The sequence below is a fragment of the Sinohyriopsis cumingii genome, chromosome 17 (genome assembly GCF_028554795.1).
Source record: "Sinohyriopsis cumingii isolate HCF-2022 chromosome 17, ASM2855479v2, whole genome shotgun sequence".
NCBI lineage: Eukaryota > Metazoa > Mollusca > Bivalvia > Unionida > Unionidae > Sinohyriopsis > Sinohyriopsis cumingii.
The window spans coordinates 22,309,758-22,453,936 of NC_142977.1; the positions used below are offsets into that span (position 1 = coordinate 22,309,758).

General features: G+C 34.7%; 2 protein-coding genes across 2 annotated transcripts in view; both read right to left on the reverse strand.

Moving 5' to 3' along the window:
* Positions 1–36,365: 36,365 nt before the first annotated feature.
* Positions 36,366–83,224, reverse strand: LOC149777919 (uncharacterized). The gene is made up of 3 exons (XM_089939016.1): positions 82,475–83,224; positions 40,089–40,279; positions 36,366–39,595 (listed from the first exon to the last, which is right to left on the reverse strand). Exons 1-3 carry the CDS (start codon positions 82,872–82,874, stop codon positions 39,275–39,277), a joined length of 912 nt encoding a protein of 303 aa, XP_089795142.1. The 5' UTR covers positions 82,875–83,224; the 3' UTR covers positions 36,366–39,274.
* Positions 83,225–139,509: 56,285 nt separating this feature from the next.
* The window catches only part of LOC149777920 (retinal homeobox protein Rx2-like), a 39,864-nt gene continuing 35,194 nt past the window's right edge, over positions 139,510–144,179 (reverse strand). Inside the window, exon 3 of the mRNA XM_089939017.1 lies at positions 139,510–141,864. Within this exon, the coding sequence (XP_089795143.1) occupies positions 141,535–141,864 (330 nt within the window). The 3' untranslated portion in view covers positions 139,510–141,534. The remainder of the gene's footprint in view (positions 141,865–144,179) is intronic.

The window sequence follows — 144,179 nt, forward strand, 5'->3', positions numbered from 1 at the left end:
TAATAATGAAATGTTCAAATGAATTCAAGTTCGAGTCCCGACGAAGAATCCAAGATTGAAGGCTATGACGTATGCTGTATCCTGTACTGTGTTGAAGTCTACAGTTCCTTGTAGAAACACAAGAAATAATCCAGTATTTGAATTAATGAAAGTTGTTTGTTCAAGCCTTCTGCATTAACACTCAAAATATTTCCAGAAAAACAAATTAATCTTTTAGAATAGCAAACAATCTGAATAAACGTTAAAATGTATTCCCCAAAAAACACAAAAAAGAAACACCTTAACGTCTCAGTGTATAGAAGCCCGACTGAGATATATCTCTCTAAGCAATGGTTTAAAACTTGAATATTAGACAAAACAGATGCCCGGATAAGGGTCACGTGATCATGTTTACATCACGTACTCTCAGCAGGGCCCTGACAAGAACAAATAATTTTACTCCGAGAAAAAGTTGTTTACTTCACTAAATACTATTTACAAGCCTAGGATTACATATTCAATACAGTCTCAATCTCACTCATTTTATTCCCACAATGAAATTATTTATTTAAAAAATTTGTTGACGTGACTGTTACTAATTTTTAATTAAGGTCGGGAACTAGCTCAGCTTTATGTGTTTACAAACATAAAAAGTCAAGGTCAAACTATTTTCTGGAAAAGTATCGAGTTCCTAGTAAACGAAACTACATTATTTTGACATACAATGAAACTAAAAAGTAAAAATTTAATCAGATATAAATTAAATCAAATATACATAACACTTCCCCCATAAAGAAAGGAAAGATTTATATGATAAAGCTTTCTTTCACCACAGACTAATTATACATGAGGTTTAAAAAACTCTTATAAATTAAACACCGTGTACATGAAATAATATATTGTTATACACGGGAAAGTGCGTCTGCTATAAAATTATCTTTTCCCTTGATGTGATTGATGTCAAGATTATATTCCTGTAACAACAAACTCAACCTTAGCAGGTAAACTTCAAAATGTTGTAATGCCAATATCATAGCCAAACATTCCTTCTCGATTGTTGAATAATTTCTTTGATGCTCATGTAATTTCTTAGAAACATAGCACACTGGGTGATCAATACCATTTTCATCTTCTTGAATCCAACCCCAGCATCACTTGCATCAACATACAGTTTAAATGACTGGCTGAACTTTGGAGCTGTAAGAATTTTTAAGTATGGCTTTTAGCTTGTCAAAAGCCTCCTGACATTTCTCAGTCCAAATGAACTGGTTTTTCTTACTCAATTAATTTGTCAGGTGTTTAGCAATTATAGAAAAAAATTGGAATAATATTTTCGATATTATCCAGCCATACCTAAATATCGCATCAGTTTCTTTTATTAACAGGCACGGGAAATTCAGAGATATCCTTGACCTTAGTGTCTATTGGTTTAACTTGTCCATGTTCCACGATATGTCCTAGAAAAGTTACACTAGCACGGCAGGACTCACTTTTAGAGAAAGTAATTGTCAAACATGCATCTGTGAGTCTGTCAAAGAATTTCCGAATTGTTGCTAAATGTTCTTTCCAGGTGTCTTTGTATTTGATGACATCATCCAAGTAAACATCATAATTGTCTAGACCAGAGGTAATCATATTCATGAGACGCTGAAAAGTACTTGGCGACCCTTTTATCCCAAACGGCATTAATTTATATTGGTAAAGTCCATCTGGAGTCACTAATGCTGGAATTTCGTCTGCTCTTTCCGTTAGTGGATTTTGCCAAATTCCTTTCAGAATGGTCAAATTTGATGATATACTTGGCGTTTCCAATCTTATCAATACAGTCATAGATTCTGGGTAATGGGAATGAATCTGTTTTTGTCAGCCTATTCACCTTCTTATAATCAGTACACGTACGAAAAGTTTTATCTGGTTTTGGAACAAGTATGCATGGTGAACTCCAGTCACTTTTAATGGGCTCTATAAAATCAATTTTCAGCAAATGCTGAATTTCTTTTTTCAAGTATTCCTGTTTGAGAAGGTTTATCATGTACGGGTGTTGTTTGACAGGTTTGGAATTAACAGTTTCAACGTCATGGAAAATTGTGTTCGTTCTTGTAGGAACATCTGGATATAAGTGCTCATATTCAAAAGAAATATTTAATTTCATTTCTTTCTTGCTCTTGCAAATGTGAACGTTTCTGGTCCATATTTGTCGTTATTGAAGAGTTGTCACTCCAATATTAGTAGAATCCGATGATATTCCTTCACTTAAATGTTCACTGAGTAGGACAGGTACAACTAAATTGATTGCATGTTTAACCTGGCTATCTCAGTCAATATACTATTTTAGCATGTATATGTTACAAGAGTTGTTTCTGTGTACGCCTCCAAGGAGTATTTATGATGTAATTTAAATCATTTACTTTCCTTTCAACTGTGTACCATAATACTTGGTCTGAAGAGGATTTTGTTGTATTGGCAAGAGAGTCAGGACTCTATCGCCAGGATGAAAGCTCCTTTCCTTCGAGGTTTTATCATATCTTGACTTCATTTTGGATTGAGTAGAGGGCAGATTTGCTCTTGCGACCTCACAAGCCTTTGACAACTTATACTTAAAAATGGAAACATATCAAGAAGATTAATTTCAGTATCTTCATTAGAAAGAAGTTTCTCTTTCAATAACTTCAATGGTCCACGCACAGTGTGTCCAAAAACCAGTTTAAAGGGACTAATGCCTAAAGATTCTTGAACTGATTCCCTAACAGCAAACAGTAGTAAATGAATGCCTTCATCCCAATCTTTACCCGTATCAAAACAATATGATCGAATCATGCTTTTCAAAGTCTGATGGAATCTTTATAATGCCCCTTGGCTCTCAGGGTGATAGACAGAATAATTCGTACATAACGTGCTGCAAAATTCCAGACATCAAATTTGTGCCTTGATCAGACTGGACAGATTTGGAAGGCCAAATTGAGTAAAATACTTTATCAACGCTTTTGCTATTGTTTTAGATTTTATATTCCGCAAAGGAATTGCCTCTGGAAACCTTGTTGGCGCACACATAATGGTCAACAGGTATTGGTTACCTGACTTGGTCTTAGGTAAGGGACGAACACAATCTACCATAATTCTACCAAATGGTTCGTCAAAGGCAGGAATAGGTTGTAGATGAGCCTAATGTATTTTCTGATTGGGTTTTCATACCATTCAATAGGTATGACAAGATCTACAGTATTTACCAACATCACTTTTGATGTTTGGCCAATAGAAGTGAGTCAAGATCTTGTGATACGTTTTTGTTTTTAAAATCCCTAATTGACCAGCCAAAGGAGTTTCATGGGCCAAACCAAGCATTTCCTGTCTGTAAGGTTTTGGAGCTACAATTTGATAGTTCCCTGACCACTCATCATCAGGAGGTACCTCGGGAGATCTCCGTTTTCTCATATGAATTCCATTTTTAATAAAATAACAGACAGAGACTTCAGTAGCTTCAGTTTCACTAATGGCCCTTTGAAACAAACAGGAGATCTCATGACCTTTTTCCTGTTCGACGATAAGTGATTATCGTTTATCACTCTGATTAGAATAAAGACAATTATTAGTTTAAAGAGGATCACTGTGATCAATACCTTCTGATTGATGCAAACAAGGAGTGAAAGTGACCTCATCAAAAGCCTGACCAATACATGAGTCAGCTAAAGGAATACTTTCCTTATCTACATCATTCTCAAGCGATTTCTCTGCTATAGCTCTGGTAACTCGACAAACTGGGAATAAATCAGGGATTCGTTGTCAATTGGATTGACTTTCTGATCCAAGCACGGCTTGACAGTTACAAGTGGATTAATCACAATCTTGTCTCCAGCTAGGTCGTTGCCTAGTACTAAATCAATGCCCTCAACGGGTAAAACAGAGACTGTTCCGACTGTCACGGGTCGTGGGACTAAGTCTGATGACAAATTTACACAATGGAGAGGAACATTAACAAAGCCGCATTCTACTCCCTGAATAAGAACACTCTCATTAGAAGTAGACTTCTCAGAAAAAGGCAAAATACTTGACAATAAAAGACTCTGAGAAGCTCCTGTGTCCCTTAAAATTTTAATATGGATAGGATTGGCCGAATCACACAAGAGTGATATAGAACCCTTCGATATGAATGGTTCATAATTCTCCACAATCAAATCAGACTGAGGTTTGTTAGACCCAACAAATGCAGTGTTTTCAATACACGATCGTGACCTTGACCTTTTACAAATAAGAGCATTTGGAATAGGTCTGTCTTGATTATGATACCTATTTTTCAAATCAGCAATTAGAAATTTTTGCAATAGGTACACGTAGGAAGAGACAATGATCTTCAATCAAGCTTATCAGAAGCTTGATTTGTAGAAATTGTGCCAGTTTGAGGTTTGGAAGGGCTTGTATTAGGCCACAGGGGTTCGTTACAAATAAAAGGAGGAGTCTAACCTGTAACAATAAAACACAAGGGACTATGACTATTCCTTTTGAAGGCATGATCATATCAGCACAAGGTTTTCAATGTAAGACTTCTCGTTCGTTGTAGTTTGTCCTAAATAAAAATGATTCTGCCAATGCGATCTCCAAAACTTTGAAAAAGTGGTAACATATTTGCTAAACGAAGGACTGTATCTAAACGAAAATGATGCAGATATTACCACCAACATATTAACACGTTCGTGAAGGAGTTTTGAAAACCAGACTTACATGACCCTGGCGTCAAGTCAGATGTCATTATTACTTGCATTTTTGTATTTCATTGAACTTAACACAATCATTTGTGCTTACATAAGAGATATTTTGCCTGCCATTGTACTATTTGCATTCCCATAACTAAATTGATAGCACTATGACATTGATGATTTTAAGGTCAAAGGTCATGTCTCGGTTAGTTTCGTTTTTAGCTGTGATGGTTTAAGACCATGATGAGAGAAGTATAAATGAATTTAAATCAAGCCCATTTTGTGGATATATCTGATGAAATACCTTGAATGGTGTCACTTCAATAACTTTGCTTTTTTTATCGGATGGCAATTATAGATTTAACCACATTTATCATACATTTTGATGCTATTTAAACCACGTTCAGTTATTTTCCATCCATGACACGGTGTTCAAGGTTAAAGAGCATGATAGCAAAATTTGAATATTGTGTACATCTTGCCCTAAACATCAGAAAATAGTTTTGTCACCAAATTTGGTATGTTGGAGTTTCACAGGAATATCATAGATGGTTTTAATGCTCAGTAGTTCAAAAGAAGAAATGGACTTATCTTGGAATCGGGAAATGTAGATTCGGCCCTTCGAGGGGCCCTTGCTGATATGTGTAAGAAGTTTCCTACTAGAGAGTAGAACGGAAATTGTGTGAAGACATTTGTGCATGCTCTCCAAACTTCGTAAATTCAGGTCTTTTTCAAATCCGATCACTTTTATTTTGATGGGATTACGGACTAAGTGCAATATTTACTTACCTCCGAAAGTAAAGAGCTTGACAATATGCAAAACTACGCACCTTCGAAACTAATGATTTGGCAACAGATGTGCTCCAGAACGTTTGAGAAAATTAACGTTTTCAATAAACACATTTTAACACACTTTTCATGAAGAATTTAACTTTAAAAAATATATAAGATTGCCCATAAAAAGTCATTAAAAAACAAATTAAAAAGGCCTTTTGTTTCAAATACTTTTTAATTTTAGCATACATACGTGTCCAAAGAGCTGTGCAGCGGAAGGATAATAAACGAAAATTGGATTTTAAAAACATCCCCAGATAGCAGGGGTGCTTACTTAGCGGTGAGGGGCCCCGAGTGGCCGAGTAGTCTAAAGCACTCGCAGTTAGGGATCACTGCCATCTCACCTCTGTCTGCGTGGGTTCGAGTCTCGGATGCGGCTAATGTGGTTATGTGAGAAAAGCTTGCCAGTAGCTTCTCGTGGGTTGGTGGTTCTTTCTGGGATTTTCCGGTTTCTTCCTCCACCATTTATACTGGCCGCCATGTATAGCCTATCTTCTGCTGAAAAATGGCGTTAAACCCTACAACAACAACAACTTAGCGGTGACGGTGTATTTTTGTTGCCCTGTACATTAATAGCGGTTGTTTCATAATAGCTTTTAAATGTTTTGGACTTTGCAATGCTAAGTAGCTAATAAAGGACACATTTGTTGTTCTAGTGGCAGTTTATTAAATGTTTTTACTTATTGACAAATAACATAATGTAATCAGAATACTCTTAAGAGTGTGAATTAATTATAATGCATAGCTTTGCCTATGCTGGTTAAAAGTCACATGGCCCAATCAACTTAAACGACAAGTAAATAAGTCGTCTTTGCATATGTGTCAAACATTTGACAACGATTCCTGCAATTTATACCAGATCCGTAATACATGCATAGTTGTATCTCTTTGAGTGAAATGAAACTCGTACATTTTCTATATCTTGATATATGTTAATGTTTACCCAGATATTGAAATAACGGTCCGTGAAATTATGAAAATATATCAATGTCGATGGGCAGTTATTAAAAGCCGAAAAGAAAGATAACCCATTAAATATATACTGAAGGGATTTAGTAGTTACTTCCCTTTGTTTATCCACATTTATGAACGAGACCGTCTACTGCTAAAGGTCCTAAGTATTCAAACAAAGTATAACTAAACCCAAACAAAAGTGAAACATCATCAGCATTGAAAATGTGGAGCAATGTACCCAAGAGTAATTAACTGACTTACGAAGCATAGGTTTTGGCAACATGAACAATCCACAAACGATCGGAAATTCTTTATACGGCATGGGACTGGAAAATGAACGTTGTACACATGTGCATATATATGAGGCGCCGTGGCGGACAAAAGCTGGTCCAATCAGAACGTTGCCGTTGAAATTTTAATGTCATATGTCCAGAATTCCAGTTTCACGTGTTGTAACAAAAATGCTTGTCCTTAAAGTTCCATTTTCTAGGTCGAGATTTTAGATTATATCTGTTGAATTAAACAGTAGTGGTTGAACGTTATATTTTCTATGTCGAGGTGTTAGATTGTGTCACTTTTGAATTACACGGCGGTGGTTGAGATTTCAATGTCAGACGTCGAGAATTCCTAATATACGCATTGGTTCAAAGAGTTTATGTTGATAGTTCCATTTCATATGCTGAGTATTTAAATTTCGTCTGCTGAATTACACAGCGCTGGTTGAAAATTCGATATCCAATGTCGAAATTTTAGATTGTATCTTCCGAATTAAACGGCGGTTGTTGAAAGTTTAATGTCATATGTCGACTGTTTCAATTTAACATGTTGAATCAGATTGATTGTGCTGAAAGTTCCATTTCCAATGTTGAGTTTTAGATTGTATCTGTTGAATTACATATCGGTGGTTGGACATTTTATTGTCCTTGTTAGAATTGTTATTTTTATATGGTGAAATGATGTGTTGGTGTTAAAAGTAACGTTACGCGATATCCACTTTAACAATTCAAAATAATATCGAGTATTAAGATACATCATTCGTGTATTCAGTTATGAGGCGCCATTACATTTCATGCATTTGCAGTTTGAAAGTTACCAATCAGAGGTCGAGAATTACTATGAATTTATTCACTAAAAGTCGCGGTCGTGAACGGACCGCGTTATTTTTAAACAAGAAGGCTGCTTCTCGTTGCTGTGAAATTCAACAGATGAAATCTAAATACTCGCTATATGAAATGGAACTTTCATCACAAACAGTTACATACAAAGTGTGAATTAGGGATTCTCGACATATGATGAAATTGAATTTGCAACCACTGCTATGTAATTCAAGATATACGCTGAAAAACGTCGACATAGGAAATCGAACTTTAAACTACTACTGATTAATTCAACATTTAAAAACTAAAATCTCGATCTAGAAAACGGAACTTTAAGGACATGCAATTTGACCCAACACGTGATATTGGATTTCTCAACATACAACATCAGAATTTCAGCTGCAACTTTTTCTTTGGACCTGCTTTTGTCCTCTACGGCGCCTCGTACATAAATGGCCCTCTAGTACAAGCGATGTTGGCGGGATAAAAGATTACAAACAAAATGTCTAAATTGCTGTAAACTCTATTACAACTGATTAGGGTTATATGCTAATAATTTACAATACTGGCAATGATTATGCGGGATTTTTTAATAGAAAAGGCTGCGGATATTTTATAAATATTTGCATATTAATTTTCTTATTTTGTTTATTTTTGTTTCGTTTTGTTATTTTTAGATGTAACGTATACAATAGTCGTTTGTAGATTTTAAAATAGGGAATACTAGTTTGCAGATTGATGTCGCCAAATCTATTTTGTTTAATTCAATAAACTCTTCGTGATTGAATCGCTATCCTCATTATTGGTGATGAATTTTTATTTTTTTTTATGGGGAAGAAAATGGTTCCGAATTGCAACATGGTGTGTTTGTTTACGTTCCCCAGTTTCATTTCTTGTCTCCGCTTATTATACAGTATACTCGGTTTTGAGCGAACATTATTTTCCTAATTCTTGCGTGTGTTTGTGAGCGACTAAACGCCAAAAATCATGTGTCTGATAGATACGCCATACATTTGTTAAATTTCCACCATTTCCTACAAGAGTAATACTTGAATATTTTAGCCGAAAATTTTTATATTAAAAATTAATATGACAGTATCTTGAAAAAATATGGAATTCACTGTGTTGAACAACGTGGGCATCGCATGGAAAATATATTAATATTACAGCTTGTTGAGAAAGCATGGATATAATTCTACATTGAAAAAATGGATATCACAGTGTGTTGTAACATATGAATATCACGGTGTATTGAGAGATATGGATATCACAGCTTGTCATAAAAGAATGGTTATCATAGTGTGTTGAAAAACAGATATCACATTGTGTTGTACAGTATGGATATTATACTTAATCTGTGTGTTAAAAAAATATCGAGATTTGAGTATGTTAATATGGACTTCACAATGTGCTGAAGAAAACTAATCTGTTCATGAGTGTATTCAGTGATTGTCGACAGCAGTATTCGAGTTACCAAATATGATTACGACACTGTCACATAGGGTATTGAATGTTTTGATAATAGTCCATCCCCTCACATATTTATCACCTATAAGATCGCACGAACAATGATAGTATTCACACATACGTCCTTTTGCGTTAATAATAACGTTGCATGGACAATATTCCATATTTAAAAATGGAAAACTTAAAGCTTGCATTTCATTATGTGGTTATGTCTACAGATATAATATGTATCATTTTTATTGATACACCCACGAATAACTTTGTCTTTATATATTTTGAAAAGGCTTTGCAAGGGTGTACCCTGTTTTCTTCCTTTTGCTCTTCGTCGACTTTCTTTGGAATTAACATAGTAAAGATTGAATCTCCTTTTCCTCACGGTGATATCTGTTCGAAAGAACATGTGAATGTTCCCCGTGCCCCGCATTAACGGAACTCATTAACTTGAGTGAATAAACAACAATTAAATAATAGATCTTCCCCATGCATTAAAATAATTGATTAAAATAATTTGTCCTCGCTATCTATTATTGATCTCACTAATTTTAAACATTTGATATTTATATTAATTTCTTCATTGCTAATTACCAAAAACTCAGTTTGAGTGTTTAAGTTGAAGCGTCTGGTGAAAAGAAGCCTCTGACTGCATACATTTCTGTCCCTATCTTATATGGTTTGTAATACGTTCGAAAGAAAACGAAAGGTTGATGTTTTTGCTTTATTTTAATGTTGTTGTGTTTATTCTCTTTAACGTTCATGAACATCGCAAACTAAATTATAAAGGACATTATTTTCAACCTGCAGAGTCAGCATGGAGGTTTTCAGTAATTGAAATTTGTAAATCTATTATGAAACATTTCGGTGTTTCAACTCTTTCTCTACTTATTTCTCACAGTTAAAACAAACGTGAACGCTCTTACTTCTGAAAAGAAGATGTGTTTGCTTTATATGTAACTTCAAAATAACTGGTAATCTCAAAATTGGACGTTTTTCTTTTTAAATCACGTTAAAGTCGATCCGACGCGAGACAGCTTTGAGGTTAAAATGAAACAACTTCTCGTTACGTTTTTTTTTCTTCAATATTGATTGTATGACATAGCCAACAGATATTTAATTAGCTCTTTGAAACATAAGCATTGCATATCAGTCTAGATGTGTTTTTATTCCTAAACATAAATTTTAACGACATAATCAATTATCAGATGTTCAAATAGGCCTGAATCTATTACCGCTATGAAATGAACCAACAGCATCTCATGGCATGTAATAGTCGTATTAAAGACGTGTTAATAATCTAATTTTCTGAGAGTTTAGCAACATGCTTATGAGTAATTTGTATTTTTCTTCGTCAGTTGCAGATTGTATAATTTTTAAGCGTTTTCAAGATGTAAATCTAATTTACTTTGTTGACTTGTCAGCTAGAATGCTGAGTTTGAGAAATAAAAACTTACTGATAAATAGTCCATCTCAATTGTATTGTCATATTTAAATCGCTTTTGCCAAACGATTCAAGTTCTAAGATGGTCTCCAGATAAATGACAAGAATATTTCCCTTTCGACAACAGAACCACGATCGTGCAATTATTCACGCATTTAATGTGAGTATCGGGATGAGCATATATCTGTCTGTCTGATTGTCTGTATGTCTGTCTCTGTGTATGTATGTATGTATGTATGTATGTATGTATGTATGTATGTATGTATGCATGTATGCAGGTAGGTAGGTAGGTGTGTTTGTGTGTGTGTGTGTGTGTGTGTGTGTGTGTGTGTGTGTGTGTGTAAACGTTCTTTTCTAAGAAAACAGCAACAGATCGTATATTCCATTGGCTGATATTGTGACCAACCTTTATCGCATACAAAAGATTCCCCCTTACAAAAATTAATGTATGACTCAACCCAAACGTCAAGTTAGAAAGAAACCATACACACATCAAACGTCAAGTAAAACTTAAAGATAAAACCTTACGAAACTAGGTAAATAATGACTTATATGCCACATGTTCATTATCCGATGCGTTTTAAGACAACATAAAATTGCTTGAGGTATCACGTGTCAAAAGTCTTTTAATTTTCTTGGCGTCAGTATTGTAGAGCCCGTCACACAGTATGAGGAAAAGAATTGTCTGACTATCAACAGATGTAAACACCCCGCATTTTGGTTTTGAATATATTCACGTTTCAGTGATATTGGACATGAACATGTTTTAACAAGACAAACTGATTAAGGATATATAAATCCATCAAACCTTAAATGGAATCTAGCATTTGATTCATTTTTAGAATTTTTAATTAATTACTTTTCTATTTTTTATGCTCTTTCGAATTCGTACTAAAGCGTTTAATATCGATAACTTCAAGTTAGAAATCTATTTGATAAATGTTTATGAAAACGTTTATTAGGCTGATTGGTGCCTACTTCTCTAAAAATGAGTTTCAGATCGATAGTCCGTAAGATCAAATCACTAATGAACTAAAGGCTTCGTACTATTTATGCGAAATAGTGTAATATTAAATACCCGTCTTAGATCACGTGCTTCAATTGGATTTAGATTAACGACATTGTAATATAAGATTTTACTAAAGACAATTATGTGAGAGAAATCACAAGACAAAAAGCTTCACCTAATTTAATATCCCAATTTTCACTAGCGAAATATTCTCTGGAAGTACAAAACCAGTCTAGCTTTGCCTAAGCTGTACGGATAAAACATGTGACAAGTTGTCGCATGTAACCAGGGGAACCTTTAAGAAATATAGAGAATTTAGTTTTGCGTGTACAGAAAAGAGCTTTTGTTTGGCCAAAAACTACACCGACCTATTGAACAAGAATTTGAATTGTTTAACTCCTTTTATATCATAATATTTGTAGAGATTTTGCAATAAAAGCCAGTTTCTTAAAACCATTTCAGCACGTCTTAACACTAACAAAGAATTAAAATATATGAAAATTAAAAACAATATCTCATATTTGAACACTACAAAAGATGATCATATTTCAACGCTAGCATAAATAATATTAAAACAATTTTAAAAATAGGCATATCGGAAAACCAAATTAAAATCACCATATTTTAACACTAAAAAAAAATCACCACGATGTGAACACTAACAGCCAAGTTAAAATATTTGAATACTAACAAACAATTACCATATTCGATATATTTAAAAATTCGATAACTTTAAATAGACAAAAATCAAGGTATTTGAATATACAAAAACTCATTATATTTGAATACACAAAGCACATCACATTTGAAGACACAAAAATCTGAATACACAAAAATCAATATATTTAAATAAACTAAAATCAATATGTTTGAATACAAAAAAATCAATATATTTTAACACTATCACAAAATAGCAATATCTGAGCACTTCAAAAAAATTTGAATATTTGAATAGTGACAAATTTAGCCATGACATTAACAAAAACAACACAATATGGAACACTAGAAAAAATCAAATGTATAAATCCGAATTAACAAAGATAATGGCATGTATCTGTGAAAATTCTCGAAAATACACATATTTATCATTGCTACATAAAAGAAACGAACAAAATTAAAATTTACCAAGTTATCTCAAAAACAGCAAGACATAATATAAATACAACCTTAACCAGTAAGTGACAAACTTGAAGTCTATTCTGCACCCATATACCATTAACGAAGCTGGATTTAATGTTCTGTTCAGTTGTTCTCCACGAAAACAAAACTCACACAGACACACGCACAAACACACACACACACACACATTAGTTTTCAAACACACGCAATTTTATTCTGTTAAAAACTGCTTGCAAACAATTACTGATAACGATTTAAACACTCTCGAGAACAGACACTATCTATTCATGTCAAAGTTTTAGAATGTTTGCAACTTTTCACGAAACTGACAGTCAGTTTTTTTATATTCATGTCAATCTAAAGTGTATTTCTCATAATTTGGTTTGAGCAAATATATAGCCACGATATGTAAAAGCAGCTCTTTGTTGGTATCATCAGCTCTTGAACGAAAATACAGTAATATTTTTCTCCGTGTAGAATGAAGGCAAAATACCTTTAAAAAAATAAAATAAGTCATTATGAAAATCAATTTACACGAATCAAGAGAAAGGACACCGCATTCATCGTGTTAAGACGGCTAATACATTTAAAAGCGAAGCGACAGAACACATTATTAGTGTTATTATTATAAGCCCTTTTGATTGAAACAAGATGCAAGTCGCGTGCGGTCCGCGTGTACTGACACGGGTTTCAATTTTTCAATTATGTAAGTGACATTAGCGGGGCATGTCATTTCACAGTTGTTTATCAGAGCAAAAAGCATTTTGTGTATGAAAAATTATGGATAAGTGAATATAATTAAACATGACCACCATGGATCCAGAACATGTACACTAACAAATGTCATTTACTGATTTGTATATGAATCATGTGTGGTTTACTTTTTTGACACTTGGTAGACATATTTAGGAATGGAAATTAGCAATAATTGGAAAAATTATATTCTACTGGAAAAAAAGCGTTTGACGTTCGATAATTGTTACCAATACGTGTTTCCATCAATAATGCAGTGTCCACAATACAAAGGTATTGACACACCATGGTAGCCTTAAATGCATTGTGGCAAAAAAAAACATCACATCGAGTGATTGATTCGATTTTATTGTTCAAGACACATTACCGTGAGTTCAATTTCTTGGTTGGACACAAATTCCGTGAACTTCGTCGTAACTACAAATCACGGATTGAAAGGCGCGAAGGACAATCATTCATCCGCACAGACAACAGAACACCCACCTCAGTCCACAAACTAAGTACCATTGAAAATGTTATTATTCCCAGACTACCATGAAATGGATGCCCGCTGAAAAATGCATAAACAGTACCCGAATTATCAACGTATTTTTTAATTAACTTTTTGGAGACAAGTTAATTTTTTATGGCTAATATATGCGCTAAAATAAAGATAAGGGTAAAATGATGGAAAAAGATATAAATATTTTGAAGAAAAAAATGGATAATTAATGGCTTTGCTGACTATAAATTTAAACTGATGGAATGATTACAAAAGTTTTTATAAAAATTTATTTCGTTTGTTTACTATTGTGCATATGTACATTAATGCATTGCAACCTTTCATGAATGAATATAGTCATGGTTACTTGACGTTTAAGCAGAGCGCATTATAATAAAAAATTCGTAATAAACAATAATTATTTTTTCACACCCAATTCAAACTTTCATATAACATCTTTCCGCTTGCTTTCTTATCTACTTTATTTTAAGTTGACAAATTTGAAATTTCTATACAGTATCTTGTAAAACATTAAATGACCATTTATACCTTTGGTTCTAACATTTTTGTTAAAATGTAAATGATTCAACAATTTCATTCCCAGATGTGCATCTTTTATGGTCTTTAATAGAACAAGGTCGAGGTCTGAGATTTGTGTATTAGTCAGTAACATGGGTAATACGTTCATATCTTGGTTTTAATATACGGGTTTTTACAAACTATTGCTTTTATCTGTCTTTTAGGCCCAGTTTTCTATATTAAAAGTAAAGATAAACTTATAATCTCAACAAAATATATCTAGAATATAAATGTAGATGGACAACTTTTAAGAACGCTTTTGGTAATTTTGCAGAGCATCTACGCGGTTTTGCTGCAAGTTAATTAAGAACACTTTATTTAGAATAATTAGATTTAATTAGGCAGCTGTATATTATTATCGGTCGTGGTCAGTTTCGTGTGTAAGAGCACGAAACCAGTATGGGTCAGCAATGCCATCGATTGGGTCAGATCCGTTTTGAGTGATTAATGGGCATACCTTAAATGACCGGAGTTCCCTTACAAGAACAATTCACATACGTGTAAAAGTTACTTAAGGACTAAATTTTCTCTTAATTTTACTTAACTGTTTCGATTACTGGGATAATAGAACTAATTTTAGTGGCAGCAATATTAGTTTACTTGCCTGAAATTTAGATTTGCCTAAACTAATATTGCTGCCACTAAAATTAATCTCTCTAAAGTTTAGAGATTTAAATGTACCGTTGAAACTGTTACAGTCTCTTGAGATGAAACAGGGTACAAAAAAAAAAAGACTAAATCTTCCAGATTGTCTCTCGACAGTCAGTTCGGGCATCTTTTAACATAGTCTTCCTATTTGTCATTATGGCATCATATCCCATATATATGTGTGTGTGTGTGTGTGTGTGTGTGTGTGTGTGTGTGTGTGATTTAGATTTTTCACGTAGCTTTAACAATGTTTCAGTCATATCGCTACGATGTCTGCATTGTGACAGTTTATAGTGATGTCTAGCACTGAGGCATGTAGACATGTAGCATGATGTCCCACCCAGTCACATTATCCTGACACCAGGCTGACCAGTCCTAACACTAACCTCTTAATGCTGAGCGCCAAGCAAATCACCTGTTAGTACCATTTTTGTAAGTCTTTTGTATGACTCGGCCGGGAATCGAACCCACGACCTCCCGCATCCGAGGCGGACGCTCTAACCACTAGGCCACCGCTGCGGTGAGATATACATATATAGATATATATCGAATCATTTACTTCTCTGAGTGAACATCATTTTATTTATTTATTTATTTATTTATTTATTTATTTATTTTGTCTAGTATGTACTAATTCAAATTTACACGTAAGCTTAATTAAAAGCAACTTATGGAACAAATCATTAATTACAAGTGCATTCAACTATTAACTTTTATTAATGAGAAAGCGACATGTACATTAGCTGCATGCGTATATGAAGAGTCTCAAAATAAGATATGGATTTGGTGATATTTCAGTAATTTTGTTTTACGGATTGTTGTATTTTCGTCCATCAACTCCTGTCCAGTTTGTATCGATTTCCATTTTAGAGTCACTGTTTTTGTTAAAGTTTTAATAACAACGCAATATTTGAAGTATATCCAGTTTGATACTGTATGTGCTGATGAACATGCACTACTGAACAGAGCTGAATTTATAATTACCACGAATCACAAGTTTGAATTATCTCTGAACTGTGTGAAGCCTTCATGGACCATGAGATTGATAACCCTTAATCGCAAAGATAAAATGGCGTGGGTTTTTCTTAGCCTTCTCTTCATGGTAGCAAATCATTAGGGAAGAGTGTAGGATAAAGACTTAGATAAAAGGAACAAAGCTGTTGATCCCTAAATGGAACTAATTAGACATTCAAAAGAGGTATTTCATGCCAATCTTTCCTGCAAGCAATGTGCACAGAGAATTCTTTTTTATGTCTTTATATATTTTTAGTTTTCTTTTTTTAATTTTGTGTTGAGCTTTAAAAATAAAGTCGAAGCCTTCAGTAATTGTAAAGAACCGGATTCGAATGCGTACTTGACGTTTACAATATTGCACTTTGCAATATAATGAACCGGGGGAGGTTTTCTGCTAGTATTCATTTTTCATCTTCACAAACAACATTCTTCCATTAAACTTCGCTATAGTTCGCACTAAGCACTTTTAACCGGAACGATTCTGTATGAAAACTATATTGTTACATCTGCTAACTTAAAAGCCGTGCCATGAAGTGTTTAATGTGAGTTATAAAAACTGTTTTACAACCATTCCACATCCATTAAACCGGTGAAGGAAATAAATGATACACTCAGTGGTAGCGCATGTTCTGTTCCCCAGCAATATTCCAGGAAAACAGCGTCCAAATACCCTAAAGTATGTGGGGATGTAAATGTGGACACCTACCGAGAGCACATTAAGATGACAATAAGCATCAGTGAAGAGCAAGCCATAACTGACCTAACGATGATAGTTTTGTAGAAGAAAGAGAAAAGAAACACAGATGCACTCTAGGATTTTGTAGAAACATGCTGAACATAAAGAATACAGGAGAACCCTTCAATTCTTGCAAATCTGTTTCTCATCATAGACTTAATTACTTATGTCAACTTAATGGCATGTAAAGCCCATTTGGGGGACTATGGATTGCAAGGTAGCTCAGACATGGATACAGAACTATCATTGTCTTGTGCAAAAACAATTTTTTATGTGAGTATGTTCGGATATTTGCGTAATTTGTCTCCAAAAATGATATGCATGTGCTGAGATTGAGTTTCTTAGTCAAAATCAAATGAACTCGACATTCAAAGATTTGCTGAGTACACCACAAGGAGGCTTATAGTTTAATGTATCTAAGCTTCTACACCACGGAGACCTAAATTTCATTTTTTTTCTAAAATCCTGTATCACGTGGCCCTCCATTTAAATGTATCTAAGCTCCTACATCACGAGGACCTACATTTCAGTGTATTTTAGCTTCTACATCACGGGGGCCTACGTTTAAATGTAGCTAAGCTTCTACATCACGGAGGCCTACATTTAAATGTACATAAGCTTCTACATCACGAGGAGCTACATTTAAATGTACATAAGCTTCTACATCACGGAGGCCTACGTTTAAATGTAGCTAAGCTTCTACATCACGGAGGCCTACATTTAAATGTACATAAGCTTCTACATCACGTAGGCCTACATTAAAATGTACATAAGCTTCTACATCACGGAGGCCTACGTTTAAATGTAGCTAAGCTTCTACATCACGGAGGCCTACATTAAAATGTACATAAGCTTCTACATCACGAGGAGCTACATTTAAATGTATTTAATCTCCTACATCACAGAGACATACATTTGAAAGTCTCTAAGTTCCTAAATCACGGAGGCCTATATTTCAATGTATACTCATTACATCACGGAAACATATATTTCAATGTATCTAAGTTCCTGCATCACAAAGGCCTATTTTTCAATGTATCTAATCTCCTACATCATGGAGACGTATATTTCAATGTATCTACCTTCCTGCATCAAGGAGGCCTATTTTTCAATGTACCTAAGTTCCTGCATCACGGAGGATAATTTTTCAATGTATCTAACTTCCTGCATCACAGAGGCTTATATGCCAATGTATCTAAGTTCCTACATAACGGAGGCCTATTTTTCAATGTATAATAATAATAATAATAATAATAATAATAATAATAATAATAATTTTGCTTTAACGAGGATAACACATTAGGTCATGGTTGGCCCATCTGCCACGTGGTCCTCAGTTTTTGTAATCGCTTACATTTTTAAAAAAATACATAAATAAAAAAAATTAAAAAAATACACAGACTAAAAATATAAGACCATACACATGACCAGGTATTGTCACACACTCATTCTTACATATTTAATCTGAATGACTATGTGCGACTATACTGGGAAACATACAAATATGAACAATATTCAATACACAGGAACATACATTTCAGCATATAAGTCGTACTATATATATATATATATATATATATATATATATATATATATATATATATATATATATATATATATATATATATATATATATATATATATATATATATATATATATATATATATATATGAATATGAATATGAGCTCATGTATGTTGTTCTAAGTAACGGAAGAATATTTCAAAATTCATGGCAAAAGACATATTCCAAAGACGAGAAATATAAGAATTCTCGTCTGGGTTTTTGTCCCTTAATTTCCGCAGCTCATGTGTGCGCCATCCAGAAACCTTTGTTAGAATATAGACATAGATACGTACCAACATGCAATTTATAAAAAAAATAACGAATCTTTTCAAGCGTTTGTGCAAAACAATTTGATATAATGATAATAATATGGCTGCAGTAACTGGCCAATCTCGAATCGCTCATGGCGTATGAATATGCACATAATTATGGTTTCAACACTAGAACTTTGCTTCTATACTATCTAGACAAAGGGGCGAATTTCAAGAACTTAGGCACAATAAAATAGGAACATAGTTTGTATATATATAAAAGCATATAAGTGGTATGTACTATATATATATATATATATATATATATATATATATATATATATATATATATATATATATATATATATATATATATATATATATATATATATATATTTAGCTTTTAAGTACGAAACATGTTAGCTACACAGCTTCATACAGCTTCATCCAAATCTCTCTCTCCGTAAGTAAAGGAAAAAAGGGTACGTAAGTAACCAAAGAACACCTGTGCCGCTAATAAAGGTATGGGAACACTGTCCATGTGGTTTGTATATGGTAGTACACTTTACCAATGATACACATTTGCAATGACTTTGCTAGACAATATACAAACTGCAGATTCCTTGGCATTCACATGCTGTAACCGTTTGATTTTTTTTTTTGTATTATATTTTTATCCTAAGGACTAACAAGTTTCCTAAAGACAATTTAAAGTGATTATATACTTCAAGACAGAATTCAAGGAAAAAAACTGAAATCATAATACTCTCTCTCGATGGATGGATGGATGGATGGCTTGATCAAAGTTGGTAAATCAGACAAACACAACTGTGTCAGAGAGAGTGAGGGGGATAAATAAATTAACGTTATGGTCTGTTGCAATGCTACCTTGGGCGTATTCCCTTCAGTATGATTAGTATTCATTGACAGCTCAAAACTAGCAGCGCATTCACTGTTTAGAACGCAGTTGAGTATTCTATCAATACAACTGTTTAGAACGCAGTTGAGTATTCTATCAATACAACTGTTTAGAACGCAGCTGAGTATTCTATCAATACAACTGTTTAGAACGCAGCTGAGTATTCTATCAATACAACTGTTTAGAACGCAGCTGAGTATTCTATCAATACAACTGTTTAGAACGCAGTTGAGTATTCTATCAATACAACTGTTTAGAACGCAGTTGAGTATTCTATCAATACAACTGTTTAGAACGCAGCTGAGTATTCTATCAATACAACTGTTTAGAACGCAGCTGAGTATTCTATCAATACAACTGTTTAGAACGCAGTTGAGTATTCTATCAATACAACTGTTTAGAACGCTGTTGAGTATTCTATCAATACAACTGTTTAGAACGCAGTTGAGTATTCTATCAATACAACTGTTTAGAACGCAGCTGAGTATTCTATCAATACAACTGTTTAGAACGCTAATAAGTATTGCAGCCATACACTTTTTACGCTTTCATGATTTGAACATTTTATTTTTTAATCAATATGAATAAAACTACAACCAGATTGTGAGTAAGCTAACTAAAATTGGTATGGGTGACAGTTTACGTCAGTGCTGTCCAACCTTTTTGACACCACGGCCCACTGAAAAATGTTTTTCTTGAAGCCGAGGGCCGCAGCAGAAAACTGAAAAGGAACGATTATATAGCTGCTCGAGCTCTGGCGGATCATTTAAAATCAGTCCGAGGGCCGCGGGTTTTACAGAACTGGTTTACGTTATGCTGCTACCTCTGTCAACTGACATACATCTAATGGTCAACCTTAACACTATTAGAAATGAAATTATTTTTTATGAATCCATACAATATAATATATTCATAATATGTACGCTGTATCTTTGATTTACCCACTCGTGTCAAATTTAAATGAAAAGGAACCTCGACACGCCTCGTTTCCATTTAATTAAAATTTCATTTATCTCGTAGTAAAACACACACGTAAATACCAGAGAGAGAGGGGGGGGGTGGGAGGGAGGGAGAGAGGGAGAGAGGGAGAGAATGTGGTTAAACTGATATGCTGACAAACAGAGAGACAGGGATAAAGTGTACACATACCGTTACGACGAACCATATTCTTCTAGAATTTTTTGATGTAAGTTCAATTCCAATGTTTTCATCCAGTCCAAATTCTTTTTCTCTCTTACTCCAGATTTCTGCGTATTTCGTCCGTTATGCACGAGAGAGAGAGGATTGTAACAAAATTATGTACCAGGTTTAATTCAATTAGAAAACGGGTATTATCAATATTGTTATCATTGTTTGCTGTCATCGATAATAACTAAGCATTGGAGATTTATCATTGCTCGAGAATCGGTGGCATACAGTTGAAACAACGGTTATATATATATACGCATGTATGTATGTATGTTGTTGTTTTTGTTGTTGTTGTTGTGGGGTTTAATGCCTTTTTTCAGCACACGATAAGCTATACATGGCGGCCAGTATTAATGGTGGAGGAAGAACCCGGGAAAACCCCGGAAAGAACCACCGACCCACGAGTGTATGTATGTATGTATGTATGTATGTAATGGGGGGACTTACTGAGTTAAGACGATAGCCTTTACCAATCACTGACACACTGATATCGTCTGCGTTCTAGAATCGGACTCGGCCAATGCAGGTTTATTATATAGTTTGCCAATAGCGGTCGTCCTACCCAAGACTTTCCTGGCTCTACCTCCACCAGATATAATAGCTGCCATGTATAGCCTATCATTTGCTGAATAATTATGTTATATGTTCATTAAGAACATATATATATATATATATATATATATATATATATATATATATATATATATATATATATATATATATATATATATATGCACATAGCCTTTCGGATAATCACATATATGCCCATCTGATATGCACAGATGTTCTTTCGTGATGCCCTTATGGTAGGCACATATGCTATTGGGGCGTCCATAGAGGCCCTTCAAGTTGGCACATATATTCTTTGGGTATGCACAGATGCCCTTCTGGTAGGCACATCTATTCTTTGGGTATACATAGCTGCCCATATGCCATTCTGACAGACACATATGCCCTTCGGACATGTACAGACGCCTTTCGGGTAGGCACATATACTCATCGGGGAGATACATTATATTTGTGTCGTATGTTTTGTTGCTAAACTAGTTGACACCATTGTTATGTTAAGTGCCTCATCATTGATATGGAGAGATATAATAATAATAATGAGGACTTTGTATAGCGCCTAATCTTTAGAAGCTCTAAGCGCTTTACAACATTAGACAACACCTATAAGATAAGAAACATAATAATATTATTACAAAAACAAACAACATGAAATTAGAAAAACATTAAAAAAATAAAAAAACATGCTGAGAATATTTCAGGTAGGAAACATTATTAGGTCTTTAAGTTTGTTCTTGCAGTCGAAATAAGTGACAACTTACACAACTTCTTTACACCTATATACAGTACCTATACACAAAAGTACATTTGCAAGATTGACATAGCTATGAAACATGAACTCATCATTAATAGACCTGACTTCGTCACAAACACTGAACGTTTTTTTTTAAATCGACAACATTACAGAAATCGACTCATCATATGCTTTGTACAGTGTTATAAGAGGGGACCTAAATGAACAAAACGATTTACCAATATTAAACGAAGCATAATTTTTAATTTTATATTTTTACATTCAATCTGTTTCTATACAATATTAATGTAATGTTTACTTCTTTCTTGGGGAAGGGGCTAATTATGTTTTGTTGTAACCTTTCCGGTTATAATTGTTGAAGAATAATTTATTTAAGACATTCGTTATAATTACAAAAGTGCTGTTTCGATTTGTACACACTACTTAGGATTACTGTAAACTCTTTCAAAGACAAAACTGCATCAGTGTGTTATATCAGGCCATTCAAGAATATTGGAATTCATTCGGAACATTATTTATGCTTGAAAATGTTATAGGGAGTTCAGAATTATTTGGGAATGTTTTCATAATACTGTAAGTGTTTTTTGAATTTTCACTCTGCATTCTTACGAAATAAATGACTTCGTTTTCATTAACGTGTTGATTTAACCTCTTTCTGTTACATATTTTAAAACCTAGAGTCAACACAGAACTTGGGGGCTCATCCGGGATCGGAATTACTTTCAAAGTTATTAATAACTGTCTTAAAAATATTTAAATTGACTTCATGGGAGAAGTTTTGTTAACCCTGGTTAACATTTTAGTTTCACACATTTGAGAAATCTCTAGTAAAACCAGCAGCATTTACAATGTAATATAAAGGAGTGAAGTTTTATTTCAACTCCTACCCAGAGAGGGTTATAGTCTATTAAACAGTTTGCCAGACATTATGATCTCTCTGAAATGAAAACATATTTAACAAAACAAGAGACAAAGAATATATTTATTCAGCATGTGGTGGGAAAGGAAATTCTCATTGAAAGTTCACTGAGTTTAATTAGTAGCTGGTTTTCTTAGGAAATAAAAGGAATTACAGTTTTAAAAAGCAGATCGAGTTAGCAAAGATTCAGCTTTAGAAAGAATGATGGAAATGCAAATTCAGAAAGAGAAAAAGGGGTGGCAAATGCAAATGCAGAGAGAGAGAGAGAGAGAGAGAGAGAGAGAACTACAAACCCAAGGAAAGAGAGGAGAGAGAGAACCATAAGGAAGAGTAAAATGAAGAAACGGAAATACAAATACAAATGCAAAGAGGAAAACAATATGCAATAATGATTACAAGAATTATAACTGGTAGACGGAAAACAACCCCACCCCATCCCTTTACACTCAAGTCCAGGTTTTGATATTACCAGAAGTATTAGGTTAGTACCCCCTTTTTCAGGAAAAATAAGTAAATATATACTTTCCACACATATAGAATTTTACTGAAAACTTAAAAATGGCCAAGAAAGCATTGGACTTTGTTATTAAAACATGCACTTACTGGCAGATCTCGTGATATTTACATTTCATAGTCGGTACTACAGAATGCCGATGAAGATGTGATTAATTAATATATCTAGGGTTATTAGGTTATTAGTTAGACCTGATGCGTACCTACAAAGTTTGAATTGTAGACAACAAACTAAACAACCATATTTCGAACTTGCAAGAGAACAAAAGAACAACTATTTGATAAGTAGTGCTCAGCTAAGGAGGCTGATCTAGATTAAGATACCCTAAGACAACCCATTAGTTGAAGAGTTCAAGAAATGCATCCATACTGATGCAAAGACATACGAGCAGAAGGAGGAAAATGTCGCTCGCACAACTGACGATTATTCTTTGACTTTAAAGGTTTACTAGTAAGTCTTTCTCTCAGATACTTGTTTTGGTAAAACAAATCATCTCAGTTTGATACGAGTCCTTTTCCAATCTCAGTCTGCCACAACTTTAAGAAATCAAAACTACTAAAATGACTGAACATAAATCTATATCTATTCATCCGTGTTCTTATTGTAAAAAGAAAGGATACTTCATTTCTGATTGCTACAGGTTGAAACATAAGCAACGGAATAAAGACAGAATTATTCCAAACGTTCTTGTTAGTCAGTAAGACTAATTATAAGTATTTAATCATTTGTATTGGTCGAAACTTAAAAGTGATGTTTCTAAATGCTGTATATCGTGTCTGTCACAGTTAGTATACATATAGAGCAAATTCTCTATAAACGAATTACATTACGACAAAGTCTTGTCAGGAAGCTTACCTCTTTACGGGAGCTAATCTCAAGCTGAAGTGCTGCCTTATACATGGTTTGATGTGGAGTCACAAAACTCTGTGTGGTTTCTTGTGACGTGTCTGGTGACGTTGGTTCGGAAGAGTGTACCGGTGTTCTCGATGCGAGGGACCAAGGCTTCGCGACCATCGGGTCTGTGTTGAATGTGAGGGCTCTCGAGGGATCCTTCAACAGACTGAGAGGGGCGGACCATGTGCGAGCGCTTCTCTGACCATTGACTAGAGCGAGTGGAACCGGAGACACATCTTGGACGTCAAATGGGTGCCACGATAGTTATATATATTATGTGTTCCATGTTGTTATTTTCACTATTGCTATATGTATAAATTTATAAATCTATCGCTGATATATATATATATATATATATATATATATATATATATATATATATATATATATATATATATATATATATATATATATATATTTATGAATCAATCGCTGATATTTATATATATATATACATATATATATATATATATATATATATATATATATATATATATATATATATATATATATATATATATATATCAGCGATAGATTCATAAAATTATACATATCCCTTGGTGTTTAATAAGACCATGTTTATATTGGGGTGTAGATCATATACTTTTATTTTGTTGATCGGTGATAGGACTTAATTCACGTTTGTTTGAAATTCCATTCGTTAAATTCATGTTAGAGTTTTCTCGTTGAGTTATTTGTTGTTGATAGTTCCATGTTAGGAACTTCATAATTTTCCTTATCTTTTTTGTTTATAATGGTGTCAGATTTGTTAATATTTAATTTACGTTTATAAATAAACATCTTATTAACTCAGTTGGTTTGGGTGTCTTCACTAATCCAGTCCCAACCCGGCTTCATCTTGCGACAGTGTCATACTTGCCAATGGTAAGAAACCCATTCAGAAGTTATCTGAGGCTCATCTGCAACCTGTTCCTAAATTTCACTAACCATTTAACAGAATAATGGTAGACCTAAAACCAAGTGAGGCAACCAAAAAACATGTCCGTCAACAAGATTCCCAGAAGCAAAGCCTTCCATTACTATTAAAATTAAAACCATAATAAAAGCTTTGAAAAGTTATTTTTCACATGCTGGCTTTCCCGAATCTGTCCAGTCTTATCAAGGGTCAAAACCTATGTCTTACATTTTTCAAACAAGTTATGCATAAACTCGGCATCCAATAGTTTAAAAATATTCTGTCTGCTGCCCTGAACGTCAAGGGTCTTTGAAAAGATTTCATCACACTTTGACGAACGTGATTCGGTCATATTGCTTTGATACATGAATTGATTGGGATGGGAGTGTTCATTTGCTGTTGTCTGATGTTATGGAATACGTTCAATAAACATTAGGTTTTAGTCCTTTTGAACTACTTTAAGATCATAATGTCCGTGGAGCATTCATGTTATTACAAAAACCAAACTTCTTTCAAAGATTAATCGCCCGGATTATCTATCTGATTTCAAACATAAGTTATCAAAGGCTTGTGAAGTTGAAAGAAATAAGCTTCACTCTACTCATTCAAATATGAATTTAATGTATGACAGAAATACAAAGGAAATGGGTTTTCAGCCTAGTGATATAGTTCCGAAACTCTTGCGCATACCGCGAAATTCCCTTCAAGCTAAATTGTCTAGTCCTTATGCAACTTAAATGAATGAAAATGATTTAATTATATTATCAACACTCCTTGGAGGCAGAAACTGAAATAACTTTGTCATATATATATATATATATATATATATATATATATATATATATATATATATATATATATATATATATAGCACAGTTAATTATTCAGTTCTATATGTTAAAAGTGTGTTTTGGTAGATATAGCACAGGCAGTTTAGCTGTATATGCCCTATACAGTGAGGATGTATACAATGGAATGCAATCTGACCGTAGTGACTCTCATTTAACCAATATTTGGAATTCAAAAATATTAAACAATCTGGACCAGAATTGTTCAAATCGATACTCAAAATGAAAGAATTAAAACAGCTACTTTGTGAATTTGAGCACTTGATTCTTGGTTTTCCAACACGAACAAATAAACTGATTTTAGATTATGCACATGTGAAACAGTATCCTTACAGAATGTTTGTAGAATATGCACATATGAAACAGTATCCTTACAGAATGAATCGTCTCAAGCAGGAATTTTCGGAGAAAAAAAATATTTATAGAATCAAGAAAAGAAACTTTAGTTTACCATATATTTTTATGCCTAAACCAGATAATGCATTCCGTATGGGCATTTTTTGGGACACGGTCAGGTTAAACCTGTAGAAGTCAAGTCTATCTCTGATTTATCAGTGCCTATTAGGAAAAAGCAACTGATGGGCTTTTTGGGAATGGCGTGATATTATCTAAAATGCCACATTCGTTCAGTATGAAGTCCATGTTTCCTTGGTCTGATAACTATCAGACATAACTTAAACGTGCACTGTTTCTTTAAGTTTCTAATTTCAATCAGTTATTTAAAAATTATTTTGATGCGAGTAATGCAGTGGTTGATAAAGTATTGATTCTAGAGGATACTAATTGTACGGATCGTCCAGTGTATTATTTCTCTAAAACACTATAATAAAAAAAAACGTTGGCTTTGCAACACGTTGAAGTGTATATTACTGCAGCTACTTGTTTTATTCAGTGATCACGACCAATGGCGCCCGCAGGATTTTTTTTTGTTTTGCTGGGCTGGGTGGGGGTCAGTCAGTCACGACCAGGAGAGTAAGTTGCGGAGTAAGAATAGCAAGCACTCTGAAACTAAAGCTAATATTTACGAAGCGTTTTGAACAGAATCTTGTGACATATAATTAGCTTTATTTGCATGATTAAACTATATATATATATATATATATATATATATATATATATATATATATATATATATATATATATATATATATATATATATATATATATATATATATATATATATGTATATATATAGTATGATTTCCAGGGTCACGTGAATCCCTTGACCTATACTGCGGGCGCCCATGTCACAACCCCCAATTCAATTATTTTCATTGCCAAAAGGAAACAAAAAAATCAGAGATTGTGGAGATTGAGTTTAATTTTGCATGAATACAATAATCAAGAGAAAAATTAATATAACTGTAGATGCATTTTCATGTATAAAGAAGTTGTTGTTGTTGTTGTTGTTGTAGGGTTTTACGCCATTTTTCAGCACACGATAGGTTATACATAGCGGCCAGTATTAATGCTGGAGGAAGAACACGGGAAAACCCCAGAAAGAACCACCGACCCACGAGAAGCTAGACCACTCGGCCACTCGGGGCCCCGGTATAAAGAAGTACCATATTGCCTTATTTTATGTTTTTATGTATATTTTGTGTCATTCACAAGATATCGTTCTATGCAGTTTTAATTATTGTAGAATCATATGTATACCGATGTATAAGAATGCTTCATTGTATTAATCTTTGTGTGTCTTTACGAGGCGAGGTGTTATTACCATACAAAACAAAAATATTCTCTCCTCCTTTGGTACCAACAAACATTTTTATATAATCAGAGTAATGACAAATGATAACCCTTGTACAAATGACGTCGACGAGCTTAGAGATTCCGTTACACGCGCCTGAAGAATATCTACCTATCTGGTGTCTGGAAACCCCCCTTTACGTTTGGTCACTAAGACATTTGCCATACTTGCAAACCATAACACTGGTTGCATCATGATGCGTATCACACAGCAAATTTAATTTGCAGTGTGTGCAAGTCTCCAAAACTATTACGCATCGCTTTATTTACCATGCATCGCGATGCCTGTCGATTGTCTGATTTCTAGACGATGTAAGATAGTAACTGACATACGACTGCTATATATCAATCAGTCTTCTCTTTGAACTTCTGTAGGGTACCAACGTGATGTAGGACTTTCAATGGCTACATGTTTTGGAAACAAATGCACTGATTTTTGCGACGTTTTATTTACAGAAATAATTTAATTATATATACTTAACATTTCTAATATTAGTAGCAACGACAGAGAATCAGTTATACTGGTGAGTTTACTATATATATATATATATATATATATATATATATATATATATATATATATATATATATATATATATATATATATATATGTGTGTGTGTGTGTGTGTGTGTGTGTGTGTGTAAATATATATATGCATACATACATATATGTGTGTGTAAATATATTTATAAACACACACAAATATATACACAAACATTTCGCAGCACGTGTATGTTTTACATACATAATTTAGTTTTCTTTCAATTTATTCTGCTGCGTGTTCCAAAATCTTATCTTCATACCACATCCGTTTTGTTTAAAAACAATATTTTTATGGGTGGTCAACAATAATGATCATTTTTAGCTCAAAATATTGTGTTATCATTTGATTGCATTCGGAGCTGATGATATGTAAATACTGTGCACAGCTAAAATGTTACCAAATAAACCAGAGATATGGAAATACGGTGCACTAGTAAAATGTTACCAAATAAACCAGAGATGTGTAAATGCGGTGCACAGGTAAAATGAAACAAAATAAAGCAGTTTTACTACTGCAGTTCTAAGGCATTGCCATAACAATAACTATCATAACATGTCGTATAATATAAGTCAAGAAATGTAATAATTCCGTCATCAAACTGTGAAAGTTAAAGCATATTGTTTACAACGGTTAGGTTCGGCTATGACGCGAATTGATACCATGATTCAGTAAACACGGGTGGAGAAAACAAAATACCCTAATTCAAATGCAAGTGATTTACTTCCGTAAATGTTATAGTCTTCCTTCTTAAGCAGCCTGGTGTTGTCATGTGTGGTTTGAAAAGATACGTTGAAACTGTGGTTAGCAACTGGTTCCAGACTGGTACTCTGCTTGATTTGTATAGCTTGAAAACAAAAAAGACATTGAAATTATAGATAGAACTGGTTCCAGACTGGTACTCTGCTTAATTTGTATAGCTTGAAAACAAAAAAGACATTGAAATTACAGACAGAACTGGTTCCTTACTGGTACTCTGCTTAATTTGTATAGCTTGAAAACAAAAAAGACATTGAAATTATAGACAGAACTGGTTCCAGACAAGTACTATGTTCAATAATAATCCTGAGGTGGCGCTTTACAATTTCTTATTTTGCTATGTGTTAGATTTTTAAAAGAAGAATAGCTTCCCAGGTTTTCCTCACAGATTATACTAGCTATTTACAAAAAGACCTAGTATGTATTAGGTATTGTTCAAAGAACTTTTAATTCCTTTTAATTTAGTGGATGAGTGATGAGTGTAATTTGGATTATAGAGTATACAGCTTGGCCGTACTTCAGATGTTCGACTATGAAAAAATGCTGGCTCCGCTTGGTCATTTTTTGCTGAGTTTAGAGGTAAATTGTGAAAAAGGAGCAGATAACGTTTTTTACATTTTGTATATTTTGTAATTCATTCATTGCGCTTTCAGAAGCTGGTATTGTCTAATCTGACAAAATTTCTTCTCCAAATTTTAATAAGTTGTTTGTTTAGATATTTATAATTTTTATAAGTACAATATCGAAAGATTGTTCAGCCACAGCATCATAGAGGTATGTCAACATTATCTCCAATGTGCATAAGACGTTCATAATATGTGCAGAACGCACCCATAAAAAAAACCCACAAAGGTATAAATATTGTCCGATTTCATTTTTATTGCATAGCTGAAACATTTCAGTCGCAAACATCAAAGCATTCCTTTCGAATAAGTTTCATATTTTTTCCCCCCCCCATAGAACATTATTCAGCAGTACGAAAGTCCCACATAAGCCCCACCCACGATAACAAGTTAGCAATTTTACAAATGCACATAGCATCCGATGGTATGCTGGAAGACAGGAACATGAAACTTGCCATAATTATTCCAGAGATGTCGCTATTTTAAAGCTTGAAAAGGCATGGAAGAGATCAGAATCTTGGACGTCAAAGGTCAAAGGGTAAAATGTTTGCATATTTTTCTAACACTAGTATATAGAAGAAAGATACTTTGCTTGGTCATCATTTCTGATTTAATTTCATTACAAATGGATGAAAAGAAATAGTTTCAGTTTATTATTTGTATATGATAATACAAATTTAAGTTAACTTCACTTCTGTGTTCTTAGACTTGTCTTTTCCACATAATATAGTCATTGTACACACAATACTTCCACAAGCCATATTGTGCATAACATCGATGTTAATGTACCATTTTGTTCAGACCATCATACATGATGATATATATGCAAGTTAGAAAAATCGTTGCACAAGTTTTAAAATTTTATCAAGGTATTGTATTTTGCTTAGTGTTAGGTTTGTAAAGAAAAATAATTTCCCTGGTTTTGTTCACTAGTTATATTAGCTATTTTTTTAAAAAAAAAACGACCGTGTATATATCTTAGTTATAACCAAAAGAACTACTAATTCCCTTAGTTTGGTGGGTGTACTTTGGGTTTTAGGGTTCACCTATAAAAATTTAAAAAAAAGCTAGCTCCGCTTGGTCATTTTCGCATTCTGGACTTTAGATGTAAATTGTAAAAAAAAGAGCTGATAACTTTGTTTAGTTTTTATATATTTTGTACTTCGCAGAAGTTCGTTTTGTCGAATCTGGCAAAATTCATTTAAACACTTTTATTAGCCGTTAAATATAGTGTATCTTAGACTAATTTTGAACACATGGACACAGCCATAATGGTTAATTTTACGTTTAGATATATATGAGTTCATCAAGTACAATATCCAAAGTTAGTTTAGCCACATTACATCAAAATTAACATATAGATAAATAAACATTCTCTCCACTGTGCAAGTTGCAAATGCAAACCGCTTCACCTTACACCTGTCACTCTTTCTCAAATTCATAATATCTGTAGAACTTCCCCGATGACGGATGAGTGAGACAAATTTGATTGAAACAGAGGTCAGACCTTTATGAACTACTTACGGGTCAGTACCCAGCTAAGTAGTTCATATCATTATATAGAATAACTACGACATAATCATTCTATATTTTTAACTTTATGATATTCTGAGATATATTTAATTGTTCTTGCAATAGTTACGCGATGGAATTGTACAATTAAAGTCACTGTATGATTTGGTCACAGGCTAGATGTAGATGTTGATCACCTGTTAAATAAAAATATGCTGGGCAATGCTGTCATGTTTCGGTATGTGTAATTGTCTACAACGGTAAGGTTTTCTGTTGTAATCCTGTGATATTGATACAATGGTGTGTACTTGTACTATTATTCATTTGTAATCCTAGTGGGATTCGTGTAATGCCATATAATGATAATGTTATCCATTGTAATCCAAATGTGATTAGAGTGGAGGTCTGCAATGGTACTGTTATCCATTATAATCCTAGTGTGATTTGTTTAATGGTCTATAATGCTAATGTTATCCGTTGCAATCCTCGTGTGATTTAAGTAATGGTCTATAATGGTACTGTTATCAATTATAATCCTAGTGTGATTTAAGTAATGGTCCATAATGGTACTGTTATCAATTATAATCCTAGTGTGATTGGAGTAATGGACTATAATGGTACCGTTATCCGTTGTAATCCTAATGTGATTGGAGTAATGGTCTATAATGGTACTGTTATCAGTTATAATCCTAGTGTGATTGGAGTAATGGACTATAATGGTATTGGTATCCGTTGTAATCCTAGTGTGATTAGAGTAATGGTATATAATGGTACTGTTATCAATTATAATCCTAGTGTGATTGGAGTAATGGACTATAATGGTACCGTTATCCATTGTAATCCTAGTGTGATTGGAGTAATGGTCTATAATGGTACTGTTATCAATTATAATCCTAGTGTGATTGGAGTAATGGACTATAATGGTACCGTTATCCGTTGTAATCCTAGTGTGATTAGAGTAATGGTATATAATGGTACTGTTATCAATTATAATCCTAGTGTGATTGGAGTAATGGACTATAATGGTACCGTTATCCATTGTAATCCTAGTGTGATTGGAGTAATGGTCTATAATGGTACTGTTATCAATTATAATCCTAGTGTGATTGGAGTAATGGACTATAATGGTACCGTTATCCGTTGTAATCCTAGTGTGATTGGAGTAATGGTCTATAATGGTACTGTTTTCAATTATAATCCTAGTGTGATTGGAGTAATGGACTATAATGGTACTGTTATCAATTATAATCCTAGTGTGATTTAGGTAATGGTCTATAATGGTACTGTTATCAATTATAATCCTAGTGTGATTTAAGTAATGGTCTATAATGGTACTGTTATCCGTTGTAATCCTCGTGTGATTTAAGTAATGGACTATACTGGTGCTGTTATCAATTATAATCATAGTGTGATTGGAGAAATGGTCTATACTGGTACTATTATCAATTATAATCCTAGTGTGATTGGAGTAATGGACTATAATGGTATTGTTATACGTTGTAATCCTAGTGTGATTTAAGTAATGGTCTATAATGGTACTGTTATCCGTTGTAATCCTCGTGTGATTTAAGTAATGGCCTATACTGGTGCTGTTATCAATTATAATCCTAGTGTGATTGGAGTAATGGACTATAATGGTACCGTTATCAGTTGTATTCCTAGTGTGATTGGAGTAATGGTCTATAATGGTACTGTTATCAATTATAATCCTAGTGTGATTGGAGTAATGGACTATAATGGTATTGTTATCCGTTCTAATCCTAGTGTGATTTAAGTAATGGTCTATAATGGTACTGTTATCAATTATTAATCCTAGTGTGATTGGAGTAATGGACTATAATGGTACCGTTATCCGTTGTTATCCTCGTGTGATTGGAGTAATGGTCTATAATGGCACTGTTATCAATTATAATCCTAGTGTGATTGGAGTAATAGTCTAAAATGGCACTGTTATCAGCTATAATCCTAGTGTGATTTAGGTAATGGTCTATAATGGTACTGTTATCCGTTGTAATCCTCGTGTGATTGGAGTAATGGTCTATAATGGTACTGTTATCAATTATAATCCTAGTGTGATTGGAGTAATAGTCTAAAATGGCACTGTTATCAATTATAATCCTAGTGTTATTGGAGTAATGGACTATAATGGTATTGTTATCCGTTGTAATCCTAGTGTGATTGGAGTAATGGTCTATAATGGTATTGGTATCCGTTGTAATCCTCGTGTGATTGGAGTAATGGTCTATAATGGTATTGTTATCAATTATAATCCTAGTGTGATTGGAGTAATGGACTATAATGGTATCGTTATCCGTTGTAATCCTAGTGTGATTAGAGTAATGGTATATAATGGTACTGTTATCAATTATAATCCTAGTGTGATTTAAGTAATGGTCTATAATGGTACTGTTATCCGTTGTAATCCTCGTGTGATTTAAGTAATGGTCTATACTGGTGCTGTTATCAATTATAATCCTAGTGTGATTGGAGTAATGGTCTATAATGGTACTGTTATCAGGTATAATCCTAGTGTGATTGGAGTAATGGTCTATAATGGTATTGTTATCAGTTATAATCCTAGTGTGATTTAGGTAATGGTTTATAATGGTACTGTTATCCGTTGTAATCCTCGTGTAATTGGAGTAATGGTCTATAATGGCACTGTTATCAATTATAATCCTAGTGTGATTGGAGTAATGGTCTATAATGGTATTGTTATCAGTTATAATCCTAGTGTGATTTAGGTAATGGTTTATAATGGTACTGTTATCCGTTGTAATCCTCGTGTAATTGGAGTAATGGTCTATAATGGTACTGTTATCCGTTGTAATCCTAGTGTGATTGGAGCAATGGTATATAATGGTACTGTTATCAATTATAATCCTAGTGTGATTGGAGTAATGGTCTATAATGGTATTGGTATCCGTTGTAATCCTAGTGTGATTAGAGTAATGATATATAATGGTATTGGTATCCGTTGTAATCCTAGTGTGATTAGAGTAATGGTCTATAATGAACGGTGGTTCTTTCCGGGGTTTTCTCTGGTTCTTCCTCCACCATTAATACTGGCCGCCATGTATAGCCTATCATGTGCTGCAAAATGGCGTTAAACCCCACAACAACAACAACAACAACAACAATTATAATCCTAGTGTGATTGGAGTAATGGACTATAATGGTATTGTTATCCGTTGTAATCCTAGTGTGATTTAAGTAATGGTCTATAATGGTACTGTTATCAATTATAATCCTAGTGTGATTTAAGTAATGGACTATAATGCTAATGTTATCCGTTGTAATCCTCGTGTGATTTAAGTAATGGTCTATAATGGTACTGTTATCAATTATAATCCTAATGTGATTGGAGTAATGGACTATAATGGTACCGTTATCCGTTGTAATCCTCGTGTGATTGGAGTAATGGTCTATAATGGCACTGTTATCAATTATAATCCTAGTGTGATTGGAGTAATAGTCTAAAATGGCACTGTTATCAATTATAATCCTAGTGTGATTGGAGTAATGGACTATAATGGTATTGTTATCCGTTGTAATCCTAGTGTGATTGGAGTAATGGTCTATAATGGTACTGTTATCAATTTTAATCCTAGTGTGATTGGAGTAATAGTCTAAAATGGCACTGTTATCAGTTATAACCCTAGTGTGATTGGAGTAATCGACTATAATGGTATTGTTATCCGTTGTAATCCTAGTGTGATTAGAGTAATGGTATATAATGGTACTGTTATCAATTATAATCCTAGGGTGATTTAAGTAATGGTCTATAATGGTACTGTTATCCGTTGTAATCCTCGTGTGATTTAAGTAATGGTCTATACTGGTGCTGTTATCAGTTATAATCCTAGTGTGATTGGAGTAATGGTCTATAATGGTATTGTTATCAGTTATAATCCTAGTGTGATTTAGGTAATGGTCTATAATGGTACTGTTATCCGTTGTAATCCTCGTGAGATTGGAGTAATGGTCTATAGTGGTACTGTTATCCGTTGTAATCCTAGTGTGATTGGAGTAATGGTCTATAATGGTATTGGTATCCGTTGTAATCCTAGTGTGATTAGAGTAATGGTATATAATGGTATTGGTATCCGTTGTAATCCTAGTGTGATTAGAGTAATGGTCTATAATGATATTGTTATCAATTATAATCCTAGTGTGATTGGAGTAATGGTATATAATGGTATTGTTATCCGTTGTAATCCTAGTGTGATTGGAGTAATGGACTATAATGGTATTGGTATCCGTTGTAATCCTAGTGTGATTAGAGTAATGGTATATAATGGTACTGTTATCAATTATAATCCTAGTGTGATTGGAGTAATGGACTATAATGGTATTGGTATCCGTTGTAATCCTAGTGTGATTAGAGTAATGGTCTATAATGGTATTGTTATCCGTTGTAATCCTAGTGTGATTGGAGTAATGGTCTATAATGGTATTGTTATCCGTTGTAATACTAGTGTGATTGTGATGTTGTTCTGAGATTAGTATCGAAAATATTTGTGTGCAGTATTTTGGAAAATTAATTGAGGTCTGGAATCACTTGAATCGTGTACTAGATAAATAAATGAATGGAAAGTGGCATGTGAAGACTTTTAAATTAATCCTAGAATTGTTTCACCTATGATAATGTACAAATGGTCCTTTAAGGCTCAGGAAGGAATTTGTGCGCACAGAGAGAATCTGTTTTATAATTATTGGCGATAAAATGTTTCAACTTACAAACCTAATAATAATCAAACATACAGTATAACGAGTCCGTCTTAGGTTGAGGATATTACATGAGTGTTGTTTTTCCAAATAAATTTGTTTGAAATGTTACGTAACATGTTTTAACTCCATCTATTAACTTACAATACTGACTTTACTTTATCAAAACAGCGTAATAGTGCTGTGCGATGGTACGCATTCTGATTTTACGGACTTTACAGTTTTGTTTTAAATGACGTCTAGCGGATATTTGTCATATTGTGTTATTAAACGTGTGGAATATGGTGTATTTAAATAGTACCTAAATAACACAAGAGTTATGTGATAATAAAACCTTTATTCAGCACCATCATATACAAATAAAAAAAGAATACATTCGAAGGGTATTGCTCTCTTCCAGAAAATGTGTCACAACCTTCCACATGTACATTAACATATTCAAAAGTACATATCAATATTTTCAAAAAGAACCATACTTCTGAATCAGATTTATTTAAAGATAATCTACATCTCACTTTAAATCTAACAACATCAAGAGATGTCGTTATCGATAACTGCATCCAGGTGCATAGGAGTTTCTATCTATTGCGGATGACTATTTAACCTGTGCGGAAGGCACGGCAAACACCCAAAACAAACTTGTTTGATGGTGATGGAAACAATGACCATTTTATTCACCGCCTTGACGACTTTATTCAAGCTTTAGAAATTTGGGGGAGAGGAAAACTTCGATATCCGTTTAGAAATATTATAAACCTGACTGACAACTAATATGACCTATAAAGTTTTGAATAATAAGAGTCTTAATCATTTAAAATAATATATATATATATATATATATATATATATATATATATATATATATATATATATATATATATATATATATATATATATATATATATATATTACAAATCATATGGGGAATAACAATCTCCTTTCAAGTACACTGGATCCAGCAAGGGATCACGTGTGTCAGGGATTGATTAAAATAAATGCAATAAACTGACAACGAACAGTGCGAAACTAGTATCTAACTAGCCTGGGCGCTATCGACTCTTTAATGAGTCTTTTTCAAAGGCAAATATAAAACATAGACAAGACAGATAAATAAAACAGAAAAACGGTTATGTTTGCAAAACTTTACATGGCTGTATCTATAGGAATTAAATCTTTAACTTTATTAGGTTTCAACTAGTTTCTTTCAACTTGTTGCTGATACTTGAAAATATTTTTGCTGACCTCGAAGTCGATTAGCCATAACGGCATCGATCAGTTATTTTACGTAAATTTTTGTAAGTGCAAATTATATCCCGGATATTTCATTCATATAGTAATCATTATAGGCAACTAGCACATTTAGATATTTATTTAAAGGAAATGTGTCGGCTGCAAAAAATTATTGTATTTGTACAAGGCTTTCTTTTTCGAGTCTTCTTGGTTTTAAACCGCTTAGTTTCAATGTTCTAAGGCGGCGTATCCAGTAAGATTCCTTTTCTTTCCTGGTTTGGGGAGTCCAGATGGGGTTGTGAGCAATTGCAATAAGCGTTATATCACTGAAAGTGTGGCATGGGGAGGAGAAGAGTTCTGCGACCGGGCTTCTGTACAGCTTCTTTGTCATCCAGTCGGATCTATGAATGTTCATCCTTCCGTGTAACTTTTCAGTTTCTCCGACATACTGAAGGCTACAGCTCTTACATGTGATGAGATCTCTAGTTTTGCACTGTTCGTTTTCAGTTTATTGAAACATAAAGTTATACAATCGATGATTTGCTGACCCTTGGGTATTGCTTGTGGTTAATAATAATTTCTTAAATCCAACTCAGAGACTAAATTAGTTCAACTATTTTAAAATTAATTCTCAAAACATTTCTAATGTGGGGAAAATGTTGTTCAGAAATGGTCTGTCAGTGTCTATAAGAAACTATAAAATTCAAGTCATGATTGTTTCAAAACTCATCAAATTCATCAAAACATAACATATCAAGCCCTGTATGAAGGAAAATGTACTATCCGAAGTCATCTTTAAGGGTCGTGAAACAGCATTCTATCATAAGACACTCTTATTTTTCAAGCAGCATAACCTCACATAGAATTACACGATCAAACATGATAATACTCAACGTAAAGTATTGCATACATAATCCTAAGGTCAGATTCTAGTGTATAAAAATTACAGCAAAAGAAATATTTGATTGAGGTCGATAGCAGTTCAACAAATATGCTCTGTCGACATCTATGTATCAAGAACCAGTCTTGTGTCCTTGTATTTATGTACGACTTTCACGTCAAGAACCAGTCTTGTGTCCTTGTATTTATGTACGACTTTCACGCCAGTGACTCAATTATTCAAAATAATCACTTGATCGTAATCTATGCGAATATATTAAAGGTCTTGAACAAAAGAATGATACAATATATTGGAACTTGGTTTGTTTGTTGCGACTGTTGCTTCAAGATGGAAGCACCTTAAACTGTCACAAATTTTGCTATGTTCAATTTAAACTGGGATCGGAGATAAATTGCAATCCAACTGCCATCCTCTTCCGTTTTCTCTTCCACATGAATATCGTGTAACTGAGTAAAATGTCATTTCTGATCTATTCCATGTCTCTTTGAAGTTCACTTATGGTTGTGTGTTCCACTGTCTTGGAAATGCATTTGTTTCAATGTTCCAGTGTCTGAGAAATTCATTTCGATTTCTATGTTCCAATATCTGGGAAATTCATTTCTACGTATTTGAAATAGCGTCCGGAAAATTCAATTCCATTTATGTTCTTGTGTCTGGTAAAAGGCTACCCGCCACCTTTAGTCACATCATGCCAAACATTCCCACCTTGATACTTCTCCAGACACAAATGTCGAATTTACACACGACTTCTGATCTTAGGGTTTATTGTCGATAGCAAACGAAATAAATATTATTTGATTTTGTAAAGTCGATAAATTTGGAAATCCCACAACACAGAAATATTTTACCGTTATCGGTCATGTGTTTTAGTCTTTAACCTTTTACTTTCTTCTTACATTTAACGAAATGTGTTTTCCACATTTTATATGTTTGTTCTGCGTTCGATGGGTGTGTCAAGTAAAAACAATATGCGGTCAGAAAGTACAGGAGGTCTGTTTCTGAGCATCGTCGATCGCCATTGGCTAGGATAATGTCGCAACCTCTTGTGAGCAATAATACAATCAAGAGCAGATAACTTATGCGTTCCAATAATGGTCATTGCGGCATTTGTCCATACGGGTTATGATGCAGCATTGAGTTATATTCGTGTGCTTTCAAACGTAACGAAGCTATGCTTCCCATGTTTGGTTGAGGAGTATAGGAATGACTGGTAAAAGCACAACTAGAACTGTTGACTGCATCATAGGAAGGTGGAGTAGACCATCCCATATAGTCTGTACCCATCGTCCCCGGACGTGACGTTATAGGCTGCTCAATAGGAGTCTCCTCCTGTGGATGTCCAAACATTGGGGGCCTTTGAGATATCATGTTGCGCTCGTTTCTTCTGAACTTTGCGCGCCTGTTTTGAAACCATACCTGTACAAATAATAATAGTCGAATTAGTGAAATAAATCGTATGTTTTAGTAGCACACAGGTGGTTAAAACTTACTATGTATATATTGGTTATAGTTTCAGACCAAGAAAACCTAGTTTCTGTTGAAAGGTAGGGAAACTTTTCCCCAATATATATATATATATATATATATATATATATATATATATATATATATATATATATATATATATATATATATATATATATATATATATATATATATATATATATATATTGTGTCTGTGTGTGTGTTCTTGCAAGTGTGCGTGTGGTTTAATACTCTGTTGAAATATACAAGATCGATCTTGTCTTATGTTGTCAAAATAATATGTCCAAAACAGCAAAAGTGTCACGATCAAGGAATAGAAACTCTTAAAGTAAGGCTGAAGCTACAGTTATTTCTCAGTTATTTTAAAGCATCAGCGGCAGAAAGATACAGTCTCGATATTGCTGAGAGAAAGTCATTCATTTACCTGCACACGTGCCTCACTGAGGTTTACCCGCCTTGCTAGCTCCTCTCGCACAAAGGCGTCTGGGTAGTGCGTTCTTTCAAATACTCTTTCCAGCGCAGCAAGCTGCGTACTGTTAAAAGTCGTTCTGTTCCTCCTCTGCTTCCGTCGCCTCTTTGATTCTGCATCATCTTTGTTTTCGTCTTCGTCATTATCTGGATTGAAAATGATTTCTTAATTTAAATTCAAGGTTTTTCTTGCAATAGTGTTGATCGTAAAAACGCTTTCAAATTGTGTGGCTTAAAATCTTAAGTCATCTCTCGATAAACTAGGATATGTGTGACCGGACCACACACCCTCACCCCCACCCACCCACCCCCCAAAAAAATCTTTTGACCGAGGATTTCTGACTTCAAATCATATGGCTTTTTAAGATTTAATACGGGTATAATCACAAGAGAAACGACCGTAATGCATATTCACATCACTAATCTCGTCCAAAGCGGTCAATCATCTTTACTATTTCAACAAATAAAACAAACCGCTCACTGATCTTATCTTCAGTCAAAATTATGAACACCAAATCAACAATATTACTTTCATTATTGGATTTAGCTTCGGAGATATTAGAGATAGAAAAAGAGAAGAAAGGAAAATACATCCTTCACAACTATTGCTGACTTTTCGCCTATGATGAAATTGTGCTTTTATTTCGGTCTTCTCATATTGTTGAATCTTTTCCAGAACGAGGGTAAGTAATGTTTGCAATCTGACTATGCTAACGACATAATTAGGTCATACACAAGTTGCGGGCCCCAGGTGTTCGAGTGGTTAAAGGAGCTCTCCTTTACCGACCACTGTCATCTCAACACTGTCGGCGTGCGTTTGAGTCCTGGCTCTACCAATGTCGGTGTGTGAGAAAGCATGCCAGTAGTTGGTTGGTGAGCAGCGGGGGGGGGGGGGGGGGGGCGAATCCGACATTTTGTCCAATCGTTATTTTGCTTTATTAATACTTTCTGCACTCAGCGGATCCGGTGTCGTCAGCGCCCGGTAAAAAAAAAACGACGACGGTCCATCCTACACGACGGTGACGTCGTCTGGTTTAATACACTTTCTGCGCGCCGATCCCAGCGTCGTCAGCGTCCGGTAAACACAGCGACGACCGCGTCGATGTCATTTTCCCCCCTGCTGCTAAGGGGCTATTTACAATGATCTTACAAACAGAGTGATCACTAACTCCTCCTCTTGTAGATCAATTAGGTTATTTGACTGATCGGTAAGTCTAAAATTAATTCTCGTTAAAAACCGATTATGGCATCGCATATAGACCGGATTAATCGGGCTCTCAACGATTAAGAATCCGGGAGGGGCTGTTGGTGAAAATGAATAAAGGATATACCCCTGTTGAGCTTGATTTGATTGCTTGATATCTACCTGGTAACTCCCTTCGATAACATCACACACTAGATTGATTGCTATCACCGATGCGATATTTACGTTGTATGGAGCAATATGCCTACCACCATCTCCGTTATCGTGTCTGAGGATAGTTGATGGACCGAAAAAATCATTAAGAGACTTTCTTAGTTCTGGCGCGTTGTATCCTGGAAACTTGAAATCGGGTAAATCGGCTTCTGTGATATTATACTCGGTTAGGAATTTTTGTTTATTATCATCTCTGCTATCGGATATCATTTTAACGAATCGTTCATTGATATATTCCATGTCTGATATAAGTTGATTTAACACCTCAACGTGTTTTTGTTCTTTTGTTTTCCGTAGTTGTTCTAGTTGCAGTCGGTAATTACGATTAATCTCGATAAAAAAACTATCGATATCATTTAAATTAACTGTTAATATGACGAGCGATTCAGGAGTTTCCTTATACTGAAAATACCACTGCATGGCATTCCTGTCTTGAAATATAAACCAACTGGGTAATAACGTGTTTTTCATAATAGACAAATTATCTCGATAACTGGGATTAATTTCATGATACGATTGCGCATTCGTGTGCAAATCGTGTGATAACGTCGGTTCATGAACCGTAATAGCGATTTTTGATTCTTTTCCTGTGATCGATTTTATCCTGCGTTGAAATTCTTTATTGATTTCATTAGGTGGATTCATGGGCCAACCTAGTATGGTTCTTATTGAACTGTTATAAATATCAACCATATACCCCGGTGTGCTTATTTCAATCGTCGACGATAACGTCGGTTCATGAACCGTAATAGCGATTTTTGATTCTTTTCCTGTGATCGATTTTATCCTGCGTTGAAATTCTTTATTGATTTGTTCTACTTGGTATGACCCAGTTGGTATTGTAACCTCCTTCCAGTCTGGGGTCCCATCGGGTTTATTTGTCCATGCAAAAACCAGCGAGTTATTAGGTTGTTGTCCGTTAAATGCATCCGCTCGGATATTAGGCCAACTGTGATATATTCGCAATTTTGCCAGCGCTATTTCCTTCACTGGAATCGGAGAAGGGAAGTTTACACTGAATTCTGGCTTCGTTGATGTTATCGATATCATATTTGTTTGTACCGGAGTGGTGTTCTCCGCGATCCGTTGAAGTAATTGAAACCCTTCGGGGTTCAGCGACATTATTATTATTTGTCGTTTCTAGTGTTTAATTTCAACACCGAATATTAACAACCTGCTTGTTTTCAGGAGAATGTTTTAAGCCCATTGAAGTGGTTTCAGCGACGTGGTTTCCAGCTTCCAGTTGAAAATCCTCGATTTTTGACATCGCGGAGTCATACAACTGGACCATCGTGGAGAATTCAACATCGGATATAAACGAATTATCTATCGCCAACGAGATCAACCCGGATAATTTCGAGTACGCGTCGGATACTATTTGATGTTTTACTGTATACTCGTTGAGTTTTTTCTGAGAACACGATGATATCTTTCTAGTGATTGCGTTGGCGACTCCAGCAATTGTTGTCGCCGCGGAGATAGCGATTGGAACAGCGATCGGGGCCATCATGGTCACCGTGGATAAAATAACACCGGTACCGGCTACTATACCTGACACCGAGTACACGACCGCGTCGATGGTGGTTATTTTTCGGCGGTATTTTTTTATTTTTACACGGTATTGTTCGGAAAGCGTTTTCAAATTCGCGGAGAATTCTTTTACGGTATTGAATCGATATTGATGTGACGTCGGTGATACCTCTGATTCAATTACCTTGGTGGTCATTTTTATTTTAAAAGAGCTAGTGTTTTTAATTACTTAGATCCGCTACAAATTCCACATACCATGTAATGTTTGCCCTGGTTAAATTTCTATCAACGGCTCTAATTGTAAACGGTTCAGTTGCGTCCTTGTCTATAATTGTTGATATTGTATTGTTAACCCCGGATGAACTTGACGATGATATATTAAACTGCATCATTGAAACCAGTGTCAATCGATAAATACCCTTGACGGTTGCGGTGATATTTATTATATTCTGTGTAGGAGTCCAAGTGAATGGTCCATGCCAAATTGTGTATACCGAGTTGATGGTGTTTTCATGAGGGATTTTTATTTTTATCACATCCAATAGTCTGTTGTTAATCGCTGCAACATCAGTTTTGATTGTTCCTATTTCCTGTATATGCACGTATAACCCCGCTTTGATCGTTTCAACATCAGTTTTGATTTTTTCTGTTTCCTGTCCATATGTGTATACATTCCCTTTGATCGATTCAACGTTAATTTTGATTATTTCTATTTCCCGTTTATGCGCGTCTACACTCCTTTTGTTCGTTGCAACATAAGTTTTGATTGTTTCTATTTCCTGTGTATGCGCGTCTACACTCCTTTTGTTCGTTGCAACATCAGTTTTGATTGTTTCTATTTCCTGTCCATACGCAGTGATATCATTTATAGTTATTGTAATTTCATCCGGTTTGTTATTTTTTTTACCAAAGAATTTATCAATGGTGTTATCAGCCCTGTTAAAATTTTTTCGTAACGTGTAAAATTGGCCCGACAGCGTTGTAAACTCCGAAATAGTACTTTTTATCCCTACAAGATTCGGTTCGGTTACCGTCGGGGTTCCAAAAAAACTAGCAGTAGTGAGTTGTATATCGGTGACAGACTTTTGTATCCCCTCGAACTGATTTGCTTGCGCGTTAAATCTATCATAGAAATTTTTTAACGAATTCGACATGGTTATATAATTGTCGCCAAGTGTACTTATTTTTCCATTTCTCGTCAAGATGGATTCACCTGATTTAAGTCGTCCGTCATCGGTATACAACACGATAGTGTTCTCGGCGGCATCACGCTGTCGTATTAAAACGTCATTCAGCGACACATTACTGGATTTCAGTTTACCCTGGTGGTCTTGAAATACAACTATTTCGCCCGGGTCAACACTGGTTAGATTTAACGTATCAGCGATTTCATCCTCGATTAGTTTTTTTATGTCATCGGTGGCGAGCGTTTCCGTGGATTCTTTCAGCGCCGAAACCGGTCGTCCCCAGATATCAATCATTATTATTGTAAAAAAACAGTGTTTTTAATTAACCCGCCGGGCCTCTACGACCCCACTAGTGTATTCGTTTACAACCACATGAGGTGGTTTCCGCGATGATGAAATCGCCGCGAGTACGTTCAATACCTCACGGCCGCATATCGGTGGGTCACTTAATTGTTGTGTTGGCAGCGTGGAATAAAAAACCGGGGCTGAACACGCCCGGATATACCGCATGAACTCGTATGGCGGGGCTAACCCGTATGAATCAAAATAGACGATCGCACGCGGATCAATTGCGTATGCAACCCAATGAGTCCCCGCTCCGGAGGATTTATCAAGGTTAATTATACCGGTTTCAATATTCCTTGGTTTTGTCGGTAATTGATCCCTCATAAAAACACCTCTGAAGTTTTTTATCGCTAACGCGTTTGCGGCATCTATTAAATCAAAATTAGACATAGGAGTCATTAAACGGTTCCCGGTAGTCTTAGACCCTTCCCCGAGTACCATGAATACGGGGTTCCCGGTAGTCTTAGACCCTTTCCGGCTACGGGTCGTTTTTTTTTATAGCCTTTCCCGGTTGCCTTCTTCAATGCCATTCCCGCCGCGGTACCAACGGCTCCTAACGCCGCCGCCTTCGCCACTGCTGGGGCCGCCGCGGCAATCAACGCTGGAATCGCAGCTAACAGCGGAAATATCCCACCGGTCTTTTCCATGTTTTTAATCGCTGCGGCTGAAAAATCTATTTGAACACCCTTTTTATTCTTCATCGCATCATTGAAATGTTTTATTTGACGCGCCGTCAACGATATCTTATGATTACCACCTGCCATCTGTGAAGGCTTTAACGTTATTGTGGTTCCACATTGTTTAGCCGACTTTGATCGTAATTTCTTGACTTGACCATCGGTCAACTCTACACCGACAACACTATACGACATTTTTATTGTAAACGCGTTTATGTTTTCAATTACATGTTTTCCACTGGTGCATCAACGATTCTCATTCGTCCACCAACACCTTCCAACAGCATTGATTTATCGCTGAGAATGACAGCAACCGCTCTATAATTAACACCACCCGGGGCTATACGAGCTCGGAAGTGTATATCAACGACGGACTGTCTCGTTAAATCAAGATGTTCCAGCGAAAAGTAATAAATCGGATACAGGTTTTTAAAATCAAGTTGTGATATTTGCAAACCGGTGTCGACGTTTTGATCACGACCCATATATGACAGCATCCGATGATACACGCGAGCAATATGGTTGTTGTAATTAAGCTGTATATCCTCGGATGGTTCCTGTTGTCCGTTTATTCTCAGCGAAACCTCCCTGACTCCTAATCGATCAAATATCATATGACTGTGTTCTTGATTATTCAATCGATCCCTATTCTGTAGGGCTATAAATATATGACGCGGGGCTGAAACGCCTTGTTTTGATGCTAGGTGCCATGTAAATGTATCGGCGACATTATCCTCTTTAGCATCAGTTGTTACCGCTAGCCAACTCAACAACGATTTTCCCCCCTGTTCCATAAATGATAACAATCGTGCTTCCGTGGTAACTGATGGAGTTAACACCGGCATCCACAATGCTATTTTAGTTAAAACGACTTTACCGGCAGCGACACCAGCAGCACGCCATATTGCATTGTTATCATCGCCCCTTCGCGATAGCGCAATTGTATGCTTAGCCCCATAGATAACTTTTCTGACATTTCTACAAAATCCGAATATGTGATGGAGTGGAATCGCGCATGAAAACTGTCGGCGTTGTCCTTGTAATGTTGCTACTCGTGTTGCAAACCCTAGATTAAAATTATCGTTAGTACTTTTTATAACAGTAAAATCAGCGTTTGGTCTTACCCTGCGGTCTGGGTTGGCTGCTTCAGCCTGGTCAACTGCGGTATCTCTTTCCGCCAGCACGTTAATGTACTGAATATGATCAGCGTTATTAGTGGTATCCTTCGCGAACATCATAGATGGGCCCGCCGATCTTGTATAATCATCAGAATATCTTGCTAGCCCGATTATCGTTGTTGCAACATCAACATCGTTTTCTATTGATTCAATTTCTCGTCCGTCAATAAGATATCTGGCACTCTCAAATAACGCCATGATACCGTTGTTGACGAAACCAACTCGAACACGACCGTCATTTGCGTATGGTGCATTATCGGCAGCATTTGTTACAAGTTCTCCCTCAATTTCGATAAACGCTTCACACGGCAAAAAGTATTTACTGGTATCTTGGACTTGAAGTTCAATTCGCGATCGTAGGTTGGCTTGTGGTGGTTGATAGGAATAAAATTGATAATCACGGACAGAATCATCTCTGCGCACTGGGGCGTCCATATCAAACGCGGGATCAGCGGTTTACGCAAACATTTTATTATTTATCATGTTGATGTTTAATTCATCAACGTCGTTTTCGTCGTAAGTTCTTTAAGCCACTTCCCGCTATCGCGTTCATGAGCGCGTTGGTTGTTGCATCGGTGGATGGCTTTGCCAGAGCCGCCAACGACTCTAGTTTTTCTTCCACGGCGTTATTTATTACTTTACTGACATTTCCAGGCATCACTGTCGTTGATGGCATCACCGGTGGTTTCTGTTTTCTTTTTCTCACCAACGACATTAGTTTATCTCGTGCTGCAGAAAACGCCCTTCCGGCAACATCTCCAATAGCACTAATACCCCTATCACGAATAACATCAATGGCCTTCATTCCTAATTGTTTGGCTAACGGCGCCACTTTTGGAGCCATTCTTGTAAATAACCCCGCAATGGTGCTACCGAGACCGTCTCCGTACCACTCGCGGTATACGGGCAATCGTGAGTTTACCACGTAGACGCTGACTGGTTTATCATGGTTGTAGTGTATAATCATCTTTATTATAAAAAACACCAGTGTTTTCCAATTAGTGATTGATCAATCGCTGTAATGACCGTGGTCCACGAGTTCGTCTATGAGCGTTCGATATACATTAATGTCCATGATACCACCGGCAAATAACCGCCTGCAAATATCAGCGGCCTCATTGATTATTTCCGGAGAGTTATTTCCGGCTCGTTTTCCTCCGATTAGTACTTCCAGCCGTGATATATCACTGAGAACACTACCAGGACAAGTAACGTCTTTACCAACAGAGTATCCTTTTCCGTGCTTTGGTCCTTCATTTTTTACTTTATTGTGGAATATTATATAATTATTATCACGCGGTGGTAATACATTTTTATGTTTACTTGCCAAATACACTATTCTTGTCCAGTCCTTTAACGACCTTATATTTTTCTCGTAGCCGCTATTGATATGCTCATCTCGTGCGCCCTTAGCAAAATTTGTAACAGTAAAATTAACTAATTCTTCGTAGCCGAGATTTCTAATTTTATCTATTGTGCTCTTTTTAAGTACATTACGGGGTATATTCTCCTTTATCTCTATTTCTTCCGGTATTTCTTCCGGTATTTCTTCTTCTGGTTCTCTTGCGGTGGCGCCTAGTTCTTCTTCGTCGGCGATTGTAACATAAGGTTCTTGTGGATCGGGGGGCGGTGCAATAGGTCGTGGTTGGCGCTGTTGTAGTTCTTTTAATACTCGTTCTTTTCGTTGTTGTTGCCGTGAGGTGGTTACTATATCCACGGGAAGTGTTTCTAAAGACTTTTTTGTTTGTTCGGTCTGAGCCGCTATCTTTTCAAGCGCACCGAGGACGGGCACAGTTGCCGCCGTAACATCTTTGGTCGCTTTAGTTACCGGAGCAAAGAGTTGTTCACTTCCAACAGCAAAATCAGTTTGTAGTTGTTGCCGCGTTTGAAGTTGTTTTCGGACCCTGTCTCGTAACGGTATGAACTTTTTAAGCGCTACTAGCCGCTCTCTGGCTAGCCGAGTAGTAAGTGATTCGCCTACCATTTATTATAAATTGCTCCGTAGTTTCTAATTTCCCTGTGGCAGCCGTTACCACGACCTATGGGGGGGGGGGAATGTATACAACGTCCGTACGCTACATGCCAGGCTCCACGGAGTTTTCGTCTATAATCCTTCTAATGTTTTTAATTTTATTAGAGATTTCTCGACGTCGTTCAAAAGCCTGTCCGAGTTTTTTTCGTACTGTCTCAACGGCAGTAAATAGTCCAATAAATGCATTTACGTCATTGCCATACAGGTTTTCATTGATCGTATATTGTAATCGCTTTATAAAAGAATACTCGCGTGGCAAGGTATATCGACCTTTCTTTGATTGCTCGTTAATAATTTCATAATCGGACAATATTTTTTGGTTATCAAGCTTATCAGATAATACAATTCCTTGATTTTTTAATTTTAAAATCTCGGTTAATATATTATTGATGTCTTCGATATTCATATTCTTATAAAACATCTTATTTCTAAATAAAAAAAAATTATTTTACAAAATGAACCCTGCGTATCAATCCCGAGGTGTGTTATCTAGTATGAAGTATTTCGTCATGGCGACTTCGTCACGGTGACAAGGATTTATTTATATACGAAAATCGAATTCTGTGACCCGTCTTTTTTGAGATCGCTGTTTTAGTTATATTCTCTGCAACATCTCGAACTGATTTACTACAAATATCGAAGTACCTACCAGCCGCATTCATAGAGTGAAATATTTTTTCTTCGTGCGTTATTGTATCAAACGATTTGACGCTTTTTGCTTTTTTTGCGTGTTTCCCTGTTTTTCCAAATTTGGAATTTTGACTCGGTGTAACAGCTCTTAAATTACACAGTCTGTTATTTTGAGGGCATCCATCAATGTGATCAATAACGAGACCGTCGTTGATCAATCCGTTAAACGTTTCATATACCACCCTGTGAACAAGATAGTTTTTTTTCCCGGCACCAAATATCAAATACCCCTGATTATTTACGGTACCAACCGGCTTCTTCAGTCTACAATTTCTAACAACGCCGTCTTGAGATGCCTCGTAATTAACAAGCACGGGATGCGGCTGAAATTCTTGGTTCATTTGTATAATAATACTACTTGTCTAATTCATTATTTGGTTTAATTATAAACCTTTCAATGTAGTCCTGAGGAGTTTTAATGATTTTGTCCTTGACTGAGTCAGCGGTGGGGTCAATGACGGCGTTTTTTATTCGCTTGTCGTAATAACGTTTTAACTCTCTGTATCGCTTTCCGCCACAATTGATACATAATTGTGATTTTCCTCTTACACCAACGTGGCAAACCAAGCACGGTAGGGGGCCAAGAGAACCATTACGAACGCTTTGTAAATGATACCCGCAGAATTCACCTCTACATGATTTATTGCACGGGGTTGTCGACCCAATCATCAACCATTTGCAGTGATTCATTATACTATATTCTTTCATTTAAATACTTGTTTTAATTATATGGAGGAGTTCGAGAGATTAGCAGCAATTAAGCCCTGGAAAAATATTAAGTTTAATCTCGATAGAGTCCTCAAGGACGCACCAAAAGCGTTAATAAACGATAGAACCCTGTTGAATAAAATACGCGACTGTATCAATGAATTCAAGCGTGATGGTGCATCTCATAGTTGGTCAACATTTCGAATTGATGGTGTTGTTGATGCTACCATGAACGACAACCGCGCAGCAACGATAATATCACAACTTGACGGTAAAAAGTATTTCTTCAGAGTAAAATTCATTGTCCGGGTGGAATCAGGTAATTGGATCATACGTGATAAATTTGAACCGGTTCTCAGCGACAAGAAAACAGTTATTGTTAGCCGCGACTCCAAGCCAGGGCTGTTAACCGGAGTTGACAGACCATACTATGAACGAGCGTATCCTGAAACAGCAGTTGTCTATGGAATATACCCGTTAAATTTGAAACCTGATATCGGAAAACTAGCGCCGATGAAACAGTCAACGGGGATAAATTGTGTAGCAGAACGAGTAATAGAGCATTTTACAAATGCGTGTCGAGGAAATAAACTGACCGATTTACGACGTAGTAAAGTAAACCAATGGGGGGAGACAGTGCGCGAGCGAGGAGCAACCATCAGCGACATAGCGAGATTAGAAACGTCGCTGAGATTTCCAATAACCGTTACAACAATAACCGGTGAAGTATTATATGAATCAAAGTATAAATCAAATGGAGCCCCAATCAAAATTATTGATCATAACGAACACGCGTGGACGCCCGCGGTCACAATATTTCCACGGGATAGAACAGTAAAGTATATCCCGGGGGAATTCCTGGGAGAGGATGGTTTTCTCGCGGAGAGGAAACTATTTGATGCTATTGCTTGTTTGTGTGAAAACGACCCTGTGTCAGTGTGGTTACTTCGCAGCGCTGAAAACGATGTGGATATCTTTGATCAGTTTGTAAGACCAAACGGTGAATTATATCGCACTGAAGCGTTTCACAACAAGATGAAAAAAACCGCCATGGAATTTGAAGAGCATGATGAACAACTGCTAACAAATTGTTTTACGATTCCATCGGTTGCGGCTCATGTTGCAGCAAGGAAAAATGCGTGGAGACCAACGCGCAAGGAATTTCTACCGGATGTACAATCCAGTTGTTTGGAATACTATCACGGTGGACTATGGAACACTGAATACAACCGCGACGCTGTGATTTCCGTTGATATGGTTGCCTGTTATCCAGCGAGTTTTCTCGGGTATGGATCCGCCGCTGAGTACTTTAAACGATTTGGACACCCCAGACATGAAATGACTCGTGTTGCTATTAATGGACCACTGCCTGATTTTGATTTAACCGGATTCGCTCGCATAGTATCATTTGAATTCGCGGCAGGACTTCATCGCTGTTGTTATATTTGGATCGGTAGACACATGGCTGAAAAGAAGTGGCTGCCAATAGCGCTGCTACGGTATATGATTGATTGTAGCATGCTTGTATCGTTGATTGTCAGTGACGCGATTATATCATACCGGGCGCAGACTGAAGTCTGGTTACCAGAACCAGAGCGTCTAGATAGCATAATTGATGAGTCCAGAAAACACATTGATGCCGACGAGGAATATATCATCGAATGGTCCAAAAAGATATTCAACCAACGAAACCGCGAGGCAAAAGATCTCGGTAGAAGAATAATTGGTAAGTTCACACAAGGTGGAAAAAACTGCGACTACAAACGATATTGCTCACGGCTGATTATAGATGACGCAGAATATGATTTCGTAATCAAGGACGCAGTGGCAAAAAATAGATACGTGAACTGCAAAACAGCTTTCTTGTCCAATGGAACAAAGTTGGGTACAGTTGTTACCTACAGCGATGGAGACAGCCCGGCATATCCACATTTGAGGGCGTCTATGCTGGGTTACGCCGCTATCAATTTATTCTCGATGATAAATAGATTTCCCGACACCGCGGTTAGAGTTGCGATTGATTCATTTTATATAGACGTAAAGTACAAGGGAAACTTAGCCGAGTTTACTAGTCCGGACGAGAGTTGGGGTACATGGAGAATTAAAAATGAAATACGACGCGATTATTCCCCGTCAGCAGATGTCACCGCTGAAAATAATTACTTACGCGGTGATAATCTATCAGAATGGTCTAATGCACCACCTTGTTCTGATCCAATTTGTAGATATAAAACAGTTTATTTAAGCGGCTGTGGCGGGTCAGGAAAGACGACTCGGGCAATTGAATTATTTCGAACGCGGGCAAGTATAATCGTGCTTACACCGACCCATAGACTAGCGCGAGAGATAAAACAACGAAATGTTGACGCCGTTACTTATCACAGCTTTTTTCGATACAGCGGCGGTGAGTGGACTCCTGATCGAATGGGGGAAAAATTTATTCCTGAGGTTATCATCTGGGATGAGATATGTACTGTTTCGTTAGATGTTTTACAAATGTTTCTTGAGTGGTTGCTGCGCGCAAATACAGCGGTGATAATGTGCGGCGATCATGGCCAACCACCACCATTTGTCGGCGAGGGTCCACATGATTGGTTAAAGGGTTTTGTGGACTATTATGAAGAAACCGATACTGATTACCGAGCATTTGATGAACAACTGCGCGAGGTTAAAAAATTAATCAGATTACAGCCGTATAGAGTTCAATGTGAAATAATCCGCGAGGTGATTCCGGAAACGCCGTTAAATGAATTCTGGGAAACATGGAGACCAAACGATTTGATTGTAGCGAGTAGAAAGATAGTCAGAGACACACTTCAGCGGAAGTTGTTTGCGTTGCATAAGGAAAAGTTTCCAACGCGTCCAGTGCCGTTATGTTATAGACCCGCGGACACACGGCGGCAGAACATTGAAGTTGAAATCCCGGGCCCGACAGCGTCAGGGACAAAAAAACAAATTCTTGTGCTGAATGATATTGTGCTCGTTGATATCAGCGTCGTCGAGGACGCGCTACGTGCTGATAAATCCCCGTGGACGCTAGGATACGCAACGACAATACATTCCTCGCAGGGATTGACTATCACGGATACAATTGTTTGGATGGTTGATAATCGCATCGAATGGTCAAATTTAGTCTATCTCGCAGTGTCCAGAGTACGGAGGATAAATCAGCTTCGAAGAATTGTTATTGACGAAGCCAGTGACAACGATGACATCATCGATGCAAGCGTCATTGATAGAAAACTCTCGGGTTACCGCCAACAGGATAAAAAAAAACAGCGGCGTTTTGATATTGATGCCGAATTAATAATTGCGTTACGACAACAACAGAATAATCACTGCGCGAGTTGCAATTGTGTAATGCGCTGGCGTTATTCGGATAAAGACGCTCGCCAATTTACCGTGGACAGGATCGATAACAGTCTCGGTCATGTCAAAAACAATGTGAGGTTGACCTGTCTTGAGTGCAATAGACGCAACGGCGCTAGTTAAGACCACGCGGGGGCAATTGAGTATCGTCAGGTATCACTTGTAGTTGCTCGCGTGTAAACCCCCGCTGTGGGGCAGTTGAATCCAGTCTATAGATCGGTGGTCTACCAGTTGATCGTGTTATCTTTGATATGTTATGTGTGGTAACACTCCAAATAGGATCAGTAGCTCTTTTTTTACCGCCTTCAAGCTCTCCTGGTTCATACAGATATCTAACAGTGACATCGCCGAGAATCGGCTTGGAAACGCTATCTATTTTTGATCTTCCGGGTATATACTTTTTTTTAATCGCGTCGCTGGGCTTTATGTTGATTGCTCGGGTAATCTCGTTATTTAACGCTGCAATTACGCCTGGCAACCTTTTGACCCATTCACGAGATCGTTTTTCTTGGATGAATTCCTTCGCGTATTGATACCCAAATAACCGTTCAGCAAGAGTCCGATTGAATCATTCAACAATTGCCTGATCACGATGTAGCGCAGTATGACCTCGTCGTATCGCGACGCTATGATGTTTCAGCGTTGATAAAACAGCGCCGCGAAATTCATTGCCAGGATCAACTTGTAATAGATTTGGCCAGCGCAGAGGACCTCTTCGATAAATCCGCTCAAACGCATCGGCTACTTCAGTTGCTGACTTTGTTTTTAACGGCTCCGCTTGTTTGTATCGACTCGCAACATCAACTACGGTTAGCGCGTATTTGTAACCGTTGTCATGCGGCAGAAATAGTATATCAGCTTGATGAACTTCATTGGGTACGGTAACATCAAAGTGCGAGAAGTTGATTTGTTTAGGCGGTGGTAGATAAATTTGCCATATAGCCTGTTTGGATAACCAATTAGCCGCAGTGGCCTTTGTTACCTTTGCAGCGCTTGCAAGTTTACCAATTGCGGCCTTCCCCTTCCAGTATCCTCTCGGAGAATAATAGATGGATTCCATGTTGTTATTATAAACGCTAGCGTTTTCAATTACCAGCGCAAGAAGCTCCGCTTCCAATTATTAATTTACCTTTCACAGCAGATTTTACCAACCATGAAGCCAATTTTTCTTTGAATGATTTATCAGGAATAGCATTTAACGCGTGAATTAATTTTACATCCGCGATATGACGCTGTTGCAAATCACCGCTACGATAAGCTATATCATGTATCCGACATGCTTCGTCGATAGCGTTTATTGGATACTCACCGGGTCGCGGCTGATTTTGATCATTGAGTCTGATATCTAATCGTGTTCCGGGGCCACAGTAGCTATATCCTGGGAGGTGCTTTTCTCCTGGATACTTTGCCCACGGTGTTCCGGGGAGTTTTGATAACTTGGCTGCAATATCACCTCCTCGCTTTTTTTTAAAACGTCTCCGGGTCTAGCAGAAATAAATCTAAATTTCTTTGTACCGCATTGTACACACTTACCAGTAAGTGCCGATCTGTTATTTCTTGTTGTAACGGTTGTCATATCATTTGTGCCAGTACGCACTCTACACTTCACACAATATAGATCCATAATTTATGTATAGAGATATGAATATAATTGATTTTTCGGCGACTAAAACGAGAGAACCAGTTAAGCATGTCGCAGCGTTACCAAACTCGATCCGGATGATTATCATCGGACCATCTGGATCCGGCAAGACGCAATTGTTACTCAATTTAATAATGAGATGGATGAAGTGGGATAAGTTGTATTTAATCGCCCCTAGCGTGGATGATCAACGATGCTACGAGGTGTTGAAAGATTTTAACGAGAATGCATCAGCGATCGCTGAAAAAAATGTTATTGAGTTTATTACAGATATCAATGATGCACCAGGTATTGATGATATTGATGGCGACGTTAACAATCTAGTCGTGTACGATGATGTTATGTTAGACAATCAAAAAAACCCAGCTAGGATATTTTCCAGAGGCAGGCATAAAAACACCGACGTGATATATGTCACTCAACGATACACTCAGATTCCAAAAGTAATCAGAGACAACTGTAATATTCTTGCTGTATTCAACGGCGTTGATACACACACGCTACGAAATATTTGGCAGACATGGTGCGGCGGTGACATGGACTTTAATGGTTTTCGAAACTTTTTTAGTCATGCTCAGTCGACCCCACATGGATTTGTAACGATAAATTTACATGATCCTCGGACACGATATCGTATTGGACTTGACCAAGTATTCGGTTAAATTGTAACTAATTTTCATTGTAAATAGCCCCTTAGCAGCGGGGGGGGGGGGGGCAATGACATCGACGCGGTCGTCGCTGTGTTTACCGGACGCTGACGACGCTGGGATCGGCGCGCAGAAAGTATTAATTAAACCAAATGACGTCACCGTCGTGTAGGATGGACCGTCGTCGTTTTTTTTTTACCGGGCGCTGACGACACCGGATCCGCTGAGTGCAGAAAGTATTAATTAAGCAAAATAACGATTGGACAAAATGTCGGATTCGCCCCCCTTGCTGCTTGGTGGCTATTACTGGGGTCCTACCGAGCTCTTCCTTTATCAGATGTACTGACCACTGTGCATGGCCTATCATATGCTAAAATGGAGTTAAATCACAAGTCGCAAATTTTACACAAGTTCAGCAAACTTAATAATAACAAAATCTTTCTATGCCACGGGAGAAAACCTGTTAAGCTCTCTTATCACCCACCTGCCTGCCATAACAATTGCTCGGGAGTTGACGGTTGGGGGGTTAATATGCATAAAAACTACGTCATCGACAACGCAATATAACAATGCGGGATCTTCCGTTTAAACCGACAGGTGGCAGCATGGAACAAAGCGGTCCAGGATTATTTCCGGTACGTATTTCCCGCTCAACAAACAAGCAATAAAAATATATCATATTCATCTTGCTTTACAAAATTTCTCAATCGAATGGATTTCAATGAAGGAGCCATTTTTTATTGATAAGCGTGTTTTAAAGAGAAACTTCGATGGTATCGTTTAAGTTGCATTTCACGTCACGTCCGGTCAGTGCTGCAAGAAAATATTACTCGCACTTGCTGTGTGTGATTAAAAGACTTATGCATATTCATCAGAAACGATAAACTCGTCAATGACAGCCATGGGTGAGAAAGAAGCGTAGCGGATTGTTGCCCGTGGTTTTTTCGAAGATGTAATAGCTAATGAAAGAGATATCTGGTAAGGCGCGACTAAACTAGCCGAAGGTAACCAAACAAAAATCTCATGTAAATATATTTTTTCATGGGATTTTTAAAAATATTTTGGTAAAATATCTCTTTCAAAATCGAACTGTCTCAAATTTGGAGATCTCTAATAAAAGCAAATGTTCCATTACATCATCAATTGTTTCTATTTGTTTCTTGCTCAATGACAGTTGCTTGAAAGAGAGCTCATTTAATGCAAATGCGCATTTTGTTATCTACAGTAAAGCACATATGTTTGGAATTATAGGAATGATTAAAATATTTTTAAAATTGATTCTTAAAATTAATTATTTTTTTAATAAACCTCATTTACACTAGAGGGCATATGCTTTAAGGATTCTTTGTTTAAGGCCTGTCGCATGTGTTATTTTAATTCCATTGTTTGCACTATTAACGTCTTTACTGTTATTGTTTTATCTTGTTTCATTTTATATTTTATTTTGTTGCATTTGTTGCTTGTATTGATTTGGAAGGGTTTATCCTCCTTAAGAGTTTTGTTCAACTCTTCACTTCTACATTTTTAGAACTTTAGTTACGGTATAGCCGTTCTTGTGCTGATTTGCTGTTAAACACTACATACATACATACATTACATACATACATACATTCATACATACATACATACATACATACATACATACATACATACATACATACATACATACATACATACATTCATACATACATACATACATACATACATACATACATACATACATACATGTAAATACATACATACATACATACATACACATACATACATACATACATACATACATACATACATACATACATACATACATACATACATACATACATACATACTTACATACATGCATGCATGTCACATACATAAGAAGAGAATATATTTTGTTCATGCAGTTACCTGACAAAACTGCGTGTGTCGTTGCTTGCTTTCTTTGGATTTGTTTTTAGGTTGGTTTTTTTTTCTTCCCCTAAATATCTCCAATCTATGTTTTCAAGATCAGCTTCAGAGAAGATAGTTTTCACTTAAACATTACTCCATGCATCGTAACTACATAGCATTCTTCCCTTTTCAACTTAACTTAATCAGCAGTGATCCCTATTGATTTACATTACATATCTAGGTATATTCCACCTATGGCGCCCATACTTACTGACACAGAACATCATAAGCGGCACTAAATTTACTCAAAATGGCATTTACAAAATAAACTAGATACAACTTTCGTGGGATAATTCTCGAAAGTGACCCATTCAATCCGAATCTATCGACCCGCTTCATTTTTCTAGTCATGTTTCCGGCGATGTAAGTGATGACAGGCTGTCCCTGCGCATTCACGTTATATTCAACGTTTGAAAACGCTCTGCCTCATTACTTAATCGACCTTCATTGGAATAAATCTGGACATAAAAGTGTAACCCTCCTGTGAAGCTTCCACCTCCATTTTCTTTGGCATCTGGTCCGGTTTATATAATAGAATTTTTTAATTTAACGGTCTGCTTATGTTGTTTAGGGCGACATATCTATCCTTTGATAATCAGCGTGATTTTAGTAGATTGTATTCCAGAAATCTTTAATGCAATTGCAAGTCACTATGGAATTTTCATGACAAAATGCATATGGTGTGATCCATACAAACAGACCCTGATTTTACAAAACTTTCAAAGGTTCTATAACAAATTGCTTACTTTATGTATTTATTTATGTTCAGCTTGTTTCATGGATGGAACAGGAATTTCTAAATATCGCGAGTCTCTGAATTGAAATGGTTTGTGAATTCCATGCTGAATTTCAGACCGTCCTTGTTTTATCCACGTTTCAGACTTTCCTGTTGTAAAACAGTTGGTACATCCCCATCCCTAACAACAACATAAAATCTTTAGGAAATAGAGGTCACATACTTTACTGAAATACAACCATTACCTTTCATGAAAGTTTTGTTCTTGATCTATATTGATTCTAGACTATAGACTAGTTAATCAGGAACATACTTTATACTCTTAAGATAATGTCTATAATTGATCACGTGTCTCATCCTATTTGAACATCCTAAAGAATCTAGCATCGTGACTTGTAGCTATTTTAAAAAATCTCATCGCAATACTAATTTATCTTTATGACCAAGTTTGGGTTCAATTTAATTGAAACCTTTAGTCCATATAAGACAAAGCAAACCAATTTACAAACAAAATGATATGATGCCTCAAAGAAATGAATAATCTCGAATGTTCCAATTTACTGATAAAATGAAAGTTTGCAAAGTAGATTGTTAAAACACTTCTATTAAACGACTGGTACTTAAATATATTTTATTTTCAGTTACGTTAAGCTTTTAAATATTAGTTCCGGATTTCATTTACTTATGGTAAAAATTTATCATATACTTGCTCAGTATTCTTTTATTATTTTTTCGTTTATGAATGTAACCACCATGTTCAAATTAAAAGAAAAACCAGAACAATACCATCCGTCCACAAAAAAAACGAAATTTATTCTTATCCAGAAATGGTTGTTCGAAAATCTGATTTAAGTAGTTTGGTTGTAAATCAGTTAATGGAAACAAACACAATTCAAAGCTAATTTCTGGTTTAGGGCGTGCATTGTGGACTGGTACAATACAGCATGAAAGAGAACCAGTCTAAGGCAATGATTCCACGTGTGAAACATGCAAACACTTGATGCACTTTTTGCTTTCAAATGGCCAATTGTATTTCTTAGTCTAATAGTTACCTTTTGTCTTGCTTCATATTAGAATAATTTGGAAATATCAAAGCCTTTGTCTAGACCTTTCTTCTACATATACTTTTGCCATACATTAATTAATAGTTTACTCAGTTCGATTCTTTATTTAGTTTATTCAGGCGTCATACACATTCTTGTGAGAACTTAAAAAGTTGTTTATAAGGATTTGGAAGGACCATCGGTTATTTTAATTAATCTGTTAAATATAAAAGCGTTAAAACACTGCTCTAACTGTTATAAAAACATTTGTTATTACTTATCAATAAACAACAAAAAACAAACAGTCGTCTTACTCGCAAAATACTTTCATTGATATATAGTCACAATTTTACTTTCACGATTAAATCTGCTGTTTTAAAGAAATAAATTCTCCCTGCCATTGCAACACTTTCCTGAGGACGATGTCACGTTTTGCATCAAGATTATCTGGTAGAGTATAATATAATTTGCTAGTATCATAGAGGCTTGTCATACACCATTAACTATACAGGCAAGAAAGATCTGATGACTCTTTCCAAACTTCGGTATCAAAGCTTTCAGTCACACAAGGGAATATGGTAAATCATTCGGGAATAAGCAATGGTAAGTATAACATCGGTTTGTTTACATTGTTTGCAAACATTTAATTAACTGGTCAAATTCATTACCAGATCTATTCTTTTCAGGATGTGCATATCCCTAATTAAGAATCAGAATTTGTACACACACACACACACGGCAGCTACAGTATATACTCGCGTACAAGTCGAGTCCAAGTGCATGTAACATAGACCCAGATACGCGGTCGCATGATGATCCCGCAGAACAGGATGTATGCTGCTTGATCAGGATGATTCTGTACAAATTGCATAGAAATGTGCAGTAAGTAGTTGGATCTGGGCCTTATAAGGGTATATACGGTACATGAATGCTGTCAAACCAAAAGCTCTTGTCAAAGTTTTCACGTTGGTATTGTGGTGCACAGCGTTTCTTTTCACCTTAATGGCGGATACACCTTCAATAAATCAAATATGTTTGATCCAGTATAATTGGAAAGTTCGGGTTGTATTTTCTCTGCTCAGGAAAGACTGATGTATATCCCCGGCGACTTTCTAATTAATGTCTTCTGTTCTTGGTATTTCTGCATTACGAACGACGTCGAGTGCGCGTCGGACTTTTTGGCAATCTTTTATCGCCCTACGCCCATACGTGTCAAAAGCTGACGAATAAATTTTTCTGCAATCTAGCTGAAATTATCTGAATTACATATGGCCGACATAATGGGACCTTAAATTCTGATGAAAGAAATGAGTTCTTTCAAAGATTAAAGAGAGTGTAGAGCATTATTTTCAAGCACATATCATAACGAAGTTAAGAGACGCCATCGAGTTTGCATAGATGCGGCATAAGGTTAATAAACAACACACTCTTCCTTATAATTTTTGCATGATTTATTTTGATTCTTGGCAACGAGAAGGAATCAAATAAACAAAATTGCCAAGTTCATCATCATCGCTGTCATCGTCATGATCATCAAAATTATCATTATCATCATCAACAATAATAACAACAATAATCATCATTATCATCATCATTAACATCAACAGTAACAACAACATTTACAACAACTACAACACATAAGACAATTACTGATACATATATGATGATGTTGTATCTGATGATGAGAAGGATATGACATCCTCGTCTTAGTCGTCGTCGTCATCATAGTAGTAGTAGCATATAAACGTTTAGAATAAAAGAAGGAATAGACATTTTTTAAAAAAAACAGCAAACAATGTAGCAAGCCAGTCATCTTTTCGTCTCGCTAATGAAGAACATAAAGAAATCATCTCGTGCATATCTAATTAAACATACACCTTCACAAATTTAGAGATATGTAAGTTTCATTGCTGATGGTTCTTCTCAAATCAGACAAAAATATCGAGGATAATCGCAGAAAGATATATGAGGACTGGTTTGTGAACCTGATACCCATATATAAGATGTTCTGCATCGTCAGACATATCTGTTACACATAATAAACCACATAGATATGGCTGACATCCATTCCCTATCACTAAGGATTTATCTTACAGGTTCTTCTCACTGTAAGATTATACTAGTAATTAATCAATGATACAACCGAGCTTTATCTGTGGCTTGTTGTGAAATGATGTACGACTCAACTGGAAATTCAGTAATTTAAGTGGGATGAGTTATGGGCCCTTTCTTGGGCTTTCTTTTTTATGGAGGTACATATCTCATAAGAACGCTAACAAAACAGCAATATGATCCCGAGAGAAGCATTTTGCTGCCATGAAATATGTTTTCAGTTGGAACGTTGACGCCGTCTTCTTTGAATCATTTCATCAACTGTCTTGGTTGAAAAACTGTGCATTCATTAGGGAAACTTGCGGCTGATAATGTTGTTTAATGCAATCCATTTTAGAATTTTATGCACGCTTACACTCCAACATATGAGTATTTTGTTAGTATTAAATGAAAATAGTTCTGAGTAGATAAGCGTGAAAGGAACATACGAATATGCATAACCCGGAATAGTATAACTCGGAAGCAGCTTGTACTGAACAAATGCAAATTAATAAAAACAATGATGTTAGTACCTGAGGGATACTACAGTAAAAAATGTTTGAAGTTGGGTAATGTCACTTTGTTCCCGAGGTACCCTTAAAATAAATCACTCATAATTAAATAGTTGCAGTAAATTTCCCTGAATCATAATGGCCTAGATAACGTTGGACATTTTTTGTAGTAAGAAAAATAAAGGAAGAAATTAAGTGCATAAAAAATGATTTGCAACTATGTCGACACTCCTATAATTTTAAAAAGTCTTCCTCTCTGCTTTTACAAAAACTGTATGTCTGACCAAATTATAAATTCCACTGATGTCCGCAAACTTATACGTCCTTTCTACTAAAGAATGGACAATGTGACGATGCAAATGCTTCAAAATGTTTATAGCTATCAAGCTTACGTTGGGTTATCCTTGCAACCCGAACTCAGTCACAGAGAGAGAGAGAGATCATCATCATCATTATCATCATCATCATCATCATCATCATCATCATCATCATCGTGATAATGATGACTAGATCCAACAAAGGTTTCCGAGCCTGCCTTGGATTCAGTCAATGGGAGAGGAGACAGGGAAGGTATGCAAGTTATTAATTTGATTTCCGTCGATGCTGAATTAGTGAGGATGGTCATAGTTTGTAAAATGTTTCACGATTATGAATGCATAACAACAGAGGCTTCGCGACGTGGATATCGCGCCATTGAAGGAGTGAAGTGATGGGACGGGGTGGGGTGGGGTTGAGGGCCAAAAATCACATTTCCGTTGGTAATAAAAAGAATGATTACTGGAAGTTCCTCAAATATTTTGCATAAGTATCTGGCAAGTGATTCATCTAAGCCTATTATACCTAATCATATTGTAATTTTTCAACAAAACAAATCGTTCAACGTCTATATTTTTGTTTCAGAAGAGAACCAAAACGATTTACCGTTTTTATCTTTTATATCCGTAGTCTTTAATATGCAGATGTCTGGCACTGATTATTGTTTTTATCGGAGATTTGCCATTTGCACTCAGAACTCTTGCGTAATATCAGTGCATCTGGGAAGATGACAATCTCGATGCAGCATGAACTCAACGCTTGTTAAAATCTAATGTGGCAAGAAGATGGGTCATTCCTAATGAACTCATCCTAAGGGCATGCTGATAGTGGCCGGAAAGCTGAAACATGCAACTATTCGCCGATCTTATAATAATGTTTGAAATTCCCGACAAGCGCAGGTAATGATGGGTGTCCAGTTGTCGCGAGATTCTCGTCTAATTAATGAGAGCTGTCCGAGCTTTGACTGGAGGCATCTCTTGATGGTCGGCACATCTCTCCCCTTTCATCAACACTATCTCAGCTTCACTTACCACCTAATGAATCATGGCTATATCGCTTGTCGGCATTATCGAGGGTTCCAAATTATCTTGAGATGGCAAATTTCAGAGATTTATCCATAGCTTAGCAAGTAGATTCGTCGGTGTAGGCTATTTTCCTTGTCACAAAGTATGGTGTGTGTGTGTGTGTGTGTGTGTTTTGCCCGTTAAAGCGATAGAAAGCATACTGTCAAATAAAGTATAGGAAGTGTTGATTGGATGATATTCTGTAGCTAAACTGCCATAAATTAGAATACATGAAACTTTAGTCATCAAAAAGCAATTCGTATCATAAAATCATAAGAAAGCAAGTCATACGTGGCACATACACTGAAGCCCATATTAAAGTTATTATGTCAATTATATATATATATATATATATATATATATATATATATATATATATATATATATATATATATATATATATATAGTTTGTCTGTTATTACCAAAGATATATATATATATATATATATATATATATATATATATATATATATATATATATATATATATATATATATATATGTATATATATAGTTTGTCGTCTGTCATTACCAAAGTTCTGGTAGACTTAATGTCGAAGTTCATGTTGTGTGACGGTCTTCATGGGGCCTTGTATAAAACAGAGAGGAGCTGAGCTTGTGTAAAACGTAAAACAGGGAGGAACCGAGCTAGGTCAGTGGTAATTACCCTTTTGATGAACCCTGGTAAACCATCAAAGTTGATTGTAGTTTCTTATTTGGCTTTTAAATAAAGCCGGAGTAGCATTCAAAAATAAATAAACAGTACAAGACTACTGGCAATATCAACGATTTCCAGCAAGTAAATTTTCTCAAAATATGATTCTTGTCAACAATAATTACGGAAAACATATACGTAAATTACTGGATCTGGTCATGTGATTTTTTTTAAAAAAAGAAGAAGAAAAAAAAAGACTTATCACTAAGTTCACAATTATTCATGAAGCCCGTTAAATAAATAAACTACTTGCCGAAATGTTTGATGGATGAATCGAGGTCATTACAAATAGATTTGGTCCAATATCGAGGTTAAGTAGGCCAGTGATATCTGATAAATTCAGGATAATGTTAAAGATTTGGTTTACTGATACGAAAATGTAAAGGTCGACATCCCTCAGGCACACATAATGATATATTGCGTCCATTCCCTGGAGAAAGTAGTGCAACTAGAAAATCAAAATTGATTTAAATCCGTCCATTCCCTGGGGAAGCTAAAGTAACCAGTCAGTCAAAATTGATTTAAACTTGTTCATTCCTTGGGTGAAACTTAAGTAACCAGTCTATCAAAAGTATCTGAAGTACACATTCTAAGTTCAAAATGAGTCTCATTTTAAGTAGATAGATCTGTGCAACGTATCTATCAAAACGTATCCAAATTAAACAGATTTTGTTCAAACAGAACTGCCGTGTATTCATACGATTTTGTAATATACAATACAAGGTTCCAACATAGGTACAGGGAACAAACTTTAGGGTTTCTAACGTCCCAACATCAATGAGGTTTTTTTATTTAAAAAAATACTGTAACTTTCTAGAAATTCACTCGCCAGAAAAAGCGACTATTAAAAAGATATTTGGTAACGCACGACAGAAATTACAACTTCACAAAAGATGTTTTTGACATTACTCTTTTTCTCTCGCGAAAAACAAGGAACTTGAAAGAGATAGCATCTATTTTTGTCTAACTGGCGTAACCTTCTCTAAAATTTGCAGGTTGTTTCAATGGATCGGGAGGAAAGGTCTCGAAGACAACGATCTTGATCTCCTTATCTGTGTATCAGATATCAGCATTCAAATTCTATCTGCAATAAGAAGCTGATTCATCTATAACCCTAACTCCAGTCTACCGCTTTTCGTGTAATTCTTTTCCATGTTCAATGATAACCCTTATGTCCAAAGGTTGAATGAACACCACTGTACCTTCAAGAACCTTACAGAAGTAAACGATTATTATCGTTAAAAATGCAGAAGATCAAGGACATTTTTGATTCCATATGTCTGGAATAATTTTAGAGCCCGTGCCACACGTACATTTGTTCTAAAATAAATTTCGTTATGCTTTTGCCGCAAGATTTGAAAAAAAAAAACAATTTTTTTCCTCCTTTCGAAAAGGAAAGGGTGGGTAAGGATGATATGTTGCTATCCATGAATTTACACAGCAGATATATATATAGAGATATATATATATATATATATATATATATATATATATATATATATATATATATATATATATATATATATATATATATATATATATATATATATATATATATATATTGTGTGTGTGCTAAGCAAACACACAGGTAAATAAAAAATATTCCCACTAATACCGATAGATATTTTTGTCACTTATAAGATCTCTTAAGGTGGATGTTTACATTCTAATTGTGGACCATTCGGAAAGGCGTTTTCACGTACAGTCTACATTAGTGCTGTCCAACCTTTTTGACACCATGGGCCACTGAAAAATGTTCTTCTTGAAGCCGAGGGCCGCAGCAGAAAACTGAAAAGCAACAACTATATAGATGCTGGAGCTCTGGCGGGCCATTTAAAATCAGCCCGCTGGCCTCGGGTTGGACAGCACTGGTCCGACTCTACATAGACACTGAATTGTAACAGAAGAATGTGTATTGATTCTCGTAGCGAGCACCAAGTGCAAGTTACGAAAACAGCAACGGTTTCCGTAAATGCGTATACACGCCTCATTTTTTTTTTCTGATAATCGTAATCATCGTCACCTTTTTCACATGCTTACTTTTCCTGATAAGGTATTACTGATCAAGCAAAAAAGAAGCGATAAATGATGAACTTTCAAGGCTCATTACACGTTGTATGAAAACATCTACCACTCGCCTTTATTGTCTATCTACGGGGTTCAGTTGCACCAAGTACACCCGAGGATGTTGTTTTTGCAAAGAAATGCTAGGCACACTTTGTGTAATTCAATCATCTACGTTTCATGCAATCACATGTTTTAGGGGGGAAAATATTGTCACAGCATAGCGAAGCAATAAAGTTTAGGACGGACCAAGAACATCATCACAGAACGAACGTGCCAGTTATGAAATATAATAAAAGGAATCAGGAAGGAAAACTACGGAACATGAACAAAATAATTGACGCTTGACTAGGATATATGATTCCATCTCCTTTGCATGTGTATTCATAACTTCTTTCTTATCCTCACTGTTTAATACTGTTATTTCAGTTTGTTCTTAAATTAATCTACATAAATTGGGAAGTTTGATGGAGGAGATATATAATAGATACAAATTGCATTCGAGCCTGGGAAAGAACTTGTTTTAGATTTAGTATAATGACCTCAATATATCCGCATGCCATATCAAACGTATTCTTTCCGCCAACTTGGAACTAAAAACGGACGTAGTTTGCTTGTATATAGCACTTTTGGCTCAATGAGAAATATTTAAATATTGACGTATAACATATAGTGTTCGATTGATTCTTTCGTGCCACAACAGGTTCCATTATTTATAACACACCAACAAATCACGCCTAGATAAATAATATAATTGTATCACAATCAATCAAGCAAGTTTAACAACCATATAAAAGTGTGTAGGGAACCTTCAATTCTTTGCTTCTAGCAATAAATACAAATCAAAACAGTAGATAGCAAATATGAATTCTGGACCACATCTAAATGTCATCATGAACAGATCTCCTTGATTCCATATGGTAAAAAGAATACAAAAATGACCACTGATAAATTCAAATTTCCAGATCCGGCTTTTACTATCGACTGTGTATTAAAATTTTATGTAGAGATATGAAAACATTACTAAACCACTTCCGTAGTACGTTGTGAATGTAAAACTACAAACTCTATTAGGGGCGCGGGAATATTGCTGAAACACTCCGGTATTACTGCGTGTAAACCAAAATGCCCTCGATTTCCTCAAACTTGGTGCTGGTTCGAAGCTGGATCATACTTAGTCCAAAGCTTAACAATGGTGCTATTCCAGAGTTGGGTCATAATTTTATTTCATATCCGGACCATACTGTTATTTCATGCCTGGATCATGGTGTTATTTCCAAAGATCATAGTGGTATTTCAATGTCAGACCAGAACGTTATTTCAAAGATGGACCTTGATGTTATTTCAAAGCTGGACCATGGTGTTATTTCAAGGCTAGAACTTGGTGTTATTTCAAAGTTGGATCATGGTGTTATTTCAAAGCTGGACCTTGGTGTTATTCAAAGTTGGATCTTGGTGTTATTTCAAAGCTGGACCTTGGTGTTATTCCAAAACTGGACCATGGTGTTATTTCAAAACTGGATTCCTTTACACCTTTGTTTCAAAAAGAATTAGACTATACTGTTATTTCTATGCTGGTCGATGGTGCTATTTCAAATCTGGACCATAATTTTTATTTCAAAGTTGAAACCATAGCGGTGCTATTTCAAAAGGTGACCACATTGTTATTTCAAACCTTGCCCAGAGTGATATTTCAAAGAATTAGACCATAATGTTATTTCAATGCTGGTCCGTGATGCTATTTCAAATCTGGACCATATTTGTTATTCAAAGTTGAAACCATAGTGATGCTATTTCAAAAGCTGACCACATTGATAATTCAAACCTTGACCATAGTGACATTTCAAAGAAATAGACCATAATGTTAATTGAATGCAAGAAATAATAATATTGCCTTAGTATTAGTTCTAACATGGACTATAGTGTTATTTCAAATTTGGATCATAGTTTGTTATTTCTATAGGACCATATTATTATTTCAGATCTGGACCATTGTGCTATTTCTATGTCGGACCTATGCGTTATTTCAAATCTGGACCATGGTGTTATTTCTATGTCGGACCTATGCGTTATTTCAAATTTGGACCCTTTTGTTATTGTAGTACTGGATAACTTGTATCACAACGAACGGCAAAGCATAATGAGGTAAATCATTTAAAGCACGATGATAACAGCTATAGTGTGATATACTACCGTTTGCAGAGAAGGTGAAATAAAAAATATCGCATGCCTTAGCATAAAAGCAACAAAATCGATATCGGGATATTTCATTAAAAAGTTTGAACTGGGTTTTTGTCAGGATAAAGATAGTTGTGTTTCAAAAGGGTATTCAAGAAAAGAAAACGTTTTATTTGTTGCATATTAAAAATAGATATCACGGAATCTTGCAGAAAAGGCATCGCATTATAATAATCATCGTCAACTTTGATGGCAGGCTAATGAGAACAGTGCATTGGGTTTTCAATTAAATATTTAATGTAGACAAATGCACATGTATGTATTCAGCCAAATTACTCTACAATTCAAAGATTTCGTCAACTTTGCAACGTCATTCTACAACGATAACAAAAGCATAATTTTTGAACAACATTCTTAGACTTAAAATAGCACATGAAGACTCAAACATTTTATGAACCATATGAATGTCAAACTGTGACATAAATCAGATATCGTTAATACATTTTAAGGGACAAATGAAAAGTTGCAAATTTCTTAAAATAAAAGACCCAGTTGTAGATGGCTGACTTTCGGCTTGATGATAACTCCTGAAGACAACTTGTCAAGCGTAAGGTTAAATCTGGATGGGTTTTAAATCGTTTTAATAGAAAGTAATTAGTTCACTACAGAAATATAAGTCAATTGTAGGAGCAAAAAATTTACGTAACAAAAATAAAATAAAATATGTTGAATTGAAAGGTTAATTAACTAGGCAGTCTGTCTTCACATTTAAGAGTAATATTTCCATTCAGAGGGATAGTCCATTATTCACATGGATGGCAGGTTACAGGCATATATTATTGAAATGTAATCATAGGAAACATTTAACAATATATATAATACATCCTAATGTACGTATGTAAAGGAAATGATGTGATGAATCATTTAAAGCTGGCAAGCAGCAGAAACCATTATTCCGTTAAAAGAAATGTTCGGATACAGTACTATCAAGACACATAAACAAGTAGAGTTTCTAAAAGAGAATGAGATTATTTAATGTGACATATATGGAAAAACAAAGCATTGAAGCACGAATAAATTCAGACATGTACTTCATACGAAACCAGAGAGGAAATAAGAAAGAGTATCTAAAAGCATCACATTTAAACAATCAAATTGCACACATCAAAAACGTGATAAGACGACTACAATGAATACAATGTAGGCAATAGTTCACCTGGGAAATAGTTTACGTTGACAATAAAATATATTAAATAAGATATGAAGACATATGACATTGAAGACTACAAGGCAGTACATTTTGAAGTTTGGAATCAACAAAAGATATATATATATATATATATAGTTTTATATATATAGCTATATATAGTTATATATATATATATATATATATATATATATATATATATATATATATATATATATATAGTTTTATATATATAGCTATATATAGTTATATATATATATATATATATCACAAGTTTTATCACAATATGGCTCTGTGTCATTATTTTTTTTAAAAAACAAATTATCATTGTTTTGTCTTCATGTCATGCATCGGATGCGTCATCAGGCTTTATCGTTCGCCGTCCCACAAAAACCCCTACACGGTTTTATCATTCTGGTTTTGACTTTAAAATAACATAACACCTTGGTCTAGCTGTGAAATAACAATTTGTCACATATTCAAACAACTTTGATTGAATATATTACTCTTGTATCGTACACAACATCCATCTCATGCTTTTAGCATCCAGCTGAAAATATTTATTTTTTTCCAATGAGTAAAAACATTCGGTTTATTCGGACCTTATTCACTGTTACATATCAAACGTATTAACGCAAGTAATATCTCTGGATATGTATTGTCCGGTTCTATTTTCAGTTTTCAATGTTAAGTTGCAGGGGAATAAAATCATTTCAATCAACATAGCTTCGATTAGAAAGGTATGCATCTTTGCGAGATAATCCATTATATCCGTCCTGTACAGACATTTTAATTGACGTTTCTGCAAACCATACTTCTATTTCAATGATAACACATACGGACAAGCGGCAAGAACATCTTCAGACTATAGCTAGCCTCAAGTGGCCGAGTCAATATTTTGATAATCGGTCTCTATAAACAAACGGATGAAATTCTCATTAGAAGCCTGCCCAAGCAATCATTTCCAACACAAAGCCAACTGCTATGCTGTATTACCAAAACACACAGCTGGAAATCGGAGACGACTAATGTATCAACCAGAGTTATGTTACGGACAGTTGTGGCGAATTGATGCTTAAGTTTTGTGAATATACAATTGTTGAACGGGGTCTTACAACTTAGATCAGAATAAACATAAATCATTAACGTTAAATGTTCGAGTATTTTTTTAACAATAATGATACCTTATTTTGTCCCTTTGTTTGGATTCAATAAATCCCGTTTTGATGGCGTTATTACGTACTGTAGGTAAGGTGTTGAGTTTGTGTGAAGCATTTCTCTACGACATATCTAACGTAGACAACATGAACTGTGTTTTATATGTATCTAGTTTTGCTTTCATTAGTAATATACTAATACAGTTTAAGTCTTCACTGAAATACTATAATAGAGGGATGCGTTTTTATGTTTTCCTGTTTGGGACAGGAACGCTTTTCGTTGTATCGCCGTGTTTATTTTGCTTGATTTTAGTGCATTGTGTCTAACATTGTTTGAGCCGGCGGTAAACGGCTTTGCATTGTATTTGGAAAGCTATGTATGTATGCTAATGTTCAAAAAAGACATTCATTTGGGACCAACAAAAATAAAGTATATATGACAAACAATGCATTGGCGTCTTTGCGAAGCATAACCAATTTTCACCAGCGATACAGTGATGATGTATTCCAACATAACATCTACAACATGACTGGTATGATTACTAATGACAGTCCAAATAATACTACATAAATATAATAACATATTAATTTTGAGCCGATGTTCGCTATACAAACCTCGTACATAAATCTCTTATATTTTGTTTGAAGCACGTGCAAAATCATATCAAACATTGACAAAATGGATATTGCTCTCTTGGCGATGAGGTTGAGTAAGGAAAGGCATGTGCACGTGTTCAGGAGGTGCAGACTGGTGACTGTGGTTGTAAGTAATGGGGAATGTAATGGAGGGGATATGACTCGGTTCAGCAGCATACCAGCCTATCTTTCACATCAATAATATAAACTATTCGACTAATTAGTGAACTCCAAGAATGAAACCAAATTGATAGTTTGTCAGTTGCAGCACAGTTGCATATATATATATATATATATATATATATATATATATATATATATATATATATATATATATATATATATATATAAAGAACGCTCCAATTAATTATATTTGCAAAAAAGGAACGTATATATACACATTTCATAGAATTGTAAATGAAATATCCAGCTTTCTGCAAATTTGCATCTATTGTTTTCGTAGTCTCGTGTAAAGTTTTAACCATCGAATTGCCTCTCGTACCTTTGAATACACATCTCATTAAAATATCCTGCTGAGAGTATTTATTTAATATTTTTATATTTTTCTTTTTCTACATTTTCAAAAATATATTTTAATTTTGTATATTATTATATCTCAAACTCCTCAAATTTTTTTTATTTCTGTGCATACGTCCATGCCTCAACGCAAATAATAAATTGGATAAAAGTTAATTCTGTAATAATACAGGTTTATTTGTTTATTTCATTCCTTCCTGTATAAGACATTTATTTGTAAATTTGTTATGAGTGGCTTAAAGACTGCATCAAATAAACACAAGACCTTCTGCTTTCGTTACGACCAAGAGATCATATAACCCTTTCAATGAAACTGTTATATAACATCGCCTTTCCTCCTCAAAAAAAAGTCCAAGAATTTATCAAAAGGTGTCTTATACAAAATGTACATGTTGAAAGCTGAAGCATCTGCTTTATGGTTTTCAAGCATCGGTAAACGTGGAGAAAGAACAGGGCAAAGTTGTTTGTTCTACAACTCTCACACTGTGGAGAAAGTAAACATACAATTTCGTATCTTTCACCTACTTAGATTGACATTTCGTTTTAGCCCTATTATTAAAACCATCTGAAGCAGCCAGAGGGTGAAAATGGCGGCCTCTGAGTTTTGAGGATAGGTACCTCAAATAGCAAAAAGTACACTTTGTCCTTAAAATGCAGAAATTAATGTTCATATTGTGTGTATTATAATTTCCTACAAATGTTCTTATGAAATTGTAAAACATAAAAAATAAAAAATAAGTTCGTTTCTTTATAAAGTGTTTGTTATTTAATTTACTAAAATTACATTTTAGCAACAACAAAAAAATGTAACTACACTCTCAAACCCAAAACAATTCTCATCATTAATATCTAAAAATAAAGACAATTAAAGATTTTTTTAAACCTACCCAAGTATGAGCACATTTATTTTTATAACAGTGATTACTAGTGCTGCAAACCAGGTGAATACTTTTTCTTTAAATGTTGGATCCATATGTTCAGGGCAAAGACTGTTTTCTCGCTATTAAATAAAATCGAAGCCTAGATGAGAATTGAAATGTTCAAAAATAAGTGACAGCTATGGATCCAACCAATGCATGATGAACTTCAGATAAAATATATAGATTTTAAATCTGACTTCTGCAATAGACAATTGGAATATTCATCCCAATAACATTAGTTAAGCCCCACCCCCACCTCCACCCCCTCTACGATATTTATGATAGAGCTTATGTGTGGTATTCGGTATCATTCCTATGGCACCAAAGCATTATAACTTTTGTGATTGCTAGAAGGACATTATCTGAGCGAACGAAACAATAACTTATCTGTAAAGATAATAGTATACTCAACGCCATTAAAGTCTTGTCTGCAAGTTTTAGTACAAACGAATTTTTATGTTTGTTTAGCTACACAAAAAGATTTAGCAACAACCAGAATAATCCCTTAAAAATGTGATGATAACATTGCACTGTGCTGTACAAGTGCTGAACGTCTTGCAACAGAAGCGAAAAAGCAAACACTAACATTAATTAATAAACCAAAAGAATACACAATACAAACCTGTACCTATTTCCTATTAGAAATGGCAAAGAATACATATAGAAAAGCCAATTTTTAAATAAGAGTCAGTTTTAGTTTATATGTTGTTGTTATTGTTATTGTTGATGCTATGGTGTTTAACGCCATTTTCAGGATACGATAGGCCGTACATAGGGGCTGTAACTGGTGCAGGAAGGACCCGGGAAAACCACCGGAAGAACCATCGATCCACGGTCAGCCACTGGCAGGCTTTCTCACGTACCCACATTGCCCGAGCGCGAGACCCCACAAATGGCAGTGATCTGCAACGGTGAGCGCTTTAGACCACTCGGCCACCCGCGGACCCTAGCTTATATCTCATTTATACATATAAACTACATATATAGGTATAAAAATTTAGTTTATATGTATAAACAAGGCACGTGTACATAAAAATAGATATCACGAACTGAACCCTATTTTAAAACTGAAAAATATGTCTTTACCGAAACAAAACAATATACTCCTTACCCAAACAAACTCCCCGTTAACAACAAGTGTGCAAAGAAGAACTATATTAAAGAAGAATGTAGAACTTTTATGAGAGAGTTAGGTACAATTCAGTTTGGGTTTAGACTGTTCTGTTCATTAATCGGAGATCATGCCTTCTTTCTTTCTTTCTTTCTTTCTTTCTTTCTTTCTTTCTTTCTTTCTTTCTTGGATCCACAGCGGATACCATGTTTTCTGTCGTAAGGCATCTATGATACAAATTTTAAAGGTTCACGTTTCTGGTAACTCGGAAAATGTCAGTCATGGCTGAAACAAGGATTGGTTGTCTCCCGTTGCGAATCGAACATCTGGCACTATTCCTCATGTTTGTTTCGTTCCGAAGACCTTGAGCAGTATCTATGCATGATTAATAATTAATAATATTTTTGTCTGATTCACCCTCACCCTCCCCCCCCCCAAAAAAAAAATCTTGGTGTCTCCCAGTTACACCTTCTAGGTATCAGTGTATATCCACCTATTGATATAACGGTTTGTTGTTGTAAAAATAAATGTTTTTGCCTATTTTTCAGACTGGCAAAGAGAACGTGTGTTCTCAAGATGCCAGCGCATGAACAATGGAACAAGTAAAACCAAACAACCAGCAGAGTTTGCTATTTTCAATATTACGTGAGGCGTTGCTGCCTTCTGTCTGCTTCCTCGTTCGTAGACTTTGAAATGAATAGCTCTCACCTTGTTTCAAATGTTCTTATTGTGTCAAATTCACATTTGAAAGCAATTAAGGTACTATATTATAAATCTGTTTCAAAGGTTTTTTTTCGGTAAACATATGTAATATTATGAATATTGTCATAGTGACAGCATACAACAAAAGTAGACAGATTTACCAACTTTATTTAGTACCTCCCCCCCCCATGTATTACCTCATATCTCGATCTGTTTTGAAAAGGCGCACAGCTTGTTCAACTTAAAGATGCCAAGCTTTTTAAAAATGTTAATACTTGTCTAATCTTCCTACCTCTCGTTAGGACGCCATACTGAACTTTGTGCAGGTTTGTCAGGGATTAAATTCAGCGCCAACACTCTCATCGCAAACCATTTTTTAAAATAAAACTTTCTTTCATAACTGGGGTAGAAAATTCAGTTTGAATAGAGGTTTTCGTCTAATCCAAATATACTCATTTGAAAAGCTCACCATTTTTCAAAACAATTTCTAAATCTCGCCATGTGTCATTAGATGGGATACGAAACAAATTCCCAGATCCCGCTTTCTCTCTATCGCAGACGACAATCTACAGCTTATGGTTCCGTTTAATGTCGCCGTTGTGTGGGATGCCTCATTTAATCTGATAACCCTTCTCGACGGGGGTTCGCGGGAACAACATTAACTAGCGTATGCCCAGTTCTACGTCCATCGAACTAGAGAAATATGAAAGTTGGAAAGTTTCCACAGCTAATCGAGACTATGTCCAGATGTTGTCCTCCTTGTCCTGCTCTTGTAGACTGACTTACATCAATGTCCTCTGAATCAGGTCACCATCGTTCATATACTTTATGACCACACAAGAAATTTCGTTGATTCAAAAATACTATTATTATTATTATTATTAAATGTTTTTTCTTTAAAAAGAAGCTTTGTCGAAGTAGTAGATGCATAAATACACTTGGAGCGAAATAAGCGCTACTGTTTACCAAATGCACGAAAATAAATATATGCAATTTGTTATTGCACTGAACATACAAGACAAAAGAGTCATTACCTAGATAATTTTTAAAAAATCGACACATGTGTATAAACTGTTAGAATTTCCTGAAATCCAATGAAAGGAATATTCCGTGTTTAATCATGGTGGATATAAACTCAATGTCGTCATCGCTATAAACTCTCTGTCTCTCTGTCTCTGTCTCTCTCTCCCCCCCCCCCACCCCCATAGTCGCAAATTAACCCGAATAATTCAATCATAAATGAGAGGTCATTCGAAAACTGGCCTGCTTGTTATCTTTATTATTCAGATATTCCGAGCTTAACTGTGAACGCGAAGCTTGGTTAATTACGAGCGATGATTGAAACACCATTATATGTGCGCGCCACTGCTTGCCCGCTTTATTGCGAATTTAAGGTGCATGACACCTGACCAATATTTGTAGCTCCAACAGCAGTGACACGTCAAACGATTTTATTATATGTCGGGAGATTTTCGAGACTTCGCCTGGCACTAGGTCATATTAATGAGGGGGCATCCTCATTAGCAAACGCGACAAGAGGCTGTTATCAGTTTAGAAAGAGAATTATGCGACCGAGGCGATAAAAGTGCTTAGTCGCATCAGCATAAAACCAATATTATACGGAGATTCAAGTGGAAGTGAAGTATTTGTTTTGCTTTTATGTAAACTTTTTAACTTTGTTGAGCTATTAAATCGATACTGGATTTCACAAGTCCGCTTTGGTTCACAGACAATTTATACGTACAATAATGGTTTGCAAACATTTTATCTCCAGTAGTTTTTGTTTCAAAATATCGCACTATAACAAATCTTAAACCAACTAATACATTAAATAAAAAAAATAAATTAATTAACGAATAAATAACTAGTAAATACGAGTTGATTTTTGTAAGTCATCATTTATTTGTCAAATTGTTTGCTCATTTTTGCATTGGAGGTGGGTCTAAATATGAAATATGTTGTCTTTTTATTTATGTTGTTTCTGGTAGATATGCTACATCATTTTATTTAATTTGTTATACTGTGCTAACAATTATAAGAATCCTTTCCCAAACTACCAATATGTTTATTTTCCTTCAATATCCAGTCACTAATTATGGATTGTTTTCACCAATTGTCTTTAATCAGTGCATATTTCGGTTTCAGTCATCTTTAATATTCTGTAATTCAATCTATTCTCAGTTTATTCCAATATATCCCGTTGTATTTGTATCCACCATTTTGTATCTTTTTAATTTATAAATCCACCACGCCCAACCCACCTAGTCTATTTTCCTAATATGTTAATATATTTGTTCCCTCGAATCACATAAATTGTATTGGTATGCATCAAATTTCATGCTCCTGCTAAACAAATAAACAATCAACAAATTAAATTTCCAGTTAAAATAATGTATTACTTATTTGCTACCCTATTTTATTAGTATTCATTACAGAAAAAATGCATAGTTTTCAATATATCTTTCGCTTCCAGCAATTTCGGTAGCAAAGACATGTCACAATGGCATTATTCTTACGTAACAGACCTAGGATTCCAAGATGTTGATGAATATGCGTTTTCCGTATAATCAGAAGAAAAATAAATAGTTAAACTGTTTGATGAAAGCAATTTCTTTTTTACTGAAACGATAGCTAATGTCATCGTTTTCGGACAAGTAATATTTGAGGACACGAGTAGATTTAAAACATACAAGTCCGAATACCATAGCATCATGCTGAATTTAAGCTCTGTAGCAAAATTGATCAGTCCAGTTGAAATTAAAAAGCCATGTTTTCAGACATAGATGGTGTTATGACAGGGAAAATATCAAATCAAAGAAAAGTATTATTGTTCTTTATAATTCTTTCTTTATACACTTTGAGGGATGACGCTTGTTCATTTACCATGGATGCTTGATTATACATGTTCGACATTATTTCGAACGGTCGAAAGCGCTGACCTTTACCGATCAATGCCATCTCACTTTTGCCCTTGTGGATTCGAGTTTCGGGCTTCACTGATGTGAGCATGCTTCCCGCGGGTCGGTGGTTGTTACCGGGATATTCCCGAGTTCTTCCTCCACCAGTCACACTGACCGCCATGTATCATGGCGTTAAACCCACAACAAAAAGCAAGAAAGCTAGAACAACATTATTTCCAGACAGCAAATGACTAAAACTAGAATCCGATGTGAGATTATTATGGTTATGTTTGAAAAACCTTACTGCTTGCTACGAAGCTTTCTTTATGCATAAAGCTACGAAACTGTCTATACCAACAAAGCTACGAAACTGTCTATACCAACAAAGCTACGAAACTGTCTATACCAACAAAGCTGCGAAACTGCCTATATTAGCAAAGATACGAAGCTATCTAGATAAACAAAATTAGAACGTAAACAAAATGATAATATGAATCAGAATTAATATATGAAAGCTTGTTGGTCATGTTTGAGTGACTTGTTTCTTTGCTGCAAAGTTGTAAGTGTGAAAAATATTAGACAACAGATATTCCTTGCAAAGCAAAATTTTATTAAAACTTTAAAATGTTTCCTACCTTAATTATTCTCAGCATGTATTTTATATTTTCTAATTTCATGGTGTTTGTTTTTTGTAATCATATTATTATATATGTTTTTTATGTTATAGGTGTTGTCTAACGTTGTAAAGAGCTTAGAGCTTCTAAAGATTAGGCGCTATTCAAAGTCCTCATTATTTTTATTATTATTAGTATTAACATTATTATTATTATTATTATTATTATTATTATTATTAGCGATAAACGAATATATGGCCATTTATAAATGCTTGCAGATATCTTTCTATTTTCCGACATTACTGTTATTGACAGTGTCAGTACATTACTTTTCTTGAAAATTTCAGAGTTCATTATGTTTTGAAAGATAAATAAATGAATTGATACACTACGAACAATCCGCTAAACGAATTATTTTTTTCTGCCTTCTGTAAAGATATTAATTACCGACAGTTATTATACTTGCTGCCAATTTTGGCATTTATTTATGAACATTCTCACATAATTTATTATTATTATTATTATTATTAAAAATTATTATTATTATTATTATTATTATTATTATTATCCAAAGACATCTTTTTTCTTATTCACTTTCACTCTTCATTAGGTTCACTAATATTGCATTTTTGTGAATGAACTTGCGACTGATAAAATCAATAACTAGGTCATATAACTGAAACGTATTTATTTTATACTTCTTTTATTTGTCTTACATCGATTCTTCGTGAATAGAATAAGCAAGAACAACCACGATATAGGAACAATGAGAAAAAGAAAAACAAGGGCAAACGAAAGTAGACGTTCATTGACAATAATCGATATAAACTGCACTTTATCAACTTCTGTCATAGCAAGTGGGTTTTCCTGTGTACATTTCACATATAATTATTACCACGTGTCATTTACTGTGAAAAGTGAGTATGGGACTACTGCAGTCTATTGCCCCAGTCTATTCCCTACATTCCATGCTAGTCCGTAAGTTTTGTTTCGCAGGTTCAATGTAATATACTTGCATGTTTTTGACACAGCCTGATAGAGTGAGATGGGTTGCCATTATAATTTTGTTTTCTTCTCACTTATAGCGACAAGAATAGTTAGACAGTATGTATGTGTATATTTGAGTCTAATTTGGAGATAAACGTCACAGAACTAGGTTACTATAGGATGCAGTTCTAAACAAATTTTAGGCTACTTTGTTCTCACATGCCAAGAGGATTATAAATTTCTGAACTAGATTCATAGTGCATAGATGAAAGAGAACAACCATAATATAGGAACAAGGAGAAAAATAAGCGCAAAAAACAAATAGACTGTATGTATGTATGTATGTATGTATGTATGTATGTATGAATGTATGTATGTTATGTTTATGTAGGTGTAGGTGGATAGATAGATAGATAGATAGATAGATAGATAGATAGATAGATAGATAGATAGATAGATTGATAGATAAATAGATAGATAGATAGATAGATAGATAGATAGATAGATAGATAGATAGATTCACAGGCACGTGAGTTTGAACATCCAGTCTTTCTGAGATCTAAAACACAACAGGGATTTTTTTTTAAAAAGCCTCTTTCCATTTTTACACTGTTCATCACACGTTTTCACAACTATGGGACCAAAACTATTTCTTTCGAAAACACTAATGCGATTTTTCAAAACAATGTTGAGAAAGGGTCTTCCACTGCCATGCAGCGTACTGACATAAAACAGCATACCATTAAAAGTAGTTGTTGACATCTTCAAGTCCATGGGTATGCATCTGGTAAGAAAGAGAAGCTGTGAGTTTGCCTACCACTTCTATCCCGTATCTTGTAAACGGTGTAAGGATATTAACATGCTTACAGTTATCTATATCTCTCGAATTATGATAAAAGTCCATGAAAACCACCAAAAAATTACAAAACGTGGTGGTTCACACATTATATACCGCTACCTGATGCAGGTCTTATCAAAACGGAGAAAATTGAGCCGCGGGAATTTAACTAGAACATGGCGAATTTATCGACAGTTATTGCTGAGAAAACAGCAGGATATAAATGCCCGGAACTGTTACAAGTTTTTAGCCTCCTTTACGATTGCTTTTTTAGTTGCTACAGTTTGTCATATGAAACCTATGCTAAACATTTAAATACTTGTCTACATTTGGTTTTCTGTTTTCCTATATCTTTACTTGTATGGATTTATTGAATCACGTGTGCTGACTATCGCTGCAAGCATCTTTTGCCGTGATATTTTGTCACTTTTATATTCTGCCTGATTGTGTATATATTTAGTAAATGAACCGACCAGATTCTTTGCTTCCTTTAATTAAATGGCGTAGCAATAAAATAAGGTTCCCTGCAAAACTTAATTCTAGGCCCCCCCCCTTCTTGTACTTCCATGAGTTGTTTGGGTGGTTATTAAGCCAACACTTGAGTACAGTTAACTTCTATTTAAAACATCTAATAACCACTTAATTAACTACTTAAACTATTTCACTGGCACATATTAAAACATTTATATTCGCTTAATAATAATAATAATAATAATAATGGTAGTAGTAGTAGTAGTAGTAGTAGTAGTAGTATTTGTCATAGGTCACCAATACCTCAACAATTAATATGCGGTCACTTCAGTATAAAAGGAAAAATTATAACATGATTAACTAGAAAGATAATATATACTTGTTATAGTGGTACTAATTACTTTATATTTTGCTTTTTTTGTTTGTTTAATAATAATAATAATAATAATAATAATAATAATAATAATATTATTATTATTATTATTATTATTATTATTATTATTATCATTATTATCATTATCATCATGATCATCATGATCATCATCATTTGTCATCATTCTTTTTATTATTATTAGTAGTAGTAGTATCAGTCGTCATCATTCGTTTTATTATTATTATTATTATTATTATTATTATTATTATTATTATTACTAGTATTATTATGATACAATCAAAAATAAATAAACACAGTAACTGACTCGTTCTTTTACATCATGATGCAACGTGACGTTTTCATACGTAAGTCTATTTTCGTAACGGTTGTACTATATCAGCTGGTGACAGTTATATGTGTTTACATAGATTAATTTTAACATTAAGGTATATACTCCCATCTAAGTTAATAGATTGAACATAAAATTAAAGTTTATAAAACCAACCAGAGCAGTATGATTTCATGAATCACAAATCTAAGTGAACCGACAATTAAATAAAGAGGATTCGTTTATGAAATTTATCTCTTTCGAGAGAAGAAAAAAATCAGCATTTTCCAGCTTCTTTATTGTTTTAAAACCAATTTTGATTAATTAGTTGTTTCTTTTACATGAAATATAAACGAAATAATTCAAGTTCTGGGAGATCCGAAATATACTACCTGACGGTGAATAGCAAATAGTTAAAGTGTCCTCATCTTAGAACGAAAGTACATGTATTTAGAGAATAACGCAATTGACCTGTGTGTGTTTTTGCGTGTGTGGGGGGGTGTTAATGTGTGTGTGTATGTGTGTGCGTGTATTACTATGTGTGTATTGCTGTGTGTGTGTGTGTGTGTGTGTGTGTTACGTTTGTATGTATGAACGAGGGTATGTATGTATTTTATGGTATAGAGAGAGGGGAAAGGAGAAGAATAAGAAGGTGAAGGAGAGAATGGAGAGAAAGAAAGGCGTGTATGAAAGGTAAGTCGAGACTTAAAGATGTACCAATTTCATGTATTAAGCAAGATGGGCAAGACGAAACGTCAAAAACTTGCTAGTATGAAATCATGAGAAAAACAATCCACACCTGAAAGACCTTCATAAAATAAATGCTTAAACATGCATAATTTCGCAACAAATTTTTAACTGTACCGAGGTATGTACCTGTAATTAACAATAGGTAAGTAAATAAGTAACTATGATAAAATATGCCAACCTGTTTGCTCGTCTCGAACCACAAAATAAGACAACTTAAACATGCGCAAGTCGTGGTGGAATTAAATTTGGAATTGGAAGAGAATTATAACGAATTTGGAAAATGTTAATAATAATAATAATAATAATAATAATACACAACAAATGATACAAAATGAAATAATGTTAAAACTGATATTTACTTCTGTGAAATAAAATTATATATATGTAAATTAAATGAATCCTTCAGTGTTAAATCTGAAAGCCGCTCAATTTTACCTGTTCTTTCTAATAGTCATTATCGAAATATATTTTCCATAGTCTTTCCTATGCACTCTCAGGAACCACATGTGCGCATAAATGCCAATGGCGGTGCAATAGGCACTATTTGTATATACATATGTAGTTGATAAACTCCGCTTTATTACAACGGATTGCCCAAATTGATTATAAGTAGATCCACTCTAAGTGTGTACAGCATTAACCAACCACCGCAGCACGGGACGCTAATAGAATCTAATATAATAAATATGAGTGCATAATTAAAATTGACAAAACCAAAACATAGAGTATAGAGAACTCACTTGTCCCAGGCTTCTCTTCTATTTGCTCTTGTTGCTGCTGTTGATGTCGCTGTTGTTGATGAAGAACCTCTTGTGTCCTGGAATTACCAGCATGTTGCTTCAGTGTGTTGTCGTCTAGATTTGTTAACCTGGTGTCATCTTGACAATTAAGGGTGGGTGACAGGGTGGCCGTCTGCGAGCAGGGTTGTATTGGTACTCTCATTGCATCAGTCCTGTCGTTGCTAGCGTACATTGTACTATTATTACAATTTTCGGCAGATATCTTCCCCAGTTCCAATAAATGACTGACAGAGAAATTTGCTTTGTTAGTTTGGAGTACACCCTGATAGGCCACAACCTTGTCAAAATTATTAGCTATGTGATTATTCTTCAGCGGCTGGCCTAAACAATAGCTGTTCATTTTCCGGGTTAAATTGGCTTGATTGGATCGCCTACGCTGCTAATCTATACCAGGCTCTTCTTTTACACCTCTTGTACTATAATGCCCAATAGGATAGCGGGCTTACACGGTCGGCTATATGGCCACAAGCAAAAGCTCCTGTTGCATCTTTGTATCAGATGTTATCACACACGATACAGACGAAGAAAGTCCGCATGGTCCTTTATCATCACTACTGCCTCATCTCCCAAGGATTTACAATTGTTGAGCCACTACTGTGGGAACATGTATGAAGCGGAAAGTCTTACCAGAAAAACGATATCCTGTACTTAACAAAATAACAAGCCTCGTAGGCACATATTTGTAGCACGTGTATAACTTTTGGTTAATGCACTGGCAAAACCATTCCAGCGGCGCTGGGAAAGCATGGAAGCAGATCTGCCAAAGTTCCAATCAATGTTTGGAACTGAGGGTGGGAGGGATTGTAGTTTTGGAAGAACGCCTTTTGCTTCATATTTATGGCTTTTGAGATAACTATTTTTGTAATGTCGACTCCGAGTAAACTTTTACTAACCTACAAAAGATAATTTGTCAAATAACGATTGAATTTTAGAATTGCACTTGGCAAATGAAACAACAATAAACATTTTGAAAAAATTTATTGGTCCATGTAATCAAAATATAGGAAAACCAATATAAGTGGGCGTGCATTTTGTTCCGCTAAAATACATTAAATACATGTATCAAAAGATATATATATATATATATATATATATATATATATATATATATATATATATATATATATATATATATATATATATTCCAGAAAAAGAACTGCTATATCTGTAGTTCCACATTCATAAAAATTATGTTGAAAGATCATAAATCCAATTTGTCAAATGAATCGAGAAATGCTTATGTTGTTTAATGAAGTTTGCATATCTAAGAATTACTTAGATTTAGGTCTGTATGTAAGATCTATTTATTCCAGTAGGTAAATCTCTAATCATTTTCCTATACAATTTTTTATTTATTACTTTACCTTTTTATATAGCAATAATTGTATCTCCGTGTTTAAAACTCTAACAGAAGAGGCATTTACATTACTTAACAGTAGGAAAGTTCTCTCTCATTTCTATCAGGTGACACAAAAATAATTTGATATAAATAGTGGACATTTTGAACTGCCCTCACGTTCACTCATATTATGTCATTGTAGCCTCACCGATTCCACAAAGACTTGATGATGTGTCATGACTAATGGCAACATTAACAGTAGTTTGAGGCTGATGAAGCTATTTTATTATTATTATTATTATTATTATTATTATTAGTATTATTATTATTATTAATGCAACACTCTATGATAGTATAAAATCAACTCGATACTGCTCTGATTATTTTCATGAAGCGTATTTGTGAATAAGCACAATGAAAGAAGATCAAAATGATGTCAAATAAATAAATGGTCGAGTTAAAGTCAACAAATAACTATGGTATTATGCAGACTGTAAAGTAGCAAAACATCGCGCACTTGATGCAATAAAAAAACTTCACAAATAATATGGTAGATAATTTGGCTTTATATAAGTACTATAGAAATACGTACAAATACACAAGAATGAACAAAAGCAAAATATACAGAGAAAAGGAAAAGGCAAGCCTTGAAAAAGCACTCCCAGACAAACACTCGAAAAGTTTCGGGAGATTTTAAACTATGTTAACACTTCGAATGGAATAATTATCAACACGGATGGTAACAATACCCTTCAGACTTATTTAATATACAATGTGAGATTGTCCAGAATTTCAGATTAGGCAAAACAACTAATATTCACCATCAAAATCTGGACGGTAAAATAACCGAAGTAGAAGTACAACATGTAATTAAACGTATCATGTCGGACAATCAGGTGGAATTGATGACCTTTCTAGTACATTTTTAAAGGCAACTGGAAAAATTACGGTACCTATCTAAGTGTCTATCTTCAATACATTATTTAGTTGTGAATACTTCTCAAAGTGTTGTACAACGGATGTTATCACACCCATCCACAAGAAAGGGTATATATATCTTACTGAAAATTGTAAAATTGTAGTGGGATTAGCCTTTTACCAGTCCTCAGCAAAATATTTACCTCAATCTGAAAAGAAAGACTAGCTAACTGGATCAAAGAAAATGATATTTTAGGTGAGGTTGATTTCATACTCTCTTGTTTTTTTTTTATTACAAAGCGTTTGGTCGTATTAACAGGTACTTACTTTATCATAAATTAATAAATGAAAACATCAGCATTAAAATACTTAAATACTGAAAGCCATATCTGCAAATGTCAAAGTTTGTGTGACAACGCCAAATCGCTTGGTATAAATATTGTGTAAGGCAAGGTTGTGTTTTACCACCTATTTTATTTGCATTATTTCTAAATGATTTACGACACACATTTCTGACCAGAATAGCGGTGTAACGTTAGAATTTGCTACCTTATTTACACTGTGTTGTACGCAGATGACTTGTTTGCCATTGCCAATACTGCTACTCATCTTCAAAGAATTCTAAATAAATTAAAAAGAATATTGCAACATCTAAATATTACAGATTAACCTGGAGAAAAAATTGTATTTTTCGAAAAGAGGGATGTTTGAGAAGATACGAATTTTGCTGATTCTGATATAGAGACAGTATTTTATTATAGATATCTTGGCTGTTGATTCTCTTCTAAAAAGTCATCGTATATTTTTAAAAAAAACGCGAGCAGCACAAGCGACAAAGGCAGGTTATATTTTGAAGGCACATACTTAATCGATTTGGTAAAAGGTCTACAAAAGCTCTATTCCAAATATTTGATATTACGATAGCACCAATTTTGAATTATGGGTCAGAGGTTTGGGTTTCTACAAACTAATTGACTTTGAAGCTGTACATTTGTCATTTTGGAAATATATTATTGGTTTTACAAAAATACACTCTAAACGCTTTTTATCTATAATCAGATAGAATGGGTGTGTGATGACAAAATCTTTTTTGATATTTAAAGAATGTTGTAAAGATATTTTGAACAAGAATTTGAGGTAAATTTGAAGGATAGATTGCGATTTACAATCAGCAACAATCTGAGTTGTCAATACTACACAAATTGTTTTAACTCTTCGCAGAGTGTTAGCCTACTATGCATGTTCAGAAATGGAACCTTTCCCATAATGGCAAATATAGGCAGATTTTAAAATATCCCCTTTGTTGAAACATTGTGCTCTTTTTGTGCAAATATAGAAGACGAGTTTCACATTGTTGCTAAAAGTATCATGTATGATAATTTTGAGTAAGGCTTATGTACCTTCATATGTTCGTTATAATGCAAATCATATCAAGTCTTTTAACTTGATGCCGAAGATCATAAATAATATTAACATCCTTCTGTTTATCAACCGAAATCTATACAAGTTTTATGTTGTTAAACCTAGAATTGTTATTTTCTGGTTGTACCATAGTTTTAATGCATGTAATTTGAGCGGGTGGACTATGTTAATAATAATAATAATAATAATAATAATAATAATAATAATTATAATAATAATAAGTATTATTATTATTATTATTATTATTATTATTATTATTATTATTATTGTTGTTGTTGTTGTTGTTGTTGTTGTTGTTACTGTTGCTGTTGTTGTTGAAGGAGTAACATTAATAAATAAAATTAGCTATATTTCATGAATCGTTTATAATTCGTCGAGCGTTAATTTCAATAACTTGTTTTTGATAAAGATCTAATATTCACACATACAACCGGATGTTCGTCAGCCATCAACTTACCACTTTAGGAAATATCACTGCCCCAAGATTCTGAGTCCGAATCAGGCAGACAGCAATGTTCCGATTGGTCTTATTACATCAAATCTATGAGGGAATTCAAAACTGTTTAGTATATAAAGAACAAGTATGGATTTCATCACAGTCATTTGTGCTCCTAAAATTGTGTGTAGATATATTTCAATATATCTTTATAAAACAAGGGTGAAATAACATTTGCGTGATTTATGAAGCGTTTCCTAAATACATGGTGAAATGATATAAACAGTAGCATGCTCTTATATGTTATATTAATATTTACTACATGGTGTAACTTCAGACTTTTAATAATACCGATTTGTGAATTTTTATTTTAGACCTTGTGTTTAATAAATGTAAATTGCTCAGTTTTGAACCAATGATCTGTTATGACCCTCACGTGTGCTTAGCATTCTGTGAAAATAAATTCTGTGGTTAAAACAAACTACTGGGATTTTTTTTCTTCAAACCATTGTCAACGGCATCATGATAAAAAAAAATATAGATTTTAAATATATTAAAAAAATTATAATTTTTGTGATTTTAAATTATCGTCTTATTTTCATCTGACATGCTCCGAATTCTTAAAGTGTTAAAAATGACTTGAATGTTTGTACATTAGTTACTCAATTAAATCTCAAACGTTTGTTTAGCATCAGTAGTGTTACATGAATGGCGTAAATAGTTTAATACGAAATTACATATTTTAAATCTGTGACCCTGTGTAGGGTAAGACACAAGATTGCAAAATCGGGGTTTATATAGTTTATGTTTTTTGTCATTTTGAATCCTTACATTATTAAGTATTTCATTGCAACATAATTGTGCGGACCTTATCTCCACAGCACTAAGTGCCACAGGAAATTGTTTTTCTTTTTATTTTGTTTCTCCTTCATTTCCAACGAAATAAAAAATCTCAGAACATTATCATTATCAAAAGACATTTATTCTGACAGTACAAACCGACATCCCGCCTTAAACATTAATCAAACTATGCCACCGTGTGCCACGATTCCCTGCTCTTCTTAATTTTGAACACCCTAACTTGTCCACTGTCAAGAAATGTTGGTTCAATACGAAACAGACTTTCTAATTCCATTTGGAATCCAATACAAAAAAGTCACTAAATCTTTTAAGCCCCATGTAGTTGACCAAATGGTCAAGATATAAAAATAAAAGAAAATATAAAGGACAGTCATTTTTGGAACAAATGGGGATTGAATAGTGGGTTTCGACGGAAAGGAATTTGATGGCATGTGGAACAGGTTCATACACAGAATTTATTGCTTGCAATTTTCAAAGTAGAAGCATGTGTTTGTGAAAATGTATGACGTACGAGCTTCTGACCCACCAACCCCACCCCTTAGGACCCAGATGACATGTGTCATATAAAATTGCTTCCCCTGATGGAAAACTAATGTAAGATTGTGTCTGTTTATGTGGTTAATAGTTTAAAAAATGAATTATTCCTCGAGTGTGTTTTTTTTTTTTAATCCGTATGAAGCTGACGATGAAAGAGGCAATTTAGGTTAGCAAGTTCTTACTGTTCAGGGTTTAATTTGTTTCTTTCGGGGGGAAGGGGGCGCACTTGGCGCAGAAACAAGATAACTGCTTTGAGGGCCTATTATTTCTCATGAAAAGTCGTCTAAAAGAACCATTTGGAGTTTTACACAACATTTGTCCCAGCAGTAACAATCCCGCCTCCTACATTATTCAACGCGATGCCAAATTGTGTCACAGTTTGATATCAGTATACTCCCAACCGTACCATTTCATATCTTGTTTGCCTTTTGTTAAATAAAGCAGTTAAATTTCGTGTTGAGTTTGAGAACCATTCACATAAATGTTCACAAGGTTTAAATCATTATTATTAAATCTTTTACTGAGTGTTGGAACGACTTTAGAAAGAGGAAAAAACAAGATGTGAACCACTGTCTGCCAAGAATATGCACGGTTTGGTGGCATAGTGGAGGGAGCCGGTTCCAGGGAAAAATCCCTTTCCGTGAATTTGCAATGTGAGGAAATTACCTTATGAAAAAAAAAACTGAACCACGTGCCTCACATTTCCTGGGGATGCGGGTGAAAGGAATTGAAAACTCGTTTCGTTTGATGAAGAACGAAATTGTGGGAATATTGGATACCGGTTGTTCTGAAAGGACAAGAAACAGTGCTTCCCTTTACATGTAAATCTTAACAGTGAACGATAATTTCAAGTACGATAGGCACATGTCTTACAACACATGAGCTAGATAACTTTAAATGTTTTTTGTACCAGTGGGATAGAATATCGTGCTTGAGAAAGTTTGAAATGTCTACTTTATTCGGGAAATATTAATCCTTTTACAAGAACTGAAATCACTCATATGTAAATTTTTTTCTTCGTTTATTAAGTAATGGAATTGAATTCAGTGAATAAGCCATAATTTCGAAAGGCATGGCCATTTTCTGATGGGTTGCATCTGATCCATTCTAACTTCAAAATGGGAAATCTGGCATGGAACCTAATTTCACCTGGAACTAAATTTCACCTGGAACCAAATTTCACAAACATAAATCTTAATTTTAAGCCTTGATTTATGGCACTGGATTTGTCATTTTACGCCAGACTCATTAAAGTTCAACAAGTCGGTTCATTGGACAAAAGACTTAAGACAGCGATTGGTCGATTTTAAGCCAGACTTAAATTTCAACGAATCATTACATTGGAATAAAAACTTAAGATATTTAGTTTGTCATTTTAGCCAGACTTGAATTTCAATAAATTATATAACTAGAATGATAATAATTGCATGTATGTATGTATTCGTGCATGCATGCATGCATGCATGCATGCATACATACATACATACATACATACATACATACATACATACGCACATAAATACATACATACATACATACATACATACATACATACATACATACATACATACATACATACATACATACATACACACATGCATGCATGCATGCATGCATGCATACATACATACATACATACATACATACATACATACATACATACATACATACATACGGGGACCCGAGCGGCCGAGTGGTCTAAAGCGCTCTCCGTTACCGATCACTGCCATCTCACCTCTTTCTGCGCCGGTTCGAGTATCGGATTCAGCCAATGTGGGTATGTGAGAAAGCTTGCCAGTAGCTTCTCGTGGGTCGATGGTTCTTTCCGGGGGTTTTCCGGGTTCTTCCTCCACCATTAACACTGGCCGCCATGTATAGCCTATCGTGTGCTGAAAAATGGCGTTAAACCCCACAACAACAACATACATACATACATACATACATACATACATACATACATACATACATACATACATACATACATATATACATACATACATACATGCATACACACACACACGCACATACATACATACATACATACATACATACATACATACATACATACATACATACATACATACATACATGCATACATACATACATACATACATACATACATACATACATACATACATACATACATACATAAGTACGTACGTATGTCTGTCTGCTTGTCTATCTGATTAACAATTAGTATGCGTACAAAAACGTTGGACAAATATTTTGACATTATCATGTTTCATATTGAGGGGTTTATTCATGGGATATTTGTTTTCCTTTATTCACTAAAATGATTAGCTAAAGGCAAATGTCCGAAATCATGAGACGATCTTGAGAAACGGAGATCAGGGTCCATTGGAATTATTCTTACTGGATAAGAAATTGACACACATATTCCTGTAAACGTCTTTCATCCCTTATCAGTATCGCGCTATGACAAATTTTCCAAACTACTCATTTCAACGTGTATTATTATGAGACGTCTTAGAAGACAAAAGCTGGTCCAATCAGAACGTTGCGGTTGAAATTTTAATGTCATATGTCCAGAATTCAAATTTCAAATGTTGTATCCAAAATGCTTGTTCTTAATGTTCCATTGTCTAGGTCGAGATTTTAGATTTTATTTGTTGAATCAAACAGTAGTTGTTGAAAGTAATATTTTCTATGTCAAGGGTTTAGATCGTGTCGTTTAATATACACGGCGGTGGTTGAAATTTCAATGTCATACGCCGAGAATTCCTAATTTACGTATTGGTTCAAAGAATTTACGTTGAAAGTTCCATTCTATATGTTCAGTATTCAGATTTCATATGTTGAATTACACAGCGCGTGTTGAAAATGTGATGTCCAATGTCGAGTTTTGAGATTGTGTCTTCTGAATTACACATCGGTTGTTGCAATTTTAGTGTCATATGTCGAGAGTTTCTATTTGACATGTTGAATCACATTGATTGTGCTGAAAGTTCCATTTCGTATGTTGAGTTTTTAGATTGTGTCTGTTAAATTACCCAGCGGTGGCTGGATATTTTATTGTGCTTGTCAGAATTTTTAATTTTATATGGTGAAATGATTTGTTTGGTGTTAAATGTAACATTACACAACGTCCACTTTAACAATTCAAAATAATATCGAGTATTAAGATACATCATTTGTGTATTCAGTTATGAGGCGCCATTACATTTCATGCATTTAAAGTTTTAAAGTTACCATTCACAGGTCGAAAATTACTATGAATTTATTCACTAAAAGTCGCTGTCGTGAACGGACGCGTTATTTTCAAACAAGAAGGCTGCTTCTCGTTGCTGTGAAATTCAACAGATGAAATCTAAATGCTCGCCATATCAAATGGAACTTTCATCACAAACAGTTGCATACAACGTGCAACTTAGGGATTCTCGACATATGATATTGAAATTTTTACCACTGCTGTTTACTTCAAAATATAAAACTTTAAACCACCACTGCATAATTCAAGATATAAAATCTAAAATCTCGATCTAGAAAATGGAACTTTAAGGACATGTAATTCGATCCAACACGTGATACTGGATTTCTCGACATTCGACATCGAAATTTTTATCTGCAACTTTCTCATTGTACCAGGTTTTGTCCGCTACGGCGCGTCTTACATTAGACCTTCTCGCTACAATATTTAATAACCTTTCTACAAGTGTTTTGTTGTACTAGAATACCGTATATATCTCACAACAATCTGTAAATACCTTCCTCAGGTACTTTGTGCTCTGGAATGTCGTATAGAGTAGCATCTGAGTAAGAGCAACTAACTGTACATACCCATAATGCACCGAGAGATGTGTGTCTGTGCAGTTTCTTAGGATTAATCAATAGAACAAACATCGTAAAAAATAATCCGAACTGCTCGTGCATTATGCGGCCGCAGGTCAGAGTCTATATTGTTTGCAGTTGGGTTTTACTTATACGCGAGTATATACGACATTCGTTTAAACGCAAAATCAGAGACTTATTTTATCGTTGCTATTTTCATCTGTACAAAGATCACGTTCTGTTTTATTTCTCTTCAAGTCAGATTCGTCAAAACAAATCTTGTCCATGTGTTCATACCCTCTTTGCCATTCCATACGTCTCATAACATTGTCATAAAACATTCCAAATTCATTCTTCCACAAACAAATGCCATGTTTGTTTGTATTCTTATCAATTCTATCTTTCGCTGGTATTTTAGAGACGTTATCAATTCCAACGTATAATGCTACATGCATGGCATATTCCAAACATTGACTTTCTTTCATATTAGATTTGTATCCTGGAATGTTTAAAGTTCATTTCTTAATTATACCATTCTAGCTAATATATATATATATATATATATATATATATATATATATATATATATATATATATATATATATATATATATAGAGAGAGAGAGAGAGAGAGAGAGAGAGAGAGAGAAAGACAGACAGACAGACAGACAGACAGACATATAGATAGATAGATAGATAGATAGATAGATAGATAGATAGATAGATAGACAGATAGATACGTAGATAGATAGATAGATAGATTTGTCCATGTATTATTTCTCGTATCCAGATATTGACTTCGCATCAATCTTATCAAGACTTTATGAAGAATGTTGCTAATGTGTGGAAGCCATTTCTAAGTCTTTAAGTTTCGCCAGCACTGGACAGAAACTAACAAAGCCCCATAACTGTATTAACATGAGAGTGAGCGAGATAATAATTACTCTGAAACTATTCATAGAGCATACAAACGATTATTTGATAACCTTTTTAAATTTTGGCGCAAAACGGACAATTTTATTTATGCGTTTGACTTCAAATGATTTCCTGCATAAATTACATGCATATAAATTACATATTAAAACTTGTGCATTATGCCATATTCTCTTTAAATGCATGCAGAGAGAGAGAGAGAGAGAGAGAGAGAGAGAGAGAGAGAGAGAGAGAGAATTTTATTGATAGACCCGGTGCCGTTCCGTCCATATGCCATTAAACAGAAGACCCTATACACTCGCCTTGAATGCCATGGCGGAACAGGAAATAGCTTTAGTGAGCTTTACCAGGACGGTTTTGAACAGACAGGAGGACGGCAGGAGGGCTTAGCTCGATTCATACACAAAAACAGGCTTCAAGATCTCAGCAAGCTTGATTTGAGCCATAAAGTCAATCCAACCGTGCATTTGAGATGCTGTAATAAAACACAAGAAATGGATAGTCCTTCAAACATACAGTAATGTTTACTCTTGATTTTGAATGTTGATGATCATTACGAGTAAATCTACCGTTATACAACTTTTATACGTTAAAATTTGATAACTGAGTTTCATCTCTTGAACATACAAAAAAAAATCTTATATGGTGAATCATGATGATGTGCTTCGAGGTCCTGTTATAACGGGCACTTGACATCTATTCACACACACACACACACACACACACACACACACACTGAGATTCATGTTTAGGTTTAAATTGTGAGAAAAAATTTAGTGCGTTGAAATTAATTACGAAGGAAACCGATAGTTTGTTCATTCACAACACTCTTTTAGTCAATGTTCCGAAAAGAATAATTTAAATATAACAAAATTTAATAATTTGTATTAAAAATTAACCCCTGCTATTTGAGATATGCATGAGGAAAAACATCCTTAGAAAGAAAAAATATACTGAGATACGTTGACATTCCGTTAATTCTATGTGGCTTTAAGTCAGCGAGAAGACTGTTGATGGATGTTTTGATGTATATATAATCTCGATGGACGATGCTGGATCAATCTTTTTAAGATGTGAAAATCTTGTTGAACACACAGATATATATATATATATATATATATATATATATATATATATATATATATATATATATATATATATATATATATATATATACAGAGAGAGAGAGAGAGAGGAAGACAGACAGACAGACAGATAGAGAGACAGACAGACAGAGAGACAGACAGAGAGAGATATATAGATTAATAGATAGACATACATACATACATACATACATACATACATACATACATGCATGCATGCATGCATGCATGCATGCATGCATGCATACATACATACATACATACATACATACATACATACATACATACATACATACATACATACATACATACATACATACATACATTGAAAATAACATGACTTTTGAAATGTTGGCATCAAGCAATTTGATATGCAAATACTGTTGGTATATCAAATTGTGACGCATGATTACGCATATATAAATATAGTTTGAACAGGTAGGTTATGGATTCTGTACTCAATAATGACATAACAAAATAACGTGAAAGAAATAGTAATAATCCCTATTATCTGTAGGAATTAAACATGGTACACAATTCCATCGAAATCACATGTTCTCTCTCTCTCTCTCTCTCTCTCTCTCTCTCATGTCGTGCATTAGGGTCAAAATACGAATAAATTTATAGTTCTCACTGTGGAGTAAGTGAGAAAAAAATGAGAGAAATAAATGTTTGGCCAAACGAAACCCTTGTACTTAAACCATTTAACCTACAATAACCTGGTTCGTCGTAATGAGATGCGTACACTTTCCATGGGTTTTTTCGTCAGTGTTCGCAATACCAAAAACAAAATGTTGGAATAGTCTATCAACATCCATCTTCGCTAGCCAATGTTCCGGTACGTTAACCTGTCTGTATTTGGCGGATGGAGATCGATTCGATATTTCAGTGGTTGGGTCCGTGAATTTCACTGGAAGCAGTGGCAGGATGCTGCATCCAATCAAAATCGCTCTTGCATTTACCACTGTCACTGTGAACAACATAGACACCTGTCGGATTTTCAATGACACTTTGCCAGATAGATGCTGTTACACGCTATTCTAACGGTTAGTTGGCATTACATATTAATGGAGGCACTGAAATATCGGATCGATTCGCCAAGGTGATGATAAGTTAACATATCAGACCCTTGGCTAAGGAAGATGGTCAAGCCTGTAGGGTGCATTTCTTGGTTAGGAGGCACACACATAATGTAACCTATTTAAAGATTTTCTGTAGAACGCCAGAGCTATCTTAAGATTAAAGTTTAGTTTGACGTTAATGTTGTAAGCCTATAATAAGGTTCTAAAACCAAACTAACTTTTCAGTATTTAAATGTCCGATGACCGGTCTTCCTCTATCAATGTCTCTCTCAATAAGTTGGCTGGTATGGCGCCAGCCTAATCTGCCAGCATATAAAAAGATGTATGGACAATAAAAATAATTGTATGGTCAGTCTTCCCAAATCCTCACCCCATCTCTCTCTCTCTCTCTCTCTCTCTCTCTCTCTCATACACACACACATAAACACCAAGTTCCGTCAGTAGAGTTTCATGTTGTCTATCCTAACTCCGATGGAAATGCAGATATGTGTACTTGTTTGCTATAATAAAATAACATTTACGTACAGTATGTCCGCTGTAGCTTTGATGCACCAATAGTTGTATACATTTGGCATTAGAAGTATTAAGCCTCGTTTCCTTTCGATGAAAAATTACACATTTTGCGGTATATCCGATGATTAAGTATTTATCAATCATTACGTTTTTGTCAAATCTTGGTACATAACCTTTGAATGTTTTTACATTAAATATCACCACTGTATGGCCGTCACATTTATTATTTATATTTCAGGAAAAACATCTCCCACAATAAGAACCATTATAATAGATACTAAATAACTGGACATAAAAGGTCTCAATGTCTGATTCAAACTTTCAGTGTAAATTGCTTACCCGTGACATTATACGCATTTTGCTGTTTCTAAAAATTCATCTGATGGCCTCTCTACATACAAACTCAGGCCGGTGTATAAATTTGTTTCAAGGGCATGTTCTGCGAGGAGGTATGTTTCTAATGCTACGTTAATTGGGATATGTATGCCATTTAGATATTAAAATGTGATCAAATATATCCTCTAATTCCTAGATTTGATCTGGTTAATGATATAATGATGTGATCGCGCAAGTACAAAATAAGCATTCTCTGGAGGCCAGGCTTCAACAACTATCAGTTAACAAGTGCTTTTTAATGAGAACAAGTGTGTTTTGTTGAGTGACGAGTTGCAGACGGCCCTAACATACTGGTGTAACTCATCAAATATAAGTTGATATATAGTCCTATAGATAACGTTTTTATATAACTTTGCATAAAATGTCATCTTTATTTGGCAGCGACTGATATGCGCGCGCATCATCAATCCACTTGGGGATTGATTGGCAATTAATGGCACGTGGTTTTAATTGGAAACGTTTCGAATGACGCGTCTCTAGCTGAATGGGGCGTCATGTTGGCAAATATCGTTCAAGAGATTCTTTTCGTAATGGTTATAGGATGTTCTGGTCGTTGCTTTTTCTTCTTCTTGCTATTGTTGTTGCTGTCCATCTATGTTATTGTTATTGATGATGATGTTGATTTTATTTTGCTTATTAAATTTACATCGCAAATGTACTATTCTTTTCAATACAAGTCTGATAAGAATCACCTTAATATCTCAAAACATAAAGAAAAGATACTAAAACTGATGTCTGTGTGGATTATTACACTTTCATCTTGCATTTAAGCTAGTAACATACCTTATGTCCCCCCTTTCTCTTTCCCACGTGTCGCAACCAGTCATAACCGTCAACTTCCGACCCAAGACATTTTATTCCTGGTAAAGTAAAATGTCCAATCGGAATACGCTCAGGCACTCCGCCAATGATCGTTGAATTTTCAAATTACGCAGGTGATTTGACGCGTAAAGCGGGCACATCTCTGTCTCGAGCCTTGGTGTGGCTACTCGAGGTAAAAACAAAAGCCGACTTCGGCCTCAAAAGTTGCATCAAGACATTCCTGACTTTAAGCGAGCACCTTTCTGTTTGTTCGTTAAAAGAAAGCGACATAGATATAGATTTTTAAAGTCCTTTTGAAATACTTTAAGTTGCATTTGTTTTAATAGCGAAATTACATTTTAAATTTTTTATTTTATTCTGTCTTGTTAGAAATGTAATAGTTTAGAGAAATACCCATGGCAAATGCCATTGTACTTATGTAATGGTTTAACGTCTGCATCTTTCTTATAACAAAATGCACGTTTAGTAAAAGATGTAATATACTTACTAGCCTGGTTGTGAGTACAAGTTAAAAAGTGTCATTAGTGTCGTCGTTTTGCTAGTATGAGCTTATCATAATATTTTAAAGTGCAAAGGATTCTGCAAATATTGATTTTATCCTTTGATTCGCAAAGTTGTATCCTCTCCAAAATGTGTTTATTTACATCAAAACGCAATCACAAAACGCGATTAACAAGGAATAGGAGGAATACAGATTGACTCAAATACACTCCATTCCCATGATGATTTTTCATGGCAGCCTTTAGACAAAAACAGGAAAGCAAATACATCAGTAACAAAACGTAACTAATCGGTATGTCACCCAATTAAAGCTATAACCCCTGCTTCTTGATAACTTTTCGTTGACCAGCTTCATCGTCCGCGATTTCGCGGCGACGTGTTTGATTCTAACTGTCAATTAGTAGCTTGCGCTCTTCAGTTTCAAAGGAATTATTTCACAACTATTAAGGCTTTTATCACACTGGGACAAAGCGCATTTGGTAAGGGTTGAAATACAATAGTGTCAGGGAGATAAGAACCGTATAGTGCGGAGACGGAACTTCGTAACTTGATATTCCTTAGTTACATTATAATGTTATTACACGGTGTCCAGTCCAGATTTTATCTTCACAAATCAAACTTTTATCGGTTTCGGGAGAAACAACAAAAATGGTTCTCATCTAGAGGTTTCTCTGTCAATGATGTGTTACGAACTGCCTTATGTCAAGTACGAGGGTTGATCCGAAAGTTCGTGGACACTGCTCATAAATAAAATACGATATGAGTTACATGCTCAGACTTCGCTATATCCAATATCCCCACTCCCAAACAAATGCGTCTACTTTCGTAAATATGCTCTGACTGGTTTTATGGCTATTAATATAAAACTTTCTTGGTGTTAAAAAAAACCTCACAGATTTAAATAAACATGTATGCGCAATACGTCATTCTCCAGCTTTAAGGCACATCGTTATAACACGGCCATTGTTATAAGGCGAGTATGGTTCATTATAACACGGCTAAAATTATAAGGCGAATATGGTTACGGTGCCCATGCAAGTGGTGGAAATACTACATGTATCACGTATTTCATTATAAAGCAGTCTCACTATAAGACGGTGTACTTCATGGAAACCATGAAATGCTTAATAAGGAGGGAGTACTACATTTGTTCAGTGGTTAGTGTTATTTAAATGTGGAAAGTATTTGAAACAATTAAGTCGTGCAATAGCAGATGCTGTGCTTGAAGTGAGATTTCATTCAGTTAGAAAAGGAATAATTTGGTCCAACAGATACAGCTTTGAGAAACTTGTAAGGGGTATAATCGGAATGAAATCCGTGCGAAAACATTTGTCGGAAAGCAAACTTACAACGTACCACCGTAAAATTTTGCGACAACCCCGGTAAATCGCATCCTTAAACAAATGGAATGATTGAAATGGTTTCAAAAGCTAACAGTGTATGCTAGCTTGTAATACGAATGGTTCATGAGATTTCAGGAAGAACAAATGTCACTAGATGATAAAGAATGTTGTAAAAGTCCTAGAAAATCCACTGGAAATAACGACAAGAAAAGCCACTGGAAATAACCTCATATTGTTTGTTAGACAGATGAAGGCCGTTTGAATACGAAATCTCTAAATTTGCCAAGATTTGAACCCTAGATTTAGGAATCTTCCGAAAATGTCGACCAGGAAGTAAAAATGAGTACAGATGGAAGGATGACACATGGATTATATTGCGTCATGTTGTGAGACGAATTACACCATATTCCAAGTCTCCTTTGCATATAGAATATGTTTGTAAAATATTTTAAAGTTTTCTACCTTTATTTATGTTTACTTTATGCACATATTCCAAGACATTTTATTGCATACATTTATACGGACTTGTTAAATGTTTATATATAAGACATGCAGAAATTATATTGTTACAACGTCTAACATTTAGAAATATCGCCACCTACCATATAAACATTATCTACATTTTTAATGACGGTCATTTCAAAGACTAGTTGACACTTTTACATATGTGGATGAATTCCCTAATTTTGTTATTACAATTTATTTGCACATCCAAAATTAAAAATTTATATGTTTTAATACATATATCCTATACATACCAAAACATGTCCATCTCTTCTAAGCATATATCAAAAGCTGTATCTTTTTTAATTATTTTTGGGGGGAGGGGGGCAATGCAGTTATTCATATTACCAGAAATAAAAAACTGTCCTTTTTTATGCAGCTGTTTTAGATAACGTCAGCTGATAAATATTGGAACAACTCAGTAAGTAAATATCAGAACAACTCTATACATAAATATTGGAACAACTATATACATAAATGCTGGAACACCTCTATGCATAAATATCGGAACACCTCTATACATAAATATCGGAACACATCTATACATAAATATTGGAACAATTATATACATAAATATTGGAACAACTCTATACATAAATATTGGAACAATTCTATACATAAATATTGGAACAACTCAGTAAGTAAATATCGGAACAACTCTATACATAAATATTGCAACAACTATATACATAAATGCTGGAACACCTCTATACATAAATATTGGAACACCTCAATACATAAATATTGGAACAATTATATACATAAATATTGGAACAACTCTATTTTCATTCTTGTACGTAGCAAATCAATGAATCAAATATTTAATCGTTAGGAGGTATATAATGAAAATTAAATTTTGTAGTGTTATGTGCAAAAGGGGTCTGAATTTATCCTGGTTTATACGACAGGAACAGTGTTTCAAACAAAAATATATTCCAACTTTATGAAATACCATTACATGTTTAGAAGAAAATACATTAAGTCTTTGGTGTCGATTATGGGCATATTATGTACGAAAAATAATATTGGTGTCATTCGATAGTGGACAGAGAAAGAATATGGCGTGGAAAATATTGTACACTTATGCGATTCATTCATTAAAAATTACGACATTGATCAAAGTTTACTTTAAATTCAACTATTGACGAAGAAATAAATACAAGATTTTTCTTTAAAAAAAATGTTTAAGTTGGTTAAGAGCGCTTTTGCTTCAGAGAACACAACTTGTCAAAACAAATGAACAGCTTCACCATCAGAGGCGATGAACCAGGGCGACCGGAAACGCAAAAGGCAACCAGCCATATATAGCTGGCGCCTCTCCTTCTTCGGTGGCCGCTTGCAAACACGTAAAGTGGTCGCGGTGCCGTGCTCTCTCACAGGCTGGGCTTCAAAGTACGACAATCTGATCCGGCAAAAAGGAGTTTGAGAAATGTAAAAACATTCTATGACAAGACCTACCGCCTAGCTTACGAAAAGATACGAGAGATTATGAGAGATAAATGGCACTGATAATGTTCATATAAAAACGATCATAGTTTGATTGTACCATCGATTTTAACAAAAATGAGAGAGAGAGAGAGAGAGAGAGAGAGAGAGAGACTGAGGGAGAGGGAGAGAGAGAAAGAAGATATATTCTCTCTTTATGTTCATCATTATTCATTTTTATATCGAGAATATTTGGTCAAAAGTACTATAACTTCTGAGCTTAGTACATACGTAATACTCTATACCACCATGCGGATCCATTTCTTCCGTCTAACCATTCTACGAATTAACACTCCAGCCACCCCACCCCCCCGCATACTGATCTAATTTATCCCTCTGTCATCCCATATTTTTTGTACAAATTATCTTGTTTCTCCTACTTTACGTATATTTTTTTATGAATGAAAACAATGTTTGCTTGTTTTTCAGTAGCAGTGATTTTTTTAAAACAAAATTATATATTCATATATTTGTTTTCACATCAGCATAATACATAAAGGCATGCAGAAATATAGATAGATAGACAGTCTGACAGACAGACATATTGACAGTCTGACAGACAAATCGATAGATAAATGGTCGACAGACAGACAGACAGACAAACAGATAGATAGATAGATGGATGGATAGATAGATAGATAGATAGATACATAGCAATAATAATAATAATGATAACAATAATAGTAATAATAACAATAATAATAAAAATAATTTATTATTATTATTATTATTATTATTATTATTTAATGATTAAATAAAGAATGCCAAATGCGTTTTGCCAGCTATCTATCTATCTATCTATCTTTCTATCTATCTCTCTCTCTCTCTCTATCTATCTATCTATCTATCTATCTATCTATCTATCTATCTATCTATCTATCTATCTATCTCATTATTATTATTATTATTATTATTATTATTATTATTATTATTTAATAATTAAATAAAGAATGCCAAATGCGTTTTGCCGTCTATCTATCTATCTATCTATCTCTCTATCTATCCTATCTATCTATCTCTATATATCTATCGATCTATTTATATATCTATTTATCTATATATCTATCTATTTGTCTTATTATTATTATTATTATTATTATTATTATTATTATTATTTTTAAATACCGCTCGCAGTAGTACTTTGTTACGTCTGATCAATCAGCTAATTGTTATCATACTTGCACTTGCTTATAATTTAGTTATCATGTTTAACAATTAAATTGTGGGGTATATTTTATACAATATTACACAACAAAATAAGCGCCTGTGTTTGTTGTTGCATAATATTCGTTTGAATATTCTCGAGCTCGCTGAAAAAGTAAAGATAAATGTCAAAGACCTCCTGGAAGTCTAAGGATTTGGCACAAAGTACATAGTCTCATGCGAAATGAATATCTTAGACTCAGGTGGGTATGTCTTCAGCGTTCCTCTTATAGCTCTACAATCTCATCTTTGATTGATCTTGACAGCGATTCCCTGTATGTATCCCTTGGAAGGTCATTTTCGGTAGTTCTAGTACTTTCCAACATTAAAAGATTCTTTATGGATGGTATAACGTTGGCTAACATGGCTTTCTGTTCCAACTTTAATGGCGTGACATGAGCCTCCTCTCGCTTCCTTTTGGCTTTTTGACTGATAGAGGTTCTAATTGTAACTTCGCTTACAGAAGGATCTGTTTGGTATATACTGGTTTGAATGCGTTCTTTTATTGCTAACTGTCAATGAAGGGTCTCGCATTGTTAAGAGGCTTTACCGGTTTTCTTAGTTTGACACGAGAATGCAGAGAATCGGTAACACGTTCATTGCCGTGGTACTGAGAATCCAAATGTTTGCCTATCAATCTCTGCCAAGCACCATAACTCATTTGAGCAGCTCTTTTTACAACGTTTTCCAAGTAGTTTTGCATTCCTTCGTAAGCCTCTAAACGTTATTTGGGCCGATTGGTATGAATTCAGCTTCCTTGGTAAACGTAAGCCATTTACAAGTAAGGGAACGTTAGGTAAAGCAAATGTTTGGTTTGCCTTTGCATTCTACATTTGCTTGATTTGCTTTCAATGCCAGGCATTTTGGCGACATTGTCATTCAAGACCCAGGGTTCCTTAGTTCTGACAAGCTTACTTTTGACAGAGAAGGGATGAAAATGCTGGTAGGCTGGCTATCAAATTGAGAAGGTTTTCAACCAACACTGAAGGAAAAGCCTCAGTTAGTGGATTCAACCGTCGTGAAGATATCAAATATCTGTACACATCCGTTGAAGCATTTCTCTAGGGAAAGACAGACTCTTGGTGAAAGGCAAGCTGTAAGCTTAGTAAATAAATAGACAATCGCAAATATATCTTTCTTACTAACTGATATATGGGAGAAAAAATCTTCTTGCACAAATATATGCTGTTTATATAATGCACTAATACAGAAGCATTTTATTACATACATACATACATACATACATACATACATACATACATACATAGATACGCATATAAATACATACATACATACACACGCATATAAATACATACATACATACACACGCATATACATACATACATACATACATACATGCATACATGCATGCATACGCATATACATACATACATACATACATACATACATACACACGCATATACATACATACATACATACACACGCATATACATACATACATACATACATACATACATACACACGCATATACATACACACGCATATGCATATACACGCATATACATACATACATACATACATACATACATACATACATACATACATACATACGTACATACGTACGTACGTACGTGCGTGCGTGCGTGCGTGCGTGCATGCATGCATGCATGCATGCATACATACATACATACAATACATACATACATACATACATACATACATACATACATACATACATACATACATACATACATACATACATGCATACATACATACATACATTCATGCGGACAGACAGAGTTACATGTTCGAAAATTGTATATTGCAAGCAAACGAGATTTAGGATTTTAATAATTAATAAATATTTCACTGTTAAAGCTTCTGCAACCATTACTACTTCTACTTCTACTACTACTACTACTACTAATACTAATACTACTACTACTAACAATAATAGTACTAATACCACTACCATTTCTGCTACTACTGCAACTATGACCGATTCTAATCCAACTACAAGTGTCATTGTTACCTCTGCAAATAACCTAAGCGGAAACAGTTCAGCAAATAAACCATAAACAATTTTTTTTTACCCGTGATTAAGTAGCTTTTACAAATTACGTATTGAATTAATAAACTATTGTTCAGTATATATTTATCTGTTTCTCGGATTATCCTGGTGATCCAGCTGTGATTTTTACTGAGAAGTGGAGTGGAGATGTTGAGCTGAGTGAGCGTGCAGAATGATATATTGATAATTGATACACTCCAGAAAATTACAGCCTGAATAATACGGAAACTTCATATTTTGATCTGTCGAATGTTTTGTTTTCACGTTTACATAAGTTACCCCCCCCCCCCCCAAAAAAAACGTATTCTTTACTTTAGTTTAAAAGGAATCATAACATTGAAGTCTTTTGACGTTCTTTCTTCAGATTATACAGATCTAACTTAATTGAACTAAGATCATCAAATACTCGATGTAATCTCCGATCGACAACTAACAACGATGTCCAGATTCGGTCGTCGAGATAAGCTACCATTATGAAAGATCATTCACTGTATCAGCACCTACTGTACGGAATTCCTTATCCCTGAGAATACGTAATTCAAATCCCCTTGCTTCGTTTAAAATGTCATTACAGAAATTATTACTTTACCAGCTGGGATCTCATATTAAAGCCTCTGAATAGAGAACTTTATTATTTTGTCCATGAATAATATGACAATGTCTTATTCGATGTAGACTATGTGGAAATGTTGTACATGTGTGTATATGTTGACCAGTGTATGCTATGGGGAAATGTTGTGCATGTGTGTAGAATATTGTTCATGTATGTATCTGTTGACCAGTGTAGGGTATGGGGAAATATTGTATCTGTGTGTTGAATATTGGTCATGTCTGTATCTGTTGACCAGTGTAGGCTATAGGGAAATGTTGTACCTGTGTGTAGAATACTGTTCATGTATGTATCTGTTGACCAGTGTATGCTATGGGGAAATGCTGTATCTGTGTGTAGGATAGTGTTCATGTATGTATCTATTGACCAGTGTAGGCAATGGGGAAATGTTGTACATGTGTGTAGGATAGTGTTCATGTATGACCAGTACAGTCACACGTATTTATTAATTTTAAATATGTGTGAATGAGTGTGCGAGGATATCCGAGTATGCATATGATTTTTTTTTTTTTTTTGCATAACCAACAACAAAAATTGAGGACCACATGGCAGGTCGTTCTGTCATGGCCAGTCGTGTTATCCTCGTTAAAGAAAGTTTGTTATTAGTATCATTGTTATTATTATTATTATTATTATTATTATTATTATTATTATTATTATTATTAATGATGATGTGGAAAGTAATTTAAACATGACATGGATCCGGTCGAGGCTATTAACCACGCCACCATTTGACACTCACTGATTTTAATTCAGGCCATCTATTGTCAAAAGATATAAACCATGTAAATGCAAGTGATACAGATATCAATAAAAAATGAAAGCTTAATGTTTAGCAATAGTTTCATTGATATATGTATACAAAACGTCTTGAAAATACATATTGAAATGCAGCAAATGGGAAGAATAACAATTCAGCTTATTTGTTTTCCGCTCTGCAACTCTATTCCAGCATTCCACTCCGCTACAACTCCACTACATGTTCTTGTTTTAGTGTATGCCCTCCAATTGTCATCGTTCACGAGATATTTTCGAGATAACAGTCCCTACGATATACTAGACGTGAAACACATTGAAACCTGTATCAGCGAACACCTCCATATAAACAAGTCCACAAATGAGGAGCTAAAATAATAAACCCATTTCTTTTTTTTTTAACTACATCAACTCTTATATAAAAGAGACATGTTAAAAATGGACGACATTTTATTTTTGTTTCTCGAATGTCCGTTGCAAACAGGCTTGTCGTTATATGCAAGATCATCAAACCAAAGATACCCCCTCCCCCAACAAAAAAAATCTAGCCTAAAATGAAGAGACAGATGTCAATAAATTGCATGAAATTTATTCATTCATGCCTTTAATCTCTAAAATAACTACAATCAAAACTTCAAATAAATACGACAAGATATTTCAATATGGGATACAAGTCAAGATGACTGTCATTATTGGTCAGGACGTTATCTTTAGATTTTTACAAGCAATTTGGTAACGAGACAAACATTATTTTGCTATGAGGTTGATGTATTCATTATTCCCTCGTAAATGTCTGTTCGGTTCGTCAGAGTGTATTATTTTCCCCATTATATGTATAATGTATGGACAGATAGACCAAATGGAACTGGAGGAGGCAAAAGTATCTAATAGAAATAAAAGAGGAGAGAAGAGATGTGGTACAACGTTCCCACTGGTACCACTGATGAAAATGGAAAAAAGAATGGTACATCCTTTCCATTGGTACCACTAATGAATCTGGGAAAATGGTCCTAACTGCGATGTGTTCCGATTACATAGGATATATTTTATCTTTCACAGAGTAAATGAGACTTGAAAAGTCTGGCTGTATATTCCAGCTGTGGTCGCATGATAAATATGTAAACTATTCTTAAGGATGTCTTTGAGATAATGATCTGCAAAGAAAACATGATGATGATGATGATGATGATGATGATGATCATCATCATCATCATCATCATCATCCTCTTTTTAGTAGTAGCAGTAGTAGCAGCAGCAGTAATATTAGTAGCAGTATCATCATTATTAACAGCATTAATATTATATATTATTATTATTATTATTATTATTATTATCATTATTGTTGCTTCTGTTGTTGTTTTTGTTGTCGTTTTTGTTGTTGCTATTTTTATCAGCATCATCATCATCATGGTTATGATTATTATTATTATTATTATTATTATTATTACTATACATATAAACATACATTGAGATTTCTCTCGTTAATATTCTTAAAATTGCGCAACAAAATCCAACTTCTTTAATTGCAGTTTTTGATAAGTTTTGTATTACTATCAGTTCCTTACAATGATTTTGTTTTATCTTTCTTCTAAATCAATATTATACACAGTATCTAATATGATCCGTTTCAAGCTTTGTAAAAGTCGGCATTGATTTAAGTAGCATTATTCTGTAACATGCATTTTTTTCATGCATGGTATGAAATCCGATAGTCGAAAATGTTATACAGTAAGATATTATTATTATTATTATTATTATTATTATTATTATTATTATTATTATTATTATCATCATCATCATTATCATTACTATTATTATTATTATTATTATTATTAAATAATGTATATGATATTCTTAGTAAAACAGTCTCCATTGCAAGAGAAAAGCTTGAATCCTACCATGGATTGAACATCAATGCTTTAAAGTGCATTATTGTAATTTATTGTACATGCAGGAAATTCTGTATCTTATGATGTGTACGCAATGGAAATTAACTGATGATACGAAATAAAATCCTGGATCAAGATGAAACTGTAAAATTTCCGAAGCCTCTAGAACAGTTTCAGAAACAAGCACAAAAAATAGGCTACCAATTTATTTATTCACATCTGTAAACACAGTAACATCTAAAAGTTGGATAATACGCAGTTTAGACTGATACAATGTTTCATAAATATATAATTATATAGCTTAATAGTGGATGTTTGTAATTATATGGCACAGTAGTGGATATTTGTAATTATATAGCATAATAGTGGATATTTGTAATTATATTGCGTAATACTGTATAGTTGTAATTATATGGCGTAGTAGCGGATATTTGTAATTACATAGTGTGATAGTTGATATTTGTAATTATATTGGCGTAATAGAGGATATATGGAATTATATAGCATAAAAATGGATATTTTACAAACTTTTAGTATATTGTCATTAACAACAAATTGACTAATTACCAAAGGTAGACCTAAACTCTGACTATTTAAACAAAATTACAAAATTAGCTACCTCGCAGTTGACAATGATTTTGGTCATGATATAATTAGACGCAAACAACTTACCAGATATTTTTAAAAATATTTAAAATAATTCATATTAATGTATTCGCCATAAATCTAGCTCTGGTAAATTTGTGTAATATTAATTTTGAAACTTTTATTTAATTATTTTATATTTCTGATAGGTTGAGATACATACGTAGGAAACGAAGATAGACAAACCAAAGGGTTTACTAATTTAATGACTCCGTTTTGTCCGTAATGAGGAAGGTGATTGTCTGGTTAAATAGGAAGCAGGCCATAAATTGTTTGGTCTTGGTGGACTTCTTATAATCCACTCAAATGAAGTGACATGCACTTAACAAAGATGTATTCTGTCCCAAAATAGAAACACAACCAACTTTATGATATTACAGAAGATGTAATGATATAAAAGCGAGCCCGATAATTACGATGTAATTACACTGTTGTAACGTATATTTTCATACAATAAATGCAGTAAGGGGACAGTGAATATCGTAATAAATAGTTCTTGAATTCGGTATATTTATTATAAAGTTTTGCAGCATACGGTATTACGTCATCACATTTCATGATGTATTGTTAAAATAAATCGATTTGAAATGTTCGAGTCTTTTGAAACCATGCGAGACAAAGATTCATACATACATACATGCATACATCATGCATGCGTGCGTGCGTGCGTGCATGCATACATACATACATACATGCATACATACTGTCTGTCTGTCTGTCTATCTGTCTGTCTGTCTGTCTATCTATCTATCTATATATCTAACTATCTATCATATCTATCTATCCTATCCTATCCTGTCCTATTCTATCCTATCCATCCATCCATCCATCCATCCATCCATCCATCTATCTATCTATCTATCTATCTATCTATCTATCTATCTATCTATCTATCTATCTATCTATCTATCTAGGTAGCTATCTTTCTATCTATCATAAATAGAACATCTCATGCCAGAGACATACTATTTGTTCTTAAGTAAAACGTAATAGCATGACTTGTTTTATCCGAATTAAATATCATTCTTCACAGTCAGGATATTTCATTGTGTGTGTAATCTTTACAGCAGGTGCAAAGCTAGAAACGTTTATTACCTCTTTTCTTAAAATCAATTTTACTCAAACAAGGATGAAAATGTGTTTGATAATAAGACAGTAATGACTTAAAATTAATACTGTTTCTTACCTTTTGCAGTTTTTTCCCCTAAAAAATTGGTAGGCTGTAAAAGATGTTTTCAAGGAAATTAGTTTATCCAACTTATGTTCGTAAATTTTTTTATCATCGTCTTCCTCATTCTCATCGTCAACATCCCCATCCCCATCTTCATCGCTATCATCAGCATCATCGTTATTATTATTATTATCATTGGTAGTAGTAGTAGTAGTTGTAGTATTGCTTATCAATTATACTTTATTGTTAGAATACGAAAGAATTTTGTATCGTGTTTCTGCTCACCGGAGGCATCCATTTTTGTAATTTGCTCTTTAAAAAAAACATAAATGAAAAATGATATAAAAATATTTGATCACCAGATTCCTGTACTTTTCTATCCTTTCGATCACTGTAAAACATATACGTCTTGAATATGTCAAGTGCAATCTTTGCGTATTTTTGTGAGTTTTCTCTGTGTTTATAATTACTTTCCTTAATTAGTTGTTTTGACCAATGTTGTTAAAGAATGTATTAAAAGCATTGTTACTTTAGCCTACATAGCTGTGAACCAGTCTATACACCTGCATGGCTCAAGCTTTTTCCTTTCACGTTCTACTATCAACAATTAGATATGCTTTTACAATCCTTAACCGTTAGGTCACAAAAAATAAAATTGATGTACGTATTTTCGGCTTAGATGGAATTGACATTTATGCACATTAAATGAAAAACAGTTTCCCGCTTAATTTGCAAAGACTTGTTATTGGACGTATTAGCGTTGGGGATATAGTTGTAAGTGTCAACACCAATCAGAAGTCTACAAATTGGTTAATTTAAACGGTTCAAGGTTTGCATGGATATTAATGATTTTCGCCAATATCGGTACAGACAGACTAATTATCGACCCATCGTCACTTATTATGAATTAATCTGTCTCAGACACTATTAACCACTTTAAGAAAGCTGAAAGTGTTTTGCTACACAACTAACCCGTTGGCATTTATTTTCGACACTCTCATATTAATGCACTCTACTATATGCCGGTCACCATTTGCAAAGAGGTCTTCAAACAACGTTTTCCTTATTGTCAGCTTTGCGCAGTTTTTAACAGTTTGAAAATAACATCCTTTAGAAAAGAATGTAAATATTCATGGCGGGGTGCTATATATCAGAAGCGCGAGGTACAGACTATAGTTTTGTTTTATTTATTATTATTAATTTTTTTCTTTCAATTTTCTTTTCTTCTTCTTCTTCTTCAAATAAAAACTAATTTTGTGAACGAAAGAGAAGAGGAACATAAAATATAAAAAATAATCCGAGAAATGGAAACTTTCTCGTTTTCAAATTCACAATTTTAGAACTAAATGATTTTATTGAATCAGCAAAGTCATCGTGAAACTGACTGTGGATAGGAAATATTTTGAAACTAATTTTTTTAATTCAAGCATAAAAAGTTTGTATTAACACAATTCAACTTTAGTAGATTCGAATGAATGTTAGAATATTCGAAACTATTAACCATTTGATGAAAGTAAAGTCTTTTCCTTCATAAATAACCAGGTGACATATATTTCCCCGAACTTTGCCTTTCAAACACTATGATATTCGTACGCGAACAACTTACATGATGTTTCCAGATTTGTGAAGAATTTATTTTTACATTGCTAGAGAAATGTAAAAATATAAAACCATTTCGAATGCGGGCTTTATCAAGCAACAAACAAAACAAATTCAAAAACAAGGATTCAAGAAAGAAAAGTATCGGAAAAGCTGCATTAATAATGCTTTATTTTAATTCTTCTTTTAATAATTTAATGTATCTCTGTGTGTGTGTGTGTGTGTGTGTGTGTGTGTGCATATATGCACACCCTCTCCACACCTGTTCTTCAATATTTAACTTCAATTAAAGTGAAAGACTTTGGGGGTCCTGGATTTACTGATTTACTCTCTTGCAAAAATAATTTAAAAATGTGGCTGTGAATATTTATATGTCTGTCTGTCTGTCTGTCTCTCTCTCTCTCTCTATGTATATATATATATATATATATATATATATATATATATATATATATATATATATATATATATATATATATATATATATATATATATATATATATATATATAACCTTGTGACTTATTAAATAGGTATACACTGCGTACATGTAAAATTATGTAGGTGTACAAAAACAAACTAAACCATTTTCTAACGGATCCTTAAATCCTACCAGGATCATCTAACGCCTTTTACTTTGTGAGTAATTTACCCTGATTTATTGGTGAGATTTTGCTGTAGGTCATGAATTTTATTATGGATAATTAAACACGTATATTGCTCCATTAAATTCTTTATGGGAACAGTGATATTGGGCGATAAGGAAGGTAAATAGCGCCAAAGGTATGACAATGGTCCAGAAGATATGCTGTGTGTATGTTTTCCGAGAGACATCATTCCAAAAGAAACCCTATAATAAAGAAAGACTTCGTGAGACGGAGAACAAGCCAGACTACATCACACTGGCATGAATATATACTAATAAGAAAATGAGTGAGAGAAAAAAATGCGTATGTGGCATTAGTCAGCATTTGAAACGCTGTTTGATGTCCCTAATAAAGTAGATCACAATGACCCAGTTTTCATGCGCGATACATTTACATTCCGATATCCGGAAATCGAATGTTTATTGTACATAAATGCATTGAAATAACATCAAATTATGATTACACCTTGGACAGGCATAGTGAACAAACGCACAATGGAAGAGCAGATACGTGCACGGTCAGACGGACAAAGTGAATTCTATATCCAGTAAGATTCACAAAGGGGCTGTACAAACTACTGGTTGTACGAGTGACAATCTTAGCTTCAAGCATCATTTTTTTCGATATTTTTAATCCTTACATTTTCTGTCCTGTATTTTCAGATGCATGGCAGTCCGAAAATTAGGCTTTAAACAGCCGTTACTCCCCATCATTGGGATTTAACTGAAATGATGATCGTATTTTACGTAATTTCCTTCTACCTCCTGATCTCGAATATTTACCAGAATTGTCCAGCAGAATGTTTACGAAAGGGATGTCCACTTGTTATTTTTCTAAACAGACTTGTTTTTCAGGTTGACCACATAAAAGGTGCATCCCTTCACATACATCAGTCGTCCAGTTATATATATATATATATATATATATATATATATATATATATATATATATATATATATATATATATAACTTTTCTTACTTAGTTCTTCCTCTCTTTGCAAGAAAATGTTTACAAATAAAATCGGCAGATTTTAAGCAAGATGACATCATGAGAGACCATGAGGTATACCATTAATTTGTACGAGGTTTTTGCACAGGTTTCCATTCAACGGTTCGGCCCGTGTACCATGAGTACCAGTAACAAAATTGATGCATGACGTCATTTCATTAGCATTTTATATTTTCGGGCAAACATTTCCATTTTTAGCCAACCATTTACCTGTACGTTTCCCACTGAGCAAGATGCCTACTTTTAAAAAAATGTCTTAATAATTGTAGCCATATATAATAGCCTGGGTAGTTATCGGAAATTTCCGAAAATACTGAAACTTACATTTGCAGGTGAATGCACAAAATACAGTCACAAAATGTTATATTTACAGGTAAATCCACCAGATGTATAATGGAATAAAGGAGCAGGGATGGGTTGGGAAGTTATGCAAGCGGGTGTTTGATTCAAATGCACACAAACTGGATATCCTGTCCAAGTCGTTTTTCAATTTTGAACGAAATTTTCTCAATTAATTTAATGAGTCGATATTTTGCATTTACAATTCTGAAATGAATGCTCACAGTATATTATATTTGTTTGTCACTTACACAGAACAAGTCACTTGTACGTAACAAGTCACTTATACGGAACAAGTCACTTATACTGAATCGGCCTGGTGTCAGGATAATGTGACTGGTTGGGACATCACGCTACATGTCTGCGGCATGATGCCCCAGTGCTGGACATTACTATAAACTGTCACACTGCAGACATCGTAGTGATATGACTGAAACATTGCTAAAGCTACGTTAAAAATCCAAATCACACACACACACACACACACACACACTGAACAAATCACTAATACAGAATAAGTCCCTCATACAGAACAAATCACTTATATCAGAACAAGTGATTTATACATATCAAGTCAAAACGTTTTGATGATAATACGTTTAACTTTGCGTGTTAATTGTATTTATTGATGAAACTGTTACAAACGAAACCTGGCAACACACACACACACACACACATATATATATATACACACACACACATTGTATCTAAGTAAATGGACGACAAAAATGTCAAGTATGTAAAGTACAGAGAAACATATACGTCTTGTCTGTTGTAAATATTGTTCATTTTCTCTCCTCACCCTTTCTCTTTTTCGTATGTATGTATGTATGCATGTGTGCATGCGTGCGTGCGTGTGTGTGTATATGTATGTATGTATGTACTGAGAGAGAGAGAGATAGAGTGAGAGAGAGAGGGGGGAGAGAGAAGTAAATCTGTCCATGTACCGGTTCATATATATAATAATAATTTGTATATGCAACAGGAAAATAGTAATATGTCAGTCAAATGTTGTTCCTTAAGTCGCTTTCGAATCATCGTCATGGGTGCTCTTCATGTGAAGACGATGACTCTCTCTCTCTCTCTCTCTCTCTCTCTCTCTCTCTCTCTCTCTGTGGCTCATACACAAACAGCAATATAGAGAAAATAGATATTCCACAAACACACTCTGTATTTTACGCCAAAAAAACCCCGAGGCTCCAGAAGAAGGCTGGTGTCTAGGTTTAAAGAGTGCAGTGTGGCGTCTATGAGAACATGAAACGTTTGAGGACTCCATTTGATGTGATAACAGCGCGATAACATGCTGAAGGGGTCAGATGATTTTAGTATATCGTAGACGCGCCACATTCGGTCTGCTTTCTCAGAAATATGCAATCAATATATCGCACTAAAACGCTTTCTTCATGAAAATATGTACCCTACACGCCGAGGGATACCATTCATTTCGAATTTCTGTGACAAATCGATATTCTTTCAATAAAACGTTTTGACAGTGCAAATCAGACTAGTTTGCATATCACATAAAATATAACAGATTCCCACGATTCCTCAGCAAACTAAAATAAAATTGAACACAAATTCATGAAAGTCAATGAAAGAGAAAAATATCACAAGTGATACATATTAAATAAATTCGCCATCACCGCCACCACAAACACTGAAGTAATCTCATTCAATATCACAAACACCGTTGCGTTTCCTCACACCCAGTAATATATAACAGATAAGCAAACTGAAAAATAGAAATTCCAGTGTAAATTCTAATGAAAAATAAAATATTTATAGAAAGATATAAGGGATAGAGCTGAAAGTCAAAATGTATACAAATGAATAGTTCTATATGTGTATCACATATACATCACGAGGTCTACTGTGTTAGCGTACCACTTTCTCTATGGTGTAATAAGTAATAATTTTTTGTGTCTATCTCATTATATGCTGTATGAGGCCTATTGTGATACGGTACCATTTTCTACATTGTCTCATATGTAATAGTTCTATATGAATATCTCAAATGCTGCATGAGATCTACTGTCGAAGGGTACCAATATTCATTGTCTCATATGTAACAGTTCTATATGTCTGTCTCAAATGCTGCATGGGATCTACTGTCATAGGGTACCAATATTCATTGTCTCATATGTAATAGTTATATATGTCTATCTCAAATGCTGCACGAGATCTACTGTCGTAGGTATCAATTTCTATATGTTCTCAACAGTAACAGTTCTATGTCTCATTTGCTTCAAAAAAAATCATTATAATATAATATATATTGCTCCACTGTCTCATATGCGAGTAACACACGCGGAAAACTTTATGAAGAGAGTACGACAAAGAAAATGAATAAAACAGAGCATTCAATAAATGTCGTCTGCATCAGCTTTAAGTAATGTTGATTGAAGCGTTCATCTAATTGAGTCAGACATATGAGAGAGAGAGAGAGAGAGAGAGAGAGAGAGAGAGAGAGAGAGAATGGCTGTCATATGATTTCCATAGGTCTATGCCTCTGTGGAATATTATTTTCCAAACCCATAATTAACTTATTTTTGTTCTTCCGCCGCCATTCTCAACTTTTCTAGCGACCTACAGCTACACCTGACCGATTGATGCTTGTGTCTGCGATCCGACCGCAGTACGGCTCCGCCATTTAGTTTGACAATTCACTGGCAGATACGTTTCTCCATGGATAGGCTCTCTCCTCAGATGGAAGAAAATAAATCGTGTAGAACGCGTATCGAGTTCGTTCTCGTACAAATGCTTGGCAGTGTTTGCAAACCATGATCCTAGCGTAGGCCAAGTCAATCTAAAACTGTTTTCTTGTGATTTAATTTGGCCTATGACAGTAGATCTCATGCAGCATTTGAGATAAACATAGATTTATTACATACTATATATGTACGTTTATAGGTTTGACATGTTCGACTAGAGGGACCAGTGACTTAAATACTAAGCTGAGATTGAAGTTATCCAGGCCAGGCCTTAGGAATGTATTTTACTTGTAGATGTAGGGTCATTGATTGGAACATATCCTTTCTCGTAGTACCTAGTCAAACACACATACATACATACATACATACATACATACATACATACATACATACATACATACATACGTACGTACGTACTTGCATTGGGGCCCCGAGTGGCCGAGTGGTCTAAAGCGCTCTCCGTTACGGATCACTTCCATCTCACCTCTGTCTGCGTAGGTTCGAGTCTCGGATTCGGCCAATGTGGGTATGTGAGAAAGCTTGCCAGTAGCTTCTCGAGGGTCGGTGGTTCTTTCCGGAGATTTCCTGGGTTCTTCCTCCACCATTAATACTGGCCGCCATGTATAGCCTATCTTGTGCTGAAAAATGGCGTTAAAACATACAACAACAACGTACCTGCATTCATACATTCTTATATCGCAGGTTATTATCTTTAATTACTTAATTCAGCTTATTTAAATCCATGTCGGTTTTGTGATGGGGATGAAACTGATTTTATTCAACATTCATTAGGACATGTATCGGCGATTCTCACGAGAGCAAAATGCCAATACAACATTTTGCATTTAAGCGATTGAACTAATTTTCAAAGTTAAAACTGTTCCAATAATTATACAATAGGCCGAAAATTAATTACCACAATGGCCCTTCTGTGTTTGCTTTAACCATAAACTACGAGACGAACTGAATTAAATCCTTTTTCTTTTGATGGCTTCGCAATAGAACATGTAAATAATAACGCTGTAGATACACCTGTTTTCGTTGTTGCTTTTGTTATCTTCCTCGTATTGCTGCTGCATTTTTCTATTTTCGTTATTGTATACTAATCGTTCGTATCATAAATGAAATTAAATTGGTAGATAGCAGTTGCTTATACATTATATCATGTGTGTTATTTTTTAAAATCACGTATCGGATGATTTGCAACTGGCTTGGCAACGAACTTCCTTACAATCAATTGGAATTTAAGTATACAGTCGTGTTCTCTCTCTCTCTCTCTCTCTCTCTCTCTCTCTCTCTCACACACACACACACACACATGGGCATACAGGCGACGATCGGGTCAAGTCAAATTGCCCTAAAACCGCTAACATGACAAATGGTCAATCGCGTTTGCAATACCATAATTATACATTAAATGCTACTTTCAGAAAATCAGGGTGGCCAAATATGGCTTATTCAGAAAGTTTCCTTTAAGAGTTGAATATAATTTCCATATAATTCTATTGTTCAACATCTGTAAATTAAGAAGAGCACTTATCTATATATAAATACGATCATCATGTGTCGCAGTATTATATAATTATGTGCATAGAAACTGCGTATTTATTAATTGTACGATGATATTTGACGAGACAAATTTACTGAATAACCGTTGTTGACGAGAAAAATGGCCTACTTAGCCGTTATATGACAATGCTATATTTATTGTATATAATTACTCGGACAGTCTTCTAAATATTATACTTTAAAATTAAACTTTTCCATTTTTAAATATTTGTATGTAAAGTAAAGAGCCTTCTATCGGACAGGATATTTTCAATAACAAATATGAAATATACTTTTTTTCAAGAATTTATTTCAGATGAAATGTTTTAATTTGAAGACATTCCCTTTACATAAAATGTATAATGCATTATGACAACTCCCGCAACCCTCTCTCGAAAGCATCAATGCATGTGATCTATGCTCATAGGGCGACCTTATGTTTTCCGGAACCGGAAACCGCACAATTATAAAAGCGAGGGTGTCACCGCTTCGCTATACAGACTACAAAATTGGACTTTTTTTTATGAAATAACATCTTCACTCTTGTATCCTGGCAGGAGAGATATTAATTCTGTATTTTGTCCGAATTTTAATTTCATTTGTTTTGTTTTATTATAATATATCTTTTCATTTTGCATTAGGGCCGTTAAGATAATATTGAAAACACGCGTTGTTATGAACTAGCAAGAGGGAAAAAATAATTCCTAGTACTAGAATCAGATAATGCGTTTAGCTTGGCCTACAATGGGCTCTTGGTGTAGCACATGTCGGAGGGAAGGATTTCGACATGTCGTAAATAGTTCTAGTTCGGCCGCCATACTGGCGTCGGGAACATGTGCGTGGTTCTCGCAGAGTCTGCCTCGCCAAGGCTTAATTAACTCTGAGATACCGCTACTCTAGACCTTATCGCTTTCTACATGATTACTGCAATATTTCACAAACCTGTAAATATGTATTGTAAACACGTACATAGATTGGGTGGCATAGTTCAAAATCTTTACATGAGACCTATGCCAGCACTCTCTCAACTTCAAACTTTTTCAGAGCTGATCTGAAAAGATCATTAGTTTTCAAAAACGTGTGAGAAAGTTTATCACAAAACTATCTTTCAAAGATGTTTTGCTATAGCATTGAAATTTCGAGATTGTAAAAAATGGAAATTAGAAATATCAGAACTAAAGAATCGTCAAGAAACCGTATTCACTTCATATCACAAACTTACATCACCCCCCTTTTTGCCGGGTTATGTATTTCAGATATATTTACACTAGAACGTTCTATTTTGGTTGTTCTTCCTTCCAACCACCACCTCAAAGACACGCCTGGAAACAGATCAAGAAATGCAATCAGCAATAATTTGGTTTAATTACAATCGAAGAGTCAAACATATTGTCATTTTGGGAAGAGGTCTTTCTCTTTATTCTTTTCTTTTGAAATGCCATTTTTTTGTTCCATATATATATATATATATATATATATATATATATATATATATATATATATATATATATATATATATATATATATATATATGACTGTGTTGACTACAACCGGAAGTAAATATGATAATAATTTCTTATATGTACTATGCGTGTATTTGTTTTCTTTACAGACATACCCATCTCTTTAAGCTACATTGAAACCGCTCAGATAAGAAACAGAATCGTTTGAATTTCTCTTCCACAATGAAAGCTTCGCAAAACATTAAATTAACCAACCCCGTTAATGTCCCATATCTTGCGGAAACGTGATTTGTTCTTAAAACCAGAAAACTTAACTAATGCTGTACTGTTGGTTGCCTAGTCACATTTGACAAAACGTTAATGAAATGGTAAAGATCAGTTAATTTGTTTATTTTGTGGGTTTAATGGTTCTTTTAACATAGCATATATATATATATAAAAGAACCATATATATATATATATATATATATATATATATATATATATATATATATATATATATATATATATATATATATATATATATATATATATATATATAATGCTAAGAGATTAGTTGTATGTGGAGTAATGCTTCCAGAACTAAACCTCTTGGTGACCGTAGTCCCATCCATCAGCAGTACGGGATTTGATATTTCCTTCCTATCGCAATGGGGAATTACTTTAAAATGCACCTTATCCATTCTTGTACAATTTACGTCAATTCCTGGTGTTACTAATCAAAAACTATTTTATACTCAAACTAAACATACTTATTATTCCTTTTACCTTAAAACATATATATTTAACGAAAAGGGTGCGACCGATTTTTCATGCAAGGCATGCAGACGTTTATTTTCTTGATTTTATTAACTTTATTTTAAAATAATTTTACACATTTCGTGATTAAAAAATTCACAATATATCAAGCAGATCACACCGAATGTCAAAGCCACCTCCCTATACATCAGGCAGCGTGACCTTGTGATCAGTCTCTTTTTGGCATTAAACTATGTCATTGTACTGTTTAAAGTTTAGCAATGCAAAATGAATTTTTTAAAAAAGATCTTGCAGCACTGTCTTTATATAAAGATATGTCATTTCTATAGTATTCTTGTAGAAAGGGTCCGTGTGGATATCGTCGTTGCAGTGAATAGAGTGCAATACCTGGGAAGAGGTTCGTGAAAATGGGCTGCCCACACGTCTGTTGAAGCTATTGACAAAGAACCTTTATATCGATGAAGTAGACTATGACTCAAATGTACACGTGACGCAAGAGTATGACTCGTTACGCTAGAGTATGACACGTGATGCAAGAGTATGACACGTGACGCAAGAGTATGAACACAAAAGAATCTAAACTTATTTTCTTTCAAAATGAAATTGACTAGCTGCCTGTTTAAATGGTGATTGATTTGTTATCATGTATTGCTTCAATTACACACACACACATACACACATACATACACACACACACACACACACACACACAATATGGTCTCCTATATTTCAAACAGAGCAAAACTATGGTATCTAAAACAGTTAGTAGTATCAGTCAGTTCTAGAGAAACAAATTTAAAGAGAATGTTCACCTTTCATTAAGTCACTACACGTGACTTGGTGCAGTTGATCAAAGTCATAACATACTCAATGAAATAAAGAAAACTATTTAGCATGAACAAAGATATCAGCTGGTTCCTCTCTTTATGTGATAAGTTTTGAGAGTGCAGCCAAGAGGGGAAGAAGAAAAAAGAAAAGAAGTGTAAATAGTTGCAGTCTGAACAGTCATGGCAGCGACTTTCAAGAAAAAAATCAAAACCCGGTCAAGTGGCAGATGTTTTATAGCGAAATTGATCAGAAAAGCACTCCACTTCTTTGTTCCGGACCATAATTTCGTTAACCGGAAGGAAGGGGTCACTGGTGGACACATAAATGTTGACTTCGTACTGCTGGAATATAGTTGCAATCGGCAGAGCGAAGGTAAATGAAAGGGAGTGATGAATATCAGTTAGTCCTCACAACCTGTGAGCATCCGGACGACTTTCAACAACGCAACATTTGAGCATTTGTAAGTGGCAGATGGTTTATAACAAATTCTATCTGAACTGCGTACCTTCATGATCCCCAAAAATGTTTTCAAGAGTGAGTGGTGCATACGCAGAGACACATACACACACATTGGTTTGGAAGCTGGCATATAAGAATTGGGCACGTAGAAACATTATTGCAATAACCGATATGGTATGACATCTGCTCCTGTTTGTTTCGCATTGAAAGTTTCATCCTGGGACCTATTCTGGTGGCCTTCCGATTAGCAAATGAAACGCCGGTGTGCAGGATTTAAGATTCATTCGGAGCGCAGCGATACTGTTTGCTATCGCTTTGGGAAACTGCTTAGCCCTTGCATTACGTACCAAACAACCATCACGCCTTCTGGAAAATATACGTAATTTTATTTTTAACAGTCTTGATAAGAACCAAACAATATAAAATAACAAATCGTTCCATTTAAATGTATGTAGGTCGAACTTAGGTAACATTTGATGATCGTAATTTACACTGATAGAGATTACTAGCTTTGAAGCAAGCATCAATATGATTGGTTCCAGTAGTTCTCGAAAACCCGTATTTCATTGGTCAGTTAAAATTCGAGTTACATAAATTGCAATGCGATGTTGCTACGGTGCGAGAAAACAGAAAAAAAATCCGATATAAACACCAGTGAAATAGATTTACCTTTCAGGTATCCTCGTGTTATTTTCTAGAAAAATGACAAGTAATTAATTAGGTGCAAATGTAGTATTTAATCTTTCATTTTATACACCGAAATCATCGCGGGTACTGTAAAATTATAAATAAATAATTTAATCAGAGGGGCGTACTCTACCCGGATGAAAAAGGCATGTTTATATCACTCATTATTTATTGGGGATGCAGGAGAAACATGAGCCCTCATGAAACAAATACTCGTTTATATGCGACCAGTTTATGTTTCTCGTGCCGGAACTAGGCGACGAATCGGAAACATGGCGGTACAAAACGAGTGCCTTTCTGTTGCGCTATCAAGGTCAAATGCTGCATTTATTTACCCGGAATCACCAACAGCACAAAACACACATGTAGACTGACAATTTTAAATTACACGATGGTATCAAAAAGAAAACCAGACGCCTCCACTTAAGAAAATTTATCCGGAAAATATTTTGTACTGGAAATATGAATTCCCCTTTCAATAGGTAATGTATCGTTTACTGATAAAAAATTGGTTTTATTTTTCAAACTGTGCAGGAACTCATTTCATTATCGTTACTTCATGGTTTACTTCAATTACTTAAGTTCGATGGGGCTTGAGGTTGATTGATAAATGTGTGATGGACAGTGTTGATGATATGTTATATTGTGGATTCTAGCTGAATCCACCTGAAGGGCCATCTCCACTAGGAACTTCCTCAGCCTTTTCCGTTGCATGCTTGGAAAGACATGCGATGTGAATAGTGTTTTTTATAATTGCCATCAAACCTGTAGTTGATGTTACGTCATAATAGCTTCATCGACGTCACAATATGCTAATGACGTGGCATCAATAAAAGTAACATAAGCAAGTGTTTGGTGCTACTGAGACCGAATTATTTCTTTATCCCTTTTCATTACAGTGTTGCAATACTAACATCCAATATTAAATGTGAAGGTATTTTAAGTGATGGTTGAAATGTCCTCGAATGTTATTTTCAAGATCAATTAAATAGGGATCTATGGATACACACCCGTCAAAAACTTACCAATCTGGAAAGTACAATAACGATTACTTCCGAGTTTTTTTTCAGATAGTAGAAGTCATTCGATTCTAACTGAAAACAGTCGAGAATGTTCCAATTGAGGCCAAGCTGAACCGTGGAGACTATGGCCATCATACACATGTGGCAACGTGCACACCTTTGCCAGAGCACGGAGAAAGAGTTTCTCCGACTGGGTTGAACGTTTTTCTCAAACCCTACAGCAAATGTGTGCACGCAGTAAGCTGTGTATGATCATTTCCTTTTTCGTTTTTTTTTTCTTTCTGTGTGATCAATTGCTACGAACATGCAGTTTGTGCCAAATGCTTTTAGAAAAGGGTTTTATTCACACTAAGTTCATTCGAGCATCACGTGTAGTTTTGTGTTTGTGCATGGTTGAAATCACCAGATCGCACGTTCAGGCATCTATAATCGAATTAAACATGGAAGAATACGTATTAGAGTTGCATGGTCTTGTTGTACAAAGGACATAAAACAGTTTTATCTTAACAATTTTGGTTGGCAGATTTAGGGACTGGCCCGGAATTTAGATTTTGCGATAGAAATGTCAGATATATCACGCGCCCACAGATTACATATTATCTTTTCGCTTTTTAGAACAACGACAATTGCTATTGCGATAACATACAAGGGAAGGTCAAAAAGTGAGTAGCCACCTGAATAAGAAAAAGTCTGTCCCATTTTGCTAATGTGATTTGAAATCGTCACTGCGTGTATGATAACTATTTTATAAGATTGACTTTTTTATGTGTGCATCTTGACGGTAGTCTAAAATTGTAAATTTGAAGCTAGTGCTATTTTGCTCCTGGCCACGTAAAGAAAACATGGTCCATACTTCCTGGAGGACAAATTGGTCAGAAGCAGACGATAATTCTATCAGCGGAGAAAAAGTTTGTTATTAGAAAACATATCTAAAATAACTGGAACCTCATGTGCTGCAATTCATCAAATTTGGGAAAAGATTTCACAAGCGTGGTCCGTATAAATCAAGCAAAAGGCGGGATTACAAAATTCCTAAACAAAAGGTGTGATCATGTACTTTCGTGTTTTGCTCATTACAATGTGTGACAATCGTAAGCAATCTTTGCTGACTTCAGCGTAGCCTTTAATGAGTCTGTCAGCAATCATGTTTCTGAAAGCAGTCAACAGAAGATAATAGTGTTTAGAATGCAGGAGTTGCACTGTAAGAAAGTCGAATCGTACATTGCATAGTTTTATGGTTCAAAGAGAAACATTACAAGACATGTCAAAACTATTTGTCAAAAGTAAATTTCAACGTTGTAACTAATGTTGTTTTGGACAAAGATCAGAAGTTTATGTTTGGAGAAAAGCCAGAAGAACGTGCAGAGCATACTGGCCATTCAAAAATATTCCGGCCATGTTTTACAGATGTATTACCTGAAACAGTTTTGGAATCCCGAAACCAGTAACAGGGAAAAAATGACCCAGACAAGTATATTAACATCTTTAATAAAACAGTTTGGACGGACATTGCATAAAGAGTTTCCAAATGAAGCATAGAAATTTCATGAGGTTTACTGTCTGGTCCATATTCCCTAGAGGACAAAACTGTTAAACAAGATGTTAAACAAGATAAAACAGTGATTCCAATATCCAAACCATCACAGACCTTTGACCCCAATGTTACTGAGAACAAATAAATCCAAGATTGGCAAAAAGAGTACATGAAATCTAACCTAGGTCTTCTTACACTGGTGTCGTCCTTGACATTCGGGAATCAAATACCCATAACGACCGTGTTTGATTCAATTTAATTGTTTGTAAGTTATAAAATCTTTTATTTTTATTTCATTACATGTTAAGTAATGTTATCTTGTTTACTGGAATTTGATACTTTCCAGAAATTATTTTGACCTGATTGTTTGGTCGTAAACAACAAACCTTGCATCTAAAAGCTGACCTAGTTCCTGACCCTAATTGAGAATCAAGTAAACAACTTCGTTTATTTATTTATTTATATTGTGGGATACGTAGAGTGAGACTGAGGCTGTACTGGAATACGTGACCTTAGACATGTAAATAGCTTCTAAACTGTTCTGGACGATCATCACCTAACCCTCATCCGGGCATCTGTTTTGCGCAGTATTCAGGTTTTATACCGATGTCTATAAAGAATTAAGTTAATTTGGCCTTTACACTGGAAAGTGTTTGTTTGTGACCAGTTGAGAGTTACATTTTAATTTGTATTAAAATTATTTGGATTATAAAATAATTATTCTTTTTCCTGGAAATATTTGAGTGCTCATACAGAATTCTTGGACAAAGAGATTTCTTGAAATTTTATTCGGAAATTCAAACACAGGAATATTGTTTGTGAAACAAAACAGAACTGTAGACTGAACAGCACAATACTAGTTACAGTATACGGCATTGCCTTCCATTTTGGAATTTTTATCGGGACTCGAACTTAAATTCATTAGAACATTTCATTACATTGACTTTTAAAATTTAATTCGTGGTTTATTCTTGCATTACTTTTGTATTTGTTTTCTTAAAACCGTTAGTCCTTATTTTTTCATTTTGTTTCTATTGTTTTTTCCAGGGAAATAAATTATTTGTTAAGTTTTTCAACGCTTGATGCTTTCACTCTTTCTTTGTTAGTGTTTATTGATGCATAAACACGTAAGAAATTGGGGGCTCGTCCGGAATGTTTGAATTATGACTAAAATATTTCAGAAAACTTTATTTTTTTAAATTTGAATTCCCCATAGGTTTTAAAATCTTTTAAAAATCACAATTATTCTTTCACATTTTTGAAATCTTTAGTGAAATCGGCAAGCTTTCCTAAAATGTCATTAAAAGTGGAAATCTTTCTTTCCAGTCCTACCCAGGACCAATTAGACCTTTTCAATAAAGATGTATTAATTCAACTTGCCAGCAAATATGATCTTTCTGATGTAAAGGCTTCCTTAGCGAAGCAAGAAATAAACAAATATTGTGGTCCAGTACTTAGTAGAAAAGAATATTTTGGATAAAGGTGCTTTGGTTTCGATCAGTAAGCCTGTATCAGAAACTGGCATAGAAGTAAAGGAATTAAAATTAAAATACAAGCTGGAATTGGAGTTGAGAAAGCTGGAACTTCAGAAAGATAAAAAAGACAAGCAAATGCATTTGAAATTGCAATTGGAGAAAGAGAAAGAACAAATGGAATTGGAAATGAGAAAGAATAAATGATATTACAAAAAGAAGAGAAACAAATGCAGTTACAATTTGAGAAAGAGGAAAGAGAGAGAGAGGGAGAGAGGAGAAAGAGAAAAACCCCAGATGCAAATGATTTTAAATAAATATGAGAAAGAAAGACAAACAGAGTTACAATAAAAACAAATGCAGCTACAAGAAAACCAAATGTAGTTACAATTTGAGAAAGATGAGAGAGACAGGAAAGAGAGAAAGAAAACAAATACAAATGCAATTAGATAATGAAGAAAAAGAGAAAGAGAGGGAACATCAATTTAGAATGAAAGAAATGAAGCTGTCAAGTGAAAGGCACATTCTCACTTCAAATACAAAGTTTTGTTTTGATGTTGCAAACTATACTTGGCTGGTGCCCTATTTCAGAGACAGATAAGTAGACAAATATTGTAGTCGTTTTGAAAAGGTCGCCGAAAATTTGAAATGGCCAAAAGAGCATTGGACTAGATTATTACTATATGTACTTACTGGTAAGGCTAGTGATATTTACAAATCACTGTCAGTTCACCAAAGTGGTGATTATGGTGTTGTTAAGGAATGCATCTTAAGGGATTATGAGTTAGTCCCTGAAGCTTATTGGCAAAAATTCAGAAATTATAAAAATGAAGCTGGACAAAATCGTGTCTAATATGCTAGAGAATAAGTTTTTTATTGTCAGGTACTTTGCCTTTTTCTGAGAAGCATTCTTCTAATGAGAGTGTTCGTATTCAAGGAGTAGAGTACGGCTTTGTTAATGTTCCTCACCATTGTGTACAATTTTCATCAGACTTAGTCTTAGGACCAGTGACAGTCGGAACAGTCTCTGTTTTACCCGTTGAGGACATTCATTTATTACTAGGCAACGACCTAGCTTGAGACAAGGTTGTGGCTAATCCATTTGTAACTGACAAACCTTGTTTGGATCAGAAAGTCGATCCACTTGAACAAGAATACCCTTATTTATTCCCAGCTTGTGCAGCTAACAGAGCTATGTCAAAAAAAAAAGCTCTTGAGGTGGACGTTGATAAGGAAAGTATTCCTTTAGCTGACACATATATTGATCACGCTTTTTGATGAGAGCACTTTCACTCCTTGTTTAGATCAATTAGAAGGTATTGATCACAGTGATCCTCTTTTAACTACTCATTCTCTTTATTCTAAGCAAGGTGGTAAACGATAATCAATTGTCGTTGAACAGGAAAAAGATCATGAGATATGTTTGTTTCAAATGGCCATTAGTGAAACTGAAGCCACTGAAATGTATCTCTGATGCGTAGTCAGTGAACTATCAAATTGCAGTTCCAAAACCTTACATACAGGAAATACCTAGTCTGGCCCATGAAAAACCTTTGGCTGGTCATTTAGGGATTACAAAGACTTATCACAAGATCTTGACTCACTTTTATTGGCCAAACATCAAAAGTGATGTTTGTAACTACTGTAGATCTTGTCATACTTGTCAAATGGTAGGAAAACCCAATCAGAAGATACCTAAGACTCAGCTACAACCTATTCCTGCCTTTGACAAACCGTTTAGTAGAATAATGGTAGATTGTTTTGGTCCCTTACCTAAGACCAAGTCAGGCAAGCAATACCTGTTGACCATTAAGTGTGCGTCAACTAGGTTTCCAGAGGCAATTCCTTTGAAGAATATTAAACTTTGACAAAAAAAATTTACTCAATTTGGCCTTCCCAAATTTGTCCAGTCGGGTCAATGGTCAAATGTTAGATCTTGGGCTTTCTAGATTGTAATACTTAAATTTGGCATTTAGCAGTTCAAGTCAAAAGTGCAACTATGGTTTGATAGAACTTCAATGGAGGGAACATTTGAGTATGGTAATAGAGTTCTGTCTCTCTTGCCCATTCCTCAAAATTTTCTTCAGTTTAGATATTACAGCTCTAACAAAATTAAGAAGAAAATGAATGAGTTATATACTAATATTAGTGTTCCTGTGATCTAAATAAATTATAGGAGTACCATTATGTTGACAGAGATAGCCAGGTTAAACATGCAATCTATTTAGTTGTACCTGTCCCACTCAGCGAAGATTTAAGTGAAGGAATCTCATCGGATTCTACTGATATTGGAGTGATAAATCTTCGGAATTCAGAAATTATGAAAGATCTGAACCGGAAACTTTCACATTTGCAAGCGCAAGAAAGAAATTAACTTAAACAGTTATTATTTATTATATGAGCACTTATTTCCTGATATCCTTACAAAAACGAACAAATTTTTCTATGACGCTGAAATTGTAAATTCCAAACTTGTGAAAGAACACCCATAAAGGATGAACCCTCTCAAACAGGAATACTTGAAAAAAAGAAATTCAGTATTTTATGGAGAATGATTTCATAGAGCCAAGTAAAGTAACTGGAGTTCACCATGCATACTTGTTCCAAAACCAGATAAAACTTTCCGTATGTGTACTGATTATAGGAATGTAAATAGTGTGACAAAAACAGATTAATTTCCATTACCAAAAATCGATGGCTGTATTGATAATATCGGAAATGGCAAGTATATCAACAAATTTGACCTTCTGAAAGCATTTTGGCAAACTTCACTAACGGAGAGAGCAAAGAAATTTCGGCATTAGTGACTCCAGGTGGACTTTATCAATATAAAGTAATTCCGTTTGGGATGAAAGGGTCGCCAAGTACTTTTCAGCGTCTCATGAATATGATTACATCTGGTCAAGACAATTGTGATGCTTACATCGATGATGTCATCATCTACAACGACACATGGAATGAACATTTAGCAACAATTCGGAAATTCTTTGACAGACTCACAGATGCAAGATTGACAATTAATTTATCCAAATGTGAGTTCTGCCGTGCTAGTGTAACTTTTCTAGGACATATCGTGGGACATGGACAAGTTAAACCTGTAGATACTAAGGTCAAGGATATCTCTGAATTCCATGTTCCTGTTAATAAAAAGCCACTGATGCGATTGTTAGGTATGGCTGGATACTATCGAAAATTTTATCTATTTTTATTCTTGCTGTCTATAACTGCTTAACCATTGACAAATTTATTTAATTAAGAAAATCAAGTTCCTTTGGACTGAAAAATGTCAGAAGGCTTTTGTCAAGTTAAAAGCCATACCTAAAAGCGTAATTTCAGTCAATCATTTAAATTGTTGATGCAAGTGATGTTGGGATTAGAGCAGTTCTGATTCAAGAAGACGAAAATGGTATTGATCATCCAGTGTGCTATGTTTCTAAGAAATTATATAAGCACCAAAGAAATTATTCAACAATCGGGAAGGAATATTTGGCTTTAATATTGGCATTACAACATTTTGAAGTTTACATTAGTTCGGCTCCTTCTTTGATTATTGTGTTTAGTGACCACAACCCCCTTACTTTCATCGGCAAGAAGAAAAATAGAAACCAAAGACTACTAAGGTAGAGTTTTTTGCTACAGGAATATGATATTGACATCAGGCACATCAAGGGAAAAGATAATTTAATAGCAGATGCACTTATATAAATGCATTTATTTAATAAACACTTAATATAATTTAAAAGAGTTCTTTTTAACCACATTTATAAATAATATATGGTAAAACGAAAGCATATAAATCTTTATCTTATGGCGGAAGTGTTACGTATATTTAATTTAATTTATTTTTTATTTAATTTCATTGTTTGTAAGTTTTAAAATCTTTTTATTTTTATTTCATTATATGTTTAGTAATATAATTTTGTTTCTGGATTTGTTTCTTAAAACCATAGGTTCTTATTTTTTAATTTTATCCATTGTTTTTCCAAGGAAATAAAATATTTGTTCAATTTTTCAAAGCTTGTTGTTTTCACTCATTTCCATTATAGTCAGACTCCAATTTTATTTCCATCATGTTCAGAATCCAATTGTATTTCGATTATATTCAGACTTCAGTTGTAATTCCATTATATTCAGACTCCATTTGTATTTCCATTATATTCAGACTTCAGTTGTATTTCCATTATATTCATACTCCAGCTGTATTTCCATTATGTTCAGATTCCAATTTATTTCCACTATATTCAGACCCCAATTTTATTTCCATTATGTTCACATTCCAATTTTGTTTCCATTATATTCAGACTTCAGTTGTATTTCCATTATGTTCAGACTCCTATTGCATTTCCATTATACTCAGACTTCAGTTGCATTTCCATTATATTCAGACTCCAGTTGTATTTCCATTATGTTCAGATTCCAATTGTATTTCCTTTATGTTCAGATTCCAATCGTATTCCCATGATATCTAGACCCCAGTTGTATTTCCATTATATTCAGATCCCAAAAGTATTTCAATCATACACTTTAATGTGGATATATCCTCAGTTTCAAAAACACTTTTTCTCGCTATCGTATGGACGATAAATGTTTATAACGTGCAGGATTTATTAATGACTAGACGAAGGGTAAAACTTTTTTTCAGTAAATTTCATCCGTTAATTACTGGAAGCAAATACCAATTCCCTATATCGTCTCTGTACAGATTATTATTAGAGCAAGACACCATATAAGTGATGCGTCTTCTCATATTCCCTCACAGTGTCCGTAAATCACGTGAAATCAGGTATCGCGATTCCCGTATCTCGAGAAGTGATCTATCACCTCCGTACTGTAGATAAGTATATCTAAATGGTTCAGCTCAAAAGTTTATCAATATATTATGAAAAATAAGAACGGTTCTCCACATAAAACACGATTAAACTTCCCTATATCCCATTCCTTTCCTATCACGAAAGTCTTTAATCAGTGACAGCGCATTACTCTCGGGGGTTAAAACGAGGCTCTTGTTTCAAATTCTATTCGACTACACGGGATTAAGTATTTCGGAAGCGTAGGTGAAATTAACTCCATCAAGATTTAGCCATTATTTCTTTATGGCGACATTGCTCTAAAAGTCATTTCAAACATGATTTTAAAATATAGAACTCATTCAAAGCTATTTTAATCTTAAAAATTGGATGTATATTGAAACATATTTTACAGTACGTAAAAAAGAAACAGAAATAAAACAATAGCCAAAGGCGTTCATATTTCCCTAATTCTCTAAATATTAAATACACCAAAAACTTCCCCTTTCTGTATACAGTTACAGCTTAGAAACAGTAGCCCACCCACCCCATTCTATAGAACGGCCTATATTTAATCCACGCAGAAACCATAAAGGATTAATAATATTAACGTGTTTTATAAAACAGATAGTCCACCGACGTAGAATGTCTGGCTGCATCAAAGAAATAAGAAACGTAACTTTAAACAGTTTGTCTAGTGTCCGCTAAAATTCAAATGCTGACCGAACCCAGTCGAACAGGTTACGTATTAGACAAATTATTATCGAAGTTTCACCCTCGCCCACGCCCGCCCGCCACCCCACCCCACCCTCGTTTCATATGCATACGTACATTATCAGTAAACCCCCCATACGCAAACGTATGAATTTGGTTACCCTCTCCCTCCTCCATGCGTACGTACTAAATGGACCGCCCCTTACTTCTTTGCTCCGTCACATTGCCAAAACAAGTACTGTATGTTTCTTTAACAAAATGAACAACCTTCATTACGAACATTCTTGGTCATGTTTAAGAAAGAGTTTGTTTTCACGAGTATATGTGTAATTTCAACCTCAAGCTAAATGAGTTGGGTTTTTTTTTTACTTCATAGTTTTTTTTTAAAGTAAATTCTCTGCCATTCATTTGCATGAATATCTAACACCGCATTTGTTTCCATTTTGTCTCACTTTTAGGCCTAAATACCACATAATGTTCCATTTTGTCTCACTTTAGACTTCACACTTTTAGGCCTAAGACCGCATAAGGTTCCATTTTGTCTCATTTGTATGCCTAACACCGCATAACTTTCCGTATGTTCTCACGTTTACGCCGAAACGCTGCAAAAGTTCCCATTTTGCTCATTTTTAGGCTTGTTTTATTAATATTTTATAATAATAAAAAAAACCTTCATTCTCTCTATGCCTTAAGTATACGTAAACTTGAACAGAAAGAAGGCATATAGAGAATATGACATGAAGGTGTGTACGTTCTGTATTTTTTTCTAATTGCATTAGCTATTCCCTAAAACAATGATAATTATATTGATTCAGAATCCATAAATATATGAACCTCATCAATTAAATCAAAACTATGGTTCACATTCCTGTAGTTAAGTCCCCTTAAAATATTATAGTTCACATTCCTATAGTTGCATCCCCTTAAGCTATTGGCTTATTGTTCACTCTTATTTCTCGAGCGCTATATAGCTTCTTCCTTAATTTGACGTGCAATTAGTTTCGCATTTTATTTATGAACATATCACGTGACCGATCTCGTGACTAAATGCTACGTCAATATGTATATGACAAATGAAGCTGTGATTCATTTAAAGGAAAAGATTTCAACGCTACCTTCAGTTAACAATTTATATATCAACTTTAATCTGTTTAATTACCTGTTAGTTAAGCAAAACATGTTCAGAAAAGCGCTAGTAGTCCTCGTATTGCGCAAGAATTTTGCGCTGTTTTTCTTTCTTTCTTTTTGTTGTTGCTCCTTAACCCTCCAATGGGGAAATCAATCCAAATATTCATCCGACTCTTTTTTTCTTTTTCTTTTTTTTTGGCTTCACAGAAAAGGCCGAAGTTTCCCCGATTGGCTCTCATAATATTCTCCTGCGAGGAACCTTAACAACAGAACATTAACGTCAAGTAGGTAAACATACATCCAAATGTTTTAGAGACATAATGAACGATACATGGAACCTACTTCTGACAAATAGGTCGTTCGTCATTTTAATAACCCAAACAATAAACCTTAATTTACCACCTTGCCATTCTTCTTTGGAAAGCGATTGCCATGCTCTTCATGGCTGTGTAGTTTAGCCATAACATTTATAGTATCGTCAAAGTTGAGTCTAGATTCGTTTTGATGGGTATAGCAATAACCGAGACATATGCACACACATTTAGACACACCAGGAGTAAATCTGATGTAGCGATAAGAAGATAAGATCATTGACACTAATTCACAAAGACGAGTAGCAGTCTCTTGAAAAGAAAAGCCATCGGGAAGATCTGACATCAGAGAAAAACGTAGTTCTGGATGCCAAGACGAACAAGGATTAAATCCTTGGTCAGGATTTGGTTATCAATAGAATCAGAAAGCTTTCACTTAAAACCTTACAGAACATTTACCCCTGACATAATGACATAAGAACGTTTCTTAGAAAATGTCTTCTATTGTTTTCTACTCTTGAAGGCAAGCAGTTCTTCTCTTTTGTCCTTTCTGAAGAAAAAAAAATAATTTATACTATTTTTAATTTTAAAAAAATGGTTTATCCCATTACCGACTCTGTTCATTTATAAGACAAGTCCAACTGCAAACTGCAGAGATCCATATCTACTGTTGCAAAATGTACCGGCAGATCTGCATATGTGTAGTTTGTTATTAGTATTCTGTAGAACAAATAACATAGACCTAATATGCAGGCGCACAGTATAATCTTTGTTGTTTTCAGTTTGAATCGACTTATAAACGAGTAGAGACGGTACGTCTAGAATTAACGATCTATAGAGCAGATCAGGCAAATAGGATCATGTGGCTCTAGCAAACAAATTTAAAAAAAAAAAAAAAAAAAAAAAAAAAAAACATTACTTTCACATGGGTAAAATATTCAGTTTCTTTGTCTATTTTATGTTCAGTTTAGCTTTTGCCCAGTTTACATCATCTGAGAGAGTTTATAGCAGTCGGTCCGGGAAAATATGATAGAAACTATGCTCATTTGCAATGTATCTTCACGAAACATATTCATTTTGATTCCATCCTTTGGGCACGTTTTTACTTCATCGAGGTGATGACGTCATAATGTGCATGACGTCAAAACTTACGTCGGGCTAATATGTAGCTACATAAGGTATTTTCTGACTGACACTAACGTGACTTTTTGCATAACATTAAAATGTGAATTTCCACGATTAGTTTTCATTAATAATTTTATTTATCTTAGTCAATGATAACAGCCCCGCCTAGCGCCCAAATATGAGGTGTCTCGTTTCCGTTTCTCATTTTTTTAATTTATTTTTTTATTTACATGTATTTATTCATTTCCTTTTCGCATAGTGATGATTGCAGAGGTAGGCCGCATGAATCACACTACTTTTATGTTTATAAATCTTACTGAATTCCTATTGTCTCAGTTGTATGGGACAATTCTAAATCATAACCTGGATTTGTTATCATTAGAATTAAAAGGATTTTATTTATAGCCTTACAAAACAATTACCTGAATATCATGACATGGATAAAATTATAAGAAAAATATTCCGTTTTATACTGTATTCTTAAAAACAAGAAAATCTTGCTTGCCCGTGTTCTTTCCTCTACAAAAATCGTGTATTATGTCCACAAGTATCATTGAATCTAGTCCCAAGTAAAAGAGTAATGTGAAATGGGGAACAGGAACAGGCATAGTCATGATTTGTTCTCAAAAGAATCAATACCATTTCATGTAAAACCTTAAAGAAAATTTACCTCTCGACAAATATGATCGGGTACATTTTTCTGAAGAAAATCAATTGATGTTGTTTCTCCGGCAAAGAAATAAGACACACGTTTAAAAAAATCTTAAAAGGGCTTAGTTTAACTTTCGTACCATTATCACAAAATCATATATTTTATATTGTTAAAGTTAGGTCGTCTTTCAAGATAAACAAATTTGTTACGGCAACAGGGCCAAGTCAGACATATAGAGATAAAATCTTATTACAAGCGATATCTACTTATTACAGTTTTATTAACAAATCAGAACAAGCGTTGCATTTTTTGTTTGGGAGAATTATCGTCAGAATGGATATTCCGAATGATATTTTCACTTCATAAATATGAAAACGATAATTTCATTGGTGAATCGAATGGTCAGCAGAACAAGGCCTCATCAAGGTTCCAATATGTCGGAGATCCTGAATTTAATCGGACTAAGATACGTGTACTCATATTATTCTTTATCGTACATGATATTGAAAGGGGTCGGAAAATAGTCCGACAAATCAGCCCGCCAAATCACTGTTGATACGGATGGACGAGATGCTGGTCTGGTGTCACCTGTTCATTCAAATGTGCAATTTTGCTGCACGCACATCATTCCGGAACAATCCCGCGTACACTTTCGACACATACCGGCAATTGGTAACGGCCATATCTAGCGCGAAATTTAAAATGGCCATAGGACAGACGGTTGTGCTATTTCATGTAGATTTACAAGTCACCAAACACAGAATTTGCTCCGGAAATATAATGTTCGTGTCACCAAAAGAAACCTTCACCCGACGGTAATTCCACAGCCAAGAGAACTAACGGTAAGTGTATAAAATGGACACAGATGTGTGCAGCCAAAAGTGACTGCGAATAAGTGCAGCTTTCAATGAATAGGTGGTATCAGCCCATAACGCGAAAATCAACATCATCGGGGGTGACAGGCTGATTTATCCGCCTAGGATTGGAACTGAACGATAGGTTAATCTGGAAGATGCATTCGGAATGCTATATTTATTTGATCAGTGCTATATTATACATTTTTTAAACGTTTTAGTTTACGACGTAATGGAAAAGATTTTGTATACACGTATAGTTATAGTAATCGCACACCCACGTTTTTTGCACCGATTTTAAAAACGAAAAGCATCAAGGATATTAAAAAGTACACAAAACTTAGTCATTTCATGCATCAATTTACAATTTCTAAACTAATTCTTTCGGGGGTGGGGGGGGTGGGGGCTAACACTGTATTGACATTTCATACCAAAATGAAGCTTTCGATATAAACAGGCAGACAGACTGCACACTGTCCTTTTTTAGCTTCCAGAATAGTCCATTTCAGTAAAAACGATGTCGTCTGCGTCCAATATTGTAATATCAAGTTTTAATACATGTATGTCCAAAACAAATTGAACAAATATAAAGGAGAAACTCTTAAACATGTGTTCAAAGAGATGTAACTCCAAATCATACGGAATTACTGAGACGGTTAACTACATCACATATGTTGACTGAAAAGGTAGACTCGTCCTTGCAAATATGGCGAACGTGTTTCTAAAGAAACTCCGGATTGATGTGAAACGAGAACCAGTTGGCGGTGTGGGGATCCTTGTGTCAGTCATGTTAGAAAATTGTATATTGATGAAAGCTATTATTGAGTTTTGTGCTTTTTGTTTGTAATGGGGGAGTGCTACAAACAAACATGAGGTTGTGCGAACACTATAAACAATAGTGTCCAGCAAATTACTTAAGTCTTGCGTTTCTTAAAATATCTGAAATTATATTTCACATTGAAGATTGGATATTGTTTATTATTATTATTATTATTATTATTATTATTATTTAATAAATAGATGATGGTTGCTTGTCCTACGTTAATAGCGGATATATATTTCATCGCACAGCACACACAAAAAACGTAATATTTTAACGAGTGACGTTAAAATATATCGTTTCTGATATCAGAAGATGAATTACATCCGGTATTTAAGTAGGGTTGTTTTGTTTGTTGTTATTTACCAGTTTTCCATCAGAACCGAAGCTTAGGAGATTAAATTCACCCACAACATCCCACCCCCTTTTCGTAAATTAGTCTCAGTTTCAAAAGCTGATCAGTGACTTAAGAGAGCGGTAGGACTGTGTTGACCTAATTTGTTTCAATAAATTTCTTTCTTTTTTTTACAGTTTTTAAAACTATATAACAAGTTTAATCCAGCAATACAGCAGGTATAATGTCTGTATGCGCACAAAATCAAGCGTCGCATGTCATGTTGTATAAATCTGCTATTTGGAAGTTACGTACCTTCTCTCTTATATAGTATGATAGAGAGGGTCCTATGTCAGATCTAGTCATGGGCGTAATCTAAGTATTTTTGTCACTGTATGATTTTTTTCCTTCATATTAATGTTTTTCTTTTTTCTTCTCAACATCAAGCTCGCGTCGACCACCTGTGGACAATGACGTTTTTTTTGGGCGGGTTTGTCTAACTGCAGACAATGAATGTTGAGGTAAGTAGTATAATGTGATTTCTTTTTTGCTTTTCTTTACGAAGGCTCGTCATTTATGAGTACTATGTTTAAGTGTGATTCATGGCACTGGAACTTAGGGACCGACCATTTAATTGTTTTCGGCGGGGAGTGGAAGGGTGGGTGGCTGCAAGCCCCGATATTGTTTGAGAACAAAACTTCTCGCCATCAAATACTTTCCGAAATATGTTCTTGTTCTGATTTATAGGAGTATTGCTTGAAAGCAAAATTATTTTGAAGATAAAAGAAATGTATGGCTGTAAAGAAATACCAACACACACACACACACACACACACACACCACTGCTACCAGGCTGGCAGACCTGCCAACCCGTATGATTCCCCAAGTCTTAGAAAATTACCCTTAAAATACGGGCTTCAGGCATACAAACAAAAATATCGGAAAAATGATCGTTGCCGAAAAATCCGGATAAGTGGTTCATCCCTGTTTAATTTGGATCGGTATTTCATATCAGGATTAGAAAAATTAGTCAGGGAACCAGACTAACTTTACAGCAGCACCCCAGACGCTTTAAACTGCGCCTATTTGTTCATGCGAAGAGTCTGCATGATCAGACTGTTGATTATAGAATTATTTTTTTTTTAAATCGCGTCCAGAAAGAGATGTATATTTAAGACGAAAAGGAAAATAAGCTTCTAGAAAATTGTTATTAATCAACACAGAAGACTTAAAAGGAGTATTCAGATTCTAGTGAATAAAAGCTGGAAAGGATACAGTTACATTTTTTGAACATCACTTGCCAATGTCTCGTGGCGGGACATTTGATTGCCCTGGTCATGTGAAAAGGAAAAAGAATTTCCAAGAATTACGCCAAGCTGAGAGATAGTAACAAGCCATTGAGTTGCATAGGGTTTTGAATTAAAGTTTGTGCAACTATACTAGTGGAAAATAAAGTATACGCGTACTTTACAAAATTTTCAGTTGAACTTTTATTAACGTTTTCCAACTTTACAATAGCAGTTATAGATATTTCGTTACACCTTACTGAAAATTGGCCAATCTTACGGAAAAAAATCAACTGCCTTACTGAGACGGACTCGTCAAGGTTGGCAGGTGTGCTACCACAACCCTGCGAAGATGAAATAGTCGGTCCAGTAGAGGACGAGACCACACTACCAACGAGTGAAGATTATACCCTTCTTTCAGTCTGAAATAGTTTTCGTCGAGAACACATCTCATATTGATATGATTTGCTTTTAGACATATGAAACTATCTGACACTGAGATTGACAGGCGAAGCTTGACACATTATTGACCACCTATTAATGTCCAATGACCATTCACCCGAGGGTGACATTAGTCAACGACCAGTTGCATAACTGATATTCCAATGGACCGCTAACCAGTATGCCATATGTGAATCGTTGGGTGGCACGAGAAAACCCAAGCTGGGCAAATAGACAGAATTCGCTATATTTCATATGTACACATTAATTTCTTTATACATTAGACGTTTTTCATCCAATATGAGTAGGTGGAATATTTCACCTTTTTCGAAGAGATCAGTTGCCAAAAGAAGGAGATTAATTAGCTCACAGCTCAGTACACAATGATATGAATCAAAGAGTGTTTTCGTATTTAGAACTAAAGCGTATTTTCATATGCAGTATGCCACTAGAAGAACCAAACGTGTTTTTCTTACTCCGTACATCACTACACGAAACAAAGCATGTTTTCTTACTCAGTACACCACTAGATGAACCCAAGCGTGTTTTCTTATTATACCTTGTTTGATTCTACTTGTAGAATCATACTCGATACAGAACGTAACCAATGCTACCGACCCCTTCCTTGCGACCGACAGGTTTTGAACTTCTGCCTTCATAGTTTGGACAGTTCCTATTGAAAGCGGCGGGGGACGGGACGGGACAATGTTGTATGCGGTTGGGTGGTGGAGTGGTCAAAGTTAAAAGCTATTATATATTCTCTTCATTTTAGTGGAATTCTAGCAACTTTGCCAGTTTTTGTTCCCACGTATTTTAATTGTATGTAATAATGTGCAATCACTTACGGCTGACAACAGATGATGGCCAGGCTTTTGGTCATAGGTAAAGACATAAGGAAGTGCAAAATAAGGTTCATTGACAGGGTAATTATGAATAAAGAAAATAGTGTACAAGTTATGATTCGAATCAGATCAGATACCTCGATTCTTACTGATGCAGCGGTAGCAGAAGGAAGAGGATGGGGTGAGTAGGAGAAACTTCCTGTAACAACGCCATGAATGTCAGCTAAGGTCTCACTGGATAGTTTCGTATTTTGACACCTCCCTAACTTTTAAGGTAGAAAGCATGAACCTAATTATGATAAGCCTAGCGTTTATAAATTCGCGCAGAAGCTAAATCTGTTATTTGTTTTCCATTTATTTTGAGTTAGGCTTGAAAATGGGGTGACTAGTTTGGTGACTGCCTGTCACAGCTAGACTAGCACTGGAGATCAAATGCGTAACTTGGGCTACAAATGAACATCCGACTTGGCTTGCGTATTTACGTATGTCTGCTACAGAGGTAAATATCTAACAATTGAGATGGTTGAGGGGTGATGAAAGTATGCTAATTTGTTATAGTACTAGTGAACTTTATTCCTGAATAAGGCATATAATGATTCTTTTAGCCGCCTTGTCCCAAGAAAATATTCAAAATAGCTCTTTGCTGTCAAAAATGAATGTAAAAAGAGGGGTTGGTGGCAGTGTTGGTTCAGTATAAAAGCCAACATTTTTTAAGGAATTAACCTGATTGCCGCAATCAAAATCTCACATGTATGCTTTCTACAAAAATCATTTGTTTGCTTTTGTTTGCATCTTCAGTGTAAAATTATTCTCATTTTTCTTAATAAGGGCCATTGTCGGATGCAAATTCACCTGAACAACTGTCCAGTGAGACCTAATGGGACTGCTTCATTGATCAGAAAAAATAGGGAAATAAAGCTTAATTTTTTATAATTTGAGATAAACATATGCATTTACAAAATGCAGGCGAGAAATGGAAAAAATAATTTGTTCTTAAAGATAATGCAAAAGAAAAATGTTTCATGACCACAATTATTAGCCAGTAGAAAATCAAGTCATACTTTACCTCTTTTGAACCCCCTCCAACACAATGGTAAGAACAAAGCTCTTGATTTAATTGTTAATCGTGGGAATACAAAATATATTGGCCAACTTGCAGGCTTATACGGTCATTAATAAAAGTATTCTCTTTCATGTCAAATTCGTTTCATGTAGTCAAATTCGTTTCAAGTACCTTGTCTTACTGACATAAAGGGGTTGGGGGATTGCGTTTCGTTTTCTTTATTATAAAAATATATGTAATAACAGACTAATTGATGGATTTATATTTCATTTATTAATAAAATCACAAAATGTGTTCGGTCGTGTTTACTCGTGATCGATGTACTTCAATATTATACTAGATCTGGTTCACTCATGATTGGTGTACTTTAATCACGTGATCGCTCTTGATAACCCGTTAATGATATACTTTAACTTGAATGGAGGACATTTGTTATTATGATATAATTTAAGAATGTGTTTGTAGACATAGAAATTACTATTTGTACATATAATATTATGAATAATTACATCAATGAATTCAGAAAGTATTTGCTTCAGACAATATTTGCATTAATTCATTAAGTGTGAAAATGTGATTCGTTGCCTGTTCATTTATCAAGTTTAAATCTCTCTCTCTCTCTCTCTCTCTCTCTCTCTCTCTCTCTGCGTGAAGAAAAAAATATAAACATAAAATACAATGACCCTTGATATCTCTCAGAAGTTATAAAAACTGAAGATAAACATTAAAACATTATTAAAAAAACATTAGTACGGGTCTCTGTGTAGAACATGTAGAACACAAAATGCATTTTAACATATTTATCAATTTAACAGTGATACTACTGTTAAGGTTTGTATCTTGCATGATATTAAATCACATTGCAGCCTGTTTGTTAACTTTATCATTGCCAGTGAGGTTACGGTTTGTATCTTGTATTATATGAAATAACATTGCAACCTATTTGTTAACTTTATCATTGCCAATGAGGTTACGGTTTGTATCTTGTATTATATGAAATACCATTGCAACATATTTGTTAAATCTATTAGTGCATACTTTGCAAACTTACATTCAATCACATTTCAACCCATTTTTACATGTATCATTAACAGTGATGTTAAGGTTGTAACTTGTATGATATTAAATCACATTGCAACACATTTGTTAAATGTATCATGACACTGATGTTAGGGTTTGTATCTTGTATGATATTAAATCACATTGCAACCCATTTGTTAAAAGTATCGATGACACTGATGTTAAGGTTTGTTTTTTGTATGATATGATATAAAACTACATTGCAATATATCGTTGACACTGATGTTAAGGTTTGTATCTTGTATGATATTAAATCACACTGTCAGTGCATACTTTGCAAACTTAGATCATACAGCCTCCGTCCTTTCGTTAGTTTCATTTTGTGTACATGTCTTTAATGACTTATTTCAATGAAACAGAGTTAATAAAAAACACCTGTTGATGATGCACTTTGTACAGTAAGGCGCACTTTATACAGTAAAACGCACTAGTAAAGTTGAAGTCTCCGATTTTACAGTTATATTGACTATGGTTCTAAAGTTCTAAAGAATAGGTTCAAAGCAACCAGACTTGTCGTTTCGTACAGGAACAAATTATTCTTGCACGACGTGGATGTTCAATTGTCTCTAAAGGTAACAGTTCACTGAATTCGATGTGTTATAAATTAATAGAAAACATCTCAATATGTCTCTGCTGTTTTGACTTTCGATGACTTGAACTTCATACATATGTATTTTTGTTAAGTAAGTATGCACTTGTATGACTGCTCTAATGACTATCATTCTGTTTTACAATTTCCACAGTAGCATGTTCAGGTCCAAGTTACTATATGATCCGTGTGTAGAAAATCACGTGACTATTCGTAATCATAGAGACTTTCGTAAGCTATCTTTGGGGAACAGCACGGATAACGCAGCAGCTTATTGCCTTTTCCAGATGCATGCACGCATTTGACAACCCTGTCCAAAGAAAGACTGGATTACATTCTCAGTTATATATCTCAGCTACTTCTAGAATTCTCTGTTGTTTATGCATGTTGACGCACTCGATTGAAAAGGACAGAGGATCGTACCAAGCCTGGACAGGAATCTCTCGAGTCTCACTGCACAAGTTACAAAGTGTAAAATAGTACGAACACACTTTAACTTGATAATGTATTTGATTATCATCTCAAATCAGATCACAGATATAATATTTAGTTCATTTATTTTAGAATTGTCCATTATACAATTTTTGAATGTCCAACAAAAAAATGATTCTCACTGCGTCATTTGCGCGTTCATCCATGGACTGTTTTGCATCATGTTGTATTCCTGAGCCTTTAGTCTCAAGGAAGCAATGTTTCCCATATTTGGTGGTGGTGAATACGAATGATTCAACAAACCACAATTGGACGTATTAATGTTATTGTACGTGGCCGGGGAAGACCATGAAAAGTAGTCCGTGTTCATGGGCGGTGCAGCAGCACGCGGAGTAATTGGCTGCTCTATGGGCATGCTATCTTGTGGTCTGCTGTACATAGGCCCCCGCTGTGCTAACATATTTCTCTCGTTTCTCCGAAACTTAGCACGCCTGTTTTGAAACCAAACCTGAAATAAATAAAGGAAACAATTAGATTCATCAAGTACTCAACAAAGGGAAAAGGAAGATGTTGATGATAATTTTGTTGTCATAGTGAAAATGTAATTAGTTAATATTCACCTACTTACCCATTTACAAATGTAAATAATTTTATAATGAAATTGATTCTACCTGTGGCATTTGCAGTAGAAGACGTTTGATTGTAAGAATGTAATACAATGGCTGGCTTTGATATAGGAAATGTCGAACACAAACGATTTCTTTTCATATTGCAGTTTGTTTCCTTGTTTGTTTGTTTTTTATTTGTTTATTAACAATCTAAAAAAATACCATATTGTGCAGTATTGTTGGCCGTTATAAATGCAAAACAACCGTTGTTGAACCAAATAAAAATATTCTTGGAAAAACATTGCTACCAATGTTATCTCGATATAAGCCAGCGAACTTCCAGCATTTTTTAATCTGTCATGCTTTAGGGGCACTTAATTTAATGTATAATCTAAGTATCACTTCGGTTAAGTAAATATTCTTAACGACGACTAAATCAGATTTTTATCGTGATGGCTCATGTTGACAAAAGGTTTGTGAAGGAATCAAAATAGCGCGCAAAGTGCGGGCGCTCTGAATTTTGGGTATTTGCGTACACGATCGTGACGTCTGTTTAAACAACCTCTAATTGCTTCAAAGAAGAGTGTGATACTTTGTTGTACTGGTTGATACAAAGTAATACATTGCTGTATTGGTATATATTGTGTAATTCCTTGTCCATTACATTGATGTATTGGTATATACTGTGTGTTTAATTCCTTGTCCATAATTGTAGATTGTAAGAGTCATTTTGTAAAAACATATTACTTACGTAAGTGTTGTCTATCATCGCAGATTATATTTGAGATAATTATCACATGAAGGTAAACATGTTTACTTGGATTTGAGTTCAAGATATTGGTTTTCCCATCGGAAATTCATAGTCTACCTGATATTTGGCAGACTGACCCGCTAAAATTTAAGTAAAGATATGATCCTTTATACAACATAGAATGCTCTGTAAATGAACGTTTTACCCTCATTCTGGCCCTCGTATCGTATCTTAGGTTTTCATCGTGAGGTTGTTTACATTAAAATTTATTCATTCCTATCTTTAACTTCAGATATGTTTCAATTAAATTGGAGATGAATCTTTTATTTAAATTATTCATTGGAATTACAAAGTGCTCATTGACTTTAGGACTACATTTCTATTTTGGAATTATTGTGAATTCATTCAGAGACATTCTGGATTATATAATTGTGATAGATCAAGATTCTTAGCACATCAAACTATTCAAGGCGACTGGCACTTCAGCACGTTCCATATTGGAATTCATTTGAAAACTCTATACTTTTTGACACGTGATAGAACTGTTTGGACTATTTGGGATTCAATTCACAACACTGTGAATTCTTTTTAATGCTTCGCTTTTTATTCGGAGGAAATAAGTTATTTCTTGAATTTAACTAAACTTGTTGGTTTCCGCTTTTTTTCTGTTGGTTTCCGCTTTTTTCTGTTACTTAGTTTAATACCATAAAGTCCTAACATGATATAAAGTGACACATTGTTATATTGGTTGATAAAGTTTATAGAAACGGCAATATATAAATCTGTATTAAGTTAGTTTATGTCAAGTTTTGATCATCTATACATTAGAAATCTCCCACCTTCACCTCCAGCGTACAAAAATTAAGTCATTGAATAAGTCTAAGAAAGAAACGTTTTATTAAGTTGCGGTTCATTTTACATCAACATGCAGTCAGGTAAAATGGAAACGACACCAAAAAACATATGTTGGTGTTGACAAACGAGAGAATAGAAGTACGGCAAACACTTACTCTTACAATAAATATACAAACATGACCATCCGTCATTTTGAACTGGGGAGGAGACTGAGGAGGAAGGGCAGATGACGAAATAATAAGAGGAGGAGAAAGAGGTCGGAGTTAGAGGAGGAGAAGGAGGAGGAAGAGAAATTATAAGAGTTTTGATATTGATGGTAATAATAATATCGCGACGAATGAACAGTTTGGGGAAAAATCCAAAGTACGTAAATTCCTAGGTTTAATTGAGGTCAAATCAACTATGGACATAGATCGCGATTTTCTAGACTAAATCAATGGATCTTAAAGGTAACATATTACATTACAGAACAAAACGATGAATTACGAAATAAATGATTGAAAACAGAGCAACTATTTTAAGGCGTCTCCCCATGCCAATTCTTCAACAGACGTTGATGTAATGCCATGTCACTCGTATGCTTAGATATATAGTCTTGTATATAAAGGT

Coding starts and splice junctions, on each gene's coding strand:
- LOC149777919 (XM_089939016.1), bottom strand. CDS start 82,874: ATGAACAGCTATTGTTTAGGCCAGCCGCTGAAGAATAATCACATAGCT. Junction 40,280..82,474: donor AGAAGAGAAGCCTGGGACAA/GTGAGTTCTCTA, acceptor TTTTCAATCCAG/ATAATGACGAAGACGAAAAC. Junction 39,596..40,088: donor TCAGTGAGGCACGTGTGCAG/GTAAATGAATGA, acceptor TTATTTGTACAG/GTATGGTTTCAAAACAGGCG.